Source organism: Coregonus clupeaformis, unplaced genomic scaffold, assembly GCF_020615455.1.
Source record: "Coregonus clupeaformis isolate EN_2021a unplaced genomic scaffold, ASM2061545v1 scaf0306, whole genome shotgun sequence".
Taxonomy (NCBI): Eukaryota; Metazoa; Chordata; class Actinopteri; order Salmoniformes; family Salmonidae; genus Coregonus; species Coregonus clupeaformis.
Window position 1 is genome coordinate 155,661 of NW_025533761.1, and position 122,168 is coordinate 277,828.

The 122,168-nt window shown below is 42.8% G+C and overlaps 3 protein-coding genes across 4 annotated transcripts; 1 reads left to right on the plus strand and 2 right to left on the minus strand.

The window, feature by feature from the left end:
* Positions 1 to 45,621: 45,621 nt before the first annotated feature.
* On the minus strand, positions 45,622 to 81,489 carry LOC121572431 (ankyrin repeat domain-containing protein 34A). The gene is given in 4 exon segments (XM_041884502.2): positions 45,622 to 48,089; positions 48,091 to 48,278; positions 48,281 to 48,951; positions 81,266 to 81,489. Coding segments are annotated over 3 exon segments (1,596 nt in total). The 5' UTR covers positions 48,858 to 48,951; positions 81,266 to 81,489; the 3' UTR covers positions 45,622 to 47,258.
* A 1,761-nt stretch (positions 81,490 to 83,250) lies between these two features.
* Positions 83,251 to 89,994, plus strand: LOC121572432 (DNA-directed RNA polymerase III subunit RPC7-like). Of its 2 annotated transcripts, none has more exons than XM_041884503.2 (8): positions 83,251 to 83,619; positions 85,521 to 85,683; positions 85,843 to 85,972; positions 86,865 to 86,933; positions 87,398 to 87,454; positions 88,026 to 88,114; positions 88,349 to 88,465; positions 88,912 to 89,994. In XM_041884503.2, exons 2-8 carry the CDS (start codon positions 85,558 to 85,560, stop codon positions 88,996 to 88,998), a joined length of 675 nt encoding a protein of 224 aa, XP_041740437.1. In that variant the 5' UTR covers positions 83,251 to 83,619; positions 85,521 to 85,557; the 3' UTR covers positions 88,999 to 89,994. The 2 variants fall into 2 exon arrangements, with proteins under 2 accessions (XP_041740437.1, XP_041740438.1); XM_041884504.2 differs by having other exon boundaries at positions 83,251 to 83,406.
* A 26,017-nt stretch (positions 89,995 to 116,011) lies between these two features.
* LOC121572433 (thioredoxin-interacting protein) lies at positions 116,012 to 119,488 on the minus strand. The gene is made up of 6 exons (XM_041884505.2): positions 118,244 to 119,488; positions 117,761 to 117,836; positions 117,501 to 117,648; positions 116,838 to 117,197; positions 116,331 to 116,642; positions 116,012 to 116,176 (listed from the first exon to the last, which is right to left on the minus strand). Exons 1-6 carry the CDS (start codon positions 118,497 to 118,499, stop codon positions 116,117 to 116,119), a joined length of 1,212 nt encoding a protein of 403 aa, XP_041740439.1. The 5' UTR covers positions 118,500 to 119,488; the 3' UTR covers positions 116,012 to 116,116.
* Between the last annotated feature and the right edge of the window lie 2,680 nt (positions 119,489 to 122,168).

Sequence of the window (122,168 nt, forward strand, 5' to 3'; positions counted from 1 at the left end):
TATAGGTGTGGTGTAATAAATGTGTGGTATAGGTCCTAATCCAGGCACTTGTCATCTCCCGTCTGGATTACTGCAACTCGCTGTTGTCTGGGCTCCCTGCCTGTGCCATTAAACCCCTACAACTCATCCAGAACGCTGCAGCCCGTCTGATGTTCAACCTTCCCAAGTTCTCTCACGTCACCCCGCTCCTCCGTACACTCCACTGGCTTCCAGTTGAAGCCCGCATCTGCTACAAGACCATGGTGCTTGCCTACGGAGCTGTGAGGGGAACGGCACCTCCGTACCTTCAGGCTCTGATCAGTCCCTACACCCAAACGAGGGCATTGCGTTCATCCACCTCTGGCCTGCTGGCCCCCCTACCTCTGCGGAAGCACAGTTCCCGCTCAGCCCAGTCAAAACTGTTCGCTGCTCTGGCACCCCAATGGTGGAACAAATTCCCTCACGACGCCAGGACAGCGGAGTCACTCACCACCTTCCGGAGACACTTGAAACCCCACCTCTTTAAGGAATACCTGGGATAGGATAAAAGTAATCCTTCTAGTAATGGTGTGGTATAATAACGGTGTGGTATAATAAAGGTGTGGAATAATAAAGGTGTGGTATAATAATGGTGTGGTATAATAAAGGTGTGGAATAATAAAGGTGTGGAATAATAAAGGTGTGGTATAATAAAGGTGTGGTATAATAAAGGTGTGGTATAATAATGGTGTGGTATAATAAAGGTGTGGAATAATAAAGGTGTGGTATAATAAAGGTGTGGTATAATAATGGTGTGGTGTAATAAAGGTATGGTGTAATAAAGGTGTGGTATAATAATGGTGTGGTATAATAAAGGTGTGGTATAATAACGGTGTGGTATAATAAAGGTGTGGTATAATAACGGTGTGGTATAATAAAGGTGTGGTATAATAAAGGTGTGGTATAGGAAACATTCTGAATTGAGTAAGAAGGAAGTAAGAAACTGAAATATACTGTTTGTATTGTTAGTTTTTGACCTATATCTGGTCAGTAACTGGAACACTCACTCACTTCACAAAGTTAATTTTACAGCAACCTTAAATACCATATCCAACAACTGAATGAAGGTGTTTGTCCAAGGTTGATGCTTTTGGCTACAGTGGCTTATATCATCATCAAACAATCTACTCTGAAGTGAAACGGACTACGCACAAATATCCAATTGTTCAGCAAGTTTATATGGTTGTCATTAGATTGAGAATCAGGACTATAATGGCCTATGTAATACATATTGCACACCCTCAACTCTATGGTGCCAGGTTTGTCATCCATGTACTTCATATAAATGTGCACTAGAGGACAGTACTGTTTAGCACACATCAAATTGGGGCCACTAGACAATAAATAGCTTTCACTTGTATATAAGAACCTTGACAGCTGGGGTGTGAAAGTGATTTTGTTGATTTTTGCCTATTTAAAGGTAGTGTCAGATGGTCTTATTTCTTGCAATAAGGGCTTTGGTCTTCTAGCACTGACTGTATTATAGTCATGCAGCTATGCATTGGTTGAATCTCAATGTTGAATTCAAATCTCCCTACCATCATATCTATGCCAATATGACACCAATGTCGATGAACATTTGCAAATCAACTTGATTGGAGATACACAACACACTCCCCACCTCTCGTCATGATCTGTCAGGCCATTACCAATAACCACTATATCCAATCTGGTCTCTGGGGTTGACGTAACATAGTAAACGTAAATCCGGGACTTGTTACATTTCGAATGGTATGTATGAATTTGTGGCAGTATATCATCCATTTCATATGATATGTTACGAATTGCAATTCGTACAATATGTTACTAATTGTAATTCGTACAATATGTTACGAATTTTTAAACATATGATATGTTACGAATGCCAATTTGTTGTGGGTAACGTTAGCTAGGCTAGGGGTTAGGGTTAGGGGTTAAGGTTAGGGTTAGAGGAAGGGTTAGCTAACATGCTAAGTAGTCGCAAAGTAGCTAAAAAGTAGGTGCAAAGTTGCTAATAAGCTAAAGTTGTCTGTGATGAGATTCAAACACGCAACCTTTGGATTGCTTGACGTTCCTATGTAACGTTATACGCCAACCCATCCAACCGGACTAACCACCCTACTTCGGTTTTTGCCATGAGTAACCTTCTGTCTTCTGTAACCATACCAAAGGTATATCATACTATTGTGAGTGTTCCGGATATACGTTTACTATGTTACGTCTAGTCTATCAACCAGGCTGCTATACCGGATTTTTGACACAGCTGTTAGCATGATGCCTCGTTTACATCATGAAGTGCACGTCATCTTCATGAATTTTTGCCCCGCTACTGAATGGACAAGTGTAGTGTTTGTAACACAAGATGGAGGAGAGCTTGTCTCTCGTCAGAGATCGCATTTATTTTGGGAGATCGTATTTATTTTGGGAGATCGTAAAATATGACCTTTTCATTCAAGACAGGATAAATATGTTGTTTCAGGTGATAATAAAACATGTTGTTGTTTTTTAAAACTTTTTCCTCAACTTGTTTCTCTAACTTTATAGCGAGTCAAGCTAGGTTGCACTGCAGAGCAGCTAGCTAAAAGCTAGGCTAGGTTGAAGATACCATTATAGCTAGTGACCTCCACCTAATAATTATCATCAAAAACAAAAGTTATTACCATCACAATAAACTTAAACGGGAGGCAACAGTCATATAATATAATTGGCTTACCAGCCAATGTGTATTATTTAACATTACTATTAAAATTGCAATCACTTATAGGAATGGGTTATTGTTTACAAGTTGCTAGCTATCCCATAAAGCCAAACCGAAAACTACGTAATTTCATCTTCCTCTGTGGTTGGACTGAAGACGATGCAAAGTTTTTTTTAAATCAAAGTATGCTGCATCCGTCTCACAACGGAGCCTTTCCAATCCATTGTGGACATCCCCATTGAAATGCAGTACATCTGCTGCAACATAACGGAGTGCTTATGGATAATGTAAACAAGGCTTTAGGATTGTCAGACAATTTTTGGGCCAAACCTAGCTCAAATTCTACACGTTGGAGTAAAACGAGGCTACAGCATCCATAAGGTGACCATTATGCCTCGTTCACATTACCCATAAGCACTCCATTACATTGCGCTGGATGTCATGCATTTCAATGGGGACGTCCACAACGGAGTGGAATTACAACGCCCCCTTGCGGTTGAAGGCGCCGTTGCTAGACAGACACTGCATAATTTGACATTTTCCAAACCTTGCGTTGTCTTCAGTCTAGCAACGGCGCCTTCAACAGTCTAGTCCGGAAGTTACCAAACCACAGAAGAAGATTAAAATATGTGGTTTTCGGTGATGGCTGATGGTAGCTACCGAAATTGATTAGATAAAGTTATTTTGCAAGCTATTTTTAAGCTAGATAGCTTGCTAGCTAGCTTGATTATGTATGGAGCCATAGCTAGCTGGCAAGCATAATCATTAGAAAATGAATCATTCACCTGCTAAGACCTAGCAACTGAAATAAATCCCATGATTTATTGATCACCCAGTTAGATCTGGAGTTTTAGTAGAAGCACGACTGAAGTTAGAAAATAATTTGTTTAGCTTTTACATTGGCTGCATACTGTGAATCTGTACTGCCCTTTGATTCATGAAAAAACATATCTAAATCATTTACAACTGTCTGTCCCCACTCTCCAGGCTGCAATCCACTCACAGTTAGACGGGGTCCGTTCAGGCCTCCGTCAGCTCCACAATGCCATGTGGGATGTGAAGGACATCCAGAACTCCCTGGCAGAAGTCAGCAATGACACCATTGTGAACATGAAGTACTTGTAAAATATGCTGGGATGCAACATCAGTGGAGGCTCCTCAGAGGAGGAAGGTGAGGACCATTCTCCTCAGTGAATATATATACACTGCTCAAAAAAATAAAGGGAACACTAAAATAACACATCCTAGATCTGAATGAATGAAATAATCTTATTAAATACTTTTTTCTTTACACAGTTGAATGTGCTGACAACAAAATCACACAAAAATGATCAATGGAAATCAAATGTATCAACCCATGGAGGTCTGGATTTGGAGTCACCCTCAAAATTAAAGTGGAAAACCACACTACAGGCTGATCCAACTTTGATGTAATGTCCTTAAAACAAGTCGAAATGAGGCTCAGTAGTGTGTGTGGCCTCCACGTGCCTGTATGACCTCCCTACAACGCCTGGGCATGCTCCTGATGAGGTGGCGGATGGTCTCCTGAGGGATCTCCTCCCAGACCTGGACTAAAGCATCCGCCAACTCCTGGATAGTCTGTGGTGCAACGTGGCGTTGGTGGATGGAGCGAGACATGATGTCCCAGATGTGCTCAATTGGATTCAGGTCTGGGGAACGGGCAGGCCAGTCCATAGCATCAATGCCTTCCTCTTGCAGGAACTGCTGACACACACCAGCCACATGAGGTCTAGCATTGTCTTCCATTAGGAGGAATCCAGGGCCAACCGCACCAGCATATGGTCTCACAAGGGGTCTGAGGATCTCATCTCGGTACCTAATGGCAGTCAGGCTACCTCTGGCGAGCACATGGAGGGCTGTGCGGCCCCCCAAAGAAATGCCACCCCACACCATGACTGACCCACTGCCAAACCGGTCATGCTGGAGGATGTTGCAGGCAGCAGAACGTTCTCCACGGCGTCTCCAGACTCTGTCACGTCTGTCACGTGCTCAGTGTGAACCTGCTTTCATCTGTGAAGAGCACAGGGCGCCAGTGGCGAATTTGCCAATCTTGGTGTTTTCTGGCAAATGCCAAACGTCCTGCACGGTGTTGGGCTGTAAGCACAACCCCCCACCTGTGGACGTCGGGCCCTCATACCACCCTCATGGAGTCTGTTTCTGACCGTTTGAGCAGACACATGCACATTTGTGGCCTTCTGGAGGTCATTTTGCAGGGCTCTGGCAGTGCTCCTCCTGCTCCTCCTTGCACAAAGGTGGAGGTAGCAGTCCTGCTGCTGGGTTGTTACCCTCCTACGGCCTCCTCCACGTCTCCTGATATACTGGCCTGTCTCCTGGTAGCGCCTCCATGCTCTGGACACTACGCTGACAGACACAGCAAACCTTCTTGCCACAGCTCGCATTGATGTGCCATCCTGGATGAGCTGCACTACCTGAGCCACTTGTGTGGGTTGTAGACTTCGTCTCATGCTACCACTAGAGTGAAAGCACCGCCAGCATTCAAAAGTGACCAAAACATCAGCCAGGAAGCATAGGAACTGAGAAGTGGTCTGTGGTCACCAACTGCAAAACCAGTCTTTTATTGGGGGTGTCTTGCTAATTGCCTATAATTTCCACCTGTTGTCTATTCCATTTGCACAACAGCATGTGAAATGTATTGTCAATCAGTGTTGCTTCCTAAGTGGACAGTTTGATTTCACAGAAGTGTGATTGACTTGGAGTTACATTGTGTTGTTTAAGTGTTCCCTTTATTTTTTTGAGCAGTGTATATCTTTAAAGTGAAAACTAACTAAATATATTCACATGTCACTAAATAATTAATTAAAACACACTTGCAATGAAGGTCTACAGTAGCCTCAACAGCACTCTCTGGGGTAGCACCATGGTGTAGCCGGAGAACAGATAGTTTCCGTCCTCCTCTGTGTACATTGACTTCAATACAAAACCTAAGAGGCGCATGGCTCTCACCCCCTTCCATAGACTTACAGTAATTATGACTGAATTAGAGGGTGATGCCTCTGGAATTTATGCACTGATTGAGTAGGTGAAGTTATGGAGATTGTGCTCCTATTAGAGAAATGGTGAGAGAGACAGTTCCTCAGTTTAGGGTTATTTAATGTTGATTGGAGATTAACAATGTTTGCAATTCTGTGCAATGTCACTCAGCTGTGATTATCCAATTAACTGTCCATTTATCCAGATGTGGTCTGGAAATAATAATAAACATGAGTACAATGGCATCAATACTAATATTTTTCAACTGTGCTGTTTCACAAAAGTTAAATTTTATGGACACAGTATATTTTACATGAGTTATCTTGTTATTTTTAGTCCCACCCCTCAGCTCCACTATGGTATGACGGTTTGACTTGGAAAGTTTTTTTTGCCTGGTCACAGACAGCCGTTGTGTTGTGCAATAAAATCCAGCGAAGGGAAAAGGTGAGAGGAGGAGCATAGATGCGAGAATGAATTATATAATGAGCAAAGTGATCATGCTGTTTGTATGTGGCTGCTATGAAAGTGAACTGTGTGATCAGGGGTGTATTCATGCCGCCAATTCTGTTGCAAAACGTTTCTTACACGGAAGCAAATGGAATGAAACGGGGATGGATCTACCTAAATTTGTCCAATAGAAACTCTTGTTTTGGACTAATGATTACACCCTAGAGGAGCTAGATGCAGTCAACAGTGTGCAAGGTTGGTATTGAATGTGTCACTGTCTGTAACCTTGATTACTCAAATATTTCTCTCGACCTGTGCACCTACATTGTAAACTTTCATTCGTAGGCTGTAGCAACCTTATGATGGGTATAGGGAACATTTTAGTATCATATAGTAGCCTAAACCTATCTATGTTACATTGAGCTGGGTGAATGGAATATGAACAACAGTCATCCAACATGCTGTAATAGAAGTAAGGCCAAGCTCATTAAAAGAACGGCACCGACCGCCACTGAACACAGTCAGCTAGCCTCAGCCGTGGAGAACCTGAAGTATATATTTTCAGGTATGTTCAGCTGCAGCATTACATGTGATTGGGAACTATTATTGTTGGTTTGCATTGCATTTGATGTGACACTGTACAGTTAAAATGTATTTGTGTAGTAATATTTCTCCTACATTCCTGTGCAGCGCCTGAGATTGTGGCAGGACACTCCGTTAATGATAGAGCAAGCCGAGCTGTTGGAGGGCCACCACAAGCTGATGAACCTGGAGTGCTCATCGAATGACTTCATGTACGAACAGTATCGCATGGGCAGCAAGAACACACACAAAATGAACCTAATTCGAAACTACTTTGGCAAGGTGGAGGGCCTGTCGGACGACCTGGTCAAGCAACTGTGGATAGTGTTGCATCGTGCCATGGGCAAGGCTGGAGGCCACAGTGAGCAGTAACGCTGGTGCAGTGCTTCCCAACACTTTACAACACCGTTACAGGTTATTCAAGCTCTACCACAACACTGTGTCCATGAGGGTGCAGGAACTGACTACAGAGGACTTGACGGCCAACAAGATTGTGTCCCTCCTCACCTGGGTCCTCAATTAAAGGGAAACTTCACACTAGACACTATTTGGGGTGTTTTTCCAGTCTCCCTACATAATTTTAAGTGATGAGAGGGTGTTCCAGACATAATTATGTGTTACGCCCCTGAAAAAGGGGAGAAATAATCACGAAAGTGACGCAGTTGTTTCCTCACTGAAAACTTTAGTGTAATGAGAAAAAGACCGCGATTTCCCCAGAAAGTTGGGTGGAGACCAGAGCAATCGATCTCAGGCTCATAGATTAAGAGCATTTAGTAGATCACAGATTAACACTTTTACCCTTAAATTAGGCACCACAAAGTAAAGTAGTCAATATAACGTTTACACATTCCTCTTACAATATTTACCCTTTTTACACTTGACGGATTTTAACACATTTATGAATTTTATCAATCTCTATGAACTAATACTGGATACATGATCTTTTTAACCTTAGATATTTTAAGATCCTTACATACCATGAACTTACTAATACTTTAGTATATAACAGGCTATGAATATGTCCTTTAACCTGTCACATATGCACCATAGCGGTATTTTTGAAATTCCGCAACGGTAGAGTTCAACCAATGACGTCATTGTTTGATTGAGGCTGCTGTCTGATAAAAAAATGTATTAATGGAGTCATGTTTTGTAGCAATTATTGTGGCCTTTGTGTTACGCCAATTGTACAATCACGCTAGCAGTGAGTAGATATGGTTGTCCTTGTTCAATAGAGCCTATCTGCCACAACATTGCAGGATATCTAGACTCATTTTCCCTGTTTTTGTTTTAACGTTATTTTACGTACTAACATAGGGACATGCCCTATTGATTTGAGCTGGAATACACTGAAGAGGAGTTGAGACAGCGAGAACAAGAATTGCAAGACCAGCAAGCAGCGATGGGGAGCCACGGGCATACTCTGACTGGTGGTGCCTATGCGGGTGCTGTCCAGCCATGCCGACAGAAGAGGAATGTCTGTGCTGCAACTAATTCAATCGTGGACGGTTCGTACTGGAGACGGTCACCAGTATGTGTGTCTGTGACAGACCATCAACGTTTTGAAGCACATATGGATAGAGGTGTGCTGGAGACGTTTTTCAGCACCTCCAAGATCAACTGGCGGCGGCAGCCTAGACCAGTGGGACCAGGAGGGCAAATGACAAATTAGGTAGTAAGTTGTTTTGCTCTTGGTAGCTACTAGCTAGCTAGCAATATAAGCTCTCTTTTCACATGAGGCAGTGTTGTTCAGTACAGGATAATTTTGTGATCTATTCGGCCATAACGGGGCTTGCGAGTACCACTACAAGCCAAGCTAGCCAAGTTGAGCTAGTGTAACAGGGTTGGTTATGTTTCCACTTGCCTCTAAAGAAATTTGTATTTAATGTTCAAGCATTCTTATTGGTTGGTTCAACTCTGATGACAATAAGGCGTGTTGTGATTGGCCCCGCTTGCAGCTAGGGGGAGATCGTGAACGTCAGGTCTTCCCAGTATGAAAATGTGATGCAAGGGGTAGGTCATGTTCTGAATACTGTTTTAAATTTTACAATGTGTACAAGGTTGCTGTACGTTACTGATTCATACATGTGTGGGTATATGGTACCTGTTAGGGATTGAGGGGCTTTCTGGGATGTGCTTTGGCATATGATTGCTGTAGATAAGTGTGTTAGCTAGCATACACCGACGTAATGGTCACATGAGCCCACTGCTAATACAGTTGCCTTCATGTTACAGATTTTGCCATCGACAGCCATCAATATCATTAAGCTCTGCACAACTAACGTGCTGTTTCCCATTTAACAACAGGTATTTACACATGTTATATTTTGTATTGTATTTTTGTATTTTGTTCGCCCAGTATGAAAATGTGATGCAAGGGTTTTGCCATCAATATCGTTAAGCTCTGCACAACTAACGTGCTGTTTCCCATTTAACAACAGAAATAAATGATGCTCAACTGGGACCACTGGCTGATGTGATTTATTAAGAGAAAACACAACGCAAGGAGAGTACGATATACATCTGTTACACTAGCTAGCTTTGTTTGCTATACCCAAAATGTCCTGTAGCCTAAAGTTATAGCTAGCTAGCTAGCTAATGTAAGCTAGCTAGCATAGCTAGCCTCAGTGCATCTTATTAGTAGCAAAACTGGATAAATGTTTTGATGATGATGACGAAGAGTAAAGGAATTACTTTGGCTTTATGACTCATATTGGTCTTTGAGTAACTATACCTGTGTGTTGTAGCTAGCTAGCTAGCTAGTGTGTGTCTGTGAAATGGGTCATATTCTGCATCGTGCTGCTACAGTGGGAATACAGACAGTACACAACGATTGCCCATGAAAGTCTAAAAACGTTTTTGTCATTCTCTTACAGACAATACTGCTTGGTGACCTATAGATTATTTTTGGAGTTTGTTCTAGGTGGGGAGAAGCTAGGCACAGGACACTGAATCCCCTTGCCTGCGTGTGTTGTTAGGGCCATTCAAACAATTTATCCCTCACACGATGGACAGTAAATTATCCCTCACACGATGGACAGTATGTTGAATACAAATACGTTTACGTGAAAGGTCCATAACAACAATCTCCCCTTGTATCAACGTGATTCCGAACACCTCACTTCATCCACCGAACACTCCCTTTGTAGAACTGTAGTATTTATTATAGACGTTAGTAGTATATTTTTATTCTACTGCATATATGTCATACATTGCCATAACTGTTCCTGCATACTGCTGTGTAAACTCACCTCGGTCTTCAGAGCAAATTAACATGTCTACTTATTTGTTATATTGACAGACTAAACTACTGATTTATTGAAACATCTTTACTTGCCAAGTTGAAATGATACACCAACTCCCTACATCATTTGTTTTAGCAGTAACATTTTAGCTAGTTACTTCCAAATACATTTAATGAATATCACAATAAATTGATCCAGAAGTTCAAGTCAACACTTTATTGGTTTGTGATGCAGCTGGAATCATTCTGTACACTTGTCAGTACACTTGTAAAAAGATTATATAAAACATTTGATCAAACCCCATTATATACATATGTACAAGAGCTAGCAATATCTATACCACAATGCAGTTGTGAGTATACTATGTATTCTATGTTATACTACAACATCAGTCTAACTCAGTGCTTGACTTGGGTAGGAGCTCACCAGAGCTGAGTACCGGCACCTCAAATGTTTTACTGCTTGAATTCATGCACCTCTTATTAGCTCAAAAGTATTGTGAAGCTCCTGCACCTAAATATAAACAGTTCCGGCGCCTATTTCAGTCCAAGTCAAGCACTGGTCTAACTGAATATGGATGTTGCGTTGGCTGAATGTTCCAGGCAGGGTCCTGAATGTTCTTCTGCTGGTGAACCTTGTCTTGTGTTGGGCAATGGCAGCTGGTCTGGCAGAACTTCATGAGCTCCATGACCTTGGACTCATAGACTAGACAGCCCTGTGCAGTCTTTTCCTCTTGCTTGAGCTTGAGCTTTTTCCCGGATGAAAGATTTAATCCAATGGGTCTACAGGATCTGTACTACTAAAGCTGGTGTCAAGGTCATCATCAGCAGCAGCACCATTGGACATACACTAGTCAGTGATTAGGCAACATTTTACTCCTTTGTCCCCATCAATACACACTCAAACAAGGTACTAAACTCAGCAAAAAAAGAAATGTCTAATCACTGTCAACTGCGTTTATTTTCAGCAAACTTAACATGTGTAAATATTTGTATGAACATAACAAGATGAGACATAAACTGAACAAGTTCCACAGACATGTGACTAACATATATTGAATAATGTGTCCCTGAACAAAGGGGGGGTCAAAATCAAAAGTAACAGTCAGTATCTGGTGTGGCCACCAGCTGCATTAAGTACTGCAGTGCATCTCCTCATTGACTGCACCAGATTTGCCAGTTCTTGCTGTGTGATGTTACCCCACTCTTCCACCAAGGCACCTGCAAGTTCCCAGACATTTCTGGGGGGAATGGCCCTAGCCCTCACCCTCCGATCCAACAGGTCCCAGACGTGCTCAATGGGATTGAGATCCAGGCTCTTCGCTGGCCATGGCAGAACACTGACATTCCTCTCTTGCAGGAAATCATGCACAGAACAAGCAGTATTGCTGGTGGCATTGTCATGCTGGAGGGTCACGTCAGGATGAGCCTGCAGGAAGGGTACCACATTAGGGAGGAGGGTGTCTTCCCTGTAATGCACAGCGTTGAGATTGCCTGCAATGACAACAAGCTCAGTCCGATGATGCTGTGACACACCTCCCCAGACCATGACGGACCCTCCACCTCCAAATCGATCCCGCTCCAGAGTACAGGCCTCGGTGTAACGCTCATTCCTTTGACGATAAACGCGAATCCAACCATCACCCCTGGTGAGACAAAACCGCGACTCGTCAGTGAAGAGCACTTTTTGCCAGTCCTGTCTGGTCCAGCGACGGTGGGTTTGTGCCCATAGGCGACGTTGTTGCCGGTGATGTCTTGTGAGGACCTGCCTTACAACAGGCCTACAAGCCCTCAGTCCAGCCTCCCTCAGCCTATTGCGGACAGTCTGAGCACTGATGGAGGGATTGTGCGTTCCTGGTGTAACTCGGGCAGTTGTTGTTGCCATCCTATACCTGTCCCGCAGGTGTGATGTTCGGATGTACCGATCCTGTGCAGGTGTTGTTACACGTGGTCTACCACGGCGAGGACGATCAGCTGTCCGTCCTGTCTCCCTGTAGCGCTGTCATAGGCGTCTCACAGTACGGACATTGCAATTTATTGCCCTGGCCACATCTGCAGTCCTCATGCCTCTTTTCAGCATGCCTAAGGCACGTTCACACAGATGAGCAGGGACCCTGGGCATCTTTCTTTTGGTGTTTTTCAGAGTCAGTAGAAAGGCCTCTTTAGTGTCCTTAATTGCCTACCGTCTGTAAGCTGTTAGTGTCTTAACAACCGTTCCATAGGTGTATGTTCATTAATTGTTTATGGTTCATTGAACAAGCATGGGAAACAGTGTTTAAACCCTTTACAATGAAGATCTGTGAAGTTGTTTTGATTTTTACTAATTATCTTTGAAAGACAGGGTCCTGAAAAAGGGACGTTTCTTTTTTTGCTGAGTTCATATCCACCCTTCCTCCCTCGTGTCAATAGATCATGCATACTAACCTTCACACACAATACCCACCCCCAACAGACACCAGTCAACCACACCATCCCCTCCTTACTAAGAACTCTGCTATTCTCCAATTTAGACTTCAAGCGTTGCATAAACAAACAATTAATGCTGCAATATGTAACTTTTGGGGCGACCCGCCAAATTCACTTAGAAATGTGAGTTATAGATATGTCGTTCTCATTGAAAGCAAGTCTAAGAAGCGGTAGATCTGTTCTATGTGTGCTATTTCTATGCTTCCTGTTCTTAAGTTTCGTTTTTGCGTCTTTTACTTTCAGTTTTGTACACCAGCTTCAAACAGCTGAAAATACAATATTTTGGGTTATTGAAAATATGTTTCACAGCGGCTTAGATGGTACAATGATTATCTAAACTAAACATTGCTTGTATCGTCACATAAATTGAAATTAGGTGAACTATTCGAATTTTAGCAACCAGTAAATGGTGGAGCGATTTCTGCATATTGCACCTTTAAGCCTCCATAATACAGAGAGAACTACAGCAGAACCTTTAAACTACTTACAGTTGAAGTCGGAAGTTTACATACACCTTAGCCAAATACATTTAAACTCAGTTTTTCACAATTCCTGACATTTAATCCTAGTAAAAATTCCCTGTCTTATGTCAGTTAGGATCACCACTTTATTTTAAGAATTTGAAATGTCATCACATTCCCAGTAGGTCAGAAGTTTACATACACTAAATTAGTATTTGGTAGCATTGTCTTTAAATTGTTTAACTTGGGTCAAACGTTTCGGGTAGCCTTCCACAAGCTTCCCACAATAAATTGGGTGAATTTTGGTCCATTCCTCCTGACAGAGCTGGTGTAACTGAGTCAGGTTTGTAGGCCTCCTTGCTCACACAAGCTTTTTCAGTTCTGCCCACACATTTTCTATAGGATTGAGGTCAGGGCTTTGTGATGGCCACTCCAATACCTTGACTTTGTTGTCCTTAAGCCATTTTGCCACAACTTTGGAAGTATGCTTGGGGTCATTGTCCACTTGGAAGACCCATTTGCGACCAAGCTTTAACTTCCTGACTGATGTCTTGAGATGTTGCTTCAATATATCCACATACTTTTCCTTCCTCATGATGCCATCTATTTTGTGAAGTGCACCAGTCCCTCCTGCAGCAATGCACCCCCACAGCATGATGCTGCCACCCCTGTGCTTCACGGTTGGAATGGTGTTCTTGGGCTTACAAGCATCCCCCTTTTTCCTCCAAACATAACGATGGTCATTATGGCCAAACAGTTCTATTTTAGTTTCATCAGACCAGAGGACATTTCTCCAAAAAGTACGATCTTTGACCCCATGTGCAGTTGCAACCTGTAGTCTGGCTTTTTTATGGCGGTTTTGGAGCAGTGGCTTCTTCCTTGCTGAGCGGCCTTTCAGGTTATGTCGATATAGGACATCGTTTTACTGTGGATATAGATACTTTTGTACCTGTTTCCTCCAGCATCTTCACAAGGTCCTTTGCTGTTGTTCTGGGATTGATTTGCACTTTTCGCACCAAACTACGTTCATCTCTAGGAGACAGAACGCATCTCCTTCCTGAGCGGTACAGTGAGGGAAAAAAGTATTTGATCCCCTGCTGATTTTGTGCATTTGACCACTGACAAAGAAATGATCAGTCTATAATTTTAATGGTAGGTTTATTTGAACAGTGAGAGACAGAAAAACAACAAAGAAATCCAGAAAAACGCATGTCAAAAATTGTATAAATTGATTTGCATTTTAATGAGGGAAATAAGTATTTGACCCCCTCTCAATCAGAAAGATTTCTGGCTCCCAGGTGTCTTTTATACAGGTATTGAGCTGAGATTAGGAGCACACTCTTAAAGGGAGTGCTCCTAATCTCACCTTGTTACCTGTATAAAAGACACCTGTCCACAGAAGCAATCAATCAATCAGATTCCAAACTCTCCACCATGGCAAAGACCAAAGAGCTCTCCAAGGATGTCAGGGACAAGATTGTAGACCTACACAAGGCTGGAATGGGCTACAAGACCATTGCCAAGCAGCTTGGTGAGAAGGTGACAACAGTTGGTGCGATTATTCGCAAATGGAAGAAACACAAAATAACTGTCAATCTCCTTCAGCCTGGGGCTCCATGCAAGATCTCACCTTGTGGAGTTGCAATGATTATGAGAACGGTGAGGAATCAGCCCAGAACTACACGGGAGGATCTTGTCAATGATCTCAAGGCAGCTGGGACCATAGTCACCAAGAAAACAATTGGTAACACACTACGCCGTGAAGGACTGAAATCCTGCAGCGCCCGCAAGGTCCCCCTGCTCAAGAAAGCACATATACAGGGCCGTCTGAAGTTTGCCAATGAACATCTGAATGATTCAGAGGAGAACTGGGTGAAAGTGTTGTGGTCAGATGAGACCAAAATCGAGCTCTTTGGCATCAACTCAACTCGCCGTGTTTGGAGGAGGAGGAATGCTGCCTATGACCCCAAGAACGCCATCCCCACCGTCAAACATGGAGGTGGAAACATTATGCTTTGGGGGTGTTTTTCTGCTAAGGGGACAGGACAACTTCACAGCATCAAAGGGACGATGGACGGGGCCATGTACCGTCAAATCTTGGATGAGAACCTCCTTCCCTCAGCCAGGGTATTGAAAATGGGTCGTGGATGGGTATTCCAGCATGACAATGACCCAAAACACACGGCCAAGGCAACAAAGGAGTGGCTCAAGAAGAAGCACATTAAGGTCCTGGAGTGGCCTAGCCAGTCTCCAGACCTTAATCCCATAGAAAATATGTGGAGGGAGCTGAAGGTTCGAGTTGCCACACGTTAGCCTCGAAACCTTACTGACTTGGAGAATATCTGCAAAGAGGAGTGGGACAAAATCCCTCCTGAGATGTGTGCAAACCTGGTGGCCAACTACAAGAAAACTACAAACCTGGTGGCCAACAAGGGTTTTGCCACCGAGTACTAAGTCATGTTTTGCAGAGGGGTCAAATACTTATTTCCTTCATTAAAATGCAAATCAATTTATAACATTTTTGACATGCGTTTTTCTGGATTTCTTTGTTGTTATTCTGTCTCTCACTGTTCAAATAAACCTACCTAAAATTATAGACTGATCATGTCTTTGTCAGTGGGCAAACATACAAAATCAGCAGGGGATCAAATACTTTTTTCCCTCACTGTATGACAGCTGTGTGGTCCCATGGTTTTTATTCTTGCATACAATTTTTTGTACAGATGAACGTGGTACCTTCAGGCGTTTGGAAATTGCTCCCAAGGATGAACCAGACTTGTGGAGGTCTACAATATTTTTCTGAGGTCTTGGCTGATTTATTTTGATTTTCCCATGATGTCAAGCAAAGAGGCACTGAGTTTGAAGGTAGGCCTTGAAATACATCCACAGGTACACCTCCAATTGACTCAAATTATGTAAATTAGCCTATCAGAAGCTTCTAAAGCCATGACATCATTTTCTGGAATTTTTCAAGCTGTTTAAAGGCACAGTCAACTTAGTGCAAACTTCTGACCCACTGGAATTGTGACACAGTGAATTATAAGTGAAATAATCTGTCTGTAAACAATTGTTGGAAAAATGACTTGTGTCATGCACAAAGTAGATGTCCTAACCGACTTGCCAAAACTATAGTTTGTTAACAAGAAATTTGTGGAGTGGTTGAAAAACAAGTTTTAATGACTCCAACCTAAGTGTATGTAAACTTCCGACTTCAACTGTATAAACACGCCAACTATGACACCAAGACACGGACCATGTTTATGCCTAGCCCCAGTATATTATTTTGCTCATCATGGAGTCATGGACAGATTTAGCAAAGGTGACTTACACTAGTTTCTGGTGCTGAGCTTGATGTTGATGCCGCTGCAGATGTTGATGGGATCGGAATCTGTAAATAGAACACATAGGCCAGTCACGTTAGCCTCTCTGGTAGTTAGTTAGCTAGCTAACGGTTAGATACGGTCCAGTAGGCTGTAGCCAACGTAACCTAACATATACTGAACAAAAATATAAAAGCAACATGTAAAGTGTTGGTCCCATGTTTTATGAGCTGAAATAAAAGATCCCAGAAATTTTCCATACGCACAAAAATAGTATTTATCACAAATTTGTGCACAAATTTGTTTACATTCCTGTTAGTGAGCATTTCTCCTTTTCCAAGATAATCCATCCACCTAACAGATATGGCATATCAAGAAGCTGATTAAACAGCATAATCAATACACAGGTGCACCTTGTGCTGGGGACAATAAAAGGCCACTCTAAAATGTGTAGTTTGTCACACAACACAATGCCACAGATGTCTTAAGTTTTGAGGGAGCGTGCAATTGGCATGCTGACTGCAGGAATGTCCAGCAGAGCTGTTGCCAGAGAATGTAATGTTAATTTCTCTACCATAAGCCACCTCCAACGTCGTTACAGAGAATTTGGTAGTACGTCCAACCGGCCTCACAACCGCAGACCACGTGTAACTACGCCAGCCCAGGACCTCCACATCCGACTTCTTCACCTGCGGGATCATCTGAGACCAGCCATCTGGACAGCTGATGAATCTGAGGAGTATTTCTGTCTGTAATAAAGCGCTTTTGTGGGGAAAAATTCATTCTGATTGGCTGGGCCTGGCTCTCAAGTGGGTCGGCCTATGCCCTTCCAGGCCCACCCATGGCTGTGCCCCTGCCCAGTCATGTGAAATCTCAAGATTAAGGCCTAATTTAAATTGCCTGATTTCGTTATATGAACTGTAACTCAGTAAAATCGTTGAAATAGTTGCATGCTGTCACGATCGTCTGAAGAAGCGGACCAATACGCAGCGCGTGGAGTGAACATGATGACTTTATTCAATAAAGCAACCACGAAAAAACAACAAATGACGATAGTGAAGTCCTCTGTAACACTGACAGAAACATGGAACAAAAACCCACAAATACAATGAAAACCAACACAGTATAAATATGGCTCCCAATCAGAGATAACGAGCCGACAGCTGACACTCGTTACCTCCGATTGGGAGTCATTGACCAAACATAGAAAAACAACCTAGACTAACCAACATAGAAATACACCCAAGTGAAATGAACAACCCTGGCTCAAAAATCAAAGTCCATAGAGCCAGAGTGTCACAGTACCCCCCTAAAGGTGCGAACTCCGGGCGCACCAGCATACAGTCTAGGGGAGGGTCTGGGTGGCGTCTGTCTATGGTGGCGGCTCAGGCACTGGTCGTGGTCCCCACCCCACCATAGTCACTACCCGCTTGTGTAACCTCCTCCACATGACCACCCCCAACTAAACCCCACAGGATTAAGGGGCATCACCGGACTCAGGGGCAGCACCGGACTAAGGGGCAGCACCGGCCTAAGGGGCAGCACCGGACTAAGGGGCAGCACCGGGCTAAGGGGCAGCACCGGGCTAAGGAGCAGCACCGGGCTAAGGGGCAGCACCGGACTAAGGGGCAGCACCGCCTAAGGGGCAGCACCGGACTAAGGGGCAGCACCGGGCTAAGGGGCAGCACCGGGCTAAGGAGCAGCACCGGGCTAAGGGGGCAGTACCGGACTAAGGGGCAGCTCCGGACTGAATGGCGGATCCTGGCTGGCTGGCTCTGGCGGATCCTGGCTGGCTGGCGGATCCGGGCTGGACGGCTCTGGCGGATCCGGGCTGGACGGCTCTGGCGGATCCGGGCTGGACGGCTCTGGCGGATCCTGGCTGGACGGCTCTGGCGGATCCTGGCTGAACGGCTCTGGCGGATCCTGGCTGGACGGCTCTGGCGGATCCTGGCTGGACGGCTCTGGCGGATCCTGGCTGAACGGCTCTGGCGGATCCTGGCTGGACGGCTCTGGCGGATCCTGGCTGGACGGCTCTGGCGGATCCTGGCTGGACGGCTCTGGCGGATCCTGGCTGGACGGCTCTGGCGGATCCTGGCTGGACGGCTCTGGCGGATCCTGGCTGAACGGCTCTGGCGGATCCTGGCTGGACGGCTCTGGCGGATCCTGGCTGGACGGCTCTGGCGGATCCTGGCTGGACGGCTCTGGCGGATCCTGGCTGGACGGCTCTGGCGGATCCTGGCTGAACGGCTCTGGCGGATCCTGGCTGGACGGCTCTTTGCTGGCTGACGGGTCTGGCTGCTCATGGCTGGCTGACGGATCTGGCTGCTCATGGCTGGCTGACGGATCTGGCTGCTCATGGCTGGCTGACGGATCTGGCTGCTCATGGCTGGCTGACGGATCTGGCTGCTCATGGCTGGCTGACGGATCTGGCTGCTCATGGCTGGCTGACGGATCTGGCTGCTCATGGCTGGCTGACGGATCTGGCTGCTCATGGCTGGCTGACGGATCTGGCTGCTCATGGCTGGCTGACGGATCTGGCTGCTCATGGCTGGCTGACGGTGCTGGCTGGGCGGCTGGCGGTGGAGGCGGACCCCAGCCTCGGAGAGTGATCATCACCTCCCGCAGGGCGGTTCCCATCTGCAGGAGCTGCTCTTGCTGGACCCGAACCTGGGCTTCCAGTCTTGTACGGGCTGCGTCGGCTCCTGCTGATTCCATCGCTGGTGTATGATTCTGTCTGGCGGAAGGCTCTAGCGGCTCCTGTCTGGCGGAAGGCTCTAGCGGCTCCGGTCTGGCGGACGGCTCTGAAGGCTCATGGCAGACGGGCGGCTTTGCAGGCTCAGTACAGACGGGCGGCTTATGCAGCGCTTGGCAGACGGGCAGTTCAGGCGCCATAGGGCAGACGGGCAGTACAGGCGCCGTTGAGCAGACGGGCAGTTCAGGCGCCCAAGCCATGTGCCCCCCCCAAAAATTTTTTTGGGGTTGCCTCCCGTCCTTCCGACGATGGCCCTGCTGCTGTCGTTGCTCCTCTCCTGCCAGGTTCTCCCCCTTCATCGCCCTCCGGTACCGGACGGCCTCCTCCTGCGTTATCTGTCCCCAACCGAGGAGGACATCCACCAGCGTTTTCTCCTTACCCGGCGCTTCCTCCCCAAGAAATGTTTGGGTAGTACTCCCGGGCTTCCAGCCTTGCCTCCGTGCTTCCTCCTCATACCACTTCCTCTCTGCTTTAGCTGCCTCCAGCTCTTCACGAGGGCGGTGATATTCCTCCGGTTGTGCCCAAGGACCCTTTCCAGCCCGTATCTCCTCCCATGTCCACGAATCCTTTGGAGGCGTCCATAAATCCTGTGTAGGTAGGTCCTGTTGCCGTTTGTTACGCTGCTTGGTCCTTCTATGGTGGGTTTTTCTGTCACGATCGTCTGAAGAAGCGGACCAATACGCAGCGCGTGGAGTGAACATGATGACTTTATTCAATAAAGCAACCACGAAAAAACAACAAATGACGATAGTGAAGTCCTCTGTAACACTGACAGAAACATGGAACAAAAACCCACAAATACAATGAAAACCAACACAGTATAAATATGGCTCCCAATCAGAGATAACGAGCCGACAGCTGACACTCGTTACCTCCGATTGGGAGTCATTGACCAAACATAGAAAAACAACCTAGACTAACCAACATAGAAATACACCCAAGTGAAATGAACAACCCTGGCTCAAAAATCAAAGTCCATAGAGCCAGAGTGTCACACATGCTGCATTAATATTTTTGTTCAGTATAGATAACATTAGATTGCAAAGTTACAAATCAAATCGTCAAGATAGCAGCTGGCTAATTACATTGATTTGCTTTGGAATGTCTAGCCTGCGTATCATGAAATATAGCTAGATTTTGTTTAGATAAACAAATGTAGTTCGCTAGGTAGTTAGGTAGCTAGGTTAGCTACATTACCTCTGCTCTACTTATTAGTAAGGTAACAGATTAAATGATACCCCAGCAGCCTGTGCTTGCTTGTAGTTTGCACATCCAGGTACTGAGCACCACACCATGACTAAACTTTACAGTTGTTGTCGACATAAGAAGAAAAATAAATAGTGATGCAAGCTGATGTTCTATGAATGAGTGGCTGTCCAGTGATTAACGTTAGCCACCTAGATAAAGTCGGTACTACGTCCTTAAATTGCTATGAATTCTGGATATTGTGGTTTGCAAACAACCAGGAATTGTAGATGGCTCGTTTCTACCGGTGAGATGCAGAAATGCTCGTATTTGCATGTAGTGATGAATTTCTCGATTTTTATGACACATTATATGTTAATAACATATTATTGGACATATACAGTGAAAGACCAGCGGTTAAATGTCCCTTTAATACTTAGAAAAGCAAGTCTGTACTGCCCTCTCTGTGACTCATGTAGAATCAGTGATATCTGGGCACCATTCCAATCATACCTTCTTAGGTTGTAAAGTAAATATGGTCGCTACTGCGGTCTTAAATGCCAGCTCAAAAACATCTTGTTTGTTTAGCCTGCCTGCATTACATGCGAAGCACCAATACATTATAGATATTCTCTCAGATTTTCAATGAATGGGTTTGTGTTTCTGTATGCACTTTAACAGTGTTGCTTCAGTCCCTCTCCTTGCCCCAACTTCAGCTCGAACCAGGGACCCTCTGAACACATTGACAACTGTCACCAACAGAGCATTGTTACCTATCGCTCCATAAAGCTGTGGCCCTTTCAGAGCAAGGTAAACTACTACTGCTAGGTTTCAGAGCGGGCAACGTCACTGATTGAACGCATGTGTCTGAGCTTGTGACTGTTAGTGAGTTTATTTGTGTGTAAAATTTTGATTCAGGCATTGTTGTGTGTGCGTGTGTCCGTGCATTGCTGTGTGTGAATGTCCACAGTACACTACAACACATACATGGTTCTCTCATTTATACATCTGACAATGATTATGAGTTCCAGTGTGGAGATGATGGGTCACCCAGAACTATTATTATTATTATAGTTATTAAAGATGAACAAGGTTGAGTGCAGAAAGACCAGCTTACACTCTCTCAACCTTCCACAGTTCAACATCACAGAATGGCTGCACAAGGTTCTGCAGACAGACAAGATGGACTGGTAGAAAGATACAGAGCTAGAGGCTGATTAAGATGGGTACCACCCATAGCTGCGGGAAGTAGGGGTGCTGAGGGTGCTGCAGCACCCCCTGAAAAATCTTAATAATAATAATAAATATATAAAAATTGTTTTTCACAAAAGTAGTGCACTGGGCCTTTACTAGTATTAGCAGACCGATATAGACGTCTGTAATGCGGGCAAAAAAGGTAGTTGTGTAATTAAGAACAGTATCTTGCAGGATTCAATAGTTGGAATTGTAAGAGTTGTTGCCCTGTCCCTTTCTCTGCGATTATCATTCTCATGTAATCCAGAAAGAACAAAACCCTCTCTTCAAACATTTACATCAAAAGGTGCAAAGTTATTGGCAAAGACACAAAACATCCACATCAATATTTTTCTTAATAACATAACATGGAAAATAACCACTTTTTGTGCAGTATTAATTTACCGTCCTTACAAAACACTTAATGTAAATGTACATTACTGTATTGTACATAGGCTGGAAAATCTAGATTTGTACCTGTAGACGTTCTATAGCCACGAAGAAAAAGAATGCACAATACAGTAATTAAGGACATTGAGACTTAAAGTGGTTTGTGATGATGATGTGATGTGATGATGTGGCTCAGTTGGTAGAGCATGGCGCTTGCTAATGCTAGGGTTGTGGGTTTGATTCCCATGGGGGAACAGTATGAAAATGTATGCACTCACTACTGTAAGTTCTTCTGGATAAGAGGGTGTACTGAAAATGAATAAATAGACCATTTCAGTTTTCACATAGAAATAAGTTGCATTTGCAAAGTATTTCAAGAAACTGGAAAACGTATATCAAGCAAGTATTTTTATATTCCACAAGTATTAATATAGATTAACTGATTTGTACAGACTCAAGTTACAAATGCTGGTAAACACTCAAATACATTTAGTTAAAATGTTTTCACAAAAGTAGTGCACTGGGCCTTTACTAGTCCTGTATAAGCTGACCTATATAGACATCTTCAGCGAGACCTTCAAACAGAAGGTCCTGAAGCTCTGTTTAAAACAGATTAAATAATTCCTCATCAAATAAGGCTTAGAAAAGTTGCCTTAATTAATAATTGTGTTATATTTTTGTTCATGACTACACTGAGGTTAGTAAAAGTATCTAATGGAATTCAATGTACTGTACATCTCGTCTACAAATGTCGAATATTGGATGTTCAGGTACAGAGAAGAGGTGATCGCCAAAAAAGGAAGAAGACCACTTGAGAAACCAGCACCTCCCTCTGTTCTATGTCCAGTATATTGAGTCCCACAGGTATTTCACTGTATATAGGAATATGGTCATTCATACATTTTCTGACCAAATGTGGCTAATGTATAACCATACAGAAATCAGGAATGCAGACAGGCTCTATAGACCTCTATATCTATATGAGTGACTGAGTCGAACACACCACCTCCTGTTGTTATGTTGGGTATCTACTCACCAGAAAATATGTTATGAAATATATTTATTTTTCAATGACGTGCATAGTTAAAATGAAGGTTTAAGGAAATACAGGCAGGCACCACATTAACCAAAAACAGCTCACTCAATCAAGTCTAATTGTGTTGTAAGTATAAAAGTAAATCTTGCTTTCATATAATAAAAGAAAAGCTTGAAACGGTAGTGGAATGTGGTAATGTCTTAGAGTGGTGGGAAGAATGCAATACATTTCCTTGTATGCAGTACAAATCACATTATTGTGGGAGCACCTCCTCTAAGAGTATGAATTAGGCTGTTTGAGAGAGTTTGAATCCAGTGGAGGCTGCTGAGGTAAAGACGGCTCATAACAATGGCTGGAACGGAGCGAATGGAATGGCATCACACACCTGGAAACCATGTGTTTGATGTAGTGGATGTAGTGATCACAATATAGTAGCCATATCTAGGAAAACCAAAGTTCCAAAGGCTGGGCCTAATATAGTGTATAAGAGGTCATACAATAAGTTTTGTAGTGATTCATATGTTGATGATGTAAAGAATATTTGCTGGTCTGTGGTGTGTAATGAGGAGCAACCTGACGCTGAACTTGACACATTTATGAAATTGCTTATTCCAGTTACTAATAAGCATGCACCCATTAAGAAAATGAGTGTAAAAACTGTTAAATCCCCTTGGATTGATGAGGAATTGAAAAATGGTATGGTTGAGAGGGATGAGGCAAAAGGTATGGCAAATAAGTCTGGCAGCCCAACTGATTGGCAAACATACTGCAAATTAAGAAATCATGTGACTAAACTAAATAAAAATAAAAATAAACTATACTCTGAAACTAAAATAAATGATATGAAGAATGATAGTAAAAAGCTTTGGAGCACCTTAAATGAAATTCTGGGGAAAAAGGCAAACTCGGCTCCATCATTCATTGAATCAGATTGCTCATTCAACACAAAACCCACTGATATTGCCAACTACTTAATGACTTCTTCATTGGCAAGATGAGCAAACTTAGGTATGACATGCCAGCAACAAACGCTGCCAAATATATCTAACCAAATTATGAAAGACAAGAATTGTACTTTTGAATTCCGTAAAGTCAGTTTGGAAGAGGTGAAAAAATGATTGTTGTCTACAGTGGTGTAAAGTACTTAAGTAACAATACTTTCAAGTACTACTTAAGTAGTTTTTGGGGGTATCTGTACTTTACTTTACTATTTCTATTTTTGACAACTTTTACTTTTACTTCACTACTTTCCTAAAGAAAATAATGTACTTTTTACTCCATACATTTTCTCTGACACCCAAAAGTACTTGTTACATTTTGAATGCTTAGCAGGACAGGAAAATTGTCAAATTCACACACTTATCAAGAGAACATCCCTGGTCATCCCTACTGCCTCTTATCTGGCGGACTCATTAAACACAAATGTTTCATTTGTAAAGATGTCTGAGTGTTGGAGTGTGCCCCTGGCTATCCATAAATGTAAAAAAAAATGTGGTTTGCTTAATATAAGGAATTTAAAATGATTTATACTCTTACTTTTGATACTTAAGTATATTTTTGCAATTACATTTACTTTTGATACTTAAGTATATTTGTTATGATGAGTTTCTCAGGTATCAAAGAATCAAGGATGCAAGGATATACTTAGACATTCTGTGGAGATTTCATACCAAGTATTTATTGAATCACGAGCTCATGGGTTCATCTATCCAACGGACATAGCTTTGCCCTTCGTCAGTTGAACTACCTAACAAAGGAAACAATCTCCTTTATATGCCCTTGGTCATCTTCCTTTCACATACATCTGGTAAGTCTCCATGGGCACTCCCTGTCTTTGATGTTCATCACTCTTTACCCCAAGTCAGTATCCTGCCCATCACTCATGCTATTCTAAACATCAGTAATCTACTTTGACATAATGGAATGTAGACTTCATGGCCCCAAACCACTCATATCTTAACTCTTCCTCTGTCCTCACAATACTATGACATGACATCATTACAATCCATTTTTTTTTTTTGTGGTAAGTGACATGACTTAACCCAAACAATGCACATATAACTTTATATAAAATACAATATTCTCCAATCAGTAGAACATATATATCTGACTAGATCCTAAACTATGCTAGATAACTGAGAATTGATCCCCTTCTACATTCTATACCTGAATCCAACTTGATTCTCCATTTATTTAATCAACAAAGGTATACATTCTCAGTCATCTATCTTATGTGATATCAAACCTCTCAAACCCCTATAAACTCAGTCTGAGTAAAAGATAAACACATAATTAACTACTATATATTCATGCTAATAATCTATGTAGTCAAAACCTTATTTTTTATATATATAAGGAAAAATCCCACATAGACATCCCCTCTTTTAAAATGACCCCTTTTTCTGATACATGCAATCAAAAAAACACACATAGAAATAAATTGTTAACATAATGACATCAACAATACACAACAACTATACCTACTCATTACTAAATTACATGGATATTATAATCTATACACATGAATATAAAAATAACAAAAACATCCATCTTCATCATCCATGCGCTGTCAGAGGAACCCCAAGTTTCTCCCTGGTCACTAGGGGCTCTATCTGATCCACTGAGATGTTCATATGTCCATGCTACGATCCTGTAAACCTTAAATTCCATGTTATACACTTCCACCTTAACATTCCTTGTCCTTAATCAACATTATCAATGGAATCTAAACTGGAACAAGATGACAAAGAATAATAATTATTCCTTTCCCTCCTTGCATTAACATTAACTGACACATCTCTAACTGTAATCACAGGCATGTTAATAATCGTTTGTACAGATCTTAAAATCAATCCCCGAAAAATTTGAAAACAACATCCCATAACTATGGCTACAATAATTACTATGGCCACTATAGGACCTAGAATGCTTGCCATCCATGTTCCTATGGAATTACCACAAAAAAACCTTGAAAAAACTTCAACAGCAATCAAATTACCATATCATCCTCATCTTAATATAATAGCATCCAATGCTATGTGATTATCAATTACCCATTCTAATGATTTAACATCTCAGACCCAATTCTTAAAAACCCATGATTGTTAAAATAAACAATATTCAACTCCGACTTTGTCCTCCTCATATACCTCAAATATAACATACACATTATGTTATAACACTCTATTATCACTCCCTGTTAAATCATCACATCCCTCAACTATTCCTGCTTTAATAATTCAGCCAAATTCTGATCATATGAAAATATCATAACCCCATGATAATAACCAATTAAGTACTTTCCTATCAACATAAATATTTACCACTCTAAACATCCCTATCAATATCACCCAATACTTCAAATCTATATCATTACTAATAAGTTAATACTTTAACCAAATTAATCAACATATTCATGATTTCATTCACAATCCTCACCTTAACTTCCATTACAACTTCCAGAATGTATACTTATATTATCATACATTATAAACATCCATAATTCAATTATGACCTTCCTCATCCTGATAATAAATACAGATCATTATCTCAATGCATTCTTAATACTATTAATTTAGCAGTGTATATACCCAAATTATCAAATGTAGATAAAACCAATTTTATTATCAACAAGCAACCCCTTTATTCCACCCAGCACTTAAATCTTCTGGCGTCTCTTCATTATGTTCTTCAGACAGCTTCATATTTCAAAATGACTTGCCCATTACAATGTCACAACTACAATGTCTCATTCTATTCACCACCAACTCCACAACCTCAATGTCTTCTCCATTTGCCAACCATTATACCAACAACATGAGAAATGTTGCATTTGAACAGATCTTTCTCCATTCTCACTCAATGGTGAACTCCTTTCCCACTCCTTCGATATAAAAACATGAGGAAATCCTTTGATATCTTCGATTGGTTGTTGTAGACCAGTTGCATGTAGAAATGTTTTTTACAAAAACGTCTTCATCGCCTCTGATATTAATCTTCAGCCAATTCATAGTTTGTTACTTTTACTTATTTATAGGTACACACCATTCTATGCCAAATTATCCCTTATTATGCATCAAGATACCATCTGTATTTACCTCGCTAGAAGACAAAAAACACAACAGTTTAATTGATTTAATTTCTAAACCAATAAATCCCTATAAACATTCATCCTATGATAAATTATCATGCTTTAACAATTATTCCTAATACCAATTCCTAATATACTTCCCAATTTCTATTATATAAACCCTTTAAATACATATAACCGAATGGAATGACAGTCAGTTGATTCCTGAAAATCTGGAAAATCTGGAAATTATTGGAGGTCTATAAAACCCACATCTCATCAGTATCATTCCTCAAACATCGTCCTCTATCACCTGATAATTGTCATCAACAGTATCCTCATCTCTAATCGTCAGTTTCCTCGTAGCCATCTGTAGCATTGGTTGACCTGATACCTGTTCATTCTCCCCTCTATCCATACCTCCTTTGTTGTAGACTGTGTGATGATGCATGAACCTTCTTCCTTCACCAGTTCTATGATCATGCAGAGTCCTTCTCCATTTATCACCATCTCTCTGTTGTTATGTCCTTCTACTCCTGAGTGGCGCAGTGGTCTAAGGCACTGCATCGCAGTGCTAACTGTGCCACTAGAGATCCTGGTTCGAATCCAGGCTCTGTCGCCGCCGGCCGCAACCGGGAGACTCATGGGCGGCGCACAATTGGCCCAGGGTAGGGGAGGGAATGGCCGGCAGGGATGTAGCTCAGTTGATAGAGCATGGTGTTTGCAACGCCAGGGTTGTGGGTTTGATTCCCACGGGGGGCCAGTATAAAAAAATATGTATTCACTAACTGTAAGTCGCTCTGGATAAGAGCGTCTGCTAAATGACTAAAATGTAAATGTATCAGCGTACCAATATTCCCTGCTTCCAAAAACACACAAAACAAAACAATGCTCCGCCAAAGCAGTGCCATCTTCCTCCTTTGGGTTAGAAAAGTCCTACAATGGTACATACAGATCTAGGAATCTCCCTCCATCAAGGTAGTCATCAACACCTATTACTAACCTTCCCACTTGGGTGTTGTCCATCAATGACTTCCTTAATCCTTTACCACCACATAGTCTCCAAGTTGCAAAACATGTCCAGATTCTCCTGGTCAGAGAATCCTTCACCTTTTCTAAAGAAAGTCTGGATAACATTGTTAGTTGAGACAGCATGCTACTTCATCCTTTCTTCTTATCAGTCCTAATAAGCCTTTTAGATTAGGAATTGCACATTCTTGCAGCTTGTTATAGTCACTAATGTCATAGAAAGGCCTCCTCTAAATTCTGCCTTATACCACAAATACATTTTCTCCTAAAACATTTAATCTAACCCATAACACATTACTTACTACTGCTCAAATTCTTACTATGATATGCAATTGTACAAATAAATCCTCATACCATCAATACTACCCCCTTTTTTTAACATGAGTCACAACGTGATTCATGCTTTCAAAAACAAAACACCAACATTGTTTATTAAACCCTAATAACAATTAAATTAAAATGACATTGGATAATACCTCAACTTACTTCTATCCCGTAAAGTAATCCAAGATTAGCTACCAACGGGTATCCCTCATTCAGGATAGCTCCCTCTCTCTTTAGTTATTTTATCGTTAGATTCATATATATTATTACCAAATTATAAACCACTTCACAATAGTCAAAACCTTTCATAAATGTTATGTACCCCAAGTGTACATTAAATCCTCATGACATTTATTCTCATAAGAAATCATGTATACCCAAAACTCAGTCCAAAAAATAAAAAACGTCATAAAATTCACTGTGTGTGCTCCTTTAAGATATATCACCTTTGACCTGTTGAAACTCCTAACACTCAAAATAACAACCCTTTATAACATCATACTAGGTGTGTTGTGTGTTTATATGAAAAACCCATTTGGAATACAAATAAAACAAAAAACATGGCCAGGCCTTATTTAATTTGGTAGCTCCCTATGACAACCTAAAAATAAGACTACTTAATTTAACTAACTAGTTCCACCTAGCCTACAGACTTTTGAAACATCCCAATGAGATATAAAGAAATCCCCATGTTCCTGGAAGAGAAAGTATCATTTCGTTAACATATAATCAACAATCCAAAGATAGTAATTACACACAAAACCTGATACATATATCCACAGTCCTATCTCATCAATAATCGTTTGTATCAATCTAACTCCTCATAACTACTCCATAAAAAGTTATACTCTATACAAAACCTTTCACAAAATTAAAACCACTCAAAATTCCTCTGAGTTTACAATGATTATGTTGAATTGCCCTTCAGATCATATCCTCTTTAAATCTCACCATGATTATTGAACGCCTACATTACATTTACATTTACGTCATTTAGCAGACGCTCTTATCCAGAGCGACTTACAAATTGGTGCATTCACCCTATAGCCAGTGGGATAACCACTTTACAATTGTTTTTTATTTATGTTTTTTTTTTTTTTTTTTTTTTATTATTATTATTATTTTATTTTTTTTGGGGGGGTAGAAGGATTACTTTATCCTATCCCAGGTATTCCTTAAAGAGGTGGGGTTTCAAATGTCTCCGGAAGGTGGTGAGTGACTCCGCTGTCCTGGCGTCGTGAGGGAGCTTGTTCCACCATTGGGGTGCCAGAGCAGCGAACAGTTTTGACTGGGCTGAGCGGGAACTATGCTTCCGCAGAGGAAGGGGAGCCAGCAGGCCAGAGGTGGATGAACGCAATGCACGAGCTTCAACTGGAAGCCAGTGGAGTGTGCGGAGGAGGGGGGTGACGTGAGAGAACTTGGGAAGGTTGAACACCAGACGGGCTGCGGCATTTTGGATGAGTTGTAGGGGTTTAATGGCACAGGCAGGGAGCCCAGCCAACAGCGAGTTGCAGTAATCCAGACGGGAGATGACCAGTGCCTGGATTAGGACCTGTGCCGCTTCCTGTGTAAGGCAGGGTCGTACTCTCCGAATGTTGTAGAGCATGAACCTGCAGGATCGGGTCACCGCCTTGATGTTAGCGGAGAACGACAGGGTGTTGTCCAGGGTCACGCCAAGGCTCTTCGCACTCTGGGAGGAGGACACAACGGAGTTGTCAACCGTGATGGCGAGATCATGGAACGGGCAGTCCTTCCCCGGGAGGAAGAGCAGCTCCGTCTTGCCAGGGTTCAGCTTGAGGTGGTGATCCGTCATCCATACTGATATGTCTGCCAGACATGCAGAGATGCGATTCGCCACCTGGTTATTATCGTTTACAGTATCAACAACCTAGGAAATATCAGTTACCCCTTTTATTGTTCCTAACTTCCCTCTAAATGTCAAATTCCATACATTATCCAATACAATCACGTACTCCTCTTAAGTAAGACTAGATATCTTATCCCCAGCATCGATAAAAAATTGTTTGATACGTTGTGTCCTACTTTACACCTAACATAATATTATAGGAGACTTCCATCAATCCTGGGAAAAAAAACTCCCACATAGAAGACACTAGATAATAACACGTTTCATTAAATTAACTACACCTTCCACTATAAACCTATAACCCCTTTCTAGTAATTTAATCATCGCAAACTGTTGCATTGATGTTATTAAAATATAAACCTATTGTTTCATAATCCAAAACCCACAAAAAGATGTCTACTTAATCCATCAGGCCAACAGCAATAACTATCTCCCATCGTTCAACGTACTATAAACAAATAATCGTTATCAGAAGTAATGAACCATCGTCATAACTCACCGCTGTTTAAACAAACTATATAATGTCATAATAAAATGACCAATTATCAAATATCGTTCCTTATTCAACTATCTAGACATGTTCTTCATTAGTAAATCGTCTCCACAAAGCAATACTACCTAATAACATATTCTTATTCACCTAAATATAAATAATTACTAATATTAAACAATCCCATTCAACATCAAGTCAACCTGTCTCATCACCCAATTAACTTACTTACTTTTTAAACCCTCTACATGTCACGGATTCTGCCGAGGCTGCTCCTCCTCCTTGCTCGGGCAGGCTTCGGCGTTCGTCGTCCCCGGAGTACTAGCTACTGCCGATCGATGTTTTCGGTGTTTGTCTTGTGTTGTCTAGTTAGTACACCTGTTGCATATTAGTGTTGATTGTGTAGCATATAAGTTCCCTTGTTTTACGTTTGGGCTTTGTGTGTTATTGTTCATTGTCTTGTTGATGTTCGGCTTAGCTACTACTTCGGATTACGCATATGGTGTTTTCCCCTCCAGTGTTGGAGACGTTTATTTTGTGCGTAACGCTCAGTAAAGTAGTCAACCTGATTCTCTGTGTCCTGCGTCTGACTTCACTCGCCGCATACACATCACCTCCTGACAGAATAACACACCACCATGGAGTCAGCAGGACCAGCGGTACCAACGGAGTCTTTAGAGGAGCGCGTCAGCAGCCAAGACGCCATGATCCGAAGACTCGGCACCGCCATGCAGGATGTGATGGACACTTTGAGCCGATGGGAAAGAGGAGGTTTGCCCACACCTCCTCCTACAATACCACCACCATCGGCCAGACCCATCGTTCCATCTCCGGAGTCCAGTGGGATTCGGCTCTCGCTCCTGAGGCCTTATGATGGCACTGCAGCCGGGTGTCAGGGTTTCCTGCTTCAAGTAGAACTCTACCTGGCAACCATTCACCCGGCGCCCTCGGGATACGAGAGCGTTTCCGCCCTCATCTCCTGTCTATCCGGCAAGGCATTGGAGTGGGCCAATGCCGAATGGAGGGGAATAGACGCCGCCACCATCAGTTATGCGGAGTTCTCCCGCCGCTTCAGGGTGGTTTTCGGTCATCCCCCAGATGGGAAAGCGGCGGGGGAGCGTCTGTTCCACCTCTGACAGGGGAAGAGGAGCGCGCAATATTTCGCCCTGGATTTCCGGACTCTGGCGGCCGATGCGGGATGGAATGAGAGGGCCCTCATCGACCACTATAGGTGCAGCCTACGGGAGGACGTTCGCCGAGAGTTGGCCTGCAGGGACACCAACTTGAGCTTCGATCAGTTGGTGGACATGTCGATCCGTCTGGATACCCTGCTGGCTACCCGCGGACGTCCGGAGTTGGGGCCATCCATTCCATCCCCCAGCACCTCCGAGCCGAGCCCTATGGAGCTCGAGGGTGCTGGTGCTAGAGAGAGGAGGAGAGAGACCCGGAGAGAGGCCGTCCCCTGCACCAGCTGTGGCCATAGAGGACACACTGCGGTTCGGTGCTGGGGAGGGTCTCCTGGGAATCGAGGCAGCAGGTCACGCACTGATGAGTCATTCCAGGTGAGTAAGCGCCCAACTCACCCAGAGCTCTCTGTTGTCCACTTGTGTATCCAAGTTGAATTTCCCCAGGTTTCATCTCATTCCCAGCATAAGGCGCTAGTCGATTCAAGCGCAGCTGGGAATTTTATTGATCGCAATTTCTGTTACAAGTTAGGTATTCCCCTCCTACCAGTAGATGTGCCTTTCCCTATCCATGCCCTAGACAGCCGTCCTTTGGGATCAGGATTGATTAGGGAGGTCACGGCGCCACTTAAGATGAAGACGCAGGGGGGTCATGAGGAAATTATACAGTTGCATCTGATCGACTCTCCTGCGTTTCCCGTGGTGCTGGGGCTTCCTTGGTTAATATATCATGACCCCAACATTTCGTGGCAACAGAGTGCTCTCATTGAGTGGTCTGATCAGTGTGTCGGGCGGTGTGTAGGTGTTTCCGTAGGGGCGACAACGGTGGAGAGTCCGAACCAAGTGTCCACACTGCACATTCCTCCTGAGTATAATGATTTGGCACTCGTCTTCAGTAAGAAGAGGGCGACTCAATTACCACCGCATAGACAGGGGGATTGTGCGATAGACCTCCAGGCAGACGCTGCACTTCCGCGTAGTCATGTGTATCCTCTGTCTCAAGAGGAGACGGCGGCTATGGAAACATACATCGCCGAATCTCTGGGACAGGGATACATACGGCCCTCCACTTCTCCTGCGTCCTCGAGTTTCTTTTTTGTGAAGAAGGATGGAGGGTTGCGCCCGTGTATAGATTACCGTAGTCTCAATCAGATTACTATTAAATACAGTTATCCTCTCCCTCTGATTGCGAGTATGACGGAGTCATTACACGGAGCGCGATTCTTCACAAAATTGGATCTCAGGAGCGCTTACATCCTGGTGCGCATTAGGGAGGGAGATGAATGGAAAACAGCATTTAGTACCACCTCGGGTCACTATGAGTATCTCGTCATGCCATACGGGTTAATGAATGCTCCTTCAGTCTTCCAATCATTTGTGGACGAGATTTTCCGGGATTTGCATGGGCAGGGTGTAGTGGTGTATATTGACGACATTCTAATATACTCTGCTACACGAGCCGAGCATGTGGCCCTGGTGCGTCGGGTGTTGGGTAGGCTGTTGGAGCATGACTTGTATGTGAAGGCTGAGAAATGCCTGTTTTTCCAGGAGTCCATCTCCTTCCTGGGACATCGGTTGTCCGCGTCAGGGGTGGAGATGGAGATTGACCGCGTTTCAGCCATGCGTAATTGGCAGACTCCCACCACGGTTAAGGAGGTGCAGCGGTTTTTGGGTTTTGCCAATTACTACCGGAGGTTTATCCGGGGTTTTGGACAGGTAGCAGCTCCCATCACCTCCCTGCTAAAGGGGGGCCCGGTGCGTTTGCAGTGGTCGGCCGAGGCGGACAGGGTGTTTAGACACCTGAAGGACCTGTTCACCTCGGTTCCGGTGCTGGCACATCCGGACCCCTCTTTGGCGTTCCAAGTGGAGGTGGACGCGTCAGAGGCGGGTATTGGGGCTTTACTGTCTCAACGCTCGGGCACGCCTCCTAAACTCCGTCCCTGTGCCTTTTACTCTAAGAAGCTCAGCCCGGCGGAACGTAATTACGACGTGGGGGACAGGGAGCTGCTAGCTGTGGTCCAAGCCCTAAAGGTGTGGAGGCATTGGCTTGAGGGGGCTCAACACCCTTTTCTCATTCTGACTGACCATCGTAACCTGGAGTACATCCGGGCAGCTAGGAGACTGAACCCTCGTCAGGCTAGGTGGGCCATGTTTCTGGCTCGGTTTGTCTTTAAGCTCACCTATATACCAGGGTCACAGAATGTTAAGGCAGACTCCCTGTCCCGGCGATATGACACAGAGGAGAGGTCCATTGAGCCCACTCCCATACTTCCGGAGTCTTGTCTGGTGGCACCGGTGGTGTGGGAGGTCGATGCGGAGATCGAGCGGGCTTACGTACCGACCCTACTCCTCCAGAGTGTCCAGAGGGGCGGAAGTACGTGCCGCTCGAGATCCGTGATCGACTGATTTATTGGGCTCACACATCACCCTCCTCTGGTCATCCTGGTATTGGCCGGACAGTGCACTGCCTTAGTGAAAAGTACTGGTGGCCAACATTGGCAAAGGACATGAGGGTTTATGTCTCCTCCTGCTCGGTGTGCGCTCAGTGTAAGGCACCTAGACACCTGCCCAGGGGGAAGTTACAACCCCTACCCGTTCCACAACGGCCGTGGTCTCACCTATCGGTGGACTTTGTCACGGACCTTCCCCCCTCCCAGGGGAATACCACTATTTTGGTCGTTGTGGATCGGTTTTCTAAGGCCTGCCGTCTCATTCCAATGCCGGGTCTCCCTACTGCCCTACAAACTGCTGAGGCCCTGTTTACTCACGTCTTCCGGCACTACGGGGTACCTGAGGATATAGTGTCTGATCGGGGTCCCCAGTTCACCTCTAGAGTCTGGAGGGCGTTTATGGAAAGCTTGGGGGTCTCGGTTAGCCTTACCTCGAGTTTCCACCCTGAGAGTAATGGGCAGGTGGAGAGAGTAAACCAGGATGTGGGTAGGTTTCTGAGGTCCTATTGCCAGGACCGGCAGGAGGAGTGGTCGGGGTATATCCCCTGGGCAGAGATTGCCCAGAACTCACTTCGCCACTCCTCTACTAATCTGACTCCTTTTCAGTGTGTGTTGGGGTATCAGCCGGTTCTGGCACCCTGGCATCAGAGCCAGATCGAGGCTCCTGCGGTGGATGAATGGTTTCGGGCGCTCGGAGGAAACATGGAACGCTGCGCATGTCCATCTGCAGCGGGCTATCCGTAGGCATAAGGCGAGCGCCGATCGCCACCGCAGTGAGGGTCCAGTGTATGCACCTGGAGATCGAGTCTGGCTCTCGACTCGAAACCTACCCCTTCGCCTGCCCCTGCCGGAAGCTGGGTCGGCGGTTTGTCGGGGCCATTTAAAGTCCTGAGGAGATTGAACGAGGTATGTTACAGGTTACAACTGCCCAATGATTATCGCATTAACCCCTCGTTCCATGTGTCTCTCCTCAGGCCGGTGGTAGCTGGTCCACTCCAGGAGAATGAGATACGAGAGGCTCCTCCGCCCCCACTGGACATCGAGGGGGCTTCGGCGTACTCAGTCCGGTCCATCGTGGATTCGAGACGTCGGATGGGGGGTCTGCAGTATCTCGTGGAGTGGGAGGGGTACGATCCGGAGGAACGGTGCTGGGTGCCTAGGAGGGACATCTTAGATCCCTCCCTCTTGACGGAGTTCCACCGGAGTCATCCCACTCGCCCTGCTCCGCGTCCTCCTGGCCGTCCCCGAGGCCGGAGTCGGCGCATGGCTGGAGCCGCGCGTCAAGGGGGGAGTACTGTCACGGATTCTGCCGAGGCTGCTCTTCCTCCTTGCTCGGGCAGGCTTCGGCGTTCGTCGTCCCCGGAGTACTAGCTACTGCCGATCGATGTTTCGGTGTTTGTCTTGTGTTGTCTAGTTAGTACACCTGTTGCATATTAGTGTTGATTGTGTAGCATATAAGTTCCCTTGTTTTACGTTTGGGCTTTGTGTGTTATTGTTCATTGTCTTGTTGATGTTCGGCCTAGCTACTACTTCGGATTACGCATATGGTGTTTTTCCCTCTAGTGTTGGAGACGTTTGTTTTGTGCGTAACGCTCAGTAAAGTAGTCAACCTGATTCTGTGTCCTGCGTCTGACTTCACTCGCCGTGTACACATCACCTCCTGACACTACAATATCTATCATACTCTACCGCAAATTTTCCTCATAACGGTACCTCAACAGATGACAAATTAATTTAAAGTTATAGTCAAAACAAATAAAACATCCATTCACCGATATGCAATTTTAATTACTATGTTATCCTATCCGACATGGATTGGTAGGACAACATCTTTCCTATAATGTTATCAATGAAACCAGTAATTCACGTCAATAGCATCAATGTAAAAGATTTGCTTTCTGTCCCTTCCTGGGCTCGAACCAGAGACCCTCTACACATATCGACAACATTCACCATCGACACACCATACAAAATCCGCTATCCTTGCAAAGCAACTACTTCCAGTTCATAGAGCAGGTGACGTCACCTAATGAAAATCGCACTAGCTCTCACCGCTAACTAGCTAGCCATTTCACCAAACATTCAACCCCCAATGACTTCCTACAAAATACGCGATACTTGTACACCTAACATAACCCATAATGTCCCTTACAGCGCTCTCACGTTTCAGCAAGCCCCAATGGTTAACACCCGCAGACAAAAATGGAAATTCTTAAATTTTTACTAGCAGACCTAATAAAACACACTTTCAAACAGCGTTCTGCATTTACCTCTATCATAGGGTTTAAAAACGAACTTAACAACATTAACCATCCTAAATTGCCGTAATAACGTCATGTTTGGTTCAGTTGATCTATTACCATATAAGACATTCACTTCTCCATGCGTCGTAAACTATCCTATTTCTCTTGTAATCAACTAAAATCATAGCCACGCAATGAAACCATCACTCCGCCATTATCAGAATGAATGAGATCTATTCAACTATCCTTTCTGAGTAGGCTACAAGTAACACCAAACACTTGCTGTAGTTTACCATCATATATTGAAATCATCCATTTATCACGATCCAATTTATTTATAGACATATTCCACCATTCTCACTCGTTTAATCTAGCAAAACCTTATTCAATGCCCAAAAAAATTACTATCACGCACTCTTCTCTCCATACCCGTTAACATTTGTACATTTTAGTCATTTAGCTGACGCTCCTATCCCGAGCGACCCACAATTAGTGAGCTCATCCATTTTTTCTACTTATACTAGCCCCCCTTGGGAATCGAACACACAACCCTGGCGTTGCAAGCATCATTCTCCACCAACCGAGCTACAAGAGTCCTGCTATTTAAACCACACACGCTTCAAATCATACATTCAAAATCACCAAACCAAATACTCCATCGTACCCATTCAATCAACACATCAGCAGTGGAATTTACACTCATAAATGCAGATTGTTACTCAATTCCTTGAAATGATAAATAAATTCCACAAATAGCACCATTACAATGATTTCTCATCTTACCCTCTGATACAAAATGAAGTTCCATCACTTCACTACATTAGCTCTACCATGATAATTAGTTCAATTGAACCCTATATTGGCTTTGTACTATATTATACATTACGTCTAAAACAACATTACTCACGGTGAGTTTATTCCACTATCACATGATCCAACAACGGTGTAAACGTAGAAAACCCATATTAATTACTCTTTTCACCCACGACGTAGGTCTACGTTTGGGTGAACAAGTTAATATATCATTATTATTCCAATTATTATTTTATGAAATCTCTAATAATCACCTACCCATACGTAAACTGGATCATATTTTCACATTTGTCACAAACTCCATATAGACCGTTTGAAACTTCTAGATAATCACATCAAAGAATACTTCAGTTAGTCTAACAATCCTCATTCAACCCAAATCAGCCTCTCCTTCATTCTCTCAGCGGAACCAAAAAAACAGACTGTAATTTCCAAGGACACTGCCGTTCCTGTCCCAGAAAACACAGACTCTTCCACTACTTTCTAAAATAACATCAAGCTCTATTTACCCCTTATAAATACTCTCCTGAGGATATTCATTATCACCCATGCAATGTTAGTAACATTCAATGTTAGTAATTAAATACTTGCATCAAATCCACTTCTGATAATGTATTAACATTTATTTAGCCTTTAAATGTCATTTTGGTGCTATGATTCAATTTGTTACATGTCATTGGCTCCATCTCCTGGTCGTTTTGAGTATTACAAAGGGATTTATTATCCCTTCTGTTTATGACCATTTACCACATCAAAGGTCCGTAACCTATTCCTCTCTTTTATAATGTCTTTCACACTACGGGACTAAAAACCCACTCTATTCCATTTTATGATGTATCCTAGATTACATCAAGGGTTCCTTGCCCACTCTTTATGACGTTTCTAACATCAAGGGTTTACCTGAGCCCATTCAATGGAATCATCCACTCTCTTTATAATATAATGTTTTAAATCATATTACAGGTGCTCTGCACCTAATCTCTCTTTATAATATAATCTTTTAAATCATATTAAAGGTGCCCTGCGCCTTATCTCTCACTATTCTGTTGCATTTACTCCTTACTTCGACCACACTCTAATTTGAATCATAGCACCATGTAATAGTCAAATTATATATTCCTCCTTACATCCCTTTACATCATTCAATACCACTCATCGTCCCCCTTTAAAAATATTGATTTTTAAAGGTCCGTTACAGCTAAGCCTTACCACAGATAAGCAGATTTCGACATAATTCAAAAAATGAAAGTCTGCTTACGTGTTAGTTGAGCTGTGAACTGCATCCTGTTCGTTTAGACGCCAATCTGTTATGAAGAGTTTCTCAGGTATCAAAGAATCAAGGATGCAAGGATATACTTAGACATTCTGTGGAGATTTCATACCAAGTATTTATTGAATCACGAGCTCATGGGTTCATCTAACCAACGGACATAGCTTTGCCCTTCGTCAGTTGAACTGCCTAACAAAGGAAACAATCTCCTTTATATGCCCTTGGTCATCTTCCTTTCACATACATCTGGTAAGTCTCCATGGGCACTCCCTGTCTTTGATGTTCATCACTCTTTACCCCAAGTCAGTATCCTGCCCATCACTCATGCTATTCTAAACATCAGTAATCTACTTTGACATAATGGAATGTAGACTTCATGGCCCCAAACCACTCATCTCTTAACTCTTCCTCTGTCCTCACAATACTATGACATGACATCATTACAATATTTAATACCAAATACTTCTAGACTTTTACTCAAGTATAACAATTGGGTACTTTTCCCACCACTGGTTGTCTACCAACAATGACAAGCCACCGGGGTCTGACAATCAATTATTGAGGATAATAGTGGACGATATTGCCACTCCTATTTGCCACATCTTCAATTTAAGCCTACTAGAAAGTGTGTGTCCTCAGGCCTGGAGGGAAGCTAAAGTCATTCTGCTACCCAAGAATAGTAAAGCAACCTTTACTGGCTCAAATAGCTGACCAATCAGCCTGTTACTTTGAGTAAAGCCAGTGTGTCTATGTATGCAGATGACTCAACACTATACACGTCAGCTACTACAGCAACTGAAATAACTGCAACACTTAACAAAGAGCTGCGGTTAGTTTCGGAATGGGTAGCAAGGAATAAGGTACTCTTAAATATTTCCAAAACTAAAAGCATTGTATTTGGGACAGATCATTCACTAAACCCTAAACCTCAACTACATCTCATAATGAATAATGTGGAAATTGAGCAAGTTGAGGTGACTAAACTGCTTGGAGCAACCCTGGATTGTAAACTGTCATGGTTAAAACATATTGATACAACAGCAGTAGCTAAGATGGGGAGAAGTCTGTCCATAATAAAGTGTCGCTCTGCCTTCTTAACAACACCATCAACAAGGCAGGTCCTACAGGCCCTAGTTTTGTCACACCTAGACTACTGTTCAGTAGTGTGGTCAGGTGCCACAAAGAGGGACTTGGGAAAATTGCAGTTGGCTCAGAACAGGGCCCTTAAAAGTACACAGAGAGCTAACATTAATGACATCCATGTCAATCTCTCATGGCTCAAAGTGGAAGAGAGATTGACTTCATCACTATTTATTTTTGTAAGAGGTATTGACAAGCTGAATGTACCGAGCTGTCTGTTTAAAATACTAGCACACAACTTGGACACCCATGCATACACTACAACACATGCCACCAGAGGTCTCTTCACAGTCCCCAAGTCCAGAACAGACTATGGGAGGCACACGGTACTACATGGAGCCATGACACATGGAACTCTATTCCACATCAGGTAACTGATGCAAGCAGTAGAATCAGATTGAAAAAACAGGTAAAAATACACCTTATGGAACAACAGGGACTGTGAAGAGACACACACAAAGGTACAGACATGCATACGCACACATTGTGATATTATTGTATGGTGGTATTAAACATTTTGTATTGTAGATATGTAGTGGTGTAATAATGTTATATGATGTTTTATATGTAATGTAAGTGCTTAATATATTAATATGTTTGGACCCCAGGAAGAGTAGCTACTGCCTTAGCAGCAGCTAATGGGGATACCTAATAAATACAAATACCATTCCACTGATTCTGCTCCAGCAATTACCACGAGCCCGTCCTCCCCAATTAAGGTGCCACCAACCTCCTGTGTTTGAATCCTAAGCAACCTGCCTACACATTGTTGGAGGTACAATAAACCAACATAGCTACTGTAGTAGGTCAAAGCAGTGTGCTGGAAAACCTTGGTAGAGCATGGGTGAAGTATGCACTGTGGTGAATTTCCTTGATTTTTCGGGCTTCAGACCAATGCCTATTTCTCACTTAAAACATTGTTTTTGTTTTAATATCAATATGGCATAGGCCTGTTCTGTATGTGCTCTGTGACACACAACAAGAAGTGCACTCAAATAGGCTACAAACTGTATTATGTGAGATCCACAGCTATTGAACAGCCATATGGGAGCCTTAGCTTGCTATAGTATTTTCTGTATAGAGAAGCAGTAAATGTACATTGGTTGCAGCACACGGCCCCTTTGTATCAGCATTCAGCAGTCAGGTCGCTCCCTGGAGCTCACACCACAGTCAAAGAAAAGCAGGGGTCACACCGTCTGGTGCCTCGTCAAATGAAACTGGGATGAGCTGTCCTTGACACTGATAGAATTCCTAATGGGATTTTCCTGAGAGGAATGCAGTCCATGGACACAATGCCACATGGTCAGTTGTACAGTGGAAAAACTGAAATTACTTACATTTCTCTGTCTTTGTTATGTTTGAATGTTACTAAAAACAACAGAAAGGCTGTTGATATGACTCTGATTTACATACAGAGAGGTTTGTGACAGTGAAAAAAAATGATGATTAAAAAAAGCATTGCAGCTTTGCACTGTCAGTGCAAATTTGGAAATAATAACCAATGGGAAAGTCCTATTCCCTCGTCTGTCTCCTTTGGCAGATTACTGCATTCTGTGGTGTCACAGTACAAATTGCTGCACAATTGATTTTCATCATAACACTTATTCATTAGGGCTGCAAGGAGTATTCTCAGTCCCAAAGGCAATGCATGGAGTAGAGTGCAAATGAGTGTTACACAACACTGCAATGCCAAGGGAAACTTATACTACCATGATGGGATACATACTTTCACATAGGCTACATAGGCATATAAACAGCAGATCCTTAAACAGGGCTGGATTAATGTAGGGGCTTACAGGGGCTGAATATTAATACATATATACAATATACAGTACCAGTCAAAAGTTTGGACACACCTACTCATTCAAGGGTTTTTCTTTATTTTTACTATTTTCTACATTGTAGAATAATAGTGAAGACATCACAACTATGAAATAACACATATGGAATCATGTAGTAACCAAAAAGGTGTTAAACAAATCAAAATATATTTTATATTTGAGATTCTTCAAATAGCCACCCTTTGCCTTTATGACAGCTTTGCACACTCTTGGCATTCTCTCAACCAGCTTCACCTGGAATGCTTTTCCAACAGTCTTGAAGGAGTTCCCACATATGCTGAGCACTTGTTGGCTGCTTTTCCTTCACTCTGCCGTCCGACTCATCCCAAACCATCTCATTTGGGTTGAAGTCGGGTGATTGTGGAGGCCAGGTCATCTGATGCAGCACTCCATCACTCTCCTTCTTGGTAAAATAGCCCTTACACAGCCTGGAGGTGTGTTGGGTCATTGTCCTATATAAAAACTAATAATAGTCCCACTAAGCCCATTCCAGATGGGATGGCGTATCGCTGTAGAATGCTGTGGTAGCCATGCTGGTTAAGTGTGCCTTGAATTCTAAATAAATCACAGACAGTGTCACCAGTAAAGCACCCCCACACCATAACACCTCCTCCCCCATGCTTTATGGTGGGAACTACACATGCGGAGATCATCCATTCACCCACACCGCGTCTCACAAAGACACAGCGGTTGGAACCAAAAATCTCAAATTTAGACTCCAGACCAAAGGACACATTTCCACCGGTCTAATGTCCATTGCTTGTGTTTCTTGGCCCAAGCAGGTCTCTTCTTCTTACTGGTGTCCTTTAGTAGTGATTTCTTTGCAGCAATTCGACCATGAAGGCCTGATTCACACAGTCCCCTCTGAACATGTCACGCCCTGACTCTGGGGACTCTTATTTGTTGAGTCAGGGTGTGATTTTCTATGTTGTGATTGTCTATGTTGTAATTTCTGGTATGTGTATTTCTATGTTGGCCGGGGTGGTTCCCAATCAGAGGCAGCTGTCGCTCGTTGTCTCTGATTGGGGACCATACTTAGGCAGCCTATTGGCACTACATTTACATTTTAGTCATTTAGCAGACGCTCTTATCCAGAGCGACTTACAGTTAGTGAATACATTTTTTTTTTTTTTATACTGGCCCCCCGTGGGAATCAAACCCACAACCCTGGCGTTGCAAACGCCATGCTCTATCAACTGAGCTACATCCCTGCCGGCCATTCCCTCCCCTACCCTGGACGACGCTGGGCCAATTGTGCGCCGCCCATGAGTCTCCCGGTCGCGGCCGGCTGCGACAGAGCCTGGATTCGAACCAGGATCTCTAGTGGCACAGTTAGCACTGCGATGCAGTGCCTTAGACCACTGCGCCACTCAGGAGTTGTGGGATCTTGTTCCGTGTAAGGTATGTTGTTTGTGTCTACCTTGGACTTCACGTTTCGTTTAGTTTGTTGTTTTGTCGTTGTGTTTATTCGGTTCAAATAAACATGTATGCATATCACGCTGCGCCTTGGTCTGACCCGTTCATCAACGAGCGTGACAGAACAGTTGATGTTGAGATGTGTTGGTGACTTGAACTCTGTGACACATTTATTTGGGCTGCAATTTCTGAGGCTGGTAACTCTAATGAACTTATCCTCTGCAGTAGAGGTAACTCTGGGTCTTCCATTCCTGTGGTGGTCCTCATGAGAGCCAGTTTCATCATAGCGCTTGATGGTTTTTGCGACTGCCCTTGAAGAAACTTAAAAAGTTCTTAAAATGTTCCGTATTGACTGACCTTCATGTCTTAAAGTAATGATGGACTGTCGTTTCTCTTTGCTTATTTGAGCTGTTCTTGCCATAATATGGACTTGGTCTTTTACCAAATAGGGCTATCTTTTGTATACCCCCCCTACCTTGTCACAACACAACTGATTGGCTCAAACGCATTAAGAAGGAAAGAAATTCCACAAATTAACTTTTAAGAAGGCACACCTGTTAATTGAAATGCATTCCAGGTGACTACCTCATGAAGCTGGTTGAGAGAATGCCAAGAGTGTGCAAAGGGTGGCTACTTTGAAGAATCTCAAATATAAAATATATTTTGATTTGTTTAACACTTTTTTGGTTACTACATGATTCCATGTGTGTTATTTCAAAGTTTTGATGTCTTCACTATTATTCTACAATGCAAAAATTAAAGAAAAACCCTTGAATGAGTAGGTGTGTCTATACTTTTGACTTGTAGTGTATATTAAATATGTAGTATATTTTTTTTATTTTTTACTGCAACCGCCAACCACAGGAGGATTCAGGAGCCCACTCTCAATGAGTGTAGACAGCCTGCTGCTGCCTGCTGCCGCTCTGCTAATTGTCAGATGGGAGGAGGAGAGGAGGTAGGGAGCCCGCGTGGGTAACTGATTGGTAACTGATTAATAAAATAAACTGCATAATTAATCAATGTGGCTGGTCAATTGCTGGGTCAGGTGCTGGGCCCAAGAGGCAAAATAAAATATATATTTTTTTGTATTTTGTAAAAAAAAATTTTTACAACTACAGGAGCCTGCTCTCAGTGTTCAAAATACACCAACGAGCATAATTAACCACAGAGGATCAATAGTAAAAAAACTTTTAAAAAACGGTGTATTACATGTTATCACAAGCGCATACAGGTAACTGCCAACATAAAGGAAACACCAACATAAAGTGTCTTAAGTCTTAATAGGGCGTGGGCCACCACAAGCTGCCAGAACAATGCGCCTTGGCATAGATTCTACAAGTGGACCTAAACCATGCCAGGAAAATGCACCCCACACCATAACATAAACTTTGTATCCCTCATATACTCAAGTGTTTCCTTTATTTTGGCAGTTACCGGTTGCCTACAGTCGGGAAGGCTGCAATTTGGGCAACATGTGTGCCAAATAAACTATGATTTCTTAAAATGGCCCTGTCCTTGAAGATGCAACCTGATAAATAGTGATGTTGTTTGAATAACATTGTCAAATAAGTCTGGAAAACTCACATCCCTGATCAATGTGTATGTAGGCTAGTCTAGCCATATACTGTGGTGTCCACAATTATTGGATCCCTTGATAATGATTAGCAAATAAGACCTGGTGAACACATTGGGAGGGATCTTAGACCATTCCTCCATACAGAATCCTCCCAGATTCTTGATATCCTTTGTCTGCGCGTATGGACTAGCCTCTTCAATTCAAACCACAGGTTTTCAATGGGGTTCAAGTCCAGAGACAGAGATGGCCAAAACAGGGGATTCCAAAAATTTGACCACTATCTTTTTATATATTTTTTATTACTTGTTAAACAAAATGTCTTTCTTTCTCTGAGCAATTTCATTAGCATAAAATAATATAATTTTTCCATTTATTTGAGCATACAATATAGCTCAGTATTTGTATTATTATTATTATTATTAATAATACTTTTTTCTGCTCATCTTTATCAAGGGATCCAATGAAAGTTTGTCACTTTCACAAAACATACTTTATTCATCTATTAACCATGTCCAAAGTTGTGCTTTGATGGAGATGAAGACTACCTCACCAAATGACTCCTTTATCCATTGCAGTGTTACTGTACGTTATCTTATGCTTAGCCTATGATGATGCAATCTAAAGTCCCTCCTCCAGGCCTTTGCCAAAGAAGACATCTTCCACCTGTGCTGGAGTGCATCTTGTTTAACAGATGAATGTGTGGAGGTCACTTCTGGCTAAAATAAATACTTTGTCTTCCTGTCATGTGCAGCAGAGAGTCAGGCAGGCTTCTAATCAATATTGGTTGTGGTGGATATTTTGCTCAATTAAGAGATTATTTTGTCATTCAGGCTGGCTGAAACCTGTACTGAATACCCAATACCTAAGACTAGTATAGAACATATTTTGCACCCTGTGATTCTTGCCACCATAAAAGGAAGCATATCATTTTTCTGAACGAATATCCAAATTCATGGAGATTGGTTGATTCTTGATACTGAAAGTACAGTATTATCAATTTTATGAATAATTTCCTTATATCAAATTGACATGAAAAAGCTCATATTAAAGACACATGACAGTTAAAGGCTGTTATAATTCACTTATGAACATTTAACAAATATTTATTCCACAATCAAATTACAATCAAGTTCAAACGTGAAAATAGATTACATATTAGAATTGACTTTGCTATTTCCTAACAGGCATACAAAAATATGTATTTTTTGTTTTTATTTCTCTTAAACTTCAAGTAACCTACATACAGTTCAATCAACAGGAGGTCAATATCAAACCTTGTAGCACATAAACATTATTTCATTAAAGACAGAAATATTTCAAATGGAAGCGGGACAAGCGGTTACATTGTAAGCTTGGTAAACATTTTCTAACTTTTTTCTCTTAAATCTCACCCTATACAAATAGGAAATATTTAAAAGTGACAATCTAAATGTGTAAGTATCTTTAAATGTTAGTTCTGTGAGCCTCACACCCTCCCCTTTGGCAAATCAGTGTACAGTAAATGTTAAGAAGTGCTTCAGATTGCTTTCAATGTAAATGTGTAAAGATAACTTCACATCCACCATAGTTGAAGGAAATCATTGACATTACAGTACAGCATATTGCACATGGACCTATTTCATGAGCAAATTAGGTTTGTCTTATCTTTACATTATTTACAGTTAATAAGTGCTAGGAGCTCTTTCCATGTGGAAAGGCACAGCACCAATGTGCACTTAATTGGGGTTAACTCTTCTAAAAGTCATCTAACAATATTCACACACACAAACATGCTTTCATGGGATTTCTTTGGAATTTTGTATGAAATTAATTGCACTTCAATTGACTTTTTTTTTTTAATCAATTGATAATAACATTATTACAGTGTGATACTCAGAAAGGGTCCCATATGTTGATCACACTGTAGTTTTCAGGGTAAGTCATTTAGACCATATAGCCAAATATCTCATATAGCCAAATATCTCTCTAAAACACAAAATCTCAAGTGATTAAAAGGTAAAGGCAAATAAATACAGTGAAAGTAGATAACAGCAACAATACAATGACAGTGAAGCCTTCGGGAAATATGTCTTGAAAACCATTTCATGGAATGTAGCAACGTTCTCCCCCAAACATACCCATCAACATGAGAGCATTTTAGGGTTGTAGTTTGACGTTTTAAAGTAGCTAATACAAGAATTGAAAATCGTGAAGACAGCACATTCAGAACGACAATTCAAGGTAAGCTGTTGCTAGCATCTCTACTGTTGATTTGTTCTTTCGACTTAAAGTGTCATAGATAGATAGGGTGACTGATTTCAGAGGGGACGAAAATGTCTTCAGCACACTGAACAATAGGCATGACATTGGTGCAAATTTTGCAGTGTGTAAACATCTAAAAACCCAGAAATACGTTTCTATTTCTGTTGACTGCAAATGGTATATTAATAAATAATTTGAGGAGAAATGAAAAGAACATCTGCTGTAAACCTTATTACTCTATCAACCAGCTTTCTGTGACAGCACAGAAAGGAAACACATCAAATAAAAATAGGTCACCTAAAAATAAAAATAACCATCTGCACTCGACACAGAACAAGGATGGGACTGAGGCCTCACTCTGAATGAGCCAAATTCACATTAGTGGTCCTGGTTTAAGCACTGGTTGAGGATAATGGTGGGCTAACTAGATAGATGTGATCCACCACTGTACCCCAACTTGCCCTCACATGTCCTTTTAAGTCTCAGTCCCCATTGGACTCAATGACCTTCTCTGTCAGGATCTCCTGGAAGGTGGAGAGCTGCTTCATCTGTTCCGTCTGCATGGAGTGCCTCCTCATCAGTTTCTTCTTCATCTTGAAGTCTGGGCCTCTCTTGGGTGAGGCAGGGGCAACTGGAAACAGGATCTTGGGACCAGAGTGGACGGGGGAAGTCGGCTTGCCATTGGCCCGGATGTCTGGGATGGGCCGGTGGGGGTTGACATTGAGTGGGGGCAAGAACCCGGGGCGAGTGTGGGAGATGTGGTCCAGGAGGAGGGTGCCTGAGCCTCTGCGCTCCAGGAGGCCGGGGGGCCGTCTGCGCATGGTGATGGGGGACACAGAATTGGGGATGCTCTCAAGGGACTCCCGGGAGGAGGTGGTGAGCAGAGAGAGGGGCGAGGCGTTGTACTTCCTCCGCTCCACCGACACGCGCCCCGAGTCTGGAGATCCAGGGATGGACTCAGGACACAGGTGTGTGTCTGACTCATAGTGCTCCATACGGGTAAGTTTGGGGTAAGCCAGGGCGCGTGAAGCCACCGCCCCTGGTCCGCCTGTATTTTCCTGAGACTCCGGCGCGGTGTTCCTGCGGTACAGGATCTGGTGTTGTTGGACCTTGTCGGCCCAGGAGGAGCTACAAAGGGCTGCGCAGTCCTCTGAGCAGGATCGGTCAATGAGTTTGGGCGAGCAGGGGTCGTGTGTTTCGATGCTGTGCCGACGAGACAGGAGAGGCCTGCCAGGACCCGAGATTGACAGACCATTCATCTCAGTGATGATCCTACCCCCACCTTCCTCCTCCAGTCCACCATCAACCCCCCTCCTGTGGGACCCTGCTGAGCACTGAGGGTGCTACCAGCCCCCAAGGCTCCGAGTTGAGCCTCTTCAGGAGCTTGCGGGGAGGCAGCCTTTTCTCCCCTAGTGTTCTAGTGGAGGGTAGGGGTAATGCTGATGTCAGCGCAAAGCTGAAGATACTGTCCTCCTCCTCAGCCTTCTCTGCTGCTGGGGAATGGAGGTCCGGATCGTCACCTCTGAGGGCGACATGCAGGCCACGGGCAAGAGCTTGTCCACCACCCCTGGTGATGGGGGGGAGTTGAGGTACTGCTTGGTCTTCTTGGTGCCAGAGGGTGACGTGTCGGTGGTGATGATGATCACCTCCTTGCCCTTGGCCTTGCAGGCATCCAGCAGGACCTGGAGGGTGTCTCGGTCACCTCTGTTGATGGCATGGACCAGGGCGGAGGAGCCTGTGTAGTCCTTGAGGCTGGGGTCAGCTCCATTCTCTAGGAGCAGGGACACCACCTCTTTGCCCGCCTGCTCGACACAGGCATGCATCAGGGCGGTCCGCCCAGACTTGTCTGTGATGTTGGGATCGGCTCCTTTCTCCAGGAGGTAGCGCACCATCCTCTGGCGGGTCTGGGGGTCCTCGTAACCAGCCAGGCAGGCAGCAGAGATGGGGGTCTCGCCCCGCTCGTTGCCTTCGTTGATGTAGGCGCCCCCTTCCAGGAGGAGCCGGGTCAGTCGCAGCTTGCCCTGGAAGACGGCTTTGAGGAGGGCGTTCCCCTCCGTATGGAGGGCTCCTCCATCTCCCATGGTGCCTCTGGCACCTCTTCCTCCAGTCAAACCTGCTACACCCAGCTAGTTAGCTTAGCGCTGACTGGCCATCCTGAAGAGGAAGCTGGTGAACCTGTGATGAAAAACAAGGAGATGTTATAGAAGACTAAACGTACAGTACAGACAGGCAGTGCTGAAGGGTGGTTAGGATGGTTGGTCTGGTTGGTCTACGCATCTATCTAATGTCTAGTATGCAGCGGTACAACAGTAATAGTGATTGCAATTGAAGCCTTTGATATGAAGTGTGTCTGTAAGAGCAAGACAGGGAGTGTCTGGATAGCCAGCTCATGAGGTGAAATGGCAAAAAGATGCATCACCTATCTGGTGTAACAAAAACATTTTAGACAGTCTTTTTCAAAGGGAAACAACTATGATGGGTGAATGCATGATACTGGTCCTTGTGTCACGCCCTGGCTCTGGGGACTCTGTTATGTTGAGCCAGGGTGTGTAGAGTCTATGTTATGTGTTTCTATGTTGGCCGGGGTGGTTCTCAATCAGAGGCAACGTGAATCAGCTGTTGCATGTTGTCTCTGATTGGGAACCATACTTAGGTAGTCGTTTGGCATTCGTGTGGTGTGGTATCTTGTTCCGTGTTGGTTTGTGTATGTACCCAAGGACTTCACGTATCGTTTTGTTGTTTTTGTTCGTGTGGTGATATATAAATAAAAGATTCCGTGCTGCGCATTGGCCCGTTTCTTCAAATGACGATCGTGACACCTTGACTGCACTGTGCTAAGTTTGGCTTATTTTACTAACTTTTATTTGTCTTTCCTGGTATTCCTAAACTATAACTATGCAGAGTTGAAAACGTTTGACTTTGCAGAGGATTAACTATGCATGATTTGGACTTTTTGCCTTCCCATCAGCAAAATAGCAACTTCCCCCTGCAGAAATATGGTAATATGTAAAACATACTGAATAATTAATAATTTGATGCTTGAAAGTGAGATTATCCCAAGATATGCAAGTGTGAGATACAGAAAGATGAGGCAATTACTCAATTTTAATTTTTTTATTCTGATATCCAACAGGATGTGATAAGGTGATTTGACTTGTCTAGACTTCTAAATGACTACTAATACTGATTTAATTATAATTTTCAATTTTCTGTGACTGAAAATCAACAGAATGATGTTCTTGCAATATTCATTCTATCCAACCTTCCTCTAAGTAATCTATTTGAATGATCTCAAACGATCGATTATTATCCACCAAATATATATTTTAAATTCTCCAGCCACAGCTTTCACCGTGACCCAAGAGGAGGAGGGACTGGCTGCCTGTGGCTCACCAGTGGGTCCCAACCCACTCTTTGGGATCTACTGATCGATTTGGATGGAGAGAAAGAGATGCATCTTGTGCAGAGAGAAATAAACAGCTGTCTAGCTATGAATGAGCTTCCCCCCGTATGTCAGCTGGGATATGTAGTTCTATGCCAATCGATTCAACGTGCCCTGTTCATGTTAATAAACAACTCTATTTCATAACCCAGGTGAACAGCGAGCATGGGGACAGACAGTGGCTATACAAACAGAAACACAGAGTATAATAGAGAAGTAGTTAGTGGTGGTTATGGGGAAGGGAGTGGGGGTGAACCAGAATGAAGAGGGAAGATATTATTTGTTTCTGTTCTTCATTCCCCCTGAGTGTAGCAATATAACCAACAACCTCACATGAAATAGGTTGAGAGACTCGTGACTTCTGTTACAACATTATTATAAGCCAGAGTCTTTCTTTGGCTGTGTTGAAACACATATTGAGATGTCTAACTAACTAAGCATGCATATTATAATACACACTGTAAAAATAGAATGTCTCAAAACACCATGATTGTGTAATGAAACCATGAAAAGTAGTGCACCTAAGCTGAGATCTGGTGTTTGGAGGGTATTTGAATGTAAACCCAATGTAAGTGTTTTAAAACACAGAATGTGTTTTAAAACAGAAATGTAGTACTCTGAAACACCCAAAGTGGTTTTTCAACCTGAATATTTGTGTTTTTAAGAGTGTTGTGAAACACTTTTGGGGGTTTCAGTGCATGTAAAAGGCAGCATCAAAACACAAAAACTGTGTTTTCTCATACAATCAACGGTTAACAAATGCAAATGATTTATAGCCTAAATATTGATTGATGATTAGGGCCTATGGATAAAAAAAATTGTGGGATTCCACCTTTATTTGTTCAATGCTTTATTTAGACAGATTAGAAACGGGGCAGTAAGAGCCACGCTGTAAGAAATTATTCTGGGGTGAATTGAAATTGACTCAAAAAAACAACCAACATATAGCCCTACTTAATAAAAATTAATGCAAGTCATGCAGAGCCTGTGGTTATAGAATGATTTTATGTATCATTAAGGCAAATGTAGGGAGATGCCAAAGGTAAAATATAATAAACATGTTTGATATTTTATCATCCAGATGCATGCTTAAATAAGGAATATAGCCATGTAGTATATACTGTGTTTTAAATGAACGTATGTGCTCTTTCACAAAAGCTTTCAACCTATAACCCATATACTTATTATGGACACAGTATGCTTTACATTAGTTCTTTTTTAAGAAGGGGCCTGAGCCACGCAGCCAATAAAATGATAAGATAAGAGGCTTCATATAGAAAAAAGCATTCATGACCTTTTGGAGTGGACATTGTGTGACAGCTGGACGTTGAAAAAGAAGGGTGGTGCAGAACTAAAATAAGTTAGGAATTTGCCATAAGGGGGTAACTGTATATGCCATGTAAGCATGTTTGTGCATTTGTGTGTGTATAAAAGGGAGCGCTAAGCCAAAGAGAGACAACCGTTCCATGGAACTGCTCGGCTTTTGTTATTAGATAATAAAAGTCTAATTTTTAGATTCACAGGCTCCAGTTTCTTGAGAGATATTTTTTAGTTGACTACTTTTGAGTCAAATATTTATACGACATAAATGGCGAGCGTTGTCAGGAGTTGAAAACAGGGACAAGAGACGGTGTACATCTGTGGTTGTGAAACGGCTTGGACGGACCATACAAACAAAAGCGGCCGCTTAAAAAAAAAAAGGTAAGCCAAGTTCTTACTTATATAGTATAAGGTTTGTGTGGTTCGACCCGGGGCCCGGCCTCAGCTGCAGAATACCAAGTAGGTCTCTCCAAATTTAAGAACCAGAAAATTGAAATGCATGTTAAAATGATGAAAAGCCTCAAGGGTTGCAATAAGTAGAAAATAGTTAAGTAGATCTGCTCGGTAGGTGGATGGTCTGCTTGGGTTGGTGTGAGTCGGTCATTGTGGTTGAGTGGGGTGGATTATCTGTCTCGTTTGAGTTGATCATTTGGTCAGTATGATTGCATCTGTTTGACTAAACCGACTGTTTTGACGCGTCTTGTGCTCGTCGATGTCACTCGGTTGTTCGTCTGAACCGTTTGTTCAAATCATTTGATTCAATTGTTCTTCCTGCTGGTCATTTTGTTTGATCCATTGTGATTTGATTGGTTGTGGTCAAGTTGGATGATACATCTTTTTCATTCAGGTTGCTCATCTGGACAGTCTGATCGATCTGTTTGATTCGATTGCTCAATTCATGCATTCAATCATCGGGGTCACTCGGCTGCTCATCTGATGCGTCTGTTCGATTCGGTCGATTCATTTGATTCATCTTGCTGATCACTTTGTCTGGGTCATTTCGGCACGGGCGGCTGTCCATCTGGTTGAGCGATCAGACAATAACATGTTAGAAAGTCCTACGGATACCGCTATAAAACGTGTTGGGGAAGTGAATAATTTTTTAGGACTGCTTAGGTAGGTGAAATCCTGTATTAATATCGCTTTTTCTCTGTGTCTAGGAAGTGAATCAGAGAAGAAGGGCAGAATTTACAGGTCGCTTAGGAAAGCGTAGGATAGGTAGAAGTCCAGGTGTGTCGAGGAAGTGTATCACCTAGGGGGCTAAATAAATAGAAATCCTGTATAAAACTGTTTTCTTGTGTCGAGGAAGTGTATCAAGAAAGGGTTAAGTTTACAGGTAACTTAGACAAGTGCGTGAACGAGTGAGAGTGCAAGTGAGTGTGAAAATCTCTGTCCTTGGTGGGGAAAGGTTGACGCACCTTTCCTGGACCGTTACTTAAGTGTAACCTGGTAGGAAGGACGCACCCGGTCTCACAACAGGAGAGAAAGAGTGAATGGTGTGTGGATGCTCATAGGGGTAGGAACACACATATGGCTGAGTGGTTTAAAGTTAAAAACACTAGCAAGGGGAAGATTCATGAGGTGTTCCACACAAAGGAAAAGTGGACATCAGGAAATATTATTATTATATAAAGAGACTGTCGAATGCCCATTAATAATCAAAGAAGCACAAATAGTTTAACAATAAAAGCGAATACTAATATAAAAAAATCAGAAGGAGTGTGTGTGCCCTGATTAAAAGGAAATCAGAAGGAGTGTGTGTGCCCTGATTTAAGAGGAAATCAGAAGGAGTGTGTGTGTTTCTTTTCTCGGAGGGGTATGACAAATCCTGTTGGAGGAACAGGTCACGTGTACGGGGGTCTAGGTAATTAAATTGATGTTCCGCTGTGCGGGTAATTGATTAATAGAGAGTGGATAAAAGTGGAATAATATATAAGTGCTGGCTTGCGCGCCCAAACACGTAGATGTACGTGGGGGATGGGAGACAGTACATAGAGCATGTGGTAGAATTAAGCATTATAATAAGCTATCTATTATTATTAGATCTGTTTCCAAATCAATGAATGTGGGTTTGACTCGTTGACTGCTAAGTTGTTTACGTTGAGCGTGTGAGATCTGTGTCCTTCAAAGCTATTTTGTGATAAATGTGGTATGTGCAAGATACTAGAAATACAGACCATTTAGAATTGGAATAACGGAGGAGTTACCTGTCATTCCAATAAAGCATAGATTCTGCATTACTGACTAAAGTCTAGATTTTCTGATTATAGTCCAATTACGTTTATGGGTTGCTTAGATTGATAGAACAGTCAGTGTTCATTTTGTGTTATAAGACTGAACGATTTAGCAGCTTGCTGATTTCAAATTGAACAACTCCCGTATTCAACCGGAATGGGGGGGGGATAGACATATATTTAGATATTTTCTGAGGAGCCAAATTACATTTTAACATTTTGGTTATTTGGCAGACGCTCTTATTCATAGCGATTTACAGGAGTGGTTAGGGTTGGGTGTCTTGCTCGGGGGCACATCGACAGATTTGTCACCTGGTCGGCTCGGGGGTTAGAACCGGCGACCTTTCCGTTGCTGGCACGGCGCTCTTGACCACTAGGCTACCTGCCGCCCGAATGAGTTGAATTGAGAACAAAGGAAAATAATTTATCGCTCTAGTTCGCAGGTAAAAGAGAGACAGACCAGCTAGTACGAATCAAGCTGGAGGAGAGATTTCAAGTATTAGTCTAAATAGTGGAATGGAAAACAGTGCTTTGACAAATTATAATTGTTATTACCTTATTCGATAGGTTGCTTAACACAAGTTAATAGTTGGTGAATTCTAGAACGATAATTTATTTTCGTTACGTGAACCAGGGGATGCAAGGAGCTTTGGCTATTATGCTGAGGGAATAGCACCAACTTATAGTGGGTTCTAGATTTGTTGAATAAACAAACTTATATTTTAAACTAAAGTAATGCAATAGGCTACAATTATAACATTATCAGAAAAAGGCACTAAAAAAGGCACAGGTGTTTTAATCATTTTTGGGCTTACAGGAGTTTTAATGGTTTAATGGTTTTTAATGTTTTTAATGTTTTTGTGGTAAGATATGCAAATTGTATTAAGGATATGAGCAGTAGTAATAATGTGTTATGGGTTAGGTTAAATCTTTTTTTGTTTTTGTGATAGGAAGCAGGGTGTAGAGGGGGTCTGTCTATGAAATGAGTGGACTACAACGAGCTGGAAGCAGATGTGCTTCATAATCTCAAGGCTTCTCCTGACGGATGAGAGGACATAAGTAGCATACTGTGTCTCACCTAACCTAACAATGTTCTTAAGATTTTAATTTAATGGGTGAAGATAACTCTGCCCAACTGAGTAGGAGAATCTGAGCCTTTTCTGCGCCCTGGAGACTATGTGATGGCAAAAGACTACAGAAGAAAGAGCTGGAAAGACCCTATGTGGAGGGGCCTGTACCAGGTGTTGTTGGCTACCTCAATGATGGTAAAAGTGGCGGAGACAGATACTTAGATCCATGTTTCCCACTATAGGAGTGTTCCAACCTCAGCCATTGGGTAGCATTGTTGTCTTTTGTGTGTGTCTGTGCTTGTGTATCTTTGCAGCAGTAACTCCGAGCTTCCCTATGGGTAGGCTGGTAGAAGGACACTCTTCGCAGACCGATGTCGATAGATTGAGAGGCACATTGACAGATTTGTCGCCTGGTCGGCTCGGGGGTTAGAACCGGCGACCTTTCCGTTGCTGGCACGGCACTCTTGACCACTAGGCTACCTGCCGCCCGAATGAGTTGAATTGAGAACAAAGGAAAATAATTTATCGCTCTAGTTCGCAGGTAAAAGAGAGACAGACCAGCTAGTACGAATCAAGCTGGAGGAGAGATTTCAAGTATTAGTCTAAATAGTGGAATGGAAAACAGTGCTTTGACAAATTCTAATTGTTATTACCTTATTCGATAGGTTGCTTAACACAAGTTAATAGTTGGTGAATTCTAGAACGATAATTTATTTTCGTTACGTGAACCAGGGGATGCAAGGAGCTTTGGCTATTATGCTGAGGGAATAGCACCAACTTATAGTGGGTTCTAGATTTGTTGAATAAACAAACGTATATTTTAAACTAAAGTAATGCAATAGGCTACAATTATAACATTATCAGAAAAAGGCACTATACGCTCATCTGGAAAAAGCAAATTTAAGAAACAGAAGGACAATAAAAAAGCCAGAAAAATAATGGATACTAGGGGTGCCCAGAGAATCCTAAAGGGGAGGGTCAGCTAGTGGCAGTAACTATGCAGGCTGATGAAGAACATATGCTAAAGGTTTAGGTGAAGAATAGAGGCACCCAATGATGATAGATACTGGAGCAACTTACTCATGTGTAAATCCAAATTATGCCTCTCACGAACCCCATGTCAGGCAAAGATGCACAGACAGTAGAATTTTCATGACAAACGCAGTTAATACATATGACAGTTCCAGTAGAATAAGAAGCAGGAAAAAGCTACATGTGTACATATATCAGTGTCAGAACAAATTCCAGTTAATTTAGTAGGAAGAGATACACTGTGTAGAATGGGGGTCCAGATTAAATGCAGATCAGAGGGACTAATAATAGTTAAGGAAGGGGTATGTCCACAGAAGGTAATGGGGAAACCATCATCACATTAGTAAACTATTTTGGTAGAAGGGGGGCCACAGGCATGTGGGAAAGTACAACCAACGAGGCAAGGGATAGCATATTTGAGTTTTCGACGTCACAAAGCATGTTGGGGGTGATTGAGTGGTAGCAGTGCGGCTAAGGAATAGCCTAGGGGTTTAATCTTATGGGATTTTATTTCGTTTTATGTGCGCTGAATTGTGGAATTCACCGGAGAAGGGAGCAGTCACAAGTGATGTTCTTGAGGGTTGTCTGAAAGGAGGGATCAGGAGATGTGGCAAGAGAGTGAGAATTTCGAATTTAGATTGTGTGGACTGATTAAGAGGTTTCAAAATGGAAACTAACTAAATGTGTACTTTTTCTTCCAGGAAAAAGGGGGGAGTGATTCTCTTTTCTTTGAAATATTTTCTGAGACTATAAATAAGGCCTGGCCATTTTTTGTTTGTTTATTGTTTTACTATATGGTGTTCGAATAACCACAAACAAACCACTTAGTATGAAATGTTAGCTGTATAGGATTTTTATTTGTATTTTAGGTTATGTCACGGGATGGAAGTGAAATATCTTAAAGGGGCAAACACATGTAATTTGGGCTTTTATTTACTGAGGGATAAGTAAATACGTGTGATTTATTTTGAAAAGAGCTGTACTAAAGACATACTGTACACTTGGGATACAACATTTATGAAATGTTTTGACGGTTGTTAATGAGTAGTATACTATTTGATGGAAAAATTAATTGAATGATTTCAATGACCTCTGCGGTCTGTTCTGGCTTTATAGTGTGGCCTGATCATCCACACTGTAACTCTTGGAGGAATGTTGAATTAGGGGTTGCTTATAATAAGGAATTGTAAAGAAGTATATAGTTTGGCATTAATCCTATATATCATCCCAAACAGGACAAAGATGAAGTGGGAGAGTTAGTCTTGAGGGAGAGATATCCTTGAATAATGTTATCGAATGCAATTGGGTTAAGATATCATCAAGGGTTGTCATTTTAAGTTCAGTTATTATTTTTGGTTTAACAAGCAATGTTGTTGTTCTTTTGTTTTTTGAGCACATCAATCACGATGTGATGCATGTGTCCAAAGGGGGGAAGATGTTAACGATTTTGTTTTTTTGGGCTTACAGGGGTTTTACAGGTGTTTTAATCATTTTTGGGCTTACAGGAGTTTTAATGGTTTAATGGTTTTTAATGGTTTTAATGTTTTTGTGGTAAGATATGCAAATTGTATTAAGGATATGAGCAGTAGTAATAATGTGTTATGGGTTAGGTTAAATCTTTTTTTGTTTTTGTGATAGGAAGCAGGGTGTAGAGGGGGTCTGTCTATGAAATGAGTGGACTACAACGAGCTGGAAGCAGATGTGCTTCATAATCTCAAGGCTTCTCCTGACGGATGAGAGGACATAAGTAGCATACTGTGTCTCACCTAACCTAACAATGTTCTTAAGATTTTAATTTAATGGGTGAAGATAACTCTGCCCAACTGAGTAGGAGAATCTGAGCCTTTTCTGCGCCCTGGAGACTATGTGATGGCAAAAGACTACAGAAGAAAGAGCTGGAAAGACCCTATGTGGAGGGGCCTGTACCAGGTGTTGTTGGCTACCTCAATGATGGTAAAAGTGGCGGAGACAGATACTTAGATCCATGTTTCCCACTATAGGAGTGTTCCAACCTCAGCCATTGGGTAGCATTGTTGTCTTTTGTGTGTGTCTGTGCTTGTGTATCTTTGCAGCAGTAACTCCGAGCTTCCCTATGGGTAGGCTGGTAGAAGGACACTCTTTGCAGACCGATGTCGATAGATTGAGAGGGACTCTGGCTGATCTGGAGACCCTAGTGACGGAGGAAGGTTAACAGCTAAAGTGACCATACATCGTTGTGCAGGTTACATCAATGGCGGTACGGATAGAGGGGAGCGCGATCGGGTATCATCTAAACCATTGTACCAGAGTGAGGGAACTGATGACTAAGAGACCACCGAGAGATTCCAGACCTCCAAGACGCACCAGATATCCTCATCATTGATTTCTCTCCACTTGACTAGTTCCCTGAGAATAAGGGGAATGGGGTACTGATAATAGTAAAGAGCAGAAGAACAAGACATAGAAGGGATATAGACAGGATTAAAATGTATATTCTTGCACAGGCAGGAACCATAACTAAAATGCAAGAAGGGATCACTATTAAAATACATGGGTTAAAATATTATTGGTGTGGGAGGAACCAGCACAAAGTGTATGGGGAAGTCACATGGGGTAGTGTGACCTTAAGATAATGAAAGAAAGAGACAGGTGAATCATAGACATAAGTCTAGTGTTATTGGAGTAGTTATTCCTTGGGAAAGTGCACTAAATCCTGTACATGTTAGAGCCATACCAAATACAGAAGAAAGGGAATGGAAGGAGCCGTTAAACAATGATTGGTATAGATGAGTAAAATATATTACATTACAATTAAATAAAGAAAATAGTCTAATATGCACCACATCTCCGTTTAAATAATTAACAGTAGTTCAAAATCTTCACAGTTACCAGGACTGTGTGCTAGGATTCAATCACAACTTTTGTAATATTTAGGAAATTCTAACTATAAACAATTTTATGATCAACCAGGATGAGGAGAGAAGTGTAAGCAATTGTTAGAATAGGAACAAGGAAAAGGGAAACACCAGAGTAATATCAAATATACTATGAGGAAATATAGGAATGTTACAATAAAAAAATTGGGTTATATAATTTGGGAGAATTCAAGGGAGAATGTGAAACCAGTGGGCTTTTAAACAGATAGCCTTTGGAATAAAGGGACCCCTCAAAGAAAAATCTATCAGGCAGCAGGATCAAGTATTAGAAATGGGTATTAAGAATGAGTGATGAAACATAATGATTTGTCATATAGACAATGTTAATAGGGATGTTTTGGATTGGAAATTAACTCAACTAAACTGTTATGATCTGTCCTTTCCTGAGGTTACTACGGATGGTGTCGTAATGCAAAGCAGAGATAATTCGGTCCAGAACGGTGTAAACCTCAATAAAAACCAAAAACCCTCTACCCGGCTGAAGAGGAACAACAAAGGCGTTGAAGACGTTCCTGTCCGACACCACCTCTGCCAGGAGACCTGAATCCAGCATCAAATCAAAGCAATCAATTGCCTTCTCTTTTGTGCCTTTTCTCTCAAGAATGTGACAGGAGTCCATGTGGAGTGAGCAGGAAGAGAGAGGTCTATGCCAATGCAACGTTCTTCGTAGTTTGGGTATACTGGTTGGCAAATGGACAAAACAGAATGGGGGTAGAGGTGAGGTGGTTCAGGTGTGACATTGGAATTGGGACATTGCCATGGGCAATCCAAGATGAACTATGAAGCTATCTGAAGAACATAATGAAGACTCCAGAAGATTGAGTGCCGGTAGAGGAAGGGAGTGTTAGTTGAGGTAGTATGTTGATTAAGGAGGTATTATACACTGCTAAATTTATAGTAATTTAGACTAGGAATGCATTAAGATACTGATCTGTTGTAATTCTCGTTATGAGGAAGTTAATGCTAGAATTATGATAATATAAATATACATTCCGCCAGTGTCAATATGTGCCAAGGTGAGAGTTTTAACTTTGAATGATGGAACCAAGGTGACTAATTAAGAATTGTCATTCTAAAGTTGTTTTGGGTAATTAATTTGATGATGATTATGAATTATAAGTGGACTAATTGATCTGAATAAGTTATACATATTAATGCCTAATGATGTTGACATTGCAATTAATGGATTAGATATTGATATTGATTCTTTTGATCATTATACTACTTGTGATATGGGTAAAAAAGGTTATGTAAGCTAAAGATGTTGACACCATTCTTAACATGTCCTAGATATTATTGTCAAGATAAAGTTGCATATTTTGATGTGTTAGGATACTAACACATATATGGGAAATGCTACAACTAAACAAAAGTGGGGAGCAATGTTTACAAAGATGGCAATCATGATAGGCATAGCACTTGTAGTAATGGGAATGGTATTTTGCTGTATACTACCTCTGTTAAAATCATTTGTTGATCCAAACCACAGTGAAACAAATGACTGTACAGACTATTGTTACTAGTTCAGCCAAAGAAATACACCCAGTTCAGGGAGCTCCAGGACAGTATGTAAATGAATATGGGACATTTTGTAAATGTTAAAGGAGGACCAATGGACTGTACATTTGGGAATCCTAAATGTTTGTATGGAGTTGTTCCTGTGGGTGGATGGGTTTGCCATGGTTACAAAGCCCAATAGAAAAGTTTGAAGGTTAATATAGAGGAAAACCTTCCAGACTTGTAACCAATACCTGACTGGGCTCTGGGTCCTCATCAGGATGGGTCAAGTAATGAGGAAGATATATTGGTTTAAATATATGCACGTAAAATGTAACCACATATGGCAAGGTTAAGAATAAGTAAATGTAAAAAATGTAAATGCACATGCTTACATTCATTTAAAAAAATTATCTTTGTATTATTGGGACTTTGTTGGAAAGTCCCAAAGGGGGGATTATATATAATTATTTATGTATCATTAAGGCAAATGTAGGGAGATGCCAAAGGTAAAATATAATAAACATGTTTGATATTTTATCATCCAGATGCATGCTTAAATAAGGAATATAGCCATGTAGTGTATACTGTGTTTTAAATGAATGTATGTGCTCTTTCACAAAAGCTCTCAACCTATAACCCATATACTTATTATGGACACAGTATGCTTTACATTAGTTCTTTTTTAAGAAGGGGCCTGAGCCACGCAGCCAATAGAATGATAAGATGAGAGGCTTCATATAGAAAAAAGCATTCATGACCTTTTGGAGTGGACATTGTGTGACAGCTGGACGTTGAAAAAGAAGGGTGGTGCAGAACTAAAATAAGTTAGGAATTTGCCATAAGGGGGTAACTGTATATGCCATGTAAGCATGTTTGTGCATTTGTGTGTGTATAAAAGGGAGCGCTAAGCCAAAGAGAGACAGCCGTTCCATGGAACTGCTCGGCTTTTGTTATTAGATAATAAAAGTCTAATTTTTGGATTCACAGGCTCCAGTTTCTTGAGAGATATTTTTTAGTTGACTACTTTTGAGTCAAATATTTCTACGACATGGTCTAGCGGTAACGCACCCGGCTGTCACACCCTGATCTGTTTCACTTGTCTTGTGCTTGTCTCCACCCCCCACCAGGTGTCTCCCATTTGTCCCCATTATCCCCTGTGTATTTATACCAGTGTTTTGTGTTTGTCTGTTGCCAGTTCATCTTGTCAAGCGTACCAGCGTTTTTTTCCATGCTCCTGTTTTTCCAGTCCCTGTTTTCTAGTCCTCCCGGTTCCAACCATTTCTGCCTGCCCTGACCCTGAGCCCGCCTGCCATACAATTCTGCCTTCCCTGTCCTCGAGCCTGCCTGCCGTCCTGTACCTATCTGACTCTGACCTGGTTTACGAACTTCTGCCTGTCCTCGACCTGCCTCTTGCCTGCCCCTTGTCTATTAATAAATATCAGAGACTCTAACCATCTGCCTCCTGGGTCTGCATCTGGGTCTCATCCTGTGTCGTTATACAGGCTCATCCCGTTACATCTGGGGCTCATCCCTTTCCCACCGAAGACCGAGGTTAAATGCCCTGCTCCAATCCTTCAATCTGTTTCTCCCACCTATCTGTATCCCCTCTGTCATTCCATAACTGTCTCAATAAAGTGTAAAAATACCCCCAAAATATATTTTGTAAAATGTATGCAAGTCGTTTAAATTATTTGTTAATTTCGTTTTACTAAAATAATGTAAGAATGAATCCAATTTAATATGTTGCTCAAAATGTAAGTATCTTTCATGAGGATAACCAAAGAGACTGAGAGAAAAATTTGAGTAATTGAACTCATTGGAAGTCTTTGGTTTTAATCACCTTGCATTTCCTATCTTACCACGTCACTCTGTTTTTAGAGGATTGTGGGTAATTCAACACTTTCTGTCTTTATGATTCTTTCACACAATGTTGTATGCATGTTGGAAGAAAGAAAAGTATATTTATATATTAGTATTAAGCTTGTTGTGCCATGAAGTGTAATGGATAATGATGAACGGATACCAAAACCATCAGGCAAATTGACAGAACGTGTAGAAGCCTCAATTATTTCATTTCAACCTCCAGTTAGGGCTGGTGGTTTGAACACTGCTTGGAAATGCCTGCCAAAATTGTATAAAATGGCAAATGATCAAATACATAAAACAATGTTAAACATTAAGACACTTCAGGAAAATGGATCTATTCTGCACTAAATGATTTTCAAAACATCATAATGGTGTTAAAAAGCTTTTAGAGCAGGGGTGGGTGTCAAACTCATTCCATTGAGGGCCTAGTGTCTGCTGGTTTTTGGTTTTTCCTTTCAATTAAGACCTAGACAGCCAGGTGAGGGGAGTTCCTTACTAATCAGTGACCTTAATTCATCAATCAAGAACAAGGGAAGAGTGAAAACCCGCAGACAATCTGCCCTCCGTGGAATGAGTTTGATACGTGTTTTAGAGAGAGGAAACAAAACCAAAAGAGAAGGTATCTAATTCTGCACTAAAAAGGACTCGAAACACCAAATAGTGTTTTCAATCTTTTCTGTTAGGGCTCCCAATCCCTGGCAAGGTGTTACAACACACCATGTTATGTTTCAAAACATTCAGGATGATGTGTTTCAATATAAAGTTAAGGTTTTGTCTTCTTCAAGTTGGTGGCAGCTCAATTGCCACTAGTTTTGGTTTTACAAAGCACTTCATTTTAATAGTCTTTACAATGGCTAGGGCTCGGTCTTTCTTTCATTCAGACTGTGCTCAATACACTCAATTACATTTCATCCATCTATCCCTTTTTATTATGGCCTCTCTCTCTCTCTCTCTCTCTCTCTCTCTCTCTCTCTCTCTCTCTCTCTCTCTCTCTCTCTCTCTCTCTCTCTCTCTCTCTCTCTCTGTGTGTGTGTGTGTGTGTGTGCCTGCGTGTTTGGGCATCTGTGGGTCTGACACTAGTCTGCCCATGCTAAAGACCCAATCTGTCGACTTAGGCTGACAATTATCTGCATTAAAGTGGATTGATGCTTTTGAAACAATGTAGTAAAGTATTATTGCAGTTACTGGATTGACCACCATTATAGATTATTAGCATTACAGAATTACAGAGAGAGACTCTCCTTTCTCTATAAATTGTTCCTCTACAATACTAAATAAATAAATTAAACAATTGTTGAAGACTCCAGCCACCCAAGTCATAAACTGTTCTCTCTGCTACAGCACGACAAGCGGTACCGATGCACCAAGTCTGGAACCAACAGGACCCTGAACAGTTTCTACCCCCTAGCCATAATACTGATAAATAGTTAGTCCATCACATACACTGCTGCTACTGTTTACTATCTGTCACTTTATTCTTCGTTATATGTGCATATCTACCTCAATTACCTCATACCCCTGCACACCAACTTGGTACTGGTACTCCTTGTACATAGCCAAGTTATCGTTACTCATTGTGTATCTATTATTACTTGTATTATTATGTGTTTTACTTTTCTATTATTTCACTATTTTCTTTCTCTCTGCATTGTTGGGAAGGGCCCGTAAGTAAGCATTTTACTGTTAGTTCACACCTGTTGTTTACAAAGCATGTGACAAATAAAATGTGTAAAAATTACAAACTTTAGAAGCCTTTTTAAAACTCAAATACACTAGAATGGTGCTGGAGGAGATGGCTGCTGTTTTACGGGCTCCTAACCAATTGTGCTATTGTGTGTGTTTTTTCGCGTTATTTGTAACTTATTTTGTACATAATGTTTCTGCCACCGTCTCTTATGACCGAAAAGAGCTTCTGGATATCAGGACAGCGATTACTCACCTCGTACAGGACAAAGGCCCAAATCCCCGTCATTCGCATGAAGAAGAGACAGAGATATCGGGGACGTAGGTCGGGGTGCCATGTAAGGATCCAACGGCGAGTGGGTAATCTGCTTCCATCATCAGTCCTATTAGCCAACGTACAATCATTGGATAATAAAATGGATGAGCTCCGATCAAGAATATCCTACCAACGGGACATTAAAAACTGTAATATCTTATGTTTCACTGAGTCGTGGCTGAACGACAACATGGATAACATACAGCTGGCGGGGTTTTCGGTGCATCGGCAAGATAGAATAGCTGCCTCCGGTAAGACAAGGGGTGGTGGTCTGTGTATATTTGTAAATAACAGCTGGTGCACGAAATCTAATATTAAGGGAGTCTCGAGGTTTTGCTCGCCTGAGGTAGAGTATCTCATGATAAGCTGTAGACCACACTATTTACAAAGAGAGTTTTCATCTATATTTTTCATAGCTGTCTATTTACCACCACAAACCAATGCTGGCACTAAAACCGCACTCAACGAGCTGTATAAGGCCATAAGCAAACAAGAAAATGCTCATCCAGAGGCGGCGCTCTTAGTGGCCGGGGACTTTAATGCAGGGAAACTTAAATCCGTTCTACCTCATTTCTACCAGCACGTTAAATGTGGGGGAAAAAAGCTCTGGACCACTTTTACTCCACATACAGAGACGCGTACAAAGCTCTCCCTCGCCCTCCATTTGGCAAATCTGACCATAATTCTATCCTCCTGATTCCTGCTTACAAGTAAAAACTAAAGCAGGAAGTACCAGTGACTCGCTCAATACAGAAGTGGTCAGATGACGCAGATGCTAAGCTACAGGACTGTTTTGCTAGTGTAACCGGTGTGAAATGGCTAGCTAGTTAGCGGTGCGCACTAGTAGCGTTTCAATCGGTGACGTCACTCGCTCTGAGACCTTGAAGTAGTTGTTTCCCTTGCTCTGCAAGGGCTGTGGTTTTTGTGGAGCGACGGGTAACGGTGCTTCGAGGGTGACTGTTGTCGATGTGTGCAGAGGGTCCCTGGTTCAAGCCCAGGTAGGTGCGAGGAGAGGCATGGAAGCAACACTGTTACATTGGTGCCATGACCTGGATCACTGGTTGCTGCGGAAAAGGAGGAGGTCAAAAGGGGGGTGAGTGTAACCGGTGTGAAATGCCTAGCTAGTTAGTGGTGTGCACTAGTAGCGTTTCAATCGGTGACGTCACTCGCTCTGAGACCTTGAAGTAGTTGTTTCCCTTGGTAGGGGCGAGGAGAGGGACGGAAGCAACACTGTTACACTAGCACAGACTGGAATATGTTCCGGGATTCTTCCGATGGCATTGAGGAGTACACCACATCAGTCACTGGCTTCATCAATAAGTGCATCGATGACGTCGTCCCCACAGTGACCGTACGTACATACCCCAACCAGAAGCCATGGATTACAGGCAACATCCGCACTGAGCTAAAGGGTAGAGCTGCCGCTTTCAAGGAGCGGGACTCTAACCCGGACGCTTATAAGAAATCCCGCTATGCCCTCTGACGAACCATCAAACAGGCAAAGAGTCAATACAAGACTAAGATTGAATCGAACTACACCGGCTCCGATGCTCGTCGGATGTGGCAGGGCTTGCAAACTATTACGGACTACAAAGGGAAGCACAGCCGCGAGCTGCCCAGTGACACAAGCCTACCAGACATGCTAAATTACTTCTATGCTCGCTTTGAGGCAAGCAACACTGAAGCATGCATGAGAGCATCAGCTTTTCCGGACGAATGTGTGATCACGCTCTCCGTAGCCGATGTGAGTAAGACCTTTAAACAGGTCAACATTCACAAGGCCGCAGGGCCAGGCGGATTACAAGGACGTGTACTCCGAGCATGCGCTGACCAACTGGCAAGTGTCTTCACTGACATTTTCAACCTGTCCCTGACTGAGTCTGTAATACCAACATGTTTCAAGCAGACCACCATAGTCCCTGTGCCCAAGAACACTAAGGTAACCTGCTTAAATGACTACCGACCCGTAGCACTCACGTCTGTAGCCATGAAGTGCTTTGAAAGGCTGGTCATGGCTCACATCAACACCATTATCCCAGAAACCCTAGACCCACTCCAATTTGCATACCGCCCCAACAGATCCATAGATGATGCAATCTCTATTGCACTCCACACTGCCCTTTCCCACATGGACAAAAGGAACACATACGTGAGAATGCTATTCATTGACTACAGCTCAGCGTTCAACACCATAGTGCCCTCAAAGCTCATCACTAAGCTAAGGACCCTGGGAATAAACACCTCCCTCTGCAACTGGATCCTGGACTTCCTGATGGGTAACAACACATCTGCCACACTGATCCTCAACACGGGGACCCCTCAGGGGTACGTGCTCAGTCCCCTCCTGTACTTCCTGTTCACCCATGACTGCATGGCCAAGCATGATTCCAACGCCATAATTAAGTTTGCCGATGACACCACAGTGGTAGGCCTGATCACCGACAATGATGAGACAGCCTATAGGGAGGAGGTCAGAGACACAGAATGGTGCCAGGATAACAACCTCTCCCTCAATGTGATCAAGACAAAGGAGATGATTGTGGACTACAGGAAAAGGAGGACTGACCACGCCCCCATTCTCATCGACGGGGCTGTAGTGGAGCAGGTTGAGAGCTTCAAGTTCCTTGGTGTCCACATCACCAACAAACTATCATGTTCCAAACACACCAAGACAGTCGTGAAGAGGGTACGACAAAGTCTATTCCCCCTCAGGAGACTGAAAAACTTGGCATGGGTCCTCAGATCCTCAAAATGTTATACAGCTGCACCATCGAGAGCATCCTGACTGGTTGCATCACCGCCTGGTATGGCAACTGCTCGGCCTCCGACTGCAAGGCCCTACAGAGGGTAGTGCGTACGGCCCAGTACATCACTGAGGCCAAGCTTCCTGCCATCCAGGACCACTATACCAGGTGGTGTCAGAGTGTTACGAGAATTTCTATCTCTAATTCAACCTAAGCTTGAATCATTACCAGAGGTTGTAAGGCTCTGGTTTTAATCATCAATGATTCAAGGTCCACAACCCACAAGGATTATCTGTATTTTTATTCATGGAGAGCTCTGGCGCCAAAAACACATACATTACTGTTTTATACCTCCTGAACTTGACTCCTCCCACCTTTAGGTGGCTTTTCTAAACAGTTTCCGCCTTCCCCTTCACCCTTGAATGTTTAGTACCGCCCCCTCTGTTAGTGGGTTGACACTACATGATAATTCTAACATTTATACTGTATTTGGGGTGAAATCCTTTAGTCATTATTCTTCAAATCCAAATTAATCTAACACAGAGGAAGGCCCTAAAAATTGCCAAAGACTCCAACCACCCTAGTCATAGACTCTCTGCTACTGCACGGCAAGCGGTACCGGAGTGCCAAGTCTAGGTCCAAAAGGCTTCTTAACAGCTTCTACCCCCAAGCTATAAGACTCCTGAACAGCTAATCAAATGGTTACCCCCTCTTTTTACGCTGCTGCTACTACTCTCTGTTTATTATCTATGCATAGTCACTTTACCTCTACCCACATGTACATATTACCTCAATTACCTTGACTAACCTGTGCCCCCGCACATTGACTCTGTACCGGTACCCCCTGTATATAGCCTCGCTACTATTATTTTACTGTTGCTCTTTAATTATTATTATTTTTCTATTTTTCTTCTTTTTTTATTTTTACTTATCTATTTTTTACTTAACACTTATTTTTCTTAAAACTGCATTGTTGGTTAAGGGCTTGTAAGTTAGCATTTTACTGTTAGGTCTACACCTGTTGTATTCGGTGCATGTGACAAATAAACAATTTGATTTGAAATGTGCATATTTTCTGGGTGACCTAAATATTGAGTGGCTTTCATCAAGCTGTCCACTGAAGAAAAAGCTTCAAACTGCAACCAGTGCCTGCAAACTGGTTCAAGTTATCAGTCAACCTACCAGAGTATTTACAAACAGAACAGGAACTAAATCATCCACTTGTATTGACCACATCTTTCCTAATGCTGCAGAAATCTGCTCTAAAGCAGTATCCACGCCCATCGGATGTAGTGATCATAATATAATAGCCATATCTAGGATAAACAAAGTTCCCAAGATGACCTAAAATAGTGTACAGTATAAGTGATCATACAAGAGGTTTTGCAATGATTCCTATGTTCAAAATGTGAAAAATATTTGTTGGTCTAATGTGTGTAATGAGGAACATCCTGATGCTGCACTTGAAGCATTTATGAAATTGCTTATTCCAGTTACTAATAAGCATGCACCCATTAAGAAAATGACTGTAAAAACTGTTCATTACCTGTGGATTGATGAGGAATTTAGAAATGGTATGGTTGCGAGAGATGAGGCAAAAGGAATGGCAAATAAGTCTGGCTGCACAGCCGAGTGGCAAACGTACTGTAAATTGAGAAATCATGTAACTAAACTTAACAAAAACAAAACAAAACTGTACTATGAAACAAAAATAAATGATATAACAAATTATAGTAAAAAGCTTTGGAGCACCTTAAATGAAATATTGGCCAAAAAGGCGAACTCGGCTCCATCATTCATTGAATCAGATGGCTCATTCATCACAAAACCCACTGATATTGCCAACAACTTTAAGGACTGTTTCATTGCAAATTTAGGCATGACATAACAACAACAAATTCTGAACCTACACATTCATACATAACTGACCAAATTATGGAAGGCATGCATTGTCATTTTGAATTCCGTAAAGTGTGTGTGGATAAGGTGAAAAATATATTGCTTTCTATCAACAATGACAAGCCACCTGGGTTTGAAAAATTGGATGGAAAATTACTGAGGATGATAGTGGACTATATTGCCACTCCTAATTGCCATCTCTTCAATCTAAGCCTACAGGAAAGTGTGTGCCCTCAGGCCTGAAGCGAATCAAAAGTAATTCCGCTACCCAAGAATAGCAAACCACCCTTTACTGGTTTAAACAGCAGACCAGAGTCAGCCTGTTACTAACCCTTAGTAAACTTTTTGAAAAGGTTGTGGTTGACCATATACAATGCTACTTCACAGTAAACAAATTAACAACAGACTTTATAGGGAAGGGCATTCAACATGTACGGATGGCACTTACACAAATGACTGATGATTGGCTGAGAGAAATTGTTAATAAGAAGATTGTGGGAGCTGTTTTGTTAGATTTCAGTGCAACTTTTGACATTATCGATCATAATCTTCTGCTGGAAAAACATATGTGTTATGGCTTTACATCCCCTGCTATATTGTGGATCGAGAGTTACCTGTCTAACAGAACATAGAGGGTGTTTCTTTGTGTTTTTTAATGGAAGCCTCTCCAACATAATCCAGGTAGAGTCAGGCATTCCCCAGGGCAGCTGTCTAAGCCCCTTACTTTTTTAAATATTTACCAATGACCTGCCACTGGCACTGAGTAAAGCCTGTGTCTCTATGTACAGTGAGGGAAAAAAGTATTTGATCCCCTGCTGATTTTGTACGTTTGCCCACTAACAAAGAAATGATCAGTCTATAATTTTTAATGGTAGGTTTATTTGAACAGTGAGAGACAGAATAACAACAACAAAATCCAGAAAAACACATGTCAAAAATGTTATAAATTGATTTGCATTTTAATGAGGGAAATAAGTATTTGACCCCCTCTCAATCAGAAAGATTTCTGGCTCCCAGGTGTATTTTATACAGGTAACGAGCTGAGATTAGGAGCACACTCTTAAAGGGAGTGCTCCTAATCTCAGTTTGTTACCTGTATAAAAAACACCTGTCCACAGAAGCAATCAATCAATCAGATTCCAAACTCTACACCATGGCCAAGACCAAAGAGCTCTCCAAGGATGTCAGGGACATGATTGTAGACCTACACAAGGCTGGAATGGGCTACAAGACCATCACCAAGCAGCTTGGTGAGAAGGTGACAACAGTTGGTGCGATTATTCGCAAATGGAAGAAACACAAAATAACTGTCAATCTCCCTCGGCCTGGGGCTCCATGCAAGATCTCACCTCGTGGAGTTGCAATGATCATGAGAATGGTGAGGAATCAGCCCAGAACTACACGGGAGGATCTTGTCAATGATCTCAAGGCAGCTGGGACCATAGTCACCAAGAAAACAATTGGTAACACACTACGCCGTGAAGGACTGAAATCCTGCAGCGCCCGCAAGGTCCCCCTGCTCAAGAAAGCACATATACAGGCCCGTCTGAAGTTTGCCAATGAACATCTGAATGATTCAGAGGAGAACTGGGTGAAAGTGTTGTGGTCAGATGAGACCAAAATCGAGCTCTTTGGCATCAACTCAACTCGCCGTGTTTGGAGGAGGAGGAATGCTGCCTATGACCCCAAGAACACCATCCCCACCGTCAAACATGGAGGTGGAAACATTATGCTTTGCGGGTGTTTTTCTGCTAAGGGGACAGGACAACTTCACCGCATCAAAGGGACGATGGACGGGGCCATGTACCGTCAAATCTTGGGTGAGAACCTCCTTCCCTCAGCCAGGGCATTGAAAATGGGTCGTGGATGGGTATTCCAGCATGACAATGACCCAAAACACACGGCCAAGGCAACAAAGGAGTGGCTCAAGAAGAAGCACATTAAGGTCCTGGAGTGGCCTAGCCAGTCTCCAGACCTTAATCCCGTAGAAAATCTGTGGAGGGAGCTGAAGGTTCGAGTTGCCAAACGTCAGGCTCGAAACCTTAATGACTTGGAGAAGATCTGCAAAGAGGAGTGGGACAAAATCCCTCCTGAGATGTGTGCAAACCTGGTGGCCAACGACAATAAAACGTCTGACCTCTGTGATTGCCAACAAGGGTTTTGCCACCATGTACTAAGTTATGTTTTGCAGAGGGTTCAAATACTTATTTCCCTCATTAAAATGCAAATCAATTTATAACATTTTTGACATGCGTTTTTCTAGATTTTTGTTGTTGTTATTCTGTCTCTCACTGTTCAAATAAACCTACCATTAAAATTATAGACTGATCATGTCTTTGTCAGTGGGCAAACGTACAAAATCAGCAGGGGATCAAATAAATTTTTCCCTCACTGTATGCTGATGCTTTAACCCTGTACATGTCAGCTACCACAGCAAGGGATATCACTGCAACACTTAACAAAGAGCTGCAGTCAGTTTCAGAATGGGTGGCAAGAAATAAGCTGGTCCTACATATTTCAAAAACTAAAGGCATTGTATTTAGGACAAATCATTCACTAAATCCTAAACCTGAACTAAATCCTCAACTAAATGAATAATGTGGAAATTGAGCAAATTAAGGACACTAAACTGCTTGGTGTAACCCTGGATTGTAAACTGTCATGATCAAAACATATTGATGCAACAGTAACTAAGATGGGGAGAGGTCTGTCCATAATAAAGCGTTACTCTGCTTTCTTGACATCGCTATCAACAAAACAAGTACTACAGGCCCTAGTTTTGTCACAACTGGGCTACTGTCCAGTCATATGGTCAAGTGCCACAAAGAGGGGCATAGGCAAATTACAATTGGCCCAAAACAGAGCAGCACAGCTGGCCCTTAGATGTATACGGAGTGCCAGCATGTCAATCTCTCCTGGCTATGGGTGGAGGAGAGATTGACTGCATCACTGCTTGTCTTTGTGAGAGGTATTGACATGTTGAAATCACTGAGCTGTCTGTTTAAGTGACTAGCGCACAGCTCAGACACCCATACATACCCCACAAGACATGCCACCAGAGGTCTCTTCACAGTCCCCAAGTCCAGAACAGACTACGGGAAACGCACTGTACTACATACCCGAGTCATGGCTACATGGAACTCTATTCCACATCATGTAACTCAGTCAAGCAGTAAAATCTGATAAAAAAAACAAACAATAAAACTACACCTTATAGAACAGCAAGAACTGTGAAGAGACACACACACAGGCACACACACAGCATTCGCAAACACATGCTAACATGCACTCTACACACATACAATTTAATATTGTTATTTTGCTGTATTATTGATTTTGTATTGTAGATATAGTTTGTAATAAGAGTAGTGTGTAACAATGTGTTGTTTTATGTATTGTTTTATTGTATGTAATTGTGATTGGACCCCAGGAAGAGTAGCTTCTGCCTTGGCAGCAGCTAATGGGGATCCAGAATAAAATACAAAAAATATCCTGATTTGCAGGAAAATTCTCAGCAACAAAAGATCCGACATCTGTATGCAGCCTGCGGGTCTACTCAGTATTTCTCCAGTGGATTTATCTGTCAAGCACCTCTGAAGAAGTCATCTGTGACCATTAAACATATCTGTACTGTTGACGAAAAGAGGCAGACAGATATTATGTATCTCCTGGTCTTTGACAGTATGGATTCACTACAACTGGAGATTATGCAGAGCATACATTACCTTTTCCATTTACAACTGGGTTACTCTTGACAACTCAGGGATACCATCGTAGAGATACATACTACATACACTTGCCGCTCGGTGCAAATATATACAGTGGGGAAAAAAAGTATTTAGTCAGCCACCAATTGTGCAAGTTCTCCGACTTAAAAAGATGAGAGAGGCCTGTAATTTTCATCATAGGTACACATCAACTATGACAGACAAAATGAGAAAAAGAAATCCAGAAAATCACATTGTAGGATTTTTCATGAATTTATTTGCAAATTATGTTGGAAAATAAGTATTTGGTCAATAACAAAAGTTTCTCAATACTTTGTTATATACCATTTGTTGGCAATGACACGGGTCAAACGTTTTCTGTAAGTCTTCACAAGGTTTTCACACACTGTTGCTGGTATTTTGGCCCATTCCTCCATGCAGATCTCCTCTAGAGCAGTGATGTTTTGGGGCTGTCGCTGGGCAACACAGACTTTCAACTCCCTCCAACGATTTTCAATGGGGTTGAGATCTGGAGACTGGCTAGGCCACTCCAGGACCTTGAAATGCTTCTTACGAAGCCACTACTTCGTTGCCCGGGCGGTGTGTTTGGGATCATTGTCATGCTGAAAGACCCAGCCACGTTTCATCTTCAATGCCCTTGCTGATGGAAGGAGGTTTTCACTCAAAATCTCACGATACATGGCCCCATTCATTCTTTCCTTTACACGGATCAGTCGTCCTGGTCCCTTTGAAGAAAAACAGCCCCAAAGCATGATGTTTCCACCCCCATGCTTCACAGTAGGTATGGTGTTCTTTGGATGCAACTCAGCATTCTTTGTCCTCCAAACACGACGAGTTGAGTTTTTACCAAAAAGTTCTATTTTGGTTTCATCTGACCATATGACATTCTCCCAATCCTCTTCTGGATCATCCAAATGCACTCTAGCAAACTTCAGACGGGCCTGGACATGTACTGGCTTAAGCAGGAGGACACGTCTGGCACTGCAGGATTTCAGTCCCTGGCGGCGTAGTGTGTTACTGATGGTAGGCTTTGTTACTTTGGTCCCAGCTCTCTGCAGGTCATTCACTAGGTCCCCCCGTGTGGTTCTGGGATTTTTGCTCACCGTTCTTGTGATCATTTTGACCCCACGGGGTGAGATCTTGCGTGGAGCCCCAGATCGAGGGAGATTATCAGTGGTCTTGTATGTCTTTCATTTCCTAATAATTGCTCCCACAGTTGATTTCTTCAAACCAAGCTGCTTACCTATTGCAGATTCAGTCTTCCCAGCCTGGTGCAGGTCTACAATTATGTTTCTGGTGTCCTTTGACAGCTCTTTGGTCTTGGCCATAGTGGAGTTTTGAGTGTGACTGTTTGAGGTTGTGGACAGGTGTCTTTTATACTGATAACAAGTTCATACAGGTGCCATTAATACAGGTAACGAGTGGAGGACAGAGGAGCCTCTTAAAGAAGAAGTTACAGGTCTGTGAGAGCCAGAAATCTTGCTTGTTTATAGGTGACCAAATACTTATTTTCCACCATAATTTGCAAATAAATTCATAAAAAATCCTACAATGTGATTTTCTGGATTTTTTTCCCTCAATTTGTCTGTCATAGTTGACATGTACCTATGATGAAAATTACAGGTCTCTCTCATCTTTTTAAGTGGGAGAACTTGCACAATTGGTGGCTGACTAAATACTTTTTTTCCCCACTGTACCATTGCAAACACAAATGAAACCAGGCAGAGGCTTAGAGCAAAGATACTAAGGTACACATAGATATCCCACTCTATGCTCAGACCCGATACTATAGTGGAGACAGATGGCACGCTTGCTGCCGAAACAGATTATAAAGGAGAGCTAGACGCCACACCTGCAGCTCAGAGCAGGGTCCGTTTTTTAAGGCTAAGTTAATTGTTAGAACCTTCGTAGGAGAATCGTTAAATGGTTTATCCGCCGATAACTTCAGAAAAAGATAATCTCTAGGTGTGGACAGATTCACGTGTAAATGGGAAGTGACAACTTTCGCGAGAATTTTACTTCTGGGTAACTGAGATTAGAAAGAAATGTACTACAATACAAAGTTGCCAATGTCTTTGCAATTGATACAAACAAGCAACATAGAAAAATATGCTTCAAATGAAAACTGCGATGACTGCATTAAAATATAAACAGTAGGCTATATATTGAAATTACATTTTACAGACACTCTTATCCAGAGCGATTTACAGGAGCAATTAGGGTTAAGTGCCTTGCTCAAGGGCACATCGACGGATTTTTCACCTAGTCGGCTCGGGGATTAGAACCAGCGACCTTTCGGTTACTGGCACAACGCTCTTAACCACTAAGCTACCTGCCTACCCAATTAATTTAGTTATATTTTGTTACTTGTAGGCTACTGTCTGTAATGTGTCTCAATATATTTCATGATGTGTAGTCTAACATGTGCGCAATGATACGCCAAATTGGTGATTTAGTGCATTTTTATTGGGTAAGCATTAGAATAAGCCTCCTCAATATTTACAGTCATGGGTGGTAATATCTTTCTAGTAGCTGATCCGTCGTCAGTATTGTGAAATAATTATAATGTTATTAAGGTAAGTTTTGAATTGAGAAAGCTCACCCGAGAGTAGCGCTCCCTTTCTTTCGATCCTATCAGTATTGACACATGCTTCAACGACACACTTAGCAACCGTTCGCCTCTGCTTGGTGTTTTGGGAAACACATGTTACATCTTCGCCTGTTGTAGGAAAGATAAATCGTTAAAACAGTCTTAAACCTAAATTCCATCACTATCTGTAAACCGGGCCCTGGTGTATTGTGTGAGTCTGAGCTGATTATTATTATTATTATTTACAGCAGATGAGGGATAGAGATCTGTCGTGTTTAAGATCTATGGACTCCAGCTCAGAGGCACTAGTCATTGCTTTCAAGATGGACCAGGAAAACAGGCACAGCGTGAGCACTCCAGTCAGATAACGATGCTCAGCGGGCCTCATGGAGCTGCCAATCCAATACAGTCTCAGCATAGAGTCTCCGACACAGATTCCTTCCCTGAAGTCTCTCAATGATTCACACCAAATGTTGTTTTGAGAAGATAGCTATTTTCTGTTTTCTTCCCTGTCATACTGTGTTTACCTAGGCATGTCAAAGGACACGTTTTCTTTTTTTTACACCCAAACCCGTGTAAATGGTATAGCCTATTATAGAAGGGTCCAGACAATTTTTTTGTGATTTCACGTGTTTTAGAGAAACTTACCCTAAACAGCAAATCACTTCCTCATCCTTGATGTGTGGTATGGGTGCCCCAAAAAAAGCTTTAAAAAAAAACACCAAATACAGTGCATTCGGAAAGTATTCAGACCCCTTGACCTTTTCCACATTTTGTTACCTTACAGCCTTATTCTAAAATGGATTACATTGTTTTTTCTCTGATCTATCTACGAACAATATCCCATAATGACAAAGCGAAAACAGGTTTTTAGAAATGTATGCAAATGTATTAAATATAAAAAACGGAAATATCACATTTACATTAGTATTCAGATCCTTTACTCAGTACTTTGTTGAAGCACCTTTGGCAGCGATTACAGCCCCGAGTCTTCTTGGGTATGATGCTACAAGCTTGGCACACCTGTATTTGGGGAGTTTCTCCCATTCTTCTCTGCAGATCCTCTCAAGCTCTGTCAGGTTGGATGGGGAGCGTCACTGCACAGCTATTTTCAGGTTTCTCCAGAGATGTTAGATCGGGTTCAAGTCCGGGCTCTGGCTGGGCCACTCAAGGACATTCAGAGACTTGTCCTGAAGCCACTCCTGCGTTGTCTTGGCTGTGTGCTTAGGGTCGTTGTCCGGTTGGAAGGTAAACCTACGCCCCAGTCTGAGGTCCTGAGCACTCTGGAGCAGGTTTTCATCAAGGATCTCTCTGTACTTTGATCCGTTCATCTTTCCCTCAATCCTGACTAGTCTCCCAGTCCCTGCCACTGAAAAACATCCCCACAGCATGATGCTGCCACCACCATGCTTCAGTGTAGGGATGATTCCAGGTTTCCTCCAGACTTGACACTTGGCATTCAGGCCAAAGAGGTCGATCTTGGTTTCATCAGACCAGAGAATCTTGTTTCTCATGGTCTGAGAGTTCTTTAGGTGCCTTTTGGCAAACTCCAAGCTTGCTGTCATGTGCCTTTTACTGAGGAGTGGCTTCCGTCTGGTCACTTTACCATAAAGGCCTGATTGGTGGAGTGCTGCAGAGATGGTTGTCCTTCTGGAAGGTTCTCCCATCTCCACAGAGAATCTCTGGAGCTCTGTCAGAGTGACCATCGGGTTCTTGGTCACCTCCCTGACCATGGCCCTTCTCCTCGATTGCTCAGTTTGGCCGGGCGACCAGCTCTAGGAAGAGTCTTGGTGGTTACAAACTTCTTCCATTTAAGAATGATGGAGGCCACTGTGTTCTTGGGAACCTTCAATGCTGCAGAAATGTTTTGGTACCCTTCCCCAAATCTGTGCCTCGATACAATCCTGTCTCGGAGCTCTACGGACAATTCCTTCGACCTCATGGCTTGGTTTTTGCTCTGACATGCACTGTCAACTGTGGGACCTTATATAGACAAGTGTGTGCCTTTCCAAATCATGTCCAATCAATTGGATTTACCACAGGAGGAGTCCAATCAAATTGTAGAAACATCTCAAGGAAGATCAATGGAAACAGGATGCCCCTGAGCTCAATTTCGAGTCTCATAGCAAAGGTTCTGAATACTTATTTAAATAAGGTATTTCTGTTTTTTTATTTTTAATACATTTGCTAAAATTTGCAAAAACCTGTTTTCGCTTTGTCATTATGGGGTACTTTGTGAAGATTGATGAGGATTTTTTTTATATCAATTTTAGAATAAGGCTGTAACATAACAAAATGTGGAAAAGTCAAGGGGTCTGAATACTTTCCGAATGCACTGTACATCATTTTAGAAACAGCAAAGCTCTCAGTATAGTGATGCAGGTCTTTAAATGTCATACACATGAAATTGTGTCATTCCCAACGTTATATTCCCTTTTTTGCGACTCGAGCGATACCGCTCAGTCCATTTTACAGGTAGGCCTAACTGCCAAAATATAGTTAACACTTGAGTAAATGAGGGATACAAAGTATATTGAAAGCATGGGGTGCTTCCACACAGGAAGTTCCAGACACTTGTAGAATCTATGCCAAGGCGCATTGAAGTTGCTCTGGCGGCTCGTGGTGGCCCAACGCCCTATTAAGATGCTATATGTTGGTATTTCCTTTATTTTTGCAGTTACTTGTAGCAGCAGGCTATACGGAAAATGGAACCGCTTCAGAAGGCTCGAGTCGCAAAAACGGGAATATAACATTGCGGATAAATGTTTGGAATGACACAACTTCATGTGTACAACATCTAAAGACCTGCATCACTATACTGAGAGCTTTGCCGTTTCTAAAAGGACGATTTGGGGTGTTTTCTTTTAGATTTTGTTCATGTTTTTTCAGGGCCCCCATAATACACAATGAGGATGAGGAAGTGATTTGCAGTTTGGGGTAAGTTTCTCTAAAACATGTGATATCACAATAAAATGTGGATGGACCCTTCTATAACATGCCATTTACATCTGCAAACACACACGCCAACTCTTACATCTGCAAACACACACACACGCCAACTCACACAGTGCTGTCATGATTGTCGCTGCCCCGCGGCTCTGGGCTGTGGAGAGGAGCGACAGGGGGGTTGACATCGATCCACCCGCAATTTGCCAACCAGACTCCTCACTTCGCACTCCCACTCTGAGAAGGGAGGCAGTAGAAGCTATTTTTGGCTGGGTAGTTTCAGCTATAGAATGACATTTATCATCCTAGCTGCTATCTATCACTGCAGCTGCAATGGACGTATTAATCTAGGTAGATAGTGCATACACTAATCCACTAAACCTCATATTGTTCGCACATTAAATCTTGATAATCTATTGGCAAAAACAACACCTTTCATGCACAGCACAACAGAAAAATGTAATTGATATGCATATTTTTTGTTTCATACTGTTATTGTGTTGAGTACCTACAAAAGGTCTGCAGTAACTCCAAACGTGCTATTTTTGAATAGCAGAATGGAGTAATGGTTTTGACTTGCCCTGTCACCCTGTTCGATTGAATAATGTTCCCTAGTGTTGTTTATTTATTGGTATCCCTCTTAAAACAGTCTGTTGAGTAGATTGCTATCCTTTTTGTCCAAGGCCTAGTCTTTAGTCCTTAATATATCAGAGTCTGTGCTTTTCCATACCAATTTCTTTCCCCATCTCTCGACAGGTCTCTTCATTATTGCTCTTCCTCTCTGACTTTCAGCTCATAACCTCTCTGTTGTTTGGCTTACACACATTGATCTGTGTGACTCTGGAGCAAATGTAACTTCTCAAGGCTGGGTCTTTCTGGGTTTCTACAACGGAGTGTGCGTCTGACTTCATGCATGTATGCGTGTCTTAGTGTGTAAAAATGTATGCGTGAGTACATGTACATCCATCTGTGTGTGTGTGTGTGTGTATTTGTACATGTAGGTGGGCAACATTATTGAAATTCCCCACACCCCAACCCCAAAGAGCTTGTCGTTCATCATCAGCCCTCTTTCTCACACACTCTCTCTCGCTCTCTCACTCTTTTCTCTCTCTCTCTCTCTCTCTCTCTCTCTCTCTCTCTCTCTCTCTCTCTCTCTCTCTCTCTCTCTCTCTCTATATATATATATATATATATATATATATATATCTCGCGCTCTCTTTCTCTCTCTCTCTCTCTCTCTCTCTCTCTCTCTCTCTCTCTCTCTCTCTCTCTCTCTCTCTCTCTCTCTCTCTCTCTCTCTCTATCTCTCTCTCTTTCTCTCTCTCTTTCCCTCTCTCCTTCACTATCAGCTCACTGACTCATTATCAGCCAAAGTCATGCATTTGCATCTGCTCTCAGAAGACACACAGTCTCATGGCAGTCAAGACTGAGTCCAATAGAGTAGAATAGAATATTCCTCCTATGATATGTCTGTCCCCTGGTGTGCAGCTGCACCTTGTCAAGAACTGACATCACCCCAACACCCATTACTATAATTGGCACCGTTGTTCCCCCTGATCTGCCATCCTGCTATGCCATCTCAGGTGAGCTGTGCATGTCAGAATGTGCCACAGTTCCTGTTGGAAAGAGAGATGTGATGGCATACAGCTATGACAGTGCCGTCCATTGGCCCTCTAGACAGATTATTCATAATTCCAGGTTTGTGGGGGTGGATGTGACCTACACCTAACCTTTCCTGTCCTGCATAGGAAGCCCTTGAGAAGCCATCCTCGTGTCATAGTTGTCTTATGCCCTTGTCCCTTAGTGAACCTACTGTTTCTGAGTAGATACTGCAGTGCTCTCTGTAACATTTACAAAATTCATAGTTCAGTAGCTATACATATAATTGCTACAGTACATATGCTATTAATCAATATCTCTATGTGAAATACATTTAAAGATATATTTAATGCAGCAGTATAATGATTATTATCTGGAACATGAATTACAAGGGAAGTTTCTGCGTAGAATGTACATTCGTAATACAAGGAAGCATCGTTCCCAGACGTTTCATATTATTGTTTCCAATAACCTTAATCAAGTGTATGTATATGTATACAATTCTACAATATCATATAGTCCTAATAGCAAAAGATTCAGCGAAACTCTTCTGTGAAATGTTGCAAGAAACTAATTTAAATCCATTCCAAACTACGGTCGCTGTCCATGGTGCTGATTCGGTCGTTCTGCCGACGCCAACCTTCCTAGAACTGAGAAAAGCAATGTAAAGGAATTCATGCTTTCAATTCAAGTTAGTGCTGTTTCGCTGACCAATCACTACGTCAATTGGTTTTCTGACATATTGCTTCTAATATTAAACCAGCAGGGAAGTTATACTATTCCAGGTAATTGGACAAAAACAGTAACTGCGCCAGTAAAAATAAACAACGGTTTCAACAGTCGGTTGATAGAAAACAACATGTTTCTCCACACTGAATGTAGCCTAGCCTATGCATTAGTAAAGCAGAGATAATAAAATACGACCTACGTTACATCACTGCATGTATTGCCTTTCTCACACACATAAAATGTGACGGACTGTCTGCTTCTCTTTTTGACACATTTCATCATACGGCTGCATCTGATCTTATAGGACCGCAATAAGTCAAGTGACAGAATTTCATGACAATGCAGATTGGTTCATGATTTAGGTTACAGGGGTTGCCTCTCAGCCAAGAAAGGTTCTGCTTATAATAGGGAAAAAATTGTGACAGCAATTCTGTATCAGCTGAATCTATTTGCTTTTTGTAGCAGTTTATTGATTAGTATTTGCATATAGCGAGGCTCAACAAATCTGATTGCAACTGCCAAACGAATCGCGTTCATTGCTCTGCGGGATTCAGGCTACAGAGCATCTCTTACCTCTTACACAAATATGGTAAAAAACAATTAATTGGAAAATCTGAATAAGTTCAGTTGAATTGCATTTTTTTTATTGTTAGTCTTTCATCAAATTCAACTTGTTTATTTTTTTCACATGGGCTACTTAAACACTGTTCTCAGTTCATGTCGATATTTCTTTGTCAAGCTTTTAGTCATTGCATTAACCACTCATAGGGAATAATTTAATGGCAACAAATATTTACATAATCTACAATATGCAAATTTAGCCTTCTACCACCATGCACTGCAAACACAATTTAAGGAGGAAACATAAATCCTTACCATGGATGAAACGCGTTTGATTCAGATCCATTTGGCATATGTTTTTTTCTGATATAAAAGCCAGACTTTAGTCTCTGTAATATTCCCCAGATATTGTGGTAACGTCGAGCCTCTCTCCCCCTCCCCCTCTTCCCCCGTATCTCTCCAGCGACCACTAGTTTAGAAGACGCGGAGCGTCGCAGCGGGGGTGGGGAGTGGGTCGCGTGGTGGGAGTGAATAGGAACGCGGTGGATATGTTGCGCGCAGGCGATGCGCTATAATGATCCCTGCGCTTGACAGACAGAGAAAGAAACCAGAGAGAGAGAGAGAGAGAGACTGTTGTTCACTCAAACAGTAGCCTATACACTGTCTTTGGTGTCTTGAGACAGACAGCCTCTTATAAGAAATGTCAACAAAGGATAGGCTATATTTAAACCTGATTGAGCTGCAATTATGGACCCAATATTGTCTGTTCTGTGCTTATGACACTATGCCTCTCCTGTAACCTCAAGGGAAAATAAAGAATTTATACAGGGCTCAATGGCTTGGTTGGCATAGATTTCGCTACACCCGCAATAACATCTGCTAAATATGTGTATGTGACCAATAAAAGTTGATTTGATTTAGATTTATATAGGCTAATTCTGTAGTCCTCTATGTCTTTACGCACCTCTGCAGTAAGGTGTTTTGAACCTCTGCAGAAAGCACACCACTTGTAATCACAGCTAAAACTAATCTGCACCAGGGCCCCATCTTGTTGCCATATGAGTTCCTGATTCTTTAAGGTCATAAGAGTTCAGTCATTGCAAATTTGCAGAGGAAGGAGGTGGCCCACTTATCCTTGGTGGTAGCCCATAATTAGTCACCTGCTGTATAGATTAGACATTGTTTCAATGCAAAGTCAGATGTATACAACAGGTAGGCATACCTAACGGTGAATGTGAGAGCGTTGTGAGCATATAGCCTAATACACACAATTGAAGAAGTAGCCTAACTTTGTTTCACAAGTCTGGTCTCACTTGGTGTTATAAATAGTATATTAAACTGAAACACACATTAAAGTTTTATCTGAAAAAGATAAGGGTAGGCCATCTCAAAAGCTCTAAATAAATAAGAAGCTTGCATTACTAAAGATGGAGAGGAGGAAATACGAGTGCATACAATACTTATTCAGCGACTGTTGCTATTATGGAACACAGTTGCTATGGCAACTGATTTGCTGGATTCCTACAGAAACGTTCCCACGGTGACACACTCACAGAGGCAGGCACGCACATATCCATGCACGCAAGCTCACAGACACACGCTGCATGCAGGCAGGCATACAGATACAGACACACAGACAGACTGACACACATGCACACACACACACACACACACACACACACATACACAGCTGTAAGGTTCCATCAGAGTGATTGTGCTCCTATCCACTGATCCCCCAGATGGGAGGGGAATCATAACCAAGTGCTTTGAGATGGTAGATGGCTTAGGGTGACTTGGCCAAAGGCTTATTTATCCTCCTCAAATAGATAGAAACAAGAACAACGATTAAGAATCAACTTCACCAGGATGTGGTAATAGCCAGACCAAGACAAACCACCTTTACAATGTCAGCAAAATTAAGTATTTTCAGCCATTGCATGCCAACCCAGCTCCCACACCAGGAAGCAAATGTAGCTTATGTATGATGTATCACACTCACTCCCCTTGGAGGTTCCTACTTGGTGGCTCAAACCTTAATTCTCATTGGATTATTCAACTTTAGCCAATTTAGCCATGACATTCAGTTTTAATCTACGCTCATCGAAATGAAAGTATAGTACAGCACACACACGCACACACACTCACTTACACAGACAGGTATTGATCTCTCAGATGGCCAAAAAAAGTATGTGACCATCATTTTGGGGGAGATACTGTATCTCTTTTCAGAGGTTCTGGAATGTCTTCAACTCCAATACAGCAGGGGGCAGTGTAGGGCAGGCTAGTAGACCCCAAATCACCAGAGTTCCGCAAGATGTAAACAACATAGTGATTTGTAAACAATAACGTCGCCCGCGGATCTGTAAACCAGCTAGCTTGATCATGTTTTTTTTTTTTCTATTTGAAGATTAGTAGCTATGGTTCAGAAGGTGGGAGGTCGTGAATAAGTTGATATGGTTAGTTAGTAAGCGCGTTGTATGGGTGAACGATATTTTGTCATGAGAAATCTGACAGCTCTAGCTAACGTTTGCTAACGTCGTTATCTAGCTAACTAGCTAGTAGGCGCTAGTCATTTTCTAGCAAGTTCTTACTAGCTACAGCTATAATGTAGCTACTGTGCAACCAAGTTATCTAAGCAAACAAGTTAATATCACTGAAGTCACTAGAAGGTAAGGTGGAACAAGACTTAGCAAGCCGCACACAACTAGATAGGTAGCTAGCTGGTAGCTGTTAAAGGGGCAATCTGCGTTTCAAACAACAACAAAGCAGGACCCCGCCATTCAGAGATTGAGTGTTTAATATTCACATGTACAGGGTTGCAGGTGTGATGGCAGAGTACAGTGAAAATCTTAGGCTCAGAGCTCCAACATGCAGGACTTAGTGAAATAAAATAATGAAAATGGTAATTAGAAACAACAACAATATTAATGGGGGGGGATGACCATAGGGGGAGCAGCATGACCATTGAGGGGGTGTGTGGACCAAGTGAAATAAAAACAATCAAAATTATAATCAATAAAAAAAATCTATAATATACATATTAACAACTTCGGCAGTGATACATGTTGTTGGGGTGGGGGCAGAGTAAAAGTATGTTGGGGGGGGTGGGTAGCTGACGAGTGGTGGCTAGAAACTATTTGCCAGTCTTCCAGTTTTTGCCATGATGCTCCTGTACTGCCCGTGTCTGAGTGATTGAAGCGGGGAGAACAGGGCATGGCTTGGGTGGCTGGGGTCCCTGATGATCTTCTTGGCCTTGCTGCGACACCTGCCGTTGATTTGGGACGCAGCTGGAGGATGGTAGCCTGGGTACCAGAGAGCCCTATCTCTGCCCAAAATCTGTCCACTTAAGCAAATCCTTAATTATTAAGCAGGTGTGGAGTTTCTGAATGGGTGGGAAATGAGAGAGTGTAGAATTTAGTCAAGATAAATATGAATTGCTATTTTGATACATGAGGCTTGTTTAATCTAAAATACGTTTTGTAATGTTTAGGTTGTTACGAGTGTACTGATAAAAGTGTGACGCACTTCTCTGTTGAAATTCGAGACGGACTATGCATATTCATGAGGCTAGCATAGCATCTCACTCTCCATTAAATACAGGTGGTTGATGTCAACACCCCTCATCGAATATATAAAGAAATTATTCAAATAACAAGATGTATCCACCAATCCAAAGAGAGGAATAGGCGGGAGTTGACAGCCCACCATTCCACTCTGTGGACAACGAATCCCATTGTTAGGGTGGAGACAAGCATCTCGTCATTATATCCATATCTCTGGCTATATTCCACTCCTTTTACTCTGTGTCATATGCCAAAGAAAAAAAAGTGCTAGTGTTGCAGACTGGTACCCAGACTAGGAGGATGGGGCTGGAGAAATGTAACCTCTCTCGAATTCATAGACCGAGCTATGGATGCATGGACTGACCATCTATGAGACAAAAACAATAGTTTTAACCATGTTTTCTGTTTTGAGTCTACACAGTGTTTATTTACAAACAATGGAGTAAAAAAGCTTATAATTTGGATTGCGATGGGGTATGACAGTTGAACTTAGCTCAGGAGGCATTTATAAGTTACATTCTTCAAGAATCAATGGGTATATATCACTAATTTAACAGTCCGAAATAGATGTAGCAATCACAGATTGCCTCTTTAACGCCCCTCACACCTCTCTGATTCAGAGGTGTTGGGTTAAATGCGGAAGACACATTCAGTTGAATGCATTCAGTTGTGCAACTGACTAGGTATCCCCTTTCCTCTTTCCGTAACGCATTAGCCATTGCTCCGCTTCACAAAGTTTTTTTGTCCTTTGGTTGTGTTGTAGCTATACCTGTTCTTGTTTAGCCCTGGCTATGTGACCTCTCTGTTATTCCCTGTTCGTTAGCTAGAGCTAATAGGGTTAGGGTTATTGTCATATTACAGTGAACAGCAATATAGGTGATCATAAATGGGCCAGGAGTAAAAGTAAACTTTCATAGCTTTACACAAATTGTTTGGGAAAATAGAAGTGCTATTACTCACTGCCTTTCACTCTTTTAGTGCCCATTGCGTTCTCCCTCCCTTGACAGATTTACCTGTGAACACCCCCCACTGTGTGCTCGCTCCATGGCTGGCCTGGGCCGCGGCCGAGGTCGTGGCAAGGGGTACATGAGCTTCAGTATCGAGGCAGTTGGTATTGGGAAAGGGGAGAACCTGCCCCCTTCAATTCTCCAGCCTACACCTCTGTTCCCTGTGAGTAAGGGGTGATGTGACTGACCCTGTAGCTGTCTCTCTTCATTTTGGATTCACCTCATTGTTGTCAAATATTTGTTTTATTTAGAGGCTATTCTCTTTGTCTAAGCAACATCCAGGACTGACACAATATGTGTAATGTTTTTTGTGCACATGTAGCCCATGGAACACAAGCCTGTCCCCTTGGTGATGGGAGAGGAAGCAGAGTACATGTTGGCACTGAAGCAGGAGTTCAGGGGAGCCATGAAGATCCTACCATTTTATGTCCGTCCAGCCGTCTCCAAGAAAGGTACCTAAGCCTGGGAAGACACGCTTCTGTGTGTTAGCGATTAAAATAGTAATTACAGACATACAAACATAGCACAAATTAGACAGTCAATGTCTTGTCACTGTCAGCAGCTCCCAATGGTGTTATTTTATTAAAATTATACAAGGTGATACCAGGTTTAGTTGACATGACCTAAATTAGGGGTTGAAATATTGTTCAATTATTCAATCAAGCATTTAATTATGCTTCGATAAGAACATTTGGGAGCAGCAAACAATGAGCAGACATCCAATCAAATCCAGTTTTATTTGTCACATGCCGAATACAACAGGTGTAGACCTTAACGTGAAATGCTTACTTACAAGCCCTTAACCAACAATGCAGTTCAAGAAATAGAGTTAAGAAAATATTAGCTAAATAAACTAAAGTAAAAAATACAATAAAAAGTAACACTAAGATTACATAATAATAACGAGGCTATATACAGGCGGTACCGGTACCGAGTCAATGTGCAGGGATACAGGTTAGTCGAGGTAATTTGTACATGTAGGAAGGGGTAAAGTGACTATGCATAGATAATAAACAGTGAGTAGCAGCAGCAGTGTAAAAACAAAGGGGGGGGGGGTCAATGTAAATAGTCCATGTGGCCATTTGAGTAATTGTTCAGCAGTCTTATGGCTTGGGGGTAGAAGCTGTTAAGGAGCCTTTTGGACCTAGACTTGGTGCTCCGGTACCGCTTGCCGTGCAGTAGCAGAGAGAACAGTCTATGACTTGGGTGACTTGGGAGTCTTGGACCATTTTTTGGGCCTTCCTCTAACACCGCCATGATAATACACAGAGGCTTTATTTTCAAAGACATGTTTGTTCTTGTACCATGTTTAAGAAATGAATGAGCTTCTTGTCTGACTTCCAGATGTGGAGCGGTATTCTGATAAATACCAGAACAGTGAGCCGTTAGACAACACCATTGAGTGGAATCCAGGTGGGTCAGCTGCATCATACCTCCAGTTCAAAAAATGTAACTGAAAGGAGATAGAAACTACGGAACACGTATCAGAAGGAGTGCATTGTATGATCTGATTACCAGCATAACACTGTTAAACAGAGATTAATAGAATCAATGATCTAATCCTGAAGCAGCATGAAATCACTCGCCACACCGTCCCAGAGATGTCAGCCACAATGGAGTGTGAACAGTCCTGATTGAAATTGTCAGTTGACCCAAAGTGTGTCAAATGGGAGAAATTGACTGTTGCTCACAATTAGGGTCTGCTGAATAGAGGCTGATTGGGAAAACAACATGAGGTTTTAGTCCCTCAGCTTTACCGGATGTGAACCAACATTCCATCATTTTGACAAGGTCATTGCTGTATAAAAACAGTATTGTATCACCTGTGTGTCTGCTGATTGATTTTGTTTGATTTGAATTTTGTTTTATAACGTCAGACTGGAAAAGGCTACCCAAAGAGCTTCGAATCCGTGTCAAGAAGCCCCTAAAAGAGAGTAAGTGGATGATACAGTGTTGTTTTATACCTCACATTGACTGACTGGACATTTCTGTGAGTTATACAGATTCACTATGAAAGCCCACCCACCATGTGATCACAGAAAGCTATTGTAATAATAAAAAAAATAATAAAGAATCCATTCATTTTGCAGTTCTGTTTAGTTTGTTTCCTGCAGGACTTGTTGACATGTATGTTGCTGGCGAATGACCAGTCCCTTTCATAGCATATTGCTCCCACATGCTTTTTTCCGTCCTATTGGCTGGGCAGAGTGTCGAAGAGAGAGGTGTCTTCAGAAGAACACTGTGTCTGACTGCTTGTGTCTCTAGAGACATGAATGCATCAATTTGCCCTTCTGCTTTGAACAGAAGGATACGATAAAGTCACTGCTGGTTACTGACAATGACAATACTGCCTGACTTATACAGAAATGATCTGCCCTTTTCTATTACGGGCTAAATATAGCTTTTGGTTGAATGGCCTTTTAAATGAAAGGAGAGGAGGGGGAATATATAGAGGGAGTTGGTTTTCCCTAATGATTGACTTTTGTCCCTTTTCCTCTGTTACAGACACCTCTCTTAGTGTGGAGACACCAGTGGACCCCAAACCCAGCAAAAAGACCCGGGTGGACAAAGAGGAGATCATCCATAAACTAGAGGTGGGAATAGTATGCACTCAGTCAGTACATCAGACACAAACTCCATAGTCTGCGTTCTATTGACCTTTTTACCGCATCTATAGGCATGTAACACTACTCAATCTCAGCACACTAGATGAAGGGAAATGTTTCTTGCTCTTAAACCTCAAACTTAATGTAAGCCTGGTGTATTATTTTACCATCAATGTTCTTTTTCTTTTAGTTTCTTTTGTATTCATTTGTGTCATCTTTCAGACATTGGAGAAGAAAGAGGAGGAAGTGACCTCAGATGAAGAGGAAGGGGAGAAGAAGAAGCAGGCAGAAGAGCAGCAAGATGGGGAGGAGGAGTATGATGAAGAGGAGTTTGAAGAGGTAAGCATCTGTAGCCAATGTTAAATGGCTAGCTAGTAAGCGGTGTGTGCTTGTAGCGTTCAATCGGTGACGTCACCCACTCTGAGAACTGAAGTAGTTGTTTCCATTGCGCCGCAGTGACAGGTAACGATGCTTCATGGGTGACAGTTGTTGATGCGTTCAGATGGTCCCTGGTTCGAGCCCAGGTTAGGGCAAGGAGAGGGACGGCCGCAAAACTGTTACACATCCAAGCTCTTTCTTACTTTTTTCATCTGGTCCCATTCCCCCCACAACCTCAGTGAGATAATATCACTTTGACTTGAATCCTTACTAGAGACAATTTTCCCCATACATTTTCCATTGACACCAATGCAGATTTAACAGAAAGTTAGCGTTGCAAACACATTTCACAAGGTCGAATGAGCTCATACGTAGCTATTTTTCCCTCTCTGAATGTGTTCCCTCAGGAGACAGACTATATCATGTCGTACTTTGACAATGGAGAGGAGTTCGGAGGGGACAGTGATGACAACATGGATGAGGCCATTTACTGATACTTTGAAAAACAACAATGACAGAGCATTGAGTATGCCTAGGACCCAAGAGTCCTGGGAAAATATATGTGATACTCCAGAACTGAGAGACACTCCAAAGCTGAGAGAATGTGCTGTTTTTCTTAGGTCCATTTTCTTGTATACATGACCTGAAATGATCTTAACTCGACACATGAATCTTCAAAATAACCCAGGATCCAGTCAGTTCCTGACTTAACAAGAATCTCAACAGAAGAAGCAGGTTGCACAGTTCAAACCTGCAATAGTTTTAAATGGCTCTTAAGTGTGGTGGTGTTATGGAGAGAGAAGTATGTCCTTCTTAAGCCAACATTTTTCTCCTAACACCAACCTTTCCCCATCATAGAGTCTGCACAAGTATACTTTCTTAGAGGGTTTTTATCCATTTATAGAAATGCTAAAGAACTTTGAAGATATAAAATGAAGGTTTAAGACACCCATTTTAATGTTATGTTGTTGTTTTATGTAGTTTGTATGTACCGGTAGTTTTAAAAAGTTATGTTTTGTAAAACTTTTATATCCATGTTATATCCCAATCTTCTCTGCTAAGTTTGTTATGAAAGAAGATTTTACTTAACTCGAAATTCTGAAACAATAAATGGCAGCTAATTTGTAAACCAGGCAGTTTTATTTTCTATGCTACACAAACCGTTTTGGTACTAGAAGCTGTACTAGATCACCAGATGCTGCATGATAATGCTTATTTTACAACAATAGGTGGCGTAGTGCTGAAGGTTGAAGCAGCACTCACAAAGTTATCAGCAAAATGCCATGCTCAGTCAATACACATGTTTACATAACAACTGATCTTTTCTGACCTTGATTTTATATTTTCTGACCGCTATTTGCTGACCAGTAATCAAAGCTGACATATGATAATCAAAGCTTGTATAAGGACAGTGAGCACATTCTCTGTCCTGAGTTTCTATGTATATACTTATAGTACACAAAATATATACAGTACATTCCCCCACCCTGGTGTTCCAATAGATACAGTGGGGAAAAAAAGTATTTAGTCAGCCACCAATTGTGCAAGTTCTCCCACTTAAAAAGATGAGAGAGGCCTGTAATTTTCATCATAGGTACACGTCAACTATGACAGACAAATTGAGAAGAAAAAAAATCCACAAAATCACATTGTAGGATTTTTAATGAATTGATTTGCAAATTATGGTGGAAAATAAGTATTTGGTCACCTACAAACAAGCAAGATTTCTGGCTCTCACAGACCTGTAACAACTTCTTTAAGAGGCTCCTCTGTCCTCCACTCGTTACCTGTATTAATGGCACCTGTTTGAACTTGTTATCAGTATAAAAGACACCTGTCCACAACCTCAAACAGTCACACTCCAAACTCCACTATGGCCAAGACCAAAGAGCTGTCAAAGGACACCAGAAACAAAATTGTAGACCTGCACCAGGCTGGGAAGACTGAATCTGCAATAGGTAAGCAGCTTGGTTTGAAGAAATCAACTGTGGGAGCAATTATTAGGAAATGGAAGACATACAAGACCACTGATAATCTCCCTCGATCTGGGGCTCCACGCAAGATCTCACCCCGTGGGGTCAAAATGATCACAAGAACGGTGAGCAAAAATCCCAGAACCACACGGGGGGACCTAGTGAATGACCTGCAGAGAGCTGGGACCAAAGTAACAAAGCCTACCATCAGTAACACACTACGCCGCCAGGGACTCAAATCCTGCAGTGCCAGACGTGTCCCCCTGCTTAAGCCAGTACATGTCCAGGCCCGTCTGAAGTTTGCTAGAGTGCATTTGGATGATCCAGAAGAGGATTGGGAGAATGTCATATGGTCAGATGAAACCAAAATAGAACTTTTTGGTAAAAACTCAACTCGTCGTGTTTGGAGGACAAAGAATGCTGAGTTGCATCCAAAGAACACCATACCTACTGTGAAGCATGGGGGTGGAAACATCATGCTTTGGGGCTGTTTTTCTGCAAAGGGACCAGGACGACTGATCCGTGTAAAGGAAAGAATGAATGGGGCCATGTATCGTGAGATTTTGAGTGAAAACCTCCTTCCATCAGCAAGGGCATTAAAGATGAAACGTGGCTGGGTCTTTCAGCATGACAATGATCCCAAACACACCGCCCGGGCAATGAAGGAGTGGCTTCGTAAGAAGCATTTCAAGGTCCTGGAGTGGCCTAGCCAGTCTCCAGATCTCAACCCCATAGAAAATCTTTGGAGGGAGTTGAAAGTCTGTGTTGCCCAGCGACAGCCCCAAAACATCACTGCTCTAGAGGAGATCTGCATGGAGGAATGGGCCAAAATACCAGCAACAGTGTGTGAAAACCTTGTGAAGACTTAAAGAAAACGTTTGACCTGTGTCATTGCCAACAAAGGGTATATAACAAAGTATTGAGAAACTTTTGTTATTGACCAAATACTTATTTTCCACCATAATTTGCAAATCAATTCATTAAAAATCCTACAATGTGATTTTCTGGATTTTCTTTTCTCATTTTGTCTGTCATAGTTGACGTGTACCTATGATGAAAATTACAGGCCTCTCTCATCTTTTTAAGTGGGAGAACTTGCACAATTGGTGGCTGACTAAATACTTTTTTCCCCCACTGTATACACTGTTCTTTTATTCAGGAATGGCAGGTGGCCAGAAACAGATGCATGTGATAGATTGTTATGGTATGAGAAAGCTTTGGATTTCATGTCAGTAGGCTTGGAAACACAGACAAATTAATGCAGCAGTGTCTGCAGCAAGAGAGTACCTTGCTAATCTGATTGGTTTAGACACATTTCCATGTATCACTGTGCGGGGTGATGCACTAAGAGGTAGAAGGTACTAAATGCAGTAGGCTGTATATGCTAAAAAAAAAGGGTGCAGTTTATTAATTCAATACAAAGTCATTTAGAAGTGAAGAAGACATACACACACAAATACTTTCATCTAGACATCCAAAACAAACACGAGGAAACTCCCTCTGGGCCAATCCTGAGGGAATGAGGAATATGCCCTCACATACTGTGTGTGTGTGTGTGAACTGCAGTATTGCTAAGGTTTGCGCTAATCCTGCTGTTTCTAAGGTTGCACTTTAAAGCCTCAGCTATCCTTACTGTAAGTGTCCTGTAGCTATACACTCACCAGCCATCTAGTACCTGTTCGGACCCCCTTTGCCTCCAGAACAGCCTAAATTATTCAGGGCATTCTACAAGATGTCGGAAACATTCCACAGGGATGTTGGTCCATGCTGATGTGATGGCATCATGCAGTTGCTGCAGATTGGACGACGGTACATTCATCCTGCCAACAGCCCGTTACATCTCATCCCAAACATGCTCTATTGGGTTGAGGTCTGGGGACTGTGCAGGCCACTCAAGTAAACTGAACTCGCTGTCATGTTCCAGGCAATGTTTTATCACTCCTCAATTGTCCAGTGTTGGTGATCGCGTGCCCATTGGAATCGCTTCTTCTTGTTTTTAGCTCTGGAACCCAGTGTGGTCTAATGCTGCAATAGCCCATCCGTGACGAGGATTGACAAGATGCGTTCTGCACACAATTGTTGTACTGTGCCGTTATTTGTCTGTGGCCCGCCTGTTAGCTTGCACGATTATTGCCATTCTCCTTCGACCTCTCTCATCAACGAGTTGTTTTCGCCGACAGGACTGCCTCTGACTGGATGTTTTTTGTTTGTCATACCATTCTCGGTAAACCCTAGACACTGTTGTGGTGAAAAGCCCAGGAGTGCGGCCGTTTCAGAGATACTGGGTCTGGCGCGCCTGGCACCGACGATCATACCACACTGAAAGTGGCTTAGGTCACTCGTTTTGCCCATTCTAAATTCAATCGAACAGTAACTGAATGCCTCGATGCATGTCTGCCTGCTTTATGTAACAGGCCATGGCCACGTTTGTCACGCCCTGACTCAGGGGACGCTTATATGTTGAGTCAGGGTGTGTATATTCCTTGTTGTGTTTGTTCTATGTTGTAGGATCTAGTATGTCTAGATCTATGTTGGCCAGTGTGGTTCCCAATCAGAGGCAGCTGTCGCTCGTTGTCTCTGATTGGGGACCATACTTAGGCAGCCTATTGGCACTAGTGGGTTGTGGGATCTTGTTCCGTACAAGGTATGTTGTTTGTGTCTACCTTGGACTTCACGTTTCGTTTCGTTTATTGTTTTGTCAAGTGTTTATTAAGTTTAAATAAACATGTATGCATATCACGCTGCGCCTTGGTCCGTCCCGTCTATGAACGAACGTGACAGAAGATCCCACCAAACAAGGACCAAGCAGCTTGCCCAGAAGGAGCAAACGCTGGGGATTCAACGGGAGATAACTTTAGTAGATGTTCTCCTCGGTTGGGGGAGAATTACTGAGGAGGAGGCCGTCCGTTATCGGGAGGCGATGAAGGTTGATGCCCAGGTAGGAGAGGAGATACGGCGCCAACCGTGCCGACGACGGAGACCCGAGAGGCAACCCCAAGAACATTTTGGGGGGGGGGGCACACGGGGTGGATGACGAGGCAGCAGGAGGCCGTGGAAGGGCGAGTCTGCAGGTTAGGAGAGGAGGCCACCATGTTACGGGGGCTATTGGTTCAGAGGGAGCAGGAGTTATTCAGTCAGAGGGAGGTGCTACAGGAGGCTAAAAGGGACAAGGAAAGTGTAGAGGCACGGCGAGAGGAGCTGGTTAGGCAGCAGAAGGAGCAGGGGTTAATAAAGGAACCCAGTCCTGCTCCTCGCACCAAGCCAGTGGTGCGCGTCGCCAGCCCGGCCCGGCCTGTTCCTGCTCCTCGCACCAAGCCAGTGGTGCGCGTCGCCAGTCCGGCCCGGCCTGTTCCTGCTCCTCGCACCAAGCCAGTGGTGCGCATCGCCAGCCCGGCCCGGCCTGTTCCTGCCCCTCGCACCAAGCCAGTGGTGCGCGTCGCCAGCCCGGCCCGGCCTGTTCCTGTCCCTCGCATCAAGCCAGTGGTGCGCGTCACCAGCCCGGTCCGGCCTGTTCCTGCCCCTCGCACCAAGCCAGTCGTGCGCGTCGCCAGTCCGGCCCGGCCTGTTCCTGCCCCTCGCACCAAGCCAGTGGTGCGCTTCGCCAGCCCGGTCCGGCCTGTTCCAACACCTCGCACCAAGCCAGTGGTGCGCGTCGCCAGCCCGGCCTGTTCCTGCCCCTCGCACCAAGCCAGTGGTGCGCGTCGCCAGCCCGGTCCGGCCTGTTCCTGTCCCTCGCACCAAGCCAGTGGTGCGCGTCGCCAGCCCGGTCCGGCCTGTTCCTGCCCCTCGCACCAAGCCAGTGGTGCGCGTCGCCAGTCCGGCCTGTTCCTGCCCCTCGCACCAAGCCAGTGGTGCGCGTCGCCGGCCCGGCCTGTTCCTGCTCCTCGCACCAAGCCAGTGGTGCGTGTGTCCAGTCCGGCACGGCCCGTGCCTGTTCCACCGGTGCCACCGGTGCCAGTTCAGCTCCGGTCAGCTTCTCGACTCCGGAGCCAGAGCAGTCCGCTCCACCGGTGCCCAGTCCAGCTCCGGTCAGCGGCTCCAGTCCGGAGCCTGAGCAGTCCGCTCCACCGGTGCCCGGTCCAGCTCCGGTCAGCGGCTCCAGTCCAGACCCAGACGTCAGCCCCTCTCCAGGTTCGTGGTCTCCCACACCAGGGTCCAGACAGGGCTTGGAGTATAGTGGGAGGAAGGAGAGGGGAAGCAATGCGCCGAGGTCCAGACCAGACCAGGGGCGCAACAGGGAGGCGAAGAGTGAGAGGTCGTCACGCCCTGAGCCGGATCCGCCTCCGAGGCGGAATGCCCACCCGGCCCCTACCCTGTTATGTTTATGTTGTGCGGTCGGAGTCCGCACCTTTGGGGGGGGGGGTACTGTCACGCCCTGACTCAGGGGACGCTTATATGTTGAGTCAGGGTGTGTATATTCCTTGTTGTGTTTGTTCTATGTTGTAGGATCTAGTATGTCTAGATCTATGTTGGCCGGTGTGGTTCCCAATCAGAGGCAGCTGTTGCTCGTTGTCTCTGATTGGGGACCATACTTAGGCAGCCTATTGGCACTAGTGGGTTGTGGGATCTTGTTCCGTATAAGGTATGTTGTTTGTGTCTACCTTGGACTTCACGTTTCGTTTCGTTTATTGTTTTGTCGAGTGTTTATTAAGTTTAAATAAACATGTATGCATATCACGCTGCGCCTTGGTCCATCCCGTCTATGAACGAACGTGACAACGTGACTCACTGTCTGTAGGAGTGATCCATTTTCGTGAACAGGGTGTATATCTTAGCATGTGCTTTGTAAGTCTATCTTAAACTTTATTGATCTGGGTGGCTATACTTGGAGTTTGGGGTAGATACTTCTTTGCTGTGCTACTGTTAGTTGTTCGATTGTTAGATGTACAGACTTACACAGATAATCTCAAACAGTTGGATTGTATATAATTTCATGGGGGCATGGAAATGTTGTGCTTCTGAGGTTGATGGCATCTGTGGCTTTTTGTTGTGTAAATAATTAGTATGGAGTCTCCCTGCTGGAGAGAAGCCTAAAGCCTGAAGCACATTGTCGTCCCTGTGCAGTAAGCCTCACACACACACACACACTATGATTCTGTGTACTGTACTCAGCTTTCTAAAAAATCAAATGTCTGTTTTCAGACCGGTTACTGCACTCTATCTTAAGCTTTGGACAGTCATGAACGTGCTTCACTCTGCCTGAACAGAGGCTCAATGTGCAGTAAGAGTATTATTCCTCTTTCATGCCTCCCAATTTGTCAGCACAATCACATTTAGGGTTTAATGCCTTCACTGTAAATCTGCTGAACCCTGGACATCATCCATGTGTCAATGCTTCAGGCGGGGCCTCGTCTCCCTATTTGACCTTTACCTGTCACGATCGTTGGTTAGAGAGGACCAAGGCGCAGCGTGTTGAGCGAACATACTTTAATAGTAAAGTGCACACACGAATACAAAACAATAAACGATACGTAACGTCCTCAGACAATGACTGACAAGGAACAAAAACCCACAAACACAAGGTGAAAACAGACATTATAAATATGGCTCCCAATCAGAGACAACGAGCCAAACAGCTGACACTCGTTACCTCTGATTGGGAGTCACTCATCCAAACAAAGAAATACAACCACATAGAACAACCCAACCAAACAGAACACAACGAAACGAACACACCCTGGCTCAACATACAAAGTCCCGGAGCCAGAGCGTGACAGTACCCCCCCCTAAAGGCGCGGACTGCGACCGCGCCTCAATAAGGGCTAAACAAGGGAGGGCTGGGTGGGCATACCTCCTCGGCGGTGGTTCTGGCTCCGGCCCTGATCCCCACCTCCTCTCCAACCCCCAAAGTACCCCTGGTCCTGTCTAGCCCCGCTGGTCGGAGCCGGACTGACGACACGCGCCCCTGACTTGGTGCGTGGAACAGGAACGGGCCTCACCGGACTGACGACTCCATTCCCTGGTTTGGTGCGAGTAGCAGGAACGAGCTGGACCAGGCTGACGACTCGCATCCCTGGTTTGGTGCGAGTAGCAGGAACGGGCTGGACCAGGCTGACGCCTCGCACCCCTGGCTTGGTGCGAGTAGCAGGAACGGGTTGGACCAGGCTGGCGACTCGCACCCCTGGTTTGGTGCGAGTGGCAGGACCAGGCCGGGTCGGGCTGGCGACGCACACCGTAGGCTTTGTGCGTGGAGCAGGGACAGGCCGGGCTGGGCTGGCGACGCACACCGTAGGCTTTGTGCGTGGAGCAGGAACAGGCCGGGCTGGGCTGGCGACGCACACCGTAGGCTTTGTGCGTGGAGCAGGGACAGGCCGGGCTGGACTGGCGACGCACCTCGTAGGCTTGGTGCGTGGAGCAGGGACAGGCCGGGCTGGGCTGTCGACGCACACCACTGACTTGGTGGGAATGGCAGGAACCGGCTGGGCTGGGCTGACGACGTGCACCACTGACTTGGTGGGAATGGCAGGAACAGGCCGGGCTGGGCTGACGACGCGCACCACTGACTTGGTGGGAATGGCAGGAACAGGCCGGGCCGGGCTGTCGACGCACACCACAGACTTGGTGGGAATGGCAGGAACAGGCCGGGCTGGGCTGACGACGCGCACCACTGCCTTGGTGGGAATGGCAGGAACAGGCCGGACCGTACTGGGGACACACACCACTGGCCCCACGCAGGGATCAGGAACGGGCCGGACCGGACTGGTAACACACCCCAGTACCTCTCGCCGTGCCTCCACACTTTCCCTCTCCTCTGTGCCCAGTGGCCCCCTAACCTGGCGGCCTTCTCTGCCAACGCTTTGCACCGCTCTAACCCCGTACACCTGCTGCCCCGACGTCGTGAGCCCCCCTAAAAATTTCCTGGGGGTCTCTCCTCCCCGTGGCCCAGGCCTCTCTCCCTCTTGCCAGACTCGCAATCATCTCCTCCCACGTCCATCCTCTCTCCTCGTCACGCTGCTTGATCTGGTTAAGGTGGGTTTTTCTGTCACGATCGTTGGTTAGAGAGGACCAAGGCGCAGCGTGTTGAGCCGAACATACTTTAATAGTAAAGTGCACACACGAATACAAAACAATAAACGATACGTAACGTCCTCAGACAATGACTGACAAGGAACAAAAACCCACAAACACAAGGTGAAAACAGACATTATAAATATGGCTCCCAATCAGAGACAACGAGCCAAACAGCTGACACTCGTTACCTCTGATTGGGAGTCACTCATCCAAACAAAGAAATACAACCACATAGAACAACCCAACCAAACAGAACACAACGAAACGAACACACCCTGGCTCAACATACAAAGTCCCGGAGCCAGAGCGTGACATTACCATTACACGGCAGGACCAGGTGGTGGGCTCTTCCAGTGACTTCCTGCCACTGTCCTCAACAAACATCTGCAATCTGTCTCTATCAATGCCACCTGCCTCTCTCGTGGCATATGCTATCTTATAGTCATTTCAGGTACTCCTCTATGAATAGTGTACATCACTATATAGGCCTTCTCTCTAATGTGTTCATTTCACAACTGATAATGTTCATATCAAGTTTGTTACACAGAAGCTTAGGTCCTCTGTCTCTTGCTCAGTGTCAATATCAAGGCATTGAAATAAGAAAGGTATTCCAATGGCATTTGCATGAAACTACATTGGCACAATTTACTTATGAAGTTTGATTTATTATGATTATTCAAGTCAAATGTTTTGTGTCTAGGGTGCAACTCTAGAATGTTGAGCCCAGGCAAGGTGTAATCTGATCTGCTGTTGAATATCTCACTCACCCAATCCTGCCTATCCCATAGAGGGGCAAAATGATAAGTGATGTGTGGCAACTGTACTGCCTGTCCTCCAAGGAGTTGGGACTAATATAATCCTTCTCTACAGGAGTACTCATTCAGAAGCACAAATCAATATGATTGTGACCTAGGCAAGCTGTCTATCCAATGAAAGATAATTGAGAGTTGTGTTGGTGGATTCCCATCTGAGCAAAGGATATGTAATCAGTCTCCTTATCTATCAAACCGTTTAAGTTTTGGGTCATGCCATTTGGCCTTTAGCATGCATCTAGTATCTTATGATTCAAGTTCTTGAAATCTGACGGGAGCGACTTGGTAAATGACAGTCATGATACCCTATTCAAAGAGGCCTTTGTCCTGCTTCCTCAAAAGGGTTTGGGACATGTTGTAGCCTACTTGACTGGGCTCAAGGAGTCAGCACTCGGCAGCAACTGTGCGATCACTCTGCCATAGGAGTGGGTTCTGAGGAAGGACTGTTGCTTTGATGTGAAGGCTGAAGGATGCTTCTGATGAAAGCGCTATTGTAACAGCACAATGCCATTCAGACAGGAGTGTTCAGATCAAGTTATGGCTTGAATGGGTTTACGTCATTAACGGCTGAGGGAGGGCTATTTGAGGACCCTTACAAAAAACATCCCAAGTACCAAATAGGTCAACAGAAATGGAGAGCAGGAGGAGTGTGAAGTAAAACCAAATGATGATTACAGCAACCCCTGTTGTCAAAGCTACTTACTTCTGAGAGGTCTGCCTGGAATAGATAGTCTGTAGAATCCATTCCAAGAAACCGAGCTGAGGCTAAGTACTGTGGCAGATTACTCACTGCTACTGAACATGGGCTGAAACCAGAGCTGATGAGAGGGAGAGTCCAGGGAAGAGGGGGGATAAAAAAGTGACTATATAAATGCATCTGGGGTGGTTGACAGTGCCCTTGACTTTTAGACACTTATTAGGACTTTCCAGAAGCCATTTCAAAGGTTCTCTGTGGCATATTTTGTTAAACCTGTCCATAGTATCATCATGAGCCAAGTCAAACTAGATGATAGGTGATGCCTAGTCCATTTAACATATTCCCTGGCTAGTATCATCCTTTTTCGAAACCAAGCAAATCTTTCTTTACGAAGAAGAAAAAAGTCACTACAACTTTTTAAAACTCAGAGCTGATAACAATAGACAGATGGGTTTGACAATGTCCCACAAAAGTTGCTCTCAACCCTGAGGCGAAAAGCTGTGTGTTGTCATTATCGTAGGTCAAATAGCTAGCAACTATGACTAGAAGCTGCTGTTCAGTGAATGTAGATGGCTTGTTTCAGCTAGTTGTATTTTCTTCTTGATACCATCTCTGGGTTTACGTGTTTTGATGCTTGTCACGTCTATGCAAATATGGCTAGGGTTAGCTAGCTAACCAACAACTGTAACAATGTATTTGAAAGACAAACGTGCTCTATTGTGCAAATTTATTTTTGTTTTCAATAAACATTTGCAGACGAAATATAGCTAACACCTTGTCAATAATTATTTGGAGAAAAAAAACAACAACAAATGTTTCATTGTCACATACACCAGATAGGTGCAGTGAAATGTGTTGTTTTACAGGGTCAGCCATAGTAGTGCCTTGCTCAAGGGCACATCGACAGTTTTTTCACCTTGTCGGCTCGGATATTTGAACCAGCGACCTTTCGGTTACTGGCCCAACACTCTAACTGCTAGGCTACCTGCTGCCATGATTGTAAGAAAACCCGTCTGTTTTTTGCCTCATGGTTGCGCATATCAGTATTGTTGTTAAACACCCCACTCGTCTATTGTACATTCAACATATTCTTTCAATCCTTAGTGGTGGTGGTGAATGTGCCGTGTTAAGAACGTGTTGCCCATGTGAGACAGACGCTCGAGCCCCAGTTCCATGGCACAAACTGCGTGTTATATGAGCTCATGACTAGTACATTGGGTCTTCACTGACCTGTTAAATATGGCATATAGACTGAGAGTCTCAGTTTCACGGCTTGGGGTCATGACCCTGCCCCAAATGCTGTAGCTCAGTAATTACAACACAACATTGGTACAAATGATAGTAACAAATAAAATATTCCGCTAATTACATTTGAATGATAGGTACGGTTATTGAGTCTCATCAGCATGCAGTTCTTGCTTGCTTGAGTAGAGTGAGATTGTCCTTGTCAAGAATTAAAGAAAATTCACGGGCATCCGATGATCAACTACAATACATTTAGACCCTGGCAGTATTTGTAGATGGTTATGTCAACACCCACAGGTTGGTATGTCACAGCAAGCCCCCTGTCAGCCTGTGGTGGTTCCTATGAAGTTGATTTGAGCTATATGAATGTTCTCTGTACTTTGAAAGGTAGCATGTAGTCCTCAGGGCATTTAAAGTGTCAAATACATGAACTCAAGGTCACAGAATCTAAAAACCAAAACACTCATATAAGAGGTCAGACGCAAGTCTTGTTTTCACCGTTTGGGTTTTCCAGACAAAGTCACTTCTCAACAACCCCACAAAGGACAAACACTCCACTATTTCCTGATATCTCTGACTTACCAACTGCCCAATATCATTTCACCACTATCAGCAAAACTGCTGTTGATATAATTACCCTGTTGACATTATCAGGATAATAGAAGACCATGTACAGCAGGGTAAGCTGAAGAGTATGTTTAACAAATAGGTTTTATTGTCATGGGTTTTAATTAAACTAGTCTAACTTTATGAGTACAAAATGTTGTGGACGGTGTAAATTGCAATAAATGTTCACATAGTCAAGTAACAACATTGTAAATGTGTACACGTAGATTGAGCACGTCTTGAATTGTGTCTATCCTGACCTTGCAAGTCTGCCATTTTTTCTGTTCTTGGCACTCACAATTCAGTGTTTATTCCAGACTTCAAGGCTTCCCTGATGTCCTCAATGTGTGTGTGTGCGTGTGTTGTGTATGTGTGTGTCATTCTTGATATCCTGTTTTGACTGAGATTGTATTATTCAAATTCTGTTTGTTTTATGCAATGTGTTGTAATTTCAGGAGGGGGGATGAGTTAGTTATAAACTTTGTCTCATAAAATGATGTTATAAAAGGAGTATATAGTTGGTGTTAATCACCAGTTGAGTAGCTTTGTATTCTTGAAATCACTATTCCTGCATTGTAGCTTTAGTTTTACTGAACTCAGAATTACGAAATCTGTTTCAGTGCTGTTCACAAATAACACCTACAGTTAAAGTCGGAGGTTTACATACACCTTAGCCAAATACATTTAAACTCAGTTTTTCACAATTCCTGACATTTAATCCTAGTAAAAATTCCCTGTTTTAGATCAGTTAGGATCACCACTTTATTTTAAGAGTGTGAAATGTCAGAATAATAGTAGAGAGAATGATTTATTTCAGCTTTTATTTCTTTCTGAGGTAGCTCAGTTGGTAGAGCATGGCGTTTGCAACGCCAGGGTTGTGGGTTCGATTCCCATGGGGTATGAATATTTTTTTTTTTTAAAGAATAATGTATGCACTAACTGTAAGTCGCTCTGGATAAGAGCGTCTGCTAAATGACGTAAATGTAAATGTAAATGTTTCTGTCACGGATTCTGCCGAGGCTGCTCCTCCTCCTTGCTCGGGCAGGCTTCGGCGTTCGTCGTCCCCGGAGTACTAGCTACCACCGTTGGATGTTTCGATGTTTGTTTGGTTTGGTCTGTCTGTTGCACCTGTGTCCGTTTGTGTCTAATTATGTGTCCTATAAGTTTTCTGCTTTATGTATGTGAGTTTGTGTGTTGTTGTCCGCCTGTCCGTTGATGTCAGAGTTTTGTGCTCATTTAGTTAGTGTTTTACGCACTGCTTGCGTAATCGCTCGCCTCCAGTGTTTGAGGCCCGTTTATTTTTGTATTGTATATTTGACTAGTAAAGTCTGTTTGACTGAGCTTCTGTGTCCTGCGCCTGACTCCGACACCGCATCCACATCAGCCCTATTGACACTTTCATCACATTCCCAGTGGGTCAGAAGTTTACATATACTCAATTAGTATTTGGTAGCATTGCCTTTAAATTGTTTAACTTGGGTCAAACGTTTCAGGTAGCCTTCCACAAGCTTCCCACAATAAGTTGGGCCCATTCCTCCTGACAGAGCTGGTGTAACTGAGTCAGGTTTGTAGGCCTTCTTGCTCGCACAAGCTTTTTTAGTTCTGCCCACAAATTTTCTATAGGATTGAGGTCAGGGCTTTGTGATTGCCACTCCAATACCTTGACTTTGTTGTCCTTAAGCGATTTTGCCACAACTTTGGAAGTATGCTTGGGGTCATTGTCCATTTGGAAGACCCATTTGCGACCAAGCTTTAACTTCCTGACTGATGTCTTGAGATGTTGCTTCAATATATCCACATCATTTTCCTTCCTCATGATGTCATCTATTTTGTGAAGTGCACCAGTCCCTCCTGCAGCAAAGCACCCCCACAGCATGATGCTGCCACCCCCGTGCTTCACGGTTGGGATGGTGTTCTTTGGCTTGCAAGCTATCCCCTTTTTCCTCCAAACATAACGATGGTCATTATGGCCAAACAGTTCTATTTTTGTTTCTCCAAAAAGTACGATCTTTGTCCCCATTTGCAGATCCAAACCGTAGTCTGGCTTTTTTATGGCGGTTTTGGAGCAGTGGCTTCTTCCTTGCTGAGCGGCCTTTCAGGTTATGTCGATATAGAACTCGTTTTACTGTGGATATAGATACTTTTGTATCCGTTTCCTCCAGCATCTTCACAAGGTCCTTTGCTGTTGTTCTGGGATTGATTTGCACTTTTCACACCAAAGTACGTTCATCTCTAGGAAACAGAACACGTCTCCTTCCTGAGCGGTATGACGGCTGCGTGGTCCCATGGTGTTTATACTTGCGTACTATTGTTTGTACAGATGAACGTGGTACCTTCAGGCGTTTGGAAATTGCTCCCAAGGATGAACCAGACTTGTGGAGGTCTACAATATTTTTTCTGAGGTCTTGGCTGATTTCTTTAGATTTTCCCATGATGTCAAGCAGAGGCACTGAGTTTGAAGGTAGGCCTTGAAATACATCCACAGGTACACCTCCAATTGACTCAAATGATGTCAATTAGCCTATCAGAAGCTTCTAAAGCCATGACATCATTTTCTGGAATTTTCCAAGCTGTTTAAAAATCACAGTCAACTTAGTGTATGTAAACTTCTGACCCACTGGAATTGTGATGCAGTGAATTAGAAGTTAAATAATCTGTCTGTAAGCAATTGTTGGAAAAATTACTTGTGTCATGCACAAAGTAGATGTCCTAACCGACTTGCCAAAACTATAGTTTGTTAACAAGACATTTGTGGAGTGGTTGAAAAACAAGTTTTAATGACTCCATCCTAAGTGTATGTAAACTTCCGACTTCAACTGTAGGTCATAGCCATTCTGAGGTACCACCCTTATGCATATTACATGTTTTTCCTCTGGTGTTGAATTCAAGCTGAGTAAATCGGGGCTCAGGAAGGACTGGTGGTGCGGGATAGACAGCGACCCCCAACATGGATAGGTAGATAGTCACTTTCAAATGTCACCAGCCCAAGATATTAGTGACTTTAAACAAACAACTACATAAATCAGTCGCTAACTGGATGGCCAAGAGAAACAACCTTCGTAGAACCTTTTGTCATAAATGACTACATGAGGATTATGTCATAGCTGAACAACCAAATAAATATGTGCTTTGCAATTCAGTAATATATAATTCAGTGACGATTGCATCACTTCATTATAAGTGAGATTGCAAATCTATTATAGTTGACAGTATATTTAATTCATCTACAGTATATAGCGCCATTGATGATGTTGTGACTTGCAATGGTTGTGGTAAGTGGTTGTTTCACTGTCCATTCTGCTAAATTACTCAAATGTCAAATTTTTGTAAGAGAAACCAGGGGCTATGTAATATTTGCTAATGGTACATACCTTTCTTGCTCTTATCAAAAGTAATGCTAAAAAAGCAAGCAGGTACATTATTACAGTAATGTCTGTGAAAATGCATATATATATATATATATATATATATATATATATATATATTGTAATTTGAAACCTACCATAATGCACTGTTGTTTCATCCACCTTCAGTTGAGGGTTGATGAAACAGCAGTGCATTATGGTAGGTTTCAAATTACAATATATATATATATATATATATATATATATATATATATATATATATATATATATCCATTTTCACAATCAATCACAATGTGAGGTCATGAACTCCAGCAGGTCCAGGACCAGCGTTTTATTGGCTTCTGCCCCCAAACTCTGCCCTTTCTGCAACACCCACATGCCAGGGATCAGAAAGAAGCAGACAGAATGAGTCAGCATTCTCTGGAGAGTCTTATTACACCCAGTGAAGCCATGACACCCTCTTCAGATTCCAAAGATGACACGAAGATCACCATAAAGTCTCGATTCAATTATTCTAGAACTGCATCTGTTATATAAATGCTAGATAGATAGCTGGTTATTAAATGCATTGAAGCGTTTTCTCTCACTTTTACATTTTAGTCATTTAGCAGACGCTCTTATCCAGAGCAACTTACAGTTAGTGAGTGCATACATTATTTTTTTATTTTTCATACTGCCCCCCCGTGGGAATCGAACCCAAAACCCTGGCGTTGCAAACGCCATGCTCTACCAACTGAGCTACACCCCTGCCGGCCATTCCCTCCCCTACCCTGGACGACACTAGGCCAATTGTGCACCGCCCCATGGGTCTCCCGGTCGCGGCCGGCTACGACAGAGCCTGGATTCGAACCAGGATCTCTAGTGGCACAGTGCCTTAGACCACTGCGCCACTCGGGAGCTGAGCTCTTTTACCATTATGAAATAAAAATGTATGACATCACCTTTGACCGGGGAAAGCCAATTAAATTGCCCTGAAGTGAGAGAAAGAGAGAGAGAAATGCTAAAATCTCTTCCAAAAAAGCTTAAGGGATTCAAACCAGCCACTTTTCACTTACTGTCCCAACACACTAACTGCTAGGCTATCCACCACCCTATATATTAATGATATATTAATGGGTTGATATTAGATGTACATTTGCTGAGGCGATGATATTTCTGATCTGGAATGTTGAAAATAAAATCAAATTAATTGGGAATGAGAAATGCAAAATTAATCTGCTGACTGTTTTATTGCTTTTGTGTATGTTTATTGATAACATGTAGACCTGGCCCCTTATTCACAGTCACAGAGTAGGAGTGATCTAGGATCACGTTCCCCTCTGTCCATATAATCTTGTTTATGATTATGATCTAAAAGGTTAAACTGATCCTAGATCAGTACTCCTACTCTGAGACGCTTTATGAATACGGGCCCTGGTCTTCATCTGGTCTCAGAGTTGAGTGTCAGTGTCAAGATACATTTGTATTTTTATTTTTATCACTTTGGTACTATTCTCACAAGTATTTGGTACATTTTAACAACTCTTAGTACAAAACTCCAAACTGGTCACACTTGTAAAGCAGCCAGTCTCATTCAAAACCTGTCATTGTGCATTCATTTGGACTGTAAACATCTCTCACCACACAACCATTGATTCAAAATAAGTTTATTGTGAAATGAAATGAGAACATTGGTTTAATCACCAAAACACAACATAATGATATATTTTCAATTTAGTCGTTTTAACTACCAGTTAATCCAATAGCAAACAATGCAAGATATGCGTTTCAAATCGCCCTTTGAAGTGCTGAAAGTAATATGCTACAGTACTGTAAATTACACAGTTTTCACATTAGGCAGTACGCTTACATTACCCAACAAAATTAACATAACATTTGTAATATCTATCCAATGTGTAATTAAAGGTGTGATTAATGAAGACATCCTCTACAATCATTCATGCAAAAATTATAATTGCAACATAGGTGTACTGTCTGTAATTAAATGTAAGAAATTAAACAAATAAAATGAATGAAAATAAAACATTTAGCACGCATTAATTTGCATCAAGCATGTCTTGAGCATTTGGCCATAAATTCTCATCCACATCACAGTGAATGTCCTCATTGTTCATGCACTGCGGGAAAAACCTTTTGGCATGGTGAATCCAAGCTTGACATTGGTCTGCATTTATGTCATCGCATGCCTCATCCATGGCCAGAAGGAGGGTCGCACGCTCATGTGGATGGCGATCGTACACCTTCCATCTCTATGTTGTAAAAAAATTCCTCAAAAGGGTTGAGGAAAGGAGAGTTGGGGGCAGATATAGGGTCACGCTTCGGGGATGGGCCCGAAAAAATGCTTGAGTGGCGCAGCGGTCTAAGGCACTGCATCTCAGTGCTAGACACATCACTACAGACCCTGGTTCGATTCCAGGCTGTATCACAACCGGGCCGTGATTGGAAGTCCCATAGGGCGGCGCACAATTGGCCCAGCGTCATCCGGGTTTCACCGGGGTAGTCCTTCATCTTCCATACACAAAAAACATTTTTATGCACGCATGACTGTAAGTCTTGGATAAAAGCGTCTGCTAAATGGCATATTATTATTATTATTATTATTGTAAATAAGAATTTGTTATTGACTGACCTGCCTAGTTAAATAAAGGTTAAATAATTATATATTTTTTAAACAATGACATACAGTGCCTTGCAAAGGTATTCATCCCCTTGGAGTTTTTCCTATTTTGTTGCATTACAACCTGTAATTTAAATATATTTTTATTTGGATTTCATGTAATGGACATACACAAAATAGCCCAAAAAATTAGAACAAATAAATAACGGAAAAGTGGTGTGTGCATATGTATTCACCCCCTTTGCTATGAAGCCCCTAAATAAGATCTGGTGCAACCAATTACCTTCAGAAGTCACATAATTAGTTAAATAAAGTCCACCTGTGTGCAATCTAAGTGTCACATGATCTGTCACATGATCTTAGTATATATACACCTGTTCTGAAAGGCCCCAGAGTCTGCAACACCACTAAGCAAGGGGCACCACCAAGCAAGCGGCACCATGAAGACCAAGGAGCTCTCCAAACAGGTCAGGGACAAAGTTGTAGAGAAGTGTAGTGTATTAAGATTATGTCTTTGTTAAATGTTTTTCATGAAGAAATGGAATGTTGGTTATGTTAGTATCAAAAGGCAATGTTTAGTGTAATGTCACATACAATAGACAGGAAGTGTGTTGGAGACTGGTGATTGGCCAGAAGAGGGAGCCCATCTTGTTGCATTGTTTATAAATAGGGGTACACGAAGAAGAGAGGGCAGAGCAGCCATTAGAATTGGAGGACACTGCTCTCCAGACCTCGCGAGTCTGTCACTCATGCTAAAGCTTGTGATCTGAATAAACCTTATGATCAACGTTCCGTATGAGCAGACTCCTTTTGTTCATCAGCAATAATAGTTATGCATGCTCAAGTTTTCTGTTTTTTTTTGTCTTATTTTGCATCTTCAATTGCATGTTGTGTAAATGAAATGATACAAACCCCCCAAAAAATCTATTTTAATTCCAGGTTGTAAGGCAACAAAATAGGAAAAATGCCAAGGGGGGTGAATACTTTCGCAAGCCACTGTAGGTGACCCCTTCACCTTGGCAGGCCTGCTCAATTTAATTGAGAAACACAATGAGATGTGCAGCGTTGTAGGATCCAAGTACTGGCCTATGTCCTACCACACCATCTTCAGAGATAACTGCGCACATGGAGATGTTTCCCCCATGTTGTCCAGGCACTTGGACGGTTGCCCATTGGCCGATGAGTTTCTGCCCACGGCACCGAGTTTTGGCAGGGTTGAAGCCCGCTTCATCAACAAAGATATACTTGTTCACAGCAGCATCAAGCACCTTCACCCTCTAAAAATATATTTTGGTTAGTTATTTTTACAGTATAGTTCCAATAAGATATTGTGAAGTAGCATGTGCATCAAATAGTACCAGTAATAGGTGTCATTGTTCTCCTCAATGGCCTGCTTTATTTCAGACAGCTGTATGTAATTCCTGGCCCTCACCATTTCCACCACTGCCCACTCCTTCTGGTCGGTCAGCACACGACCACCACCATGGGGTCTTCTGTCAATTCTGAAGGTAGAACAGAGTATTCTGTCACTAGATCATACTGTAACAACACTCTAACATGTTTTGTGAATTCACATGCATTACAATATGTAATTTACTGTAAATAATGGTAAAGCATAGTGCATATCCTGCAGACTTAACGGTTTTCATGATCATTGCAACTCCACGAGGTAAGATCTTGCATGGAGCCCCAGGCCAAGGGAGATTGACAGTTATTTTGTGTTTCTTCCATTTGCGAATAATCGCACCAACTGTTGTCACCTTCTCACCAAGCTGCTTGGCGATGGTCTTGTAGCCCATTCCAGCCTTGTGTAGGTCTACAATCTTGTCCCTGACATCCTTGGAGAGCTCTTTGGTCTTGGCCATGGTGGAGAGAATCTGATTGATTGATTGCTTCTGTGGACAGGTGTCTTTTATACAGGTAACAAACTGAGATTAGGAGCACTCCCTTTAGTGTGCTCCTAATCTCAGCTCGTTACCTAAATAAAAGACACCTGGAAGCCAGAAATCTTTCTGATTGAGAGGGGGTCAAATACTTATTTCCCTCATTAAAATGCAAATCAATTTATAACATTTTTGACAAGCTTTTTTCTGGATTGTTTTGTTGTTATTCTGTCTCTCACTGTTCAAATAAACCTACCATTAAAATTATAGACTGATCATTTCTTTGTTAGTGGGCAAACGTACAAAATCAGCATGGGATCAAATACTTTTTTCCCTCACTGTATAGTAGACAAACCAGTTTAAAATCTATAGGTTTATCAAACGTTTAAGTGATTAACCATTAAGCGCATTGGATTAAGTGATGGTCAAATGTATTTAAACAAATGAGAACAGAATCATATGACAAGTATTGTGAGCATTGCATTGTGAAAGACAATTATATGAAAGGTATTTCTAGATGAAACACTGATTAGGTTTGGTGAAAAAGTTACTGTATGGTTTTGTATGTTGTACTAAGTCAATTGAAAATGTGCTTAAAGTTGAGAAATAACAGCCTTTTTGATGATCTGTTTTGAGTTTTGTACTAAGAGTTGTGAAATGTTACCACATACAGTGCATTCGGAAAGTATTCAGACCCATTGACTTTTTCCACATTTTGTTACGTTACAGCCTTATTCTAAAATTGATTTAATTGTTTTTTCCCCCCTCATCAATCTACACACAATACCCCACAACGTCAAAGCAAAAACAGGTTTTTAGACATTTTTGCAAATGTATTAAAAATAAAAACTGAAACATCACATTTACATAAGTATTCAGACCCTTTACTCTGTGCTTTGTTGAAGCACCTTTGGCAGCGATTACAGCCTCAAGTCTTCTTGGGTATGACCCTACAAACTTGGCACACCTGTATTTGGGGAATTTCTCCCTGCAGATCCTCTCAAGCTCTGTCGGGTTAGATGGGGAGCGTCGCTGCACAGCTATTTTCAGGTCTCTCCAGAGATGTTCGATCGGGTTCAAGTCTGGGCTCTGGCTGGGCCACTCAAGGACATTCAGAGACTTGTCCCAAAGCCACTCCTGCGTTGTCTTGGCTGTGTGCTTAGGGTCGTTGTCCTGTTGAAAGGTGAACCTTCGCCCCAGTCTGAGGTCCTGAGCGCTCTGGAGCAGGTTTTCATCAAGGATCTCTCTGTACTTTGCTCTGTTAATCTTTGCCATGATCCTGACTAGTCTCCCAGTCCCTGCCGCTAAAAAACATCCCCACAGCATGATGCTGCCACCACCATGCTTCACGGTAGGGATGGTGCCAGGTTTCCTCATGATGTGACACTTGGCATTCAGGCCAAAGAGTTCAATCTTGTTTTCATCAGACCAGAGAATCTTGTTTCTCATGGTATGATAGTCCTTTAGGTGCCTTTGGCAAACACCAAGTGGGCTGTCATGTGCCTTTTACTGAGGAGTGGCTTCCATCTGGCCACTCTACCATAAAGGCCTGATTGGTGGAGTGCTGCAGAGATGGTTGTCCTCCTGGAAGGTTCTCCCATCTCCACAGAGGAACTCTGGAGCTCTGTCAGAGTGACCATCGGGTTCTTGGTCACCTCCTTGACCAAGGCCCTTCTCTCCCAATTGCTCAGTTTGGCTGGGCGGCCAGCTCTAGGGAGAGTCTTGGTGTTTCCAAACTTCTTCCAATTAATAATGATGGAGGCCATTGTGTTCCTGGGGACCTTCATGCTGCAGACATTTTTTGGTACCATTCCCCAGATCTGTGCCTCCACAATCCTGTCTCGAAGTTCTACGGACAATTCCTTCGACCTCATGGCTTGGATTTTGCTCTGACATGCACTGTCAACTGTGGGACCTTATATAGACAGGTGTGTGGCTTTCCAAATCATGTCCAAGCAATTGAATTTACCACAGGTGGACTCCAATCAAATTGTAGAAACATCTCAAGGATGATCAATGGAAACAGGATGCACCTGAGCTCAATTTCGAGTCTCATAGCAAAGGGTCTGAATACTTATGTAAATAAGGTATTTCTGTTTTGTTTTTTAAATAAATTTGCAAACATTTCTAAAACCCTTTTTTATTTTTGTCATTATGTGGTATTGTGTGTAGATTGATGAGGAAAATGTTTTATTTAATCAATTTTAGAATAATGCTGTAACGTAACAAAATGTGGAAAAAGTCAAGGGGTCTGAATACTTTCCGAATGCACTGTACTTGTGAAAATAGTACCAAAGCGATTTTTAAAAAACTGTAAAAGCCCTGACCTCTAATACACATGGCATGTCATCATCATCACACACTGAATTAATGTAAGTTAGATGTCCACCAATCATACACTACGTGACTGACACGTATTGGCCGACAGGGTAGTGATGATGGCTCATGATCACAGAAAGGAGATGTCATGGGTGAGTGGGGAGGGCCATTGTACGAACAGAAAGTCAGGTCAAAGCAAAATCAACCCAGCTCTCTCAAAGGGAAGCTGAATGAAATGGTTGGCCTTTGAAAAGTCGTTGCTTTTCTTGAAGTTTAACCTTTGGACGTAGTTGCAGCAGTTAGCCTATATTTAGTTTGTTGACCATCTCTTTCTTTTCTTCATTTCCTTTGCTGCCGGATTTGCTTTCAGGGTAGCTGAAATAGAGGTACGATAGAGTGCATGCACACTGTCCTATATCTGTAACAAGCCAAAACCTTTCAATCATATAGGGCTGATGCTAAGTGTGGAGTGTGAGTGAATAAGTCAAACCCACTTAAAATTCAAGTCAAACCCACTTAAAATAGAAAATGGATGGAAGGTTGTTTATCGGCCATATAGACTGCAACAATACTGAAGGACAATTGATACAAGATATATGTGAGATTAATAGCACACAAATTAAAGCGTTTCAACAAACTGTCTTTCTCAGAGCAACTGATTTTCATTGTGCTGCACAGTACAGCTATGATTGAGCAGTGGTTCAAATGGGCAACATGGACGAGCCGGGAGACCTCAGTCACAATCTCGAGGCAAGTTAGGGCGCTGTTCAAAGCTTAGCTGGTTATATAAACACATATGGTTGAAACACACTGTCCAATGGACCCCAGAGGACTTTTTCACCATGGGACCAAATGTTTAGCATGATATTATTAGACCCCAACTCAGTTTGATCTTCTGTGCTTGTGCTATACATCGAGAGGTGTCAGCTTATAATTTTATCTGTCACGCCCTGGCTCTGGGACTCTTATATGTTGAGCCAGGGTGTGTAGATTCTATGTGTTTGTGTTTCTATGTAGGATCTAGTTCATGTGTATCTATGTTGGCCGGGGTGGTTCTCAATCAGAGGCAACGAGAATCAGCTGTTGCTTGTTGTCTCTGATTGGGAACCATACTTAGGCAGCCTGTTTGCCACAGTGTATTGTGGGATCTTGTTCCGTGTATGGTTTGTGTTTTGTTACCAAGGACTTCACGTATCGTTTTGGTCGTGTGGTGAATAATTAATAAAGTATGTTCGCATTCCACGCTGCGCATTGGTCCAATCCTTTCGATGATCGTGACATTATCACAGTGGGATGTACTCGTTGATGTGAGAAGTGTGTCATTATACTGCAACTCATACTAACAGTTCTAGGGATATGAAGTGTTGGGTTATTTTTTGGTATTTATGTGTGTCTCGCTGTGTGTAATATAATAGTTTTGATGCATACAGGTTTCCAAAAAATAATGTAGTTCTATGTTTGGTGAAAAGGCGGCTGGTGCCAAATCATGCCTTGAGATTCCTAGTTGGGTAAGGTTTAGGTTGGCATCAGCCATGCTCCAGGGGTAGATGGGGTGTCGTGACAACGACCTACTTGGCAAGATCCTGTGGGATAACATTGAGTTGGTGGGCCCTCAACAGACAGCTGAGAGAGAGAGAGAGAGAGAGAGAGAGAGAGAGAGAGAGAGACACACAGATGCTTTTTTGAGAGGGATTGCTCTTTGCGAACAGCTGTAGAAGTGAGTAAACAACAGCATAGGGTTTCTGGTGGCTTGTTGCCGGCTACCCAACTTGGTGTGGTTGTCATTAACCACCACCCCAGCCCTCTGCTCTTCAGGCTAACGCATGCATAGAGAGTGCTACATGAATGCCACTTTACAATCCTGTATGTAATGGGAGCAGCGAAAGCCTTGATGGGAGGGGGGGGGAGTGAGCCGGCAACCTACTGCTGATATTCCCTTTAGCAAGGAACTTAACCCCCTAACCTGCTCATTGGGAACTGCACTGCGGCTGTCCTCTGCTCCAGCCTCTCCAACCTGATGTGTGTTTCTGTGTGTCTGTGTGTGTGTGTGTGTATATCGGGGGTGGGGAGGATAAAATCAGAAGACAGATGTCCATCTCGTGTGGACTAATAAACTATATGTTATCTTATGTTAGGCCTACTGAGTATTGTTTCCAGATTACCCATAAGTATCCATATGTTTTCCCTGCTTGTCATAACCCTGGCTTATAGTGTACACAGCCTGTCTGGTTGTCACGTTTGTCCTGCCCAGTTAGGGTGTGTGTCACCTCAATGCCATCCACAACCTAGCTAATCCCTAAGAGTACCACTGGATCTTCTGTGCCACATGAAGTCAACTCACATAGGGTTGGTCCCACATTTTTTCCAGCTAATCAGAAACTGTAAATAAAAACATGTCAGCCATGGCAACAGGTGTGTGTGTGTGTGCGTGAGAGAGAGAGAGAGTGAGAGAGAGAGAGAGAGAGAGAGAGAGAGAGAGAGAGAGACAGATTGATGCACTGGGTTATTTTGGTCAGCCTATCTGTTCATTTCCATCACTCTCCTTTATATACTGTACATATCTGCTGATCAACCTTTCCCCTAGTTCTTCTTGAGATCTTTATTTTCAAACATTATATATACAAAAGTATGTGGACACCCCTTCAAATGAGTGGATTCGGCTATTTCATCCACACCCATTGCTGACAGGTGTATAAAATCAAGCACACTGCCATGCAATCTCCATAGACAAACATTGGCAGTAGAATGGCCTTACTGAAGAGTTCAGTGGCTTTCAATGTGGCACCGTCATAGGATGTCACCTTTCCAATAAGCCAGTTTGTCAAATTTCTGCCCTGCTAGAGCTGCCCTGGTCAACTGTAAGTGCTGTTATTGTGAAGTGGAAACGTCTAGGAGCAACAACGGCTCAGCCGCGAAGTGGTAGGCCACACAAGCTCACAGAACAGGACTGCTGAGTGCTGAAGCGCGTAGCGCGTAAAAATCATCTGTCCTTGGTTGCAACACTCACTTCCAAGTTCCAAACTGCCTCTGGAAGCAAGAACTGTTCATCGGGATCATTATAGCAGCAAATGGGGGATCAACTCCATATTGCATTACCCATGATTTTGGAATGAGATGTTTGACGAGTAGGTGTCCACATACTTTTGGTAATGTAGTGTACTTATACTTCCCTAGGATATTCTGGGTTATTTGAATAAGCCTAATTTATATCCTCTTGCTCTTTGATATTTACAGAAAAACAATATTGTTCCTCAACTGTGTAAACAACTTCATGGCAATAAAAAGTGTTCTATCATTTGAATGTTTTTCTATGTAGCCAATAGTATAAAGGCGTGTTTGTTTTCTATGTGAACAATATCTGAGCAGTTTGAATTTATGACATTTATTTGGTACCTAAGTCTGTAATTTGGTCATGAGTTATAATTCATGGTCAGTGAACAACAACAATAACATCTCTTCAACATTTCATTCTGCTGATGAACTGTGGTTCACCTAACCTAACCTAAAAGGTCATTTACAGCAGGTATGTTTGTTTCATCAGATTCCCTGCTGTCAGCTGGATAATTATATAATTTCCCATGAGTTACTGTTAGTATGGATGAATAAGTGACTTAATTACTAAAGAGTTGCTCTACACTTCCCATTGTTTCAATGACAGTGTCAATATGCAGCCCCTCCGCTGAGAGGTAATTTATGAAGGGCCATTGGTCAAATGCAGTGGCATTGTGGTTAGAGTGTCCACCCTGATATTGGAAGGGTGTGGGTTTGATCCCATATGGAGTCATACCAAAGACGCCAAATATGGGACCTAATGCTTCCCTGATTGGCACTCAGCATTAAGGAGATGGATTTGGGGTAAGGCCCTGCAACAGACTAGTGTCCTGTCCGAGAGATGTACTTGTACATCAAGCTGCCTCATGCTACAGAAACAGGAGATAGGCTCCTGCCATTCTGGCATGGACAAGGCTTACTTACTGGTCAAATGCATTGACGACCTTGCTGGAAGAGAATAGAACCAGAACACATTCCAAACTGTTCATTTACCTAAGGTCAAATCTAGAATCTTTGGAGATGTATATTTTTCAGTCCTTGAAAATAAGCAAATACAAGAGAGGCAAACAAACAATTCAGAATGTCATATTTATTTTTTCTTTGCATAGAAAACCAACCCATAGGGTCTCCTTATATAAAATACTTCTCGCATTTTCACATACCCAAATTCAAAACATAATGTAGATCTCCCATTTAGTCATTCCCATTCGACAAGCTTGGTCTTTACCATGAAATGTCTCTCTCTTCTACCATAAACCATTGAGTTAACATTATTGTAAAATTACCTAGTATGATCTGGGACTACTATGAATACAAAAATATGTAATTTTTCATTATCTAATTACAGAGCCATTTATATTCATATAAAGTGCAATAGAATATACAAATTGAAACACTTCCTATCCCTTCATTACTTTTGCATGGTCACTGCATCGTATCTGTCTGACCTAAAATGATAGCTGTGCACACAATGTATGGATGTGAATTCTAACATTGTTTCATTCCTCTGAGAGAATATGGCAACTGTCAAAATGCTGAAACACATTGAAGTACAGAACTACCATGGAATGACTAGAGGGTTACAGACAGACATAGAACGATCAGTTTCTGAAGACTGCAATTGTGATAGTGAACGTGGACACCAACATCTACAAGCCATACTCATTCAGCCTGAATATTTTCACTTCAACTTGACTCTCAAGTCCACATCTCAGTTCTGTTCCTTGAAAGAGTCTTCAGGGCTAGGGTCCCCCACTCTCTCTGCTTCACAGCTGTGCTGCTCTTTAACCAGTCACCAGTCCGTTCCTTGATCTCACTAGTGCAGGGTTCTTCAATTCCGGTCCTGGAGGGCCGAAACACTTCTGTTTTTTATTTCTACCTGGTAGCTAATTGCACTCACCTGGTGTCCCAGGTCTGAATTAGCCCCTGATTAGAAGGAGAGGATGAAAAACAGAGGTGTTTCGGCCCTCCAGGACCAGAATTGAAGAACCCTGCACTAGTGCTTAGACTACAACAGGGGTTAACTGCAACTCTTACTCGTGGTTCAGCAGACCTGAAGAACATGGCCCTTGCTGTTTGAGATCCTCGTCGACCTGAAAGAAAGTTGGAAAGAAAGAGAGAAACAGTTGGAAATAAAATAATTAGACCACATTTGCAACGGTGCCAATTCAGTGCTATCTACTTAACTTTTCACTAGTAAGTGACTATATCTGTTAAATGTCAATCTTCTATTCTCCATCTCCTTACCTCAGAGTAGGCAGGGGGAGGAGGGTACCAAAGCTCGGGGGCGCGCATGAACAGTCCTTCATCATCTGCGTCGTAGTCGACCAGCAGCGGTGTGAGGGGGGAGTCGATACGGCAGTCGCGGGAGATGTTGCTGTAGCTGGGTGGTTGTGACGGGAGGCGCAGGGATGCAAAACTACTGGAGGGGGTGTTAAGGGACTCTGCCTGGCTGCTCATGCTGTTGGTGCGGCTGCCAAAGCCATTGAAGGGGATGGTCCCGATGACCAGGGGCAACTCTAGGACCACCTTGTCACTGCCGGGAATGTGGACATAGATCTGATAGATAGATAGATAGATAGATAGATAGATAGATAGATAGATAGATAGATAGATAGATAGATAGATAGATAGATAGATAGATAGATAGATAGATGTCATTCCTAGGTCACAAGTCCTTTCAATCATTTTCAATGTGAGGTTTATGGTATTAGCCTATATCAAGCAACAAGTTGTCTCAAGTTTATGACTCACCCTGAGGGCATAGTCCACGTGAATGATGTCGCACCCCAGGAGTGAGGGCTTGAGCCTGGGCACTCGGATGGTCTTTCCCTGCCACATGTCACACATGCCCGAGATGATATGGTTGCCCCTCACGACTGAGAGCTTCTCCCCCAGGACCTTGGTCCTGCCATTGGCCTGGTAGGTGTGCTTGACCATGATGGCTGCCTTGGGCACCACGATGCGTGAGCAGGTGTTTTCAAACTTGGCATTGATGCAGATGTACTCGCCCTCGCAGAAGCCCTTGCGGTCGATCTTGGCGCTAATGGACACATGTCCATCTGGGATGAACATGCAGGTGAGCTTCTTCTCCTTCGTACCTGCAGCTGGAGCCTGGATGAGAAACAATGAGAAACATTAGCATGAGTTAAGCATAAATCACCAAGCATGTTGATTGCAAGTCAACCATCAAGCCTAACACCATCCACCCAGGCCTTAAAATCTCTCATGTATAGCTAGTTATGGCAAAGTTATTAACATTATTAAGCCAAGCATCATCATTACATGGCTCATTCAAGAGAACAAGGTGTATAATACAATCAATGTCAAGTAGCAAGGTGTATAATGTAATCACTATCAAGTGGCATATATTCCTTGTGGTGATAATTATGATGATGTGAATGAGCTGTTATGTACCAGGAGGTCAGGGGTGTTGACGTCCAAGGGCTCCTCCACCTCAAAGGGTTTCTCGCACTGCAAGGCAGGCTGGGAAGGCCTCTCCATCACGGCCCTGACATAATACTGGACACAGCCAAACTTCCCTTTGTAGGAAGACACCAGTTGCCTGTGACAAAAGCAGGTGGAATTTTAATTGTGGGATGCTGTCATTATTACATAATGCTTTGCCTTTATAGATAACAAACAACAACAAGGTTTTTACAGTCCTTGATGCTTACCCAGGATGTGGCAGCTCGAAGCCAAACATGTACTCATATCTGTTCCCTGGTCTGAGAGTGACAGAGCCATTGGAGTCTGACGATGAGAGAAAGACATTATGGTCCATTCATTAAACTATGAACTTAGACAATCTCTCTTAGGTAAATATATTTGGGTCTATTTGTGCAATCCACTGCAGACCACAGGACACCCTTGGTCCACTTCTAGTGCTTATGGGCCAATAGAAATCCCCTCTGGCGCATTTGATCATTCATAAATATAGACGTATGAAAATAAAACATATAGCTTGTCTATAAAGCACAATTTCTCATGCTCCATCTTTGCGCAGTGTACTGTACTCGCAGACTGCAGTAGCCAACTAGTGGCAGTGCGTAAACCCTGAATGACCCCGGGTGTAGCCTGCCGACTGCAGTGAATAGCTATATTCACATTCGAGACATAAGTAAATGCCTTTTTCTTTATATTTTAGTTTGTAATATTACCTCTAGGCTGGTGTTCCAGATAAACGGTATCTTCGTATTTCAGATATTCAATGTCTTCACGGCATCTGTGCTTTCCTTTCGCGTACTCTACTTTTGCGCATCCAATTCCAAACACTCTCATAGCCGACACCTTGGTCACCTCCGACACCTCAACCACAATACTCCCGGCTACCTTGTCGCCACTGCAGTAGAAAGCCTTAGTAGGATCATGGAAAACGACCTCAAAGGTCTTCAATTTCTTTGTAATGATGACCATTTTAATATTCGTTCAGTGTCCCAGTGGGTAAGAAAATATAAGTGGAAAATTGCCGACCGCTATATTAGCTAGATAAACCAATTGAATTCCACTGATGAACAAATGTCCAACAGTCTGATTGCAATCCAATCACTATACTGTCACAATGTTAGCTACTTATTGTCATCAACCGTACAATTTGGAGCTGACTGTAAACAGCAAGTCTCCGCATAGGTTTTATATGGATGGCGAGAACACTTCCCAACCCAGTCTCGCCCGCCGCAAACTCACTATCCCGTTACGGGACTGTGCATGCAGTCGGTGAATGCACCGTTTGAACTGCTGCATGTACAGCGCTCTCATTGGTAAAAATATCTTGTTTGTGCCCCTCCTTGCCAATCAGCACACAGAAAGACCGCGTGGACACCTCATGGTAAAGTAACGAAGAGGAGTAGATCTTACGCATGTTTAAACGTGGTTCAGGGGTTATATCCATCTATACCTTGTCCCCCAAATTGAGTCAACCAATCATTATACCCAACATACATGTGTTAACAGCAAATGTTCAATCTCTAATAATAGAATGTTGATTGAACGCAAGCATGAACAACTTTGTTACTTCCAACAAACACCTTACATTTGGGTAGGTAGCCTAATTGTATCGCTGATGGTAGGCTATGCTTGCCGACTGTCGACAACACTTAAAAGGGTAGGTAGCCTATAGGGTAGAGAATCAGGTTCAAATCCCAAATCTGGGGGGAAGATCTGGTGAGATTATTCTGTAAATGTATCTAGACACTCCATTTAGTATGATATGTTACATTTCGTATGGTATGTATTCATTTCTGCATGTCCATCATCCATTTCGTATGATATGTTACGAATTACAGTTCGTATGATATGCTACAAATTGCAATTTGTACAATATGTTACATATTTGCAAAACATGTTAGGAATTCAAGTAGTAATTTGTTGTGGCTAACGTTAGCTAGGTAGCCAACGGTAACGCTAGCTAGCTCAGGGGTTAGGAGTTAAGGTTAGGAGTTAGGTTAAAAGGTTAGGGTTAGCTAAAAAAAAAAAGGGTTTGGGGTTAGCTAACATGCTAAGCAGTTGCAAAGTAGCTGAAAAGTAGTAAGTAGTTGCAAATTAGCTGAAATTGTCCGTGATGAGACTCCAACAACTAACGTGTAGGTTGCTAGACTTTCTTGTTATACGCCCACCCAGACCAACCACCCCTCCTGTTGTATTTGCCTTAAGTAACTTTCTAGTTTATGTAACCATACCAAACCAAACGTAATATATCATACTAATTTGAGTGTCCCGGATTTACATGTACTATGTTACATCTAGTCTATAAAACCAGTCTGGATAATGAGGGGGTTGTTGTTGGTTTAAATCTTAAACGCATTCATAAAGCTCCTGTGGTGCCCTTTGCATGCATGGTCATAAAGCCTGGTTGCTCCCACTTGAGAGGTATTATAACTGTTAACCAAAGGTGTTATTCCTCAGCCAGATGGAGCTCGTACATTGCATGGCGAATAAAAAGTATTCTATCTGGAACAGTGAAATAACATTTTTCTCGACACAATCTGAGGTTAAACATAGACCTCGTCATAATCATTGTACTGCGCTGGGGTAACAAGTAACAACATTTAAAGTCACGGACACACTTGTAGCGTTTGCCGGCAGTGTACTTGGCAGGGAGTTGGCTACTTAGAACCTTTTGAACAGAGTGCAGGCTGTAATTTGTAAACCGAGAGCAAACTCCACTGTACATTTAGAAACGGGCAAAAATGTCGGCAGTCAGACACCTACCTAGATTTGTTTAAGGAGAAAACACATCGCACCGAATGACGGTCTGCCTTACCTAAAACGTTGGTAAACCTGACTACGGACATTTTCGTTTGAATCCCTTTACGACAAAATTGCAGTCATAGTGCAGTATAACTGCAGTATGCTGCAATTACTGCGTCCAAAATACCAGTCGACAGCAGTTACTGCACTTTTACTGCAGTTTCAAAAAATTCAATATTTTTTGTAAGGGTCGGGTTTGCAATTTACAGCACTCTGTTCTGATGTGCTAAGTACTCTCGGCCGGCAAACACTACTGCTGAGTCCGTGCCTTTAGTAATGCCATCCCAATGGGCACAGACGTCAGTTCAGCGTCTAGTTTTGATTTACATTTGGTTGAGTTGTCAACTAACGTGAATGCAACGTGAAATGCAAATACAATCAGTTTCACTTTGATTCAACGTCATCACATACATTTTTGGGGGTTGAAATGGAGTGGAAACAACGTTGATTCAACCAGTTTGTGCCCAGTGGGATGGCTCCTGTGCAAATTCCTGCCAATTAACAGTCAACCAAAACTTGCCAGTGGCTAACTATGGCCCAGTCCTTTTTATGGTTTTTGAGAGTAGCCTACTGGAGAGTGGTGGTCTCTGGATGTATAATGTCCTGAAACCACTTGTGTCTGCTGCATAGCATTTGTCAGACCAAGTAACGTTTGATGAGTGACTGCTGTGGTAGAAGAAATGGGCTTGTTAAGGTATGGTTCCATCTAGTGGTTATATTAATGGTGGTTTGGTGTTCAGAATGAAAGTTCAGAGCTCGACTTGTCAGTTTAAGCAGCCACACAATAACCACAACAACTGTCTGTGCACTTACTGCAGTTATTTTTTAAATCTGATATTGCTCAGAATAAACATGGATTCAAATACTAGTACTTTGGCTATCAGTCCTAAAAACAGACACCCGAGGGCAGGGCATCCTCATCATGAGACCATAAGCCCGAATCATGTCCGCTACATTCACCCCCCCCTTGTACCTCCTCCCCACGTCAGGTGCCATTGTAACGGGCAGGATCTAAACCCTTGTCTCCCATGGGAGAAACTAACATTCGTGTAGCTCAGTTGGTAGAGCATGGCGTTTGCAACGTCAGGGTTGTGGGTTCGATTCCCACGGGGGGCCAGTATGAAAAAATGTATGCACTCACTAACTGTAAATCGCTCTGGATAAGAGCATATGCTAAATGACGTAAATGTAAATTAGACTAAGAGGAGATTCCTTTTGGGCTGAGGGTGACACTGATTTTGAAGTCGCAGGCAGGGCTACCTCATTACTAGACCATGACCCTGACTCATGTCCACTACATAGACATTTTGTACACATACATGTTGGTTGGTGTAATACCGGTAAAAATCAATAAAGATTAAAACAAATTGGATTGGTGACATCAGAGACTCTGACCATGAAGGGTATTGCCTGGGTCACACACATCAGCTGGGCCAAAACATGTAACCCCCTCAAGGAAGGCCCCAGCGATAATTGATAAGCGAACCCTGATTAACAAGACCAGTGCTCTAACCCTGCTCCTCTTCTAGGCGCTGCCCGTGTTGCCAACTCCTCAGTAAGGAAAGTAGCTATTGGCTGTCCTAAAAGTCGCTAGAAGTCGCTGAATGACGTTATCACCTAATTTGCATAATTGGCAATGTGCACGTAATTGTGAAAGCACAAACGTGGTACTGCCAGAACTCGCCACTAGAGAGCAGCAACAGACCATAAAATGCAGAGCCATTGATATACAGAAAACAAACACCTACAGGTGATGGGTCCATACCTACGACATCTGTCTATACTGCCATCTGACAGTTGCCCTCCAGCGGCCGTCAATAACAAGTCCTTTGTAAC

Bases quoted from the DNA above. Each gene is read 5' to 3' on its own strand.
- LOC121572432 (XM_041884503.2), top strand. From the start codon at position 85,558: ATGGCTGGCCTGGGCCGCGGCCGAGGTCGTGGCAAGGGGTACATGAGC. The intron at 87,455-88,025 runs GTAAGTGGATGA...CCTCTGTTACAG, and splicing joins CAAGAAGCCCCTAAAAGAGA to ACACCTCTCTTAGTGTGGAG. The intron at 88,115-88,348 runs GTGGGAATAGTA...GTCATCTTTCAG, and splicing joins AGATCATCCATAAACTAGAG to ACATTGGAGAAGAAAGAGGA.
- LOC121572433 (XM_041884505.2), bottom strand. From the start codon at position 118,499: ATGGTCATCATTACAAAGAAATTGAAGACCTTTGAGGTCGTTTTCCAT. The intron at 116,643-116,837 runs GTGAGTCATAAA...TCTATCTATCAG, and splicing joins ACGTGGACTATGCCCTCAGG to ATCTATGTCCACATTCCCGG. The intron at 116,177-116,330 runs GTAAGGAGATGG...ACTTTCTTTCAG, and splicing joins CTCCCCCTGCCTACTCTGAG to GTCGACGAGGATCTCAAACA.